A 144,179-nucleotide genomic window follows, 5' to 3' on the forward strand; every position below is an offset into this window, starting at 1 on the left:
AACCAGTTGCCAACATAGAAAAACCTGTAATGGTATCGGCCAAGTGTGAGAGCAAAACCCTGAGTGGGTGTCAGGCTCACTAGCTCTTGACTGCCTGCTGTGACTGTTACCCCAACTAGTTTTGTTAAGTCGACATTAGAAAATCAGTTTTTTTTTTTTTTTAAAGCTGTCTTGGGATAATATACTGTAACCATCAAAGTACATTTTATTATTCATAACATCACCTTACCTGATTTTTTTTTTTGTATCATTGTGAAAGTGGCAGAGGATGTGAGCAGACTACTGATTTGCCTTCATTTTGCATTTGAAAGTCACAGCGATTTGTGTTATTACGGCTCTGTCAGGCTGATGGAGGCAGAATTGATGGGGCCGCTGAGCTGTTGCCGAATGCTCGTATGAGAATACAGGTTACAGTCTTTTTCTCATCAGCACCTATGACACTGTGATGAGTGGAGGCTTGTAGCTTTGACTGACACCTAAATATGGAGGCCTGCCACATACTTATATTTGGATAAGAGGCAGCATGTGACTCTAATTTCAGGGAAACACTTCAATTCATGAAGCATAGCAAGACATGGTTATAGAGTTGTATGACAAGGAGAGATATAATGGAAGAGAGGAGGCCTGGGAGGAGGGAGGGAGGGAAGGAGGGGATGAGAGTGAAAAGTTGGCAAAAGGACTTTAAAGTCAAGAGGAGCAGAAACAAAAAAATAATGAAAAGGAAAAGAAAAAATAACACTGGGAGGAAGGAAACTCAAATGAGCTTGCAGCATCAGCGGGGTGATGCATAACAGCAGCTAACTAGTGTATGCCCCGCTTTATTTTGTCCAATAATAGGCAGAGGTCTAGACAAAGGCAGAGGCAGAAAATGCTTGTGAAAGTCTATGAAATACCCAACTGATAAAAAAAAACAAAAAAACAAAAAGATGAGGTGAACAAAACCAGATGCAGACAATGGCTTTGTTTGGAAGAAATGAAAAGTGATGACTGGCACGGCAATGAGTACCAGACAAGGAAAATTAGTGACAGAAAGCAGAGCTTGATTTGGTCAAGGTACAAAAAAGGTGAACCCCAGGAAAGCTGTGGGGCCCGATGGTGTCTCTGGACGGATACTGAAGGTCTGTGCGGCTCAGCTGGCTGGTATTTTTACCAGCATTTTTAACCAGTCCCTGAGCCAGGCTGCTGTCCCTTCCTGCCTGAAGTCCTCCATTATCGTCCCCATCCCCAAGAAGAACACTATCAGAGGTTTGAATGACTACAGGCCAGTAGCACTAACACCAATTGTTATGAAGTGCTTTGAAAAGCTTGTCCGGGCTCACGTCATCTCCAGTCTCTCTCCCAGACTAGACCCCCACCAGTTTGCCTACAGAGCCAACCGGTCCACAGAGGACGCCATTGCCACGGCCCTCCACTCTGCCTTCTCTCACCTGGAGCAGGGGGGGAACTACGCTCGGCTGCTCTTTGTGGACTTCAGCTCGGCGTTTAACACCATCCTTCCTGGCAGACTGGTGACTAAACTGTCAGATCTGGGGATACCACGCTCCACCTGTCTTTGGATCAAGGACTTCCTGACAGACCGTTCCCAGAGGGTAAGAGTAGGTTCTCCACAGGGCTGTGTGCTGAGTCCCCTACTCTTCACCCTCTACACACATGACTGCACCTCCATACATGCCAGTAACTGCATCATTAAGTTTGCGGATGACACCACTGTGGTGGGGCTCATATCAGGCGGGGATGAGTCAGCATACCGGGACGAGGTGCAGCGGCTGTCAAGGTGGTGCAGTGAGAATAACTTGATCCTGAACACCACTAAGACAAAGGAGATGGTAGTAGACTTTAGGAGGACAACACATGTCATTCAACCTCTGTTCATCGAGGGGGATGAAGTGGAGCTGGTTTCAGATTTTAGGTTCCTGGGAGTACATCTGCAGGATGATTTGACCTGGAGTATCAATACGACCAGCATTGTCAGGAAGGCCCAACAGAGACTGCATTTCCTGAGGGTTCTTAGGAGCAACTATCTGACCCAGAATCTGCTGGTGTCCTTCTACCGTTGCTCTGTAGAGAGCATCCTGACCTACTGTCTGTGCGTGTGGTTCAACAGCTGCACAGCAGCAGACAGGAAAACACTCCAGCGAATCATCAACACGGCTCAAAAGATCATAGGCTGTCCCCTGCCCTCCCTCCAGGAACTGTTCAATGCCCGCTGCCAGAGGAGGGCACAGAACATCCTCCAGGACCCCTCACACCCTGGACACTCCTTGTTTCAGCTACTGCCATCAGGCAGACGTTTCAGGACAATGAAGGCCAGAACAAACAGACTGAGGAACAGCTTTTATGCCAGGGCTATCATTGAACTGAACTCTGTGTGGTTTGGACAGTGATGTGGGGTGGTAGTGCTGACTGTGTGCGTGCGTTGGTGTGTGTATTGGGGCTAGATTCGTCTTAATTTACTATTGTGCACTGTATTTTAGTAATCATTTTTATCACTCATATTTTTATTATTTTATTATTTATTGTCTGAGGCACCTAAAAGGAATGCATTTTAAATTTCGTTGTGCAACTTCTGTGTACAATGACAATAAAGATTCTGATTCTGATTCTGATTCTGATTCTGAAATCCAACTGTAATAATAATAATAATAATAATAATAATAATAATAATAATAATAATAATAATAATAATAATAATAATGGTAGACTTGTCAGTCAGTTTTACTGAGGGCCCAAGATCGCTCGACCTTTTCAATGTCATGTTGTTCATCTGTTCTAGCATCTGTTCTGGGACAAAGACAGAAACAAGAATTTAGGACATGTGAGTGGAGACTGTTTGATTATCTGCCCTCTTGTCTCCATTTTGTTTACATGGTGCTTTTACCATGACCTCTACGATTTTGGCACAACGAGGCAGTTAATCAAAACTGAAGTCAGAAGTCACACCAGACAAAAAGAAGACATTGTGGTCGCCTCGCTCCTTTCCACGCATACCGCCTCCTTAATCTTTTTGTCTATCTCTCAGTGGAGTTCAGCCTTTTAGTATGAGTGCCTGTATCACAGAGCCCACTGCCTTCCAAAGCAGACATCAATGGGTAGTTTATCTAGCTCCACAGCACTGCCTCATCACAACAGACTTCCAGCTGTCGTAGTAGACATCTTTCCAGCCACCACACTGAGGAGAGAAGAGGTTCAGTCCAACAGAGATGCTCCCCAACACATCAAGCCCTCCCAGGAAGTAGGAAGCAGGAGCAAAGGGAGCTTTTCCTCTTTCCTGTGGCTCACAGTGTGCAAAGATAGTTATTATCAGTAGGAGGAGGTGAGGGAGCACCTTATAAGGCAATGAGGCGCTGAATGATTGCGCCTCTTTCTTTCTTTTCTTTTTTCTTATTTTTTTTTCTGTGTACCTTCCCTAAAGTGCTTCTCCCTCACTGCGCTTCTCTCTCACCTTTCCTCTCCCCCATACCTCCCGTGTTGCTTCTTTTCCACACAGCTGACACCAACACAGGTAATTCTGACTAATGTGACAAATAAACTCTTCTAATCTCAACAAAGCGGCTGTTGCTTTCTTCTGTGCATTCATCTGTGTTAAATCAAAGGTTTTATGCAAATAAATGTTTTTATGGGGTACTTTCCATCCAAATAAGCAGCTGTATCAGGTTGTAAGCTGGACAGGTTTGAATTTACTGTGTAAACAAGTGTCAAGCCTCGTGCTGAAATGCAAACCTCCCCAACATTCGGCTGTCAAACGCAGACATTTTTTTTCCCCCTCTAAATTACACCTTTTCTAACGAAGAAACATCTCCTGCAGAGAGGCTTAAGTTTTTAATCAGGTGTGTCTGGTGTGTGATTCACCTTCTCTGCTATTTGAAACGGCTGTGACCTTAAAGAGCTTAGCACAACATCTCCACTTCCACCGCAGAGATGTACTCTGCATGTAAAGCTTTACGCTGTCATCTGCACAAACTAGATAAATAATGTCGCTAAATGCTGCAATTCCACAAGTAAAGATGTCAGATTTGTGGGTCTGTGCAGTCTCATCACTCATATTTCAACTCATATCTCCAAAAGCTTCACACACCCTGTTTTTTCTTTTTCCATTTCCACATCACATGCTTGTGGGGAAGTACATTACTGTGTTTTTGTGTTGGCGTGACAGTAAAAGCGTTTAAACTTTAACAACTATACAACTGAATATATGGTGGCTGTCAGGCTGTATGCTGTGTATGGCTGGGAAGAACATTGCCAAAGCATAGCTGTCTTGTAAGTGAGGGTAGGTTTAGTGCAGCAGAAAGACAAAGCGTCATGCTGCAGTATTTATGAACAGTTTTTAGGGGGAGGTACTGAGTGCTCTCTTTTGTACTCTCCAGTCTACATATCCTGGCCTACATAACCTATGTGTGACAACAAGCAGTTGTCTGTTGAGTGCTGTCTGCTCTCCAAGGGAAAGTTTTGTGTTCCCTACACATCGGCAGCACCTTGTGTGCAATTTAATGTGCAGAATAACTATTCATTGGGCTAGAAGTGCACCGTGAAATGCCATTTCACAACAATCCCAATATTTAGCTTCTCCAAGTACATAAGCCCTGCTCCATGTAGACGGTTTTGGTTGCATATGCCGAGATTTGGAAAGTCTTATGGTAAGCGCTATTTTTAATTAAGGTCTGTAGAATTTAATTGTGCTTTTAGACCTGATTTGAAAAACATATTGATCAGAAATGTTAAAGATGGTAGTTTCAGACGCTCATTTTCAGCAGCCATTCCTGTGTTCAAATGACGTACTGTGTTACCTAATGCAAGTATATCATGTTAAAAGCCTGATTGATTATTAGGGGGAAAAAAATCCAATTATGCCAGCGAAGCCAAAAAGACCTGTGCTAATTAAAGAAGCAATTTGCCTCAGGACTTTTGATGTTTGGTTCACAATAATGTAATATAATATTTACCAGTTTGCAGCCTTGAGTCATGTAAAGCTACCACAAGTATTACCAGGTAAGAAGATGCAGCATTAAACATATAATTAAAAAAGAAAAAAACAAACAGATAGTTGGAACACGCTGGAGGGTTAATACAATCATCAGTTTTCAATTCTGAGAATTTTGATGTTATTTTAAAGAGATTTGGCAGACAGCAGCCTAAAATTAAAAATAAATCACCCATCATCATGGTCACTTTTTTTATCCCAAAAAAGGCATTTAACTATTAGCAATACCACCACATTGCTGCTAAAATCTTATGATAATATAACTAAATAGTTCTGCCTCATTGCTATTTCCCTTTTGTTTAATATTATTGAGATATATCCACTGGTTATTGTAACACATTTACTTTATCATAGTTAACTGGGTATTACTTTGGTTATTACAAGGTATTATATAATTACTTGCTTTCAAAAAAACATTATCACCCCACTATGATTATAGCTTAAATCAGAGTTTAGATAGATAGATAGATAGATAGATAGATAGATAGATAGATAGATAGATAGATAGATAGATAGATAGATAGATAGATAGATAGATAGATAGATAGATAGATAGATAGATAGATAGATAGATAGATAGATAGATAGATAAATAGATCACAGGGTTCAGCATTGGGCAGTTCTTTAAATTACCCTGTTAGTCATCATTGGACATAAGTCTGTACCCCTGTGGTTGGCACCATCAGGAATGGATGTGGTCTAGATACCACACAGGCCTCTCACTACCATGCCAGATGCAGCTTTGCCACTCGTGGCACCATCTCAACCTTTGGAAATTTAACGGTTCATGTACATCAGGTCTGAACCATCTGGCCCTCTAAAGAGTTTTTGCATGTCAAAATGACCTTGCAGGTGATGAATGGACAAAATGATCAGTGCAAAATTAATTCCCTACATTATTTCATATTTTATGCCTTTTGATCACATGATTTTGTTTTGTGACACTAAAAATTGTATTATCATTTAGTTGTTGCGTGCTGCATTTTACTTTGCATCTAAAGCTATCCTTCTGTCCTTGATGAAGTCTGAACCCTGTTACATAAAAGGGAAAGTATTCTCACTGGAGTTGCATGCTATACAGAACTAACTTGTCACCTTTTTAGGCTAGTTGTTGTTCCACCAGTCTCTTGTTAACATATTTTTACATGATTTTTTTTTTCATCTCTGTAATAAAGGTTAATAAGCATTACAGTTGAGTTTCAGCTCACATACCTATACATCAATTAAAGTGTGCTGTCACTAAAATGACCTGATGGTCCTTTGTGTCTTCTCTCTCTGTGTGTACTGTGTCTTTCTGCAGGCATCTCTGTCTCCAGAACTGCATGTTTCTGATATGTGGTTACGGCTCCTTTGTTGTTTCTCAAGTTTTCATCAATTCTCACTTCTGCTTCTCTCTCACCCCAACCGCTGAAGGCAGATGGCTACCCTGCCTGTTGCTGGTTCTGTTGGGGATCTTTCTATTAAAAGGATATTTTTCCTCTCCACTGTCTCCAAGTGCATGTTCAAAGGGGAATTATTGTGTTTCTCCCATACTATTGTCTTGTGTTGTATTATTGACCTTTGTAGGTAAACTGCAGTAAAAGTACTTGTAATTATGATTGGACGTTGTACGAATACAAATGAACTGGTCAATTTTGTGCGGTCTAATCTGCCACCTCTATGATTAAGATATAAAGCTACTTGATTATGGTAATTACTGACAAAGAGGACTGATCACTTTCATAGTTAGAAGAAACATATATTATATGCATATAATATATGGGTCGTTTTGATTGGTGGGTTTTCTCTGTAATTACTGTAGGGTCTTTACCTTACAATATAAAGCACCTTGAGGCAACTGTTGGGATTTGGAGCTATATATAAAATTGAAATATATTATATGGTATATACATATAAGAGTCAGTGTGGAAACTGTGGATAAAGAAAAACAGTTCTTCTTTGTTTCTAGTCTCTCCTTTACAGGGAATCTATTTCCTGCTTTGTGGAAATATGTTTATGTGCTGATATGAAATATTGATGTGTCTCATTAGCAAATGTGGGCTAGGCAGCTTGGATATGTGAATCTGGCGTGAAGGCAATCAATAGTTTTCTCAATAGTGCCATCTGTTGAGCAGTCAACTGGTCAATAAATTGATACATTAATCAACTTAGAACTACACATGATTTCTAGAATCAAAATGAGCCATTTGGCTTGATTAATTTGTCTGCGTCCGCATGCTTTGATGCACAATGTGTCACCTTATTGTAAACTGGTGTCAGGCACATTGTTTCACACAGACAGAGGACCTGAGACAGCGCCGTCACTGTCCTCCTGCCACTCAACTGCCACTCGAAAACAGGGTGTTCAGATGTGCACTGGGCTGTGATCTGAGCTGTAACACTAGCCCAGATGCACAACACACGCACAGTTACACACTCACGTAACTCACTCGCTGGGTGGTCTGGAGGAAGCAAGAGACAAAGCGAGGCAGAAAAAGAGCAGTATATCTGAAGGGTGAAACATTAGAAGGGCATTGCTAATGTTTTCCATTAAGGTAACAGAGATGTGATGGTAGGGATGTTTGACCAGATAAGAACAGAAAGAGACATAAATGGAGATGCACCAATGTTTTTTCCCAGATAACCTAAGGCTAACATGACTTAACTGTGACTCCTAATGCTTGTCTTGCAGTAGTGCTTCAGTGTTAAATTGTGCTTTAATATAAAGTTACATTACTACCCCCAGTACAGGCAAAATACTGTATGCGCAGTGCATTACTCATAATATGCAAGATATTCTGATCAAATATATGTAGTACAGACTTGTGCGGTGGCACCTCAAACACAGAAAGACATGACAGCTTTTACCATTGTTGAGCCAAACTGAGAATCTTTAAAGATAATTTCCGTGCAACTGGTTAAGTAAATGTCAGATAGCAGTCAAACAAATCAAACACCCAAACCAGGGAGTCTTTGTGCTATGTGGCACACATCTCTGGGGAGTGCCTGTTATTTACACCCTCTCATCCTGTCGAGGTTGGTGCTGTGTGGATTCATCACATTCTCACTTTGTTGTAGATCAGCTTTAGACTGCTTTAACTGTCAGCCGCAGCCCTTTAAATCCCTCAAGGCCCATTCTATTTGCAATAGCCATTAGCTGAGGAAAAGGCCTCTGCCTGTCGTGCTGCTTATTTAGCAACTCTTTGTTTGTTTTTCCCTTGCTGATTCCTATTTGATCGTTCAGTTTCTCACTCCTAGATGTGGACTGTGTATTCATTATGTTTCATTGTATAAGTTTGAGGAGTAGTTGGGGGTGGAGTGGGGGTTCAAAGCTCTAAAGGATAGTCTAATCATATGCAGGCATGCTGTCAGAGGCTTTAATCGCCTTTGTCAGCCATGTCTCTGAGTTCAGAGAGGGGCCGACATGCCTGCATGATACCCACTGCTGTGTTTATACTGGAAACACATAAACTTTGAAAACAATGGTGGAAGGCAGAGGAATGGGGCTTTCATCCGACTAAAAGTTGCCAGTTGCCATTGTTGTGGATACTATAGCATACCAAAGCCAGCAGTCTGAGTGAAATAGAACAATTGAAAATATGCCAATAGACAAATGTCGCACAGAATTTCAGTGGACAGTTGGCTTTCAAGGCCAAAATCTTAAGCCATCAAAGTGGAGCATTTTCCTGGTGAAAGCATTCAACACGCAGTTCATGCAGCTAGACTTTCAGTGAGCTGCCATGATTTCTCCACTCTGTAGGTGGCAGATGTTTAAGATTACACAGCATTTTCACTGAATCAGTGGATCTCTGTTGGTATGCATTTCTCTACCACACCCTCTACCAACTACCCTACACAGGCTGCTTTAGGATAGCAGCAGTGCTGATGAGGAAAAAACCTACTACCCAGACAGAACTCTTGGCACTGAGTCATATAATTGCTTGGAAATGTCAATATAGTAGATAAAGAGCACAAGCTAGGTAAAATTAATTATCTGCCTCACTAATTTATTTTTTCTTATCGTGAGATTTATTGTGCAACAAGAAAAAAAAAAATTGGTGTTTGTATGGAATCATATTGGTATGCATGTGTGTGTTTGCATTTCTGCATGCATACTTATTTGAGTGAAATTTAACTCAGCATCGCACACATTTTGTTTTTGTGTTGTGCCTGACCTCAGACTGGATGATGTTGCTACTTTTTAAAGTTTTCTGACCTTGCCTTTAGCCTTACCTGGGAAGTAATTTTACAAAGATCACTCTTGGGCACGTTTTTCCTTTCAAAGAAAGTTTAAATATAGAGTAGACTGAATAGGTGGCTCAGGATACATTCCAAGGAACATTGTCAAAATGACATTGTGGTAAGGCTCAGTTAATGATGGCATAGCTAATTGATATTAGAGCATAGGATCAATGGTGCAGGTCTGCCAAAGGAGAAAAGCTTCAGTAGTAAGAAGAATATCCCCAAGGTCATATTCTGTTACTGTAATATTGACCTTCCTGTTCCCTCCTGACATTCTGTCCAAATCACATCCTGTTGTTATCGTCCAGCCGTTTAGGTCTCTGTCTTCTCTTTCATCCAATACATCCTTTCTGTGGCAAGCTATCAACAAAGCCACAAAGTCTAACAACCCAATCATTCACTTACTGACTGTTAAAATAACAAATTCAAGCACATTGTAATAGGGAAGTGAACGGAAATTGTCATCATGTCCACAGATTTACAGATTACAGGCAATAATATACTGCAGATGTTTAGTGGAGCACATTTTCGATCTGTTATGTATGTGAACAAATGTTCCTGGATCAAACATCCATATACTGTAGGTAGTAAAACTGCAAGAAACTGAGAGACTCAGGTCTCCAACTTGAGTAGAATCACCAAAAGTAACAAAGAAAAAAAAAAAGGATAAAATAAAATAAAATAATAGGAAACAAAATAGGTGAACAGGACTGCTTTAAAAGTCTAGGTGGCATTTAGTGAAAGGTCCTCTTAACACTTGAGTGTCTTACACATGAGACATTGGATATTTATGAATTGATTCAGCAGTGTCAGTCAGTCCTGCACTTTGCCAGGGGCGCTAATCCATGTGATGGAATTCATATGTCTACTTCATATTAAGTTTCCCGTGTTGCTTATTGACCTTTTCATCTAGCATTTTCCCTCACTGATGTGAGCTGGCCCCTTCACAGAAGCTGTCTAGAGCCATTATTTTGCTGCTTTCGATTCTGCTCCGGGTAAGAAACACTTGGACACTTTCACACTTGAAAGGAGAGTTTTCGTGTGCAGAGAACCGACAGTCTAAGGTGCTGGGTGCAGTAATAAATACAGTCAGGCCCATAAGTATTTACACAGTGATGCAGGTTTTGTAATTTTGCCTCTGTACATCACCACGGTGGATTTTAAATCAAACAATCAAGATGCGATCGAAGCGCATGCTTTCAGCAGGGGTTTAGAAAATGTGAATGGATTACAGTTATTTTTATACATAGACTCCCCCGTTTTCAGAGACTCATAAGTATTGTACATTTGACTGACAGCACTTTTATAGCCAGGTGAGGTCTGTTCCCTCATTATTTCATGATAAATTAAGCAGATAAAAGATTCCAAGTGTTGAATGTACATTTGTGAGCTGCTCACTGGAACTATAAATATGAGGTTCAAAGAGATGTTAAGCTCGTTAGGCTAAAAACAAAAACGAAATAAATCTCAACATAAAGGAATGCACTGGCCAATTCATCACCACCAAAAGGCCATTAAGACCAAGGAAGACAAAAAAAGTGGATGATTGTGGAATTCTCTCTTTGGTTAAGGGAAACCCCTTATCTAGCCAAGTCAAGCACACTCTCAAGGAGGTACAGTAGGTGTATCATTGTGAAAGTCTCCAATTGACATACTACCTCATGAATGTAAAAAAAGAGGGTTTAAACCAGTGGTAATATTCAAGATCAAAAAGGCCTAATTAAGCTTTGCCAGAAAACATCAAAAAGAGCCTGCACAGTTCTGGAAAAACAAATATTTGGAAAGATTAAATTTGATTGAACTTCACCAGAATGATGGGAAAGAAAAGTATGGAGAAGGAGAGAAACAGCTCATGAGCTGAACCTCACCACATCATCTGTCAAACATGGTGGAGGCTATGTTATGGCATGGGCATGTATGGCTGCCAGTGGAACTGGATCACTAGTGTTTATTGATAACAGAAGTACCAGATTGACTGTGAAGTGTATAGGGCTATGCTCTCTGCTCACATTCAGCCAAATGATGCAAAAGTGATGGAGTAGCACTTCGCAGTGTAAACGGATAATGATTCAAAGCACACAGTAAAAGCAACCCAAGAGTTTCTCAAGGCAAAGAAATTGGAAATTCCAAGTCAGTCACCTAATCGCAACCTAAAAGAGGAGCCTTTCAGTTACTGAAGCCAAAAATGAAAACAAAGAGACCCACAAACAAGCAGCAACTGGAGAAAAAGCAGAATGTGCTGATGTCCATGGGTTCTAGACCTTAGGTGGATATTCACTGCAAAGTATTAAAATGAATCCTTACATTTAAAATGATGTTAGTTTGTCCAAATACTTTTGAGACATTTTTTTTAAATGAGGGAAAATTGACTTTGTATAATAATGTCTCTAATTCCTAAACAGTTTTGTTAAACTCCTCTGTTAAACAATTATACACCTTCATTGTCTGAACCATGTGCCACCGCCCAAATACAGTACTTATGGACCTAACTACATGTGTTAATTACTTGTGTTTTCTCTCCATATTGATGTTAGGTATGTCTTTGGCTTAAGAAAAAAGAAGAAAAGAAAAAGGTATCATTTACTATAGGTTTCAATTTTGACTAATTTGAATTAAACTCTTTCTCAGATACTGTGAGGAGGTACTCAGCAGGGGTGACCACCTCAGCATGAGAGTCAGCCTTCTGTAAGTACCATCAGAAGATGCTGATCTTATTTTGTGTAGAGCATCAATATTATTTTAAACTGTGTTTGAGAGTTTTTGACAACGTCCATACGCAGATCAGATCATTTAAAACTCATTATAGCAGCATTTAATGGAACTTAGTAGTGATGGGTCGGCTCTAAGAGCCGGCTCTTTGAAGTGAACGACAGGAGCCGGCTCCCGATAGTGAGCCGTTTCTTTTTTCTTTTCGTTCCTTTCCTTTTTTTTTTTTTTTTTTTTTGTGGAAGCCGCACGTGATTGGTTAAGATTGGTTAGCATATGATCGTCTACACTGAGCGGGAGGGGAGGGTCCACGGACACATTGCGCAGTGAGTAAACAAACACCAGAGAAGGAGGGGCTCCTGCAAAATGCGCTCGGAGGCAGGAAAGAGCCGTGCTACATAGAGGCTACACGCGAGAACGGTGAGGAAAATGAGTGACGGAAAGCGTAGCAAAGACTGGAAACATTTTAACCTTACACCTCCAAACATGTCGAACGAGACACTGCGTGCTTCAAAAGTGCCGGCGTTTGCGGACTTCCGGTCACAAATACCGTAATACCACTACATGACTGTGAAGTGTCATTTCTTTTTCGATAGCACGAATGGTCGCGGAGTTACGGTGAAAAGCCAGCTGATCAAGTTCCTTTGACCAGCTGACTCTGCGGTGAGATTATTCTGATAGACAGAGTGTAGACTGCAAATTTAAAATTTAATATCAAGCAGGCTGCACAAACAACCTACATATGTATACGAATTGTTCATCCCTCAGTGTAATTAGAAGAACAAAACAGGGCAGGTCATCAGGCAGGAGAAACAGGATCAACTCCTCAAAGGCCTTTGCGTTTTCTGATTTCCAATATTTTATTTAATTTGTATTTGGAGCACTCTATTATATGTTGAGTATATAAAGAAATGTTTGACATAGGCCTCATGTACGTTTTTACATTAGTAATTCATTTTACACTTTTTTTTTTAAATTAAAATCTAAGGAGCCATTTGGGAGCCGAAAGAGCCGGCTCTTCTTTGGGAGCCGAGCCTAAAGAGCCGGCTCTCTGAAAAGAGCCGGAATTCCCATCAGTAGAAACTAGGTGAAGGTCATCTGGTTTTTACAGTTTTTGTTGACAAAATCACAGACAGAGTCTGGATGTAACACCAGTCTCTGCTGTGACGGTGTTTTGCTTTGTAAACCAGCCGTCCACCACGACCATCTCTAGATGATTCTAGCAGTACAATTTAAGCTGGGAAAGCACAAAAAGGAAAACAGTTCAACTGTATAGGAACATCATTTTTTAGGTGACAGGGTTGTGTTGTGAGGCATATATTTATATTACCAGTGTCCCTCATCCTTCTTTTGTGCAACCATCTACACACACACACACACACGTATTTTCAATTTGCAGTACCTTCCTGAATGCTACCACAAATGAAAGGAGGATCCTTGTCTTTTAACAATAGAATATGATGAATACCTTCTCTTCTTCATGTTGAAAAGATCTTCTCTCCATTTGCCCTTTTAGCCAGCTCAATACAGAACAGCACTTGATTAAATCCCATCAGCATAGTTATTTGGATCAAGGACCTTGATTAAAATGCTGAAATATGAGTCTCCTGTCTTGCGTTAGGCTTAAATCTCAAACTCATTTTATTAGTGACAATACATATAACTAAACAAGTAAACAAACAAACAAACAAAAACACCATGTTCCTCCTCTTTGAACTGAAGGTACACATAGAATGTATCTGTTTACTCATGCATGCAGTTAAATATAATGTACATAGTTTACTGTCAGACACTGAGATCTATTTCTTTATACCTGCATATTGTGTTATACCTCAGTAATGGTCAAATTATGCACTAGTGGCTTCTACCTTATCATATATCCCACCGCATCATTATTGTTTCACAGTTTGCTGCAGTTTTAATAACAACTTGTGTGAGTTCTGAGAAACTCTGATTAAAATGGATTGGCACATGCAATATAATCCCATGATTGGCTTGAAGGTACACTTTAGGTTGAAAGGAAACTCTTATCACTGGGCCAAATGACACAACTGTGCGATGCGTGTATGGCCACTGCAGTCCTACAAACTGCGTTTGAGTGCCTCGACTGTCTTTTTAATTAATATCTGCCTCGAGGCAACTAGTTAGATGAAAAACAGAAAAAAGCCTCGGTGCATACCAATGGTCCGTAAATCCAGGGTGGGGTAAGACACTCTCTCTGTGGTCAAAATAAAAATGAGCTTGTCTGAGCCCGCTTCAAAAAATAAATACATAATTAAACGAATATCTCATCTTGATGTATTTAAGGGAGGTTTTTTTTGGCACTGAAATGCTGCATGCATTGACATTACTGATAGAATTAATTTTAGTGTATTAAGAAGACAAACACGAGTTATCTAACAAAACCGAGCATGTGGAAAAAAAAATCTTCATATTTTATCACTTTGGCAATGAGAAAATATCCACTTTCAGGTTTTAGGAGATCTTTGTGTGAATGTTTAGGACCACAGTCTGGGAAATTACCGACTTAATCCTTAGACAGCAGTATGCTGATTGATCCACAGAGTCGCAAAAACAAAGAGCCATATGTACTTCTGCAATTAAAGAGCAATGATGGAATAGTTTCCTTAGATAAATGTAATGGTGTATCATTAGCTTCCACGGTCTGTCATTTTGTATTGGGAAACACTGAAATAAGACATTAAAAACCCATTTCAAAGCAATAATACTTTAAGCACCAGTCAGCAGTTAAAAAAAAAAAAAAAAAAAAAAAGTTTGTCTACACTAAACACTACAAGGAAGGTCAAGCCTGCCACTCAGAGCATCTCTAAGCTAACACACACAAATTAAGAATTAAGCAAACCAGATTTTGGAGGCATGTGGTATATCTAACCAGGCCAGTGTTGAAGAGACTTCAAATTGGCCTCTGAATGCAAATCTAGCTGAAGGGTAGAATACAAAATCTTATTTGAGAAGCAGTAGTAGACATAATTTCAACCGCCAATTTATTTGCCTCTGAGCAATTCAAGAAAAAAAAAAAAAAGCATGAGCAGTAATCTTTATGTGGTGAAAATCTGAACTAATGTAATGAATCGAGGATAATTTGCCCACAGCAAGTTTCTATGTGTGTGTACTTTGGTAGGATTTGCGTGCACATGTGAATTTAACACTAAAGAACACAATTGGAAATATTTTGAAGTCTTTTATCTGTTCCAAACTAATCTGGCACTCGCTGAGTAAACAATGCATTCCTATTTGACAAGGAAAGATTGGCTCCATGGACGTGCGTGTGGGGTTATCGCTCGGGAGAAGAGAAATAAAATCAAAGCCGTGACTAACCAATCATCAACCAACTCATAAAAGGACAAGAGCAAACGTTATTAGTAATTGCTTTTTTATTTGAACTTTTCATATTTTTTTTTTCCAGATAGATCACAATGAACACAGCCTTTAGACAATAGCAGTTGAAATAATCCATACAAATGAATGTCTCTGGTCTTTTCACCAGCTGCCCATTGTAGCGTGGAGTCCTATGCTATCAGTGCGGGCCTGGGGGTGAGGGGACAACACTGACAAACATTGGGTGCTTGTTGTAACTACCAAAAAAAGGCATGTTGTCTATGTGTGTGTGAAGCAGTGGCTGTCTGTGTGCACTGTGTGAGTCCATGTGCACCTGCATCAGTGTGAGTCAGAGACCAGAGGTGGTTAGCCACATTCAACAAGGCCCTGTCCTAATCACTTGATAAAACCAACAGTCTCAAGTGGGCAAAAATAACCCACTCTAGAGTTCAGTAATGCACTGCTAACAGTGTATGATGCCAACAGTGTGTAATTAGACAATAATAAAAGGCCTTACATTATGCTCCACCTCTCACTATGTGTCGACCTCAGCAGCAGCCTCTGCTTTATTAAACAGCAAAAAGCCTGAGTGAGGGGCCATGGCTTTAAAGATTACCTTCTGTCCACTGAACCTGGCTCATTTCCTTACCCTCACTCTGGGAGTGTACAGACAGTGGCCGGGCCCGTGAAACGCCATTAGAGGGGACAGCACTTTAATCGTGCCTCAGATGTAACAGAAAGTGTTTGGAGCAGCCAGGCTCAAGAAAGAATCCTGGGATGACCTCTGAACTTTGTCTGTTAAGCGAATGTCGACGAAAAGAGAGACCACAAAAACAGAGGTTTAATTTAAAGGCGAGTTAAACCTCTGGAAGAGAGGTAACAGAAATAAAAGAAGAACGTGTTTAGTCAAAATATGAGGGCATGAAAGTGACTCTTGTGCACGAACACACACACACACGCGCGCGCGCGCACACACACAGTGAAGAGAATGCTTGTTTGAGCATGAAGACTGAGTGCAGAGATAAAAAGAAAATAAACCATGAAGACAAGTGTGGAAGTGTCACATTTGTCTGGGTAGTTTTCCCCCTTTTTGAGCCTTTACCTCTAAGGGGCTAGCATTTAAATAAAAGGCAGTGTGTTGCTGAAGTGCCTTGGTGTTCTTTTTGTGTGTATGTGTGTAACAGCATTTTTTTTTTAGGATCACAATTGTAGCGTGCTCCTCCATCAGCACATTTTAACTGTTTGTATGTTGCGAATGTCAGGTTTGCTTGATTTATCCAGATATTTGAAAGCGATAACAACAAGGGGAAAAAAAATTTTTTTTCATTTAAAAAGAGCCATAAATATTTTCCTCTTCTGTCAAATCCTCCAAGCCTTCTCTAAAAACAGCCTCTGCCATCTCCCAGGAAAAGAGCAAGGGTAAGACGAAACCAAATACTCCACAGATGAAAGAGAGAAGAAAAGGCAACACATACTTTGCTCCACAGAGGCGAGAAAGCCAATGGCTTATGAGAAGAAAAGTAAGCAAATGAAGGGTAAGATGCAAAAAGATGGCAAGCAGACACACCAGAATGGCAGGCTGACAGGAGAATGTCCAAACATTCACTTCAATTAAGAAAAAGAAGCAAGAACTGAAATACAAAATAACTCAGATGTGTTATGTTTACAGGACAGAGTATGTTAAATCTGCTGTTAAGATTCCAGTTCAGTTCTTTCTGCAGTAAACACACGGGGAGTCATATGGATTTTTAAGTCACTGTTCCCTCTCATGGCTGCATACATTTGGTGATTGTGGTCACATTTTTCCAAAACACATCTAATCTAGTAGCCTACTGTTCTGCGTATTTTACCGCCACAGAATATTAGAAAAAGCACCTCCCACTATTATTTCAGAGAGTGGCCGAAATGTGCCAAAATTTTTCAAAAATAAATGTCTGTATCTTTTTTTTTTTTTCCTTTTAAGAAAGCCTGAATGCGAAGTCACATGGTTCTATAAACCACATACCTAAACAGCAAAGACATCAAATCCAAAAAAAGAACTTCAGATAGAATTTTAGATGTCAAGTTTCTCTGCAAAGTATGAAATTTCTAACAGGTATTGAGAAGGAGTACATACATAAACAACACAGACTGCTAATAAAGAACCTCGTTTGGTCCTTTATAGAAAATGCACATTCTGGTGGACCAGGGCTTTATAAGCAGTCACAAGCTCCACAGATACAACAAGCTCTCTGCAGAGACAGTAAGGCAGTTTTATGATCACCAAGGAAACCACTCCACTTTCCATATGGCAGGTTTCTTTTTTTTTTTTTTTTTTTTTTTTTTTGGAGATAAAGTAAAAACATAATGAACACAAAATACGCATACTAGTTAAAGAAAATAGCTGCCCTGTAAAAATCTGCTCAGTAAAAATATTTAAACTGTTTTCTTGTGGTTGTTGCTTTTTGTTGTTGGTTTGAATTGTAGTCTAGATCAGCTGGCTCATGAAGCTTTCAACAGTTATTGTATCTGATCCAGCTGGATCTTAGGGTAAAAAGAGGCGACATCTCAAAAGCACTGAAGCCAGCCTGCAAAGATGCAGAATATAGATGAAAAAAAGAAAAGAAAAAAAAGAAACACCAACAAAAAAAACCCAAACTAAAGCAAACTCACAGAGTTCGACAGCTACTAAGGCAACTTTTGCCAAATACAATATAAGCCCAAGTATATTGCAACACAACTATATATTAATTTAATAAAATACACAATATAGCTTTTGTACACATAACAATTTGGCTCAAATGCACAGAAATTGCAGTAAAATCAATAAAAAATATGTCAATATGTTTTTTGATGTAAACACATCTAAATTGGATACATTTACACATATAATGATATTATGTATAGTGAGAATGTGAAGGGACATTTTCTTGTTTATTTATATTTTTGGATATTTGTCTTCGAAACAATGGCAGTGTCCTTTGTAGTTCTTTCAGTTAATACCCTTCTCTCGACCTCAACTCCAGGACACTTTTCGTTTAGTTTCCTCATTTCTTTTTTTTTTCTCTTCTTATAAAATGTATAAATATTTTGTTAATATTTGGACACTATACATGGATTCATACATACAGTCATCTATATAATCATATAGATATTATCTTTTCACAGTTGAGGAAAAATGTCCCTTTTTTTTTTTTTACAACTTGCGATTGCCTTAGGGCAGAGTCACACACATGATAATTCACCGTACACAAGGGACTGAAAGCTGATGACGTACATGTATAGGACAATTCCACAGATGGACAGTTGTGTTTAAGCATTTCTGCGTATGTGTATGTGTGTGTCTGTGTGTGTGTGTGTGTGTGTGTGGGGTGGGGCATCAGTGCGTGTGAGTGTGTGTCAGCATATGTTTGCGCAAAGTGTAGTGCACGTGTGTAAACTCGGTGCGTGCAGCTACACTGGTCAGCAACATGAACATTTAAATAGAGGTGTGAGACAGACACAGCTTACACATGTAGCTACAAATGACAGGTGAAGCATGGTTACACTGTTAATAATTCTCCTTCAGTGGAACGTAGAAGCCACTTCAACCTCCAAGTTCGTAACAAACCCCTGTGAACACACACACCCCTGATTAGCCAATCTTTTCAGACACAGGATCCGTCACACATTAAACACTTATATTAAATTCAAAAAAAGATAAGGTCGGTTTGTGTATCTCGGGTGCTTACTGTCCCAAATAGATTAGAATTTGTTTCCGTGTCCGCGTCGATTGTCGCATCTGACCATAAATAGTCCTTTTTCGTTCGTTTTTTTTATGTCCATCACATACAACAGAAATCCACCTACACACTTAAATATGTAGGTTTTCACGAGACCATGAACAACACACTTATGAGCTGGTGGGCACTTAGATAATAGCTTGCGAGGTGCCTGAGGCATAAACCTCTGCAATTTGCTTAGGAATCCAAAACATAGAGTTTATAAATTCAGATGTTCAGAAGTTCCTTTTTGTTGGTAGGGATCTTAGCACCGAAACTGGTGCCGAATGACTGATATAATAAATGTTCAGTGTTTTCTTACAACAATTACAGTGAAAAGAGCTCCTGTCATAAGAGCCATTTAAGCTTTTGCAGTTTGTTTTGGTGAGAGTTTTGGCATGAGAGTTTGTGGAATAGCACCCTACTCCTCTCTCTACCGTCGGACTTCTTTTTGCTGCAGTTCTTTGTGTCACTTCCTGAGCGTGCCAGTGGCTTCACTGCCCCTGCAGTCTTGCAATAGTTTGTCGATGTCTCTCACCACCTGGTCAGCGTCCATTCCATCACGGTTTGCGTCTGGCTCCGCATGCTCCAGGGCACACTCCATTTCACCTGCTGCCTCTTGGCTGATCCTAGAGCGAGCCTCTGCGAGCACCTTGGCCACTGGGTCTGAAGGAGGCAAGGATGGGTAGACCCCCTGGTCTCTGGTTTGTTTGGTTGGTGACAGGTACTGACCATCAGGAGGCCCGTAGTGGCCAGAGCAGGTGGCCAGAGGAGGTTTGCCTTCAGCCCCATCAGCAGGGCTTTTGACTGAGGAGCAGGGAGACATGGTGGAGCAGCCCTTGGTAGGACTGCCAGAGGCTGAGGGTACCTCTTGGAGCAGTGGGCTGAGAGCACGTTTCGCCTTCAAGTAGGGCTTGACGTTGGCAACCAGGATAGTGTGGTCACGTCTCTCTTTGCCAAAAGTACAGAACGTTTTCTTGCCATTGGGGTTGACAGTCTCGTAGGTCTCTGTCTCTGGCACAGTCTCCATCCCTGCTGGCACAAACATATTGTTGCGGTAGTCAACACCCTCTGCCTGGTTTCCTCCAGTGGGGAACTGGGGCATCCAGCAGCGGTCAGAGTGACCGAGTACCCTGCACTCCTCTGTACAATTCAGACAATCCTCATCTGCAGAGAGAAATAAAGGGAGGGGATGGATGGAGAAGAAAGCGATATGCATGTCAGTAGTGAGCACAGAATCAAGTAAAACCACACAGGGAGAGGGTAACAGATTCATAGAACTATTATGGAACTGAACTGCACAAGAAGTTGGAACCTTAAAAGTCTCAGAAGTGGAGCCAATCCTAATGAAATTATGTAAAAAAGGAAGAGTCCATTCAGACTGTCCCAATTGAAACACACATAAATTTATGAACACTTATGCACATATAGTACATGCACATGGCTTTTCAAGGGGACTGGGGGACACCTGCTAGCAATTTCCAAAGCTCTGATCAAGGGGATGGCAAAGCATACAGAAATGATGGGGAGGGAGCAAGAGGAAAAACAACAACAGTTGAGGTTTGGCAAAGGCATAGTGCCGTTATCATAAATTCATGTCAGTGGGCTTTGAAGCCCTCCCTAGACGGAGAGGCTGTGCCAAATGGCTTGTGCTTCTTCCCTGTGTGTGTTTGTGCCTGTTTATTTGTGTGCTCTTGTTGCTGGCGTGTGTGCACGCATGTGTGTATAAGTGTGTGTGTGTGTGTGTGTTCCCCTCTTTCATCTCTATTCAGAAGGATGCACACTCTGGCTGATTATGGGAGTGTTCATGCCTGTGTCAAATGGATCCAGAACTTGGTTTAAAAAGAATAATAATAAAAGAAGAAGCACATTTTTTTTTCTCCATTTGGGCATAAGTGAAAAAAAAATGTGAAAAACAAACAAATAAAACAAAACAAAAACAGAAAAAGAGCATCTGTTGTTCCATAAATGGAATTTTTCCATTGGCTGGGTGGGATGAAATCAAGAGGACACACAGAAAGACAAAAACAGTTTCAATGCAAATGAAATTAACACAAACATCATCAGCTGCAACTGTGAAATATACTGTAAAAGTGACTGAAAAAGATTGTCATGTTTTTAGTTAAAGAAGCATAAACAAAAAAATGGAAGAGGTTAGGCAACCTCACACGGGACAATTTAACAGCCATCTCCAGTAAAACGCAGAGGTTACTTTGCACAAAAATCTAAAGAGCACAAGCTAATTGCATATTCATTTTGAGATATGTGATGCATCTCTTTCTGTTTGTGGAACCAAATTTAATAAACAACACATTTCCAATTTCTTGTAGAAATGTAACACTAAGGCAGCTGTCTTCAGGGAGAGAAATAAGGCAGTTCTAGTCATAGGATTTTCAAGTCTGTTTCTATAGCCCAGTAAAAGTGTGAGCAGAACAGGTGGCAGACAGAAATAATGGAACATACCCATCTTTCCAGCTCATTTTCATTACATTTTGTCACCTCTTTCACCTTTCTGGCTGACTGTTAATGATTTAAACCTTGATTTGTTCATTGTTGCACACTAAGTTTGCAACCGAGGCGCAGGATTTTAGAAATCAGAGTAATTTATCTTCTTCTAATGAGCCTGTTGTGGTTTAAACTCTGAAACTCAAATCAGTAGGTGGAATTCAGGAGAATTTGTTAACAAGGGGATTCAAAGTGTTTGCTTTGGCTTTGTTTTAAAGGCGACATTAAATGGAGTTAGAATGAGGCTACTAAGAGCAGCATCCCGCTATTATTTTCAACTAAATGCGAAAAGACAACATTACTGTTAAGAGCTACAATGCTACCCCATCAATTCCATTATGCAATGCATGAACCTCTGCAGCACGGTGAGAGTGCTGCTTTAGAGACCACAAACTTGGGACTAATACAATCTTTGGTTGATGCGAATGAGCCGGCAGAGTGGATGTGCTTGAGTGCACTTGGCTAGGCTGTCTTTGCTGCGTTGTGGGTCAGCAGTCTAGATTCCTAAGAGACTGCCCTCCTAAGCTGTAGAGATGAGCTTAACACTTCACAAATGTTTGAAGAAGCCAAACAGTGCTGGCAAAGAGAGCTTGACATTTCCCATGTCAAAGCAGTCATCTGAAGAGGAAATAAGGTGAGCTGGAAAGCAGAGGCCAGACCAGTACAAGATGGACTACATTTAAATAGTGTGGGGGTGAGTGCCTGCATCTGTGCACACTGAGAAATGTGAGAGAGTGTGTGTCTGTGTTTTGTGCAAAAGTGATTTGGGTAAGAAAATATAAACAACATGTCAAAGCACAAAGATCGATGATTCGGTCCAAAGCTTCAGCATTAAAAAAAATCCACACAAACAAACAAACAAACCTAAGTGCACTTTCCAACAACAACACACTGTTATTGTAATCCACCACCAAGCTACAAAGTACAGAGAATACATGTAACCACACTTGGTTAACAACCACCGCCTGTCACAACCAATGTGCATGAATTCCACACACAAACAATTAACCTGGCCTCAGCAACGTCTTGACGCTCTCAGAGGTGATTGTCCATTCAGCGTGTGTATATTAAAGTATAAATAATCCATGCTGACATATTTCCCTCTGTTTAGTTGGAGGAAACCACTGATAGATTATTCATGTCTCAGCTGCACGTTCAACCTTGAGGCGTTCTCCTCATATCTATGCCTACCAATATGACATATGAGAGCAGAGGTGACATTCATCTCTCTGTCTCTCTCTCTCTTTCTTCACCAAGGCTCCACCAGCTCTCTGGGATGGGCAGTAGATGTCTGCACCAAGGACACATTTGCCTGTGTTAATATGGCCACCAGGGGCATGTTCCTTTCCAGGTTGTCTTTTGGGATTATGTGGTCCAATATAAAGTACACAGACAGAAAATCCATTCATCTGAATTGATACTGCAATATAAATATATACTATTTTGAAGGAACCGCATTGTCCGCATTATATCTCATCACTATTCCCGCTTATACTGTCCTGACACTTTTGTTCGGCATCTTCAATTTGAAGTCGGTATTCGAGGTATTTGTTGTAAAATCAAAACCTTGAGATAGCATGAATATTTACACCATGCACAGAGAATTTTTATCATTCGTTGTTCATTCATTTGCAAAGTGGGCGCAAATACCAGGCACTGATATTATAAAGAGAAATGTATTTTCAGACTTCATCTTACATTCGAGTCTTGAAAAGGCCATTACAGCTTATAAACACAGTGTCTGTGAAATAAATGGTAAAGCCATGAAAGACAGGAGGTGATCCACTCATATTCAGGAGAAATTTGAGATGTCTCAGTGTGGAGGATGACCAGAATCATCAGAAAGAAGAGGTAAGATTCAGCTTTGGCTTCAAGGAAATGTGTGGCTGAAACAGTCAGACAGCTGATTTTTGTATCTTTGCATCCCTATTGTAGACACTTAACCCGAATCCTTTATTGAAATCAGATATTTATTATACCTCTACTGCGAGCAAAAAGGTTTAATTCCACACACACTATTTTTTTTTTTAAACTTGTGAATGCTTTTTTATAACAGAGAAACAGAGCTGCTACCTTTAGCAGGGTTAATTGCCTTCCTTAAGGGCAGAATTTCAAGCATGTGCAACAATGACTTTGATAGGACAGCTCTGTAGCTGCCAGTTATCTTCATTGCTAAAAGCACATGAAAACAGATATAAAAGTCAGGAAGCTGCTCGAGGAAATATTTCAGCAATAGCAAAAGGACACACAGTGTCAAAAGAAAGCAAATAAGTACGTGATCCTGGCTCACTGTTTTATTTTTCAACATCAGATATCGATGTGCCTTGTAAGAACACCCAGGCTAAGATAGGGGTGGTGAAAGAAAAAACAGAGATGAATGAAGGATTTTAAATTGTTTTCTCATTTCAAGGAGTGAAGATGATCCCATGTGCATCTCTTTAAAAATGACTTTTTGGAGGCGGATCTTCCCAAATAATAATCCGAATTAATTATTTCTGTGATAACATTAAAACAAAAGCAATGTGTCACATTACAAGCTTAGCACCAGAAAAAGGAATCCATGTAACAGAGGGAAGTAACTTTCTAGTCTGCTTCTAAAATGATCCATTCTCCACTGATTATATTGTCCTGTGGTGTGCAGTGTCGAGCCTGATCGATATAGGATTTTTAAGACCGATACAGATAAAATCTGATATATGGGCTGATTATTTTTTTGTCTTTTAGATACTCAAAACATACAGACTTTCTTATGTGTACTTACTGAGTTAATATGCAGTTTAAAAATAATCTTATTTTATTGTCACAACAAGCCATGGATTATTAGTTCGTGCTGCACTGTGCTGCGTTTGTGTTTCAAAATGCCATCTGGACAAATTACGCAACATTAACACTCATAACATGGTTGAAGGGAGTTTCTCCTGTATCTTCTTTACTTTTCAAAATTTTCATTTATTGGCTTTTAAAAATACAGATACTGAAATATCTGCAAATAGCTAATAGTGACCGATATATTGGTCCCACCGGTATATTGGTAGGACATATGCATAGTGTACTCTACGTGTTCCTTTTGAATGCAGTAAGTTGATGTTAGTAGAAATACCATGTAACCAGCACCACTGTTAAATGGTTTAAAGGGTTGTCCCAAAAACAGGTATTGTGAGAAAGAGTTACAATTCATTTATGAGCACAGGATGAATCAATGCCATTGTAATGTTCTTCTTTTCTTAAATTTTGATTTACATTTTTGTCTCCTTTCAGTTAGTTCAATAGGCCAATCTGAAGATCTATAGTGCTGATGCTGCACTCTACAATAATGCAGTAATACCAGGAAACTATTCTGAATCTATTTGATATGAATGACAACTGATTTTCCAGTGCTAGATGTCAAGAAAGAATTAAGATGATGTTAAAAGAGTTAGAAATGTAAACCCCAACAGCCACTGGATTAAAGAAATTTGTCTCAAGCTTTCATTTAGTAAGTGGTCATATGCAATCATGTTGTCTTACCATTTCATATGTTCTGTATAATAAAAATTTCCAGTCATCTCAGCAACAATCAAGGTGTTATTCTTTAATGAGCTGCAAACACCTATCATGCCTACCCAAATTACAAAACAACAAAAAAAAAACTTCCTCTCATTTGCTCACAGAAAAAGTCTTTCTAAAGTAACACTTCATTAATGAGGACTGGGTCACATGACATGAAACATAAAGTGGGCAAAGCACTGACTAACAGAGAGGCAATGGTCACATTTCTCTAAATAATGAGTTGTTTTTTCTAATTTAGGGCAGAGCTAATTTTTCAAAGTTTTAGGGTGGATGCTTTCAGTATGGTGTGCATAGGGTGTGTGACTAAACCTGTGGGTGTAAAAGTGTGCTTGTGTATCAGTGTGTGTCATAAAGCACGGTGTGATTTCCCTAAACAGCCTTTTCTCCCTCCAGACGCCTGCCCCCCTGGCCCTACATGCCCATCCCTCCTCGCTTTATTACCCAGCTCTGTGATTAATGTCCCTCTGTCACACACTGTGGTTCCCGGGAAGGGAGGGATGAACCAAGAGGGAGGTGTACTCAAAGGCTATCGCTAGCAAAAACATAAGCAGCAAGCTGAACGCTGGGCAAATCTGTAGTGTGTTAAACTCCTCCCTAAGTTCAGGAACTTGTTAAAAACTTACAAATCATTTCATAAATCTTTTTTACCCTCGTGCACAACTGGGGAGTCATTAGACAGCTCTACGAGCGACTGAAGTAGCCTATGGGACTAGAAAATTATCCAGTGTAATGTCATTCCATTTATGTATATCTGCGGTAGCATTGTGGTGAATTTCTCCCAACCCACCCAAGGTGGACAGGAGGAAAGGCAGCTGACGAATTGCGCCGAGCATCTGTGACAGACCATGACTGCACCTGTTCACCTGGGGGAGCTCACAGTGTGTGTTTAGGCGTGCATGTGTGTGTCATTTTCTTTTTAATCTCCTCACCTACTGCTATCTAACCCAGCTGATCCATCCATGTACACCCCCCCCTCCCACACACACACACACACACACACACACACACACTCACTCCTGCATCCTCAGCCAATCAGGGTAACTAAATATTTGGACTGCACAGATGAGAGAGTCTCCACTCTGACTGAGCCTAATGTTTGCTAAATATCTGACTTCTCAGGTCGCCAGTCGACCAAAAACAGTACTTAAATAGAGAATTTCAAACTTTGGGTCTTAACGGACAGACTGTGCTGTATTATCTTTTCAAGAAATCAGCTGACAAGGTAGACTAGAGGGGCCACATATGAAAAAAAACACATATCAAAGATAGTAGCACTGATGGAATAGATTTTAATGTAAATGCTTTTAAAATCTGTGGAAATGGCATTATGTCATAGGGGAGGGAGGGGGGAGCTTTATTTTGAAAACTCCCTTTTCTCATTTAATCTGATGTTAAGTTTGTGAGGGACCTCAGAATGTTATGTTATGCTGTTTCTTCCAGATAAAAGTCAGTCTATATTCCTTTCTAGTTACACAGTTTTGGTGTGGTGAAAATGAGGACGTTACTCAAGTGAATTACTGCATCTGATACTGTTATGAGTCTAAAACAAAGCTGCGCTGGGAATGTTGGCTCTTCTCTACAGTTGGCCAGTATGTTTTGCCAACTTAATTTCAAGAGGCTGGAAAACAATGGTATTTCCATGAAACTGCTGCTTTGGTGTACTCATCACAGTTTGCTAGGGGACCAGCATTTTACACTGGTCTACTGCTCTGCTTGAAAACCAAAAAAAAAAAAACCAACAGTCAGTTTTGTCTGTGATGTGATATAAATTGGTCATTTGAAACAAGATGAAGTTCTAAATGCACTTTTTCTTTCTTTTTAATGAAGCTCTCCTTATTTACTTTATGTTCCTGCTAAATTGTGGGATCAATCTAATGTAAAGCGCACCTTAGAGATGTTGACTGAATAGATCTGTTAATAGATCTGTTTTTTGTTTTTTCGTGTGCGGTGGGTGATTTTGCACAATGAGAAGAGTAGTCCTCTCCAGTGTGATAGATTTCATCTCAGTTGGAGGCATAAGAATACCGACTTATAGGCAGAAACGCTTGGCAACGCGGTGGGGAGAACTGGGTGGCTGGCACAGAAGAGACAGAATCAAGGGCAGATATCTTAGGATCAAACACGTCCTCTCTTCAGGCGTTCCCTCATGAGCTACAAGTCCCTCCATCAGCTAATGCCTGGCTAAGTTGTTCAAAGAACACCTTGGGGAGGGAGTCTTTATGCAAAGGAGAGAGGGGGATAAAAACCCAAGAGGAAGAGGAAGAGGAGCATAAGCTCATATTCAAACAAAAACAAACACATAAAGCCCAATCAATGATGAGCAAGCACTACTGTGTGCTGTGGGTGGCAAGAAGGGCCTGTGGGTTGTGCAGATGAGGAGCATCCAGGCAGCCGGGTTGATGTTCTCAAATAGCACTTTCCCTTTAACACAAAGCAGCAATGAGGGCCCTAAAATGTGGGATGAAGTCCTTATAAACACAAATTTGTTTGCAAATGACCTATCTGGTTTTATAACAGCTGCTGCATGTGAGCGCACATGCCTGTGTATGTGTGTGCCTGTTCATGTCCTGGTGGAGTGACCGCTTAAGAGTTTTCCAGTGTAAGTGTGCAGGTAACTTTAAGACATGTTGATTGTTTTTTAATGAACCTACTCGGTTCAAATATGAATAGAATAGCTTTCCCTGAATTTAGTGTGTTTTCTCAGCATGTTTTAGACTTGTAATTCACACATAATCCATGAGCTCCCTGATGCAATATCAGTTATTGAAGATTTCTGCCAGGTTATTTGTTAGTAAAGGTCAGCCTAGGGATATGCTTGAAAAAGAGGTGGATGTCAGCATTTCTGTTATCTGTTGACAAGCAAACCTCAGACTAGAAAAACAGGTTCCACGGTAATAAACATTCATGGTAACCTATTAAAGGCCAAAAGGAGCTGAGAACAGTAAACTGATCAAGTTCCCACTGCCGTGTTAGAGAAACCCACTCAGCCAAGTTCTGCGTGTTCAACAATGAGGCATTTTCATTGCTCGAGACACAGAAAGAGAGGAAAAGAAAACTAACTGCACAATGAACAAAGAAAAAAAAAAACTTTCTTTTTGCTGTGCATACAGCAGCTCTGAGGCTTCAGTGTTCACAGCAGTCAGAGGCACTCAATAAATATTGTATGGTCAGTCAAGACAGATCCTGGCCATGGACAATCCAAAAAAAAAAGAAAAAGGAAAAAAAAAAGCGTCTTTTCCAACCTGTGACTTAAGACCTTGTATAATTCACATTTCCTCTGGCAATAGATCGCTCCTATTTCTTTCACCCTGTAAGTGTTTTAATGGTGGAGCAATTGCAGGAGAGTAGCCACAGGGAAGCTATTAGATATAGATGTCTGACAGGAACAGCCCTCAGACATCTATCCTACTGTCATTAAGCTATTTATACCTAGCAAACAATAAATCTGAAAATCTATAACACTGAAGAACATTACCCATTGTTTATACAGGGAACTCTACAACAACTCTGCACTGATCAGCTGCAATACCATTTGTTTATCATATGTTCATTTAACAAAGTATAATGTTGCCAGAGGTCAAAGGACAATCCCTCAAAAATATACAGCTCTAGGTTAAGGTTAGGTTAAGCACTGTATATGCTATGAATGTAGCATATACAGTGCTCAAAATTGAACCGGCGCACTCGACTTCTCTGAGTCTGAAATTAATCAAGCATAATGTTTAATCACTAAAACAAATAATGTGCTTTACTATTTTTTTCTGCTTTATCGTGAAACTTTAAATTTGAACATTCACGGAAAACATCAATAATTATATTTTAATGTTAAAATGATCATTTTGATTAAAGAACACATTAAAGAACAGAGAAAAGATTTTAGTAATTACCAATACTGTTAAATTAACTGTAAAAAATAAATCACCTATCCAAAATCGTATCCTTTTTTTTTTTTTTTAAGTCTTTTACATTGAAAGCATGTAGGTCATTATAATTTAAATTTGGAAAAATTTCTTTCAAAAAAATATCCACAGGCAAGTAATTGTTTCAAACGGCTCTTCATGACTCCATGGCTGCATGTTTGCAAGCAAAACAAGCTCTTGCCCTCTAAGCCGGGCATGTCAACAAGAGGTAACAAAGACAGAAAGTTACAGGTCAGTAGGATCTTGCTGCCTTTACCTTGAGAGAGACATGCAGGGTGGCACAAAGGGTGGCAAGGAGACAAGAAAGGAACTTATTAGAAGATGAGGCGAGAAGCGTGGTGAATCAGTGGCTAATCCTCCGTTTCCTCTAAGCCTGTGTAATTAGGACATGGGGGATTGCACCGTGACAGGGGATGCTTCTGGACCGCCTTGCTTTTTTCCCCCCTTCTCTTTTGTTTATTTCTTCCCCCTTCAGCCTGGGTTTATGGCAGTTTGTCATCTAAATATAGTGTGCTTGTGTGTGCCTTGTCTTTAGAGTGTGCACATCACAGCATGTTCACTCATAAGGAACACAAATAGACACAGCAGGCATGCACAAGGCTTTATTTCTACTCACTACTACTTACTGTTTGCAGATGTGAAGACAGTGCACTCTTTTTTTTTTTTTTTTTGCCTTGGTCTCTGCATGACACTTAAATCGTTTTGGGGTATATTTGTGGGAATCAAATGGGCTTTTCAGTTAAACAGCACTTCTTCCACCACATGCAAGTTCAAAACAAATGCAATGCATTCAAAGGGAGCCTATAGCCCAGGAGCCTCAGGAGGAAGAAAGCACAGTATGGACCAGACATTAGAGCAGAGACCAGAAAGGCTGATCAGCATCCTTCTGCCTGTTAACAGCCTTAATCTACTTCCTTCCCCCAGTAGACAGCAAAGAAAGTTGCCTTGGCCCATTTAGAGAGAGAGAGACGGTGAGCGCAAGAAATAAAGTGAGAGAGAGAAAGAGAAAAAAGGGAGGGGGCAGGGAATTAAAAAAAAATTAAGCCGAGAGAATCTATGACTCACCAGCTCATTACCGAAATCCTGTTTCTATCCAAGGAGAAAACAGGTTTAAAACACCCTATTAAAGAAAGAATGAAAGGAAACCTTTTGTTTCTAATTCACATAGGGTCGTCTTTTGAAGTGCTTCCCTCCAACAAATTTTTACATTTTAACCATGCTGCGTTAATGATCCATTTCCATTGCTCTAGAATTGAGGGATCTTTTCTTAAACTGACTCAATTTGTTGCCTAAAAATAAAATGCTGTGGCCCTGTCCTGATAAACCAGCCTAAAGCAACAAGGAGAAGTGTGGAGGTTTCATTCGGGCAACCCGTACAACAAGAAGATCAACTAGACATAAAATGATGTCACATTTACTGAATTAAATCACTTCCTTTTATTGTCTTCCTCTCTCTGTCTGCAGCTCTGTTTGTCGCTCTCTTTTGAACAAAGGGATTTGAACAACTCAGAGTGTCATGGCTTTGTGCAAGTAATCATTCCCATGTGCGCTGCTTTAGCGGGATTAGGGAAAGTGCTTCTGACGCTCTGTCTCCACAGAACCATCACTGTAATACAACACTTACACATAGAGTGTAAAGCAGAATAGTACCATCCGTACGTGGTTCTCTCATAACCAATGATGTTGATTATTCCTGCATTGGGACTGCTGATTCCAGCTCAGGTCTGAGATAAGATGTATTATAATACAAAAGAAGGGCAAATGGAAAATTTTGACAGGTTGTTGCCACTAGCAATAGCATTTCCTTTGTAGATAAAACAGCAGAGCTTCACCAATATATCGGTGGGATCAATGCATTGGCTGATATTAGCTATTTGCTGATATATTGGTACTGGCCTTTATTACAATCAGTAAATGAAAATTTTTAAAGTAAAAATGGAAGATACACCTTTCAACCAGTAGTGATGTTTGTACATTAGAGGGCAACAACCAGCTGATCCGAGCAGAATCGGGAGGAGCATAAATGAGTAATAAAACAAGTCTATTTTTAAACTGTGCTGTTATATTGTCTTAATAAAGACTCTAGGTAATACATTTTTAGGGAAGGTTCATGTGTCTGAAAGAAAAAATTGGTCAATATATCAGATTTTTAAATCGTCAGGTATCAGTATCGGTCTTCCCACATCGGTCGGGTTATACTAAACAAGTCAAACTCAAGAAAAATAGGTGACAAAACCAAAGTGGGAGAAAACCTAGAAGATTAACCTCATCACTGACAGCACTGAACTGGGGTTGTCAAAAAAAAGTTCAGACATTGTGCAAGAGAAAAAAATGTTGATGATTTCAAAGTCAATGCAGCATGGACAAAATATACCAATTTAAAAATTCTTGATACCAAAGTCTGTCAGAACCTTTTCTTACATATTATTGGACATGATGATGGAGGACAAAATCCCGTGATTTGCAATTGCATTCGTTTTTCTCAGACTAAATTCTACAGAATTGACAAACCAACCAACCAGAACCTTTTGCATAACTCAGTGACACTCAAAAACGTGTATTTCTCTTACATTAGTTCAGCTTAACTAACAGCATCCATAACTGGATGAGAAAAAAAAACACTGTGAATTTAATCATGTACCTGACATGACACCAGTTAGATGTTTACAAACAGACTAATCTGGCAGACCAAGCCTGCTTGTTAGAGTGTGCATCATATTTTCATTTTTCTTCCACTTTGACTCACTAGAGCACAGAAAGTCAGTCTGTCTGTATCATTCGTGTGTAAACAGATTTCCTTTAATCAGAATCAGCTTTATTGGACGAATGTGTATACATACAAGGAATTGGATGCTATTTTTTTTCTTTGCTCTTAATGTAATCAGAAGAGGCAAACAGACAATAACAACATGACACAGGCAATAACAACACATATAGCATATTTATTTGTGCAATGGTGTAGAGTGCAAAGACACTGGAATAAATTATAGAATAAATAAGGAATGGAAATCTGGTTACTATATATACAGTATATGCATGGGGACCTGACAGTATAGATAGATAACTATAATAAAGGCACATGTTAATGCTGGCTACATTATTAATGTACACTGTTATCAATAAATGATATATACTATATATGATATATATTAAAGTTAAAATGAATCTACTTCTTCTGCACGATCATTAAGAGAACTGTCATATAAAAAATAGTATTATGACTTACTGTCATAAAATGGGATCACCCACACCCCGACTGCCTGCTGAACGCTGGAGTGAAGCTGCCAAAAGAGGGAAGTGAGTGCGAAGTCACACCAACTGTAAAGCTACCTGCCACCCCACTACTCTTCATGCTTCAGCACATGCACTCATGAGACTAATATGTAGAATAAGAAAACTGTACACTTTAGCATGTAGTCATTTGATCAATTGTGCCAGTGACCCCCCCCCGAAGGATGTTGGCGGGTGTTGAACAGAGGTTAAGTGGAAAGGTGAAGTGAGGTAGGTTGAGTCGATGGTGTTGGCTTTCTCAGCCCCGGGGCCTAACACATTTAGAGAGCTAACTGACACACTTTGGATGTATTAGCAACAGTGAGCTCTGCCAGGCTCTCCTCTATTTCTGCTGCGCCACCTCCTCCTCCATTGCCGTCTGTCTGTCACTGCAATCTCCCCTCCATGCAGAAGAACATGCCTAGTGTTTCAGCAGCATTGCTTTAGCATTGACGTTCCTCCATGCACCAGCCAAATTGGTGTTTGCCGTCTAGACACTGGTTGCTTATGTCTCTGTATGGATGAATATACGCAAACACTAACACTCTCACTCATCTGTTTATAAGCATGATTAGATTAAAAGAAACTGACGGAAATGCAATAACAGTCTATTAGTATACCCGTCAGGGAGGATAATCATTTCAAATAGAAATGCGTTTTCCATCTCACTATCTAATTTATACTTTCTTTGCTTCTCCATCTGTTTCACTCCTGAGACTAGAGGGTTATAAGCATGAGGCTTTAAAATAGGCTGGGTTCAAGTCCAGGCCGCTGCAATAAAACACAAATAAATAGAAATATATAACAATAAATACCTTTCAGACTCAGCTCGCAGGACAGAAAACCCCAAGGCTGGAGGACCCCAGCTCTCGCTGACAAATGTATGCATTGAATTTGAAGGTGAGAAAAACAACTCTTGTCAATCTGCACTGCCCCATTCTATGTGACGCTTTAAGATTAGGGTCAAAGATTAGAAGGCTTACACAAGATAAGAATGGGATTAAAGGAGCTCAGAGATGTAAAATCACAGATCAGAGAACCACTAAAAACACACCTGAATTGTAAACAAACTCATAACACGGCAGCCACCTGTCCTGCTGGACAACATCAACATCATGGGGGGGAAAAACAAAACAATGTATTCCTGACAAGAGAGAGGGAAGTGGGTATTATGGAAGCAGCATCCAATATTCCAGAGAGGGATTCAGCACACATCAAAGGCTGCCTCTGCAGTAAGTCTGTTAGATTTGGGATTAATGGACTCCAGAGGGGCCTGGACACACACACGCAGGCACACAAACTCACAAACACACACGCGCACACACAAAATCCACTACCACAACTCTGCCTGATAAGATTCACAACCCAGGCTAGCAAAGCACTGCAGTGCAGACTGAGTATCTATCCTAGTAACTCTCCTCAGTAGACTCTCAACTGCAGTATGATACAGTGTTACAACATGTGATAAGTCAGCGAAGGCTGTGAATGTAATTTCTTAACATTCTAGTAAATGTTGGAAAATAAATACTTTGTGCTTCCAGGTGATTTGAGGCCAAGAATTCAATGAATGCAGCGCAGCTTCTTTCAGCCACGTTTATTAGATTGTTTGGACAAGTTCTTTATTTTGCTTGTCAAATTACAAAGCACACGCCAGAAACGCACGCATGCCTGCACATGTGCACACACAACCGTAAGTTGCCTCAGAGCTCCAATGAGTTCATGCAAATTGCGAAAATGCAAATACGGGTGCTAAGGCTCAGCTGGCCTCTGATGCATTTTGAGGAAAACACAACAAAAAGAGGGAAACTCAGAATGAATCTATTACGCTTAATCTCGACACACAGAAAGACAGTCTAATCCGAAATCTGACTTCCTTTCCACCCCAGTGCCCAGCATCTCCCCATTTTGCCCCCCTCTTCCTGCATCCTGTGCCCTCTGGGCTAAAACCACAGGTGCAGGCAAATGCAAACCACTGGGTGGAAAATGCTCGTTGACAGCATTCTGGTGTGTTTGCGATTGGTCAGTGAACAATGAGGGAGTTTCCTGAACCACTTGTCGTGCTGATGGAACAGCTGGACACCAACACCAGACACAGATCAGGGTGGGAGTAGATCATGCAGAACAACAGGGAACTTAAGACTTAAATGAGATTCAACAGAGCTTAAGCTTAGTGTCATTTTGCAAACCGTAATTTACAAAGAAAAGAAAAAAATCAAAAAGTCCCAGTTTGTTGCTGTTTATGTTTCACATTGCTAATGTTTTTTTTTTTTTTTTCCTAGCAAACAAGGTGTACTGGATGAAAATTACATCTCATAAACTGCTGAATTTTTCAACAGATCGAACAAGCAAATGCTGGATCCTTTTTAAAACAATGCCAACAAATAGAGGTGATGTTCTCAAACAAATGGCACATAAAATGCATATTTTTGTAATCATTTTCATAATTTAGCACACCTTCAAATCCATAAAAATTACAACCACAGATTTGGGCCAATGATAAAAAAAAAACCTCCTTAGGTGGAGCCTGGTCTGATTTAAATCTGTGGTGCCATCGTGGCAGAAACTGAAGAGCTCTCAGTCTCATTGATTTTCTTGGCAACTTATTTCCTCGATCATTAAAGAGAATGAAAAATAGACTCTAAGAGTAAGAAAACACTCCGAAAACAGTCAAAATTGAGCACAATTTAAAGCTTCACACAACAATAAATTGGTTTGTTAAGAGACTTTGTTAACACTAACAGCCTTCTTTCATTGCAGGTTAACATCCACATGTCTTTGCTAAATGTGGTTAAATGTTGAATTGGCTGCAGCCTTAAGTATTGGTGGATCGCCAGGAAATGTCTTAAACCCACCAGCGGACCAGAGTTGGACATCAGTACAATACGAATGATTAGTTTAACTGACGAATGTTTCTGGTGCTAATCCTATACATTCCTAATAATCCATGAGACCTTCAAAACAAAGCTTGTGATGCCTGAGACAAGCAAGAAGTTTGAAGAAAATTCTCAAATCATTTTAGATAAATTAACTTCAAGTGGTACAGATTTCAAATATCTGCCAATATTTCCAGTATTGGCATCTCAGCAAATTCAACCCAAGAGCAGGCCATCCATCCATCCATCCATCCATCCATCTATGGCTGGTAACTCTTTCAGTTGCTTATGTCAAAGAGCATAAGTCTAAAATCAGATAACGAATTTGCCCAATCTGACATTTGGGATTTGTGCCACAAAAATCGCCTTTATTGTTCAAAAAAAAAACACTAGCACTAAATTACAGATTGGAATAAAGGCAAACCAGGCATTTTTTGAATAATGTGTTCTGGACAGATGAATCAAAGATAGAGGATGCTGCTCTCATCTGCACTTGCAGGGGGCGACAAGTTCTCAGCAGGTCATTACGGACAAACTTCTGATCAGGGCCTGACTCGACACAACGTGAGCCTGTGTCCTCCAACACATCTACCTCTATTTTCATTTATGTGTTTCGTTTGAGTCATATTAAAAGTTAGAGGAAAATCCCCTACAAAGAGACATGTTTGGTGTCGTTTAGTAACTGCATGATGCATGTTAGGTTAATGAATAATCATGTTAAATTATCAAGTTAAATATATTGGCCATAATTTTTGCAATAATCAAGCAGCTTCGGACCAACCTTGAAGTTTGGATGCTGTTTTGCGTCATGAACTTGAAAACTTGCAGTCATTTGATTCAACTATAAATTATGCTAAGAGTGCTAAATTTAATGAGGGGTCATATGTCCGAAATGCAAAATTGAATTGTAAGCTGACTTTTGACAGGCTAATGATCCTAAGAAATAGCTCAAGAAGATAGAAATGATGGCTTAGAGTGGCCAAGTCAAAAAATAAATAAAATAAAAATTTCCAGATTCCAATTCTAATGAAATGTTTTAAGAAGAGGCAGTACCTGCTATTGTAACATCTCACAAGTGAAGCACAGTTGGAGACTTGTGAAAAAAAGAAGTTTAAAAGAGGTCATTTCTTCTATAAAAGGATGTTATTAATTGTATTCACATAGTAATAAATTTTTTCTGGAATAAATGAAAAGGATAACTGGCCTTGTACTGTACCAAAGATCAGATGTCTGCCTGTCTAAATTCATCAAACTGCAAATGTCTGTATACAGTAGGATTTGCTGTAAACCATGAATTAATATTTGAGCATAATTAATCAGCTTAAAACTGAAATGGAAGATGGTGGCAATCACCTGTTGTTTGGTATGTCTTGAATTCTGATGTGGTTGCCTAGATACAGCAACAGCCTGTTTTCCATCAGCCTATGTGTACTATTTCAGTGGCTCACTCTGCTATTGTCTCCCTCTTCTCTTTTGAGCACCAACACACTGGCGCACAAGTACATGCAAGCACAAAACCCACAGGCACGAGCACGCCCAAACCCGCTCTCATCCCGAGCAGCATTATCACAATCTAGGGAACTAGATTATCCCTAGGCTCAAAACTTCATCCTCTTTGATCCCCACTTGGGAGGGGATGAGAGTCAGCACAAGGGACCATTACTGAGATTTCCCACTTGTTAATCAAGGCAGATTTTGATCACCTCCAGGGGCAGATGGACAACTGTTTTCAAAACATCACCACAGAGTGGGAGCTATGCTATCAAGGAAACCTCCTGCAGCAATGACAACCCAGCAACGATGCTAAGATCCCACAATATTCTCAGTGGCACTGATTTTATAAAACCACACCAGATTAAAAGATTTCAATTAACGTCATCCACTGTGTGCCCTTAAAATGAATAGTAGTAAGTTAGAACATATAGAGTATTTCTGCTGTGTCATGTTAAGATACTCCAGTAAATGCTTTTAACTTCCTGCAATAAAACCGAAACTTAAAGGGATCTGGGGGATATGTCGTTTGATCAAATGTTTTCTTTAAACCTGTTACAGAAAAACCTACATATCAGCAAAACACCCATCCATCTACCTCACCGTGGTTCTGAATTTCAATGAAGCACATGTGTGCAAACCCAAAGGGGAGGCGTGAACACCCATAAGCACTGTAGGAAGATCCATCACACTTAGTTGTTTACACTGCAAGCCTTCTAAATCTCCATAATAGATCTTTGTTGTGGTTTGAGGTGGGGCGGTGAGGTCAGCTGTTAATTGGCTGCTGGTAATTACAGATGCATCTTAAGCTTGCTGACATTGTCCATGGGGCTTTGGGGACCCTTGCAACTAATGCACCGCGGAGACGACTGCAATGTACAGAAAATTACACAACTCTCACTCGTGCATACTCAAGTAGCAATTAAAAATCCTCCTGTTAAGTCTAATCTAGTGTTAACCCCGTAATGCGGAAGCCATACGAACAGCATTTACAGTTACACAGTACAGTGTTTTTTTTTTAACACATTAACAATCAGATCAATCTTTCTTTGCCCCACCCATGTTCATGTGTGTCATTCTTCAGCTCTTTTTTTCCTTTGCCAGTAGCCACAAGGGTGCTTCTCCCCCATCTGTGGGGCTGCTTCATGAAAAAGAGAGGCAACGCAGGGGCATTTGCAGCCACCCAATTAAAGTTGCGTTGGCCTCGCAATTCCTCAAGGTATTGCCATGTGACAGTTTAATTAACCAAGCCTCTTATCTTAATTTAGCAGGATCAAAAAGTAACAAACTGAGGTTATCGGAGAAAAACACTCCCAGTCGCCATTCTCACATACTCACAAAGAGGCACATATACACATGCTCTCAATCTCCTTCAGTAAGGGAAAGCTATAGTGCTTTGTCAAGCATGTGAAAAAGATATTTGATGAAATTCATGCGGGCTAGTGCGGCCATTCACAAACACAACAAAGTTACATTTATGTTACAAATGGATCATCTCGTATCTACTAGGGCTCGGTCTAATGGCAGTCTTTTTATGCTGCTACAGTGACACCAAGGATGTTCCTGAGTTTGTGTATATGTGATTGGGTTTAGGCATGTCTTAGAAGGGCATGTATTTGCTTTGACAGTTTTTTTTTTCTTCTGAATTTGAACTTGAGGCTCTGACTGCAGGGAGCCAGGCACCATGCTACTTAAGCCAATCTCCCATGGAGCCTGCCTGCTGTCCCACCCCTCTTCATCCATCCATCCATCCACCCATCCATCCATCCATGAGATCTTTCTCATCCTCTGATTACTTACAACTGGCTGTCATATTCTTACTTCCTTCATTGCAGCCCTTTCCTTAGATTTCCCATATTTTAATCAACCTTTTTATATTTCATAGTGCTATTTCTCTATATTATATCACATTTGTTTCTCCTCTGACATTTTTGATTATCCCATCCACTGCCGTCGCATAAACCACATCTCCTCTCTTTGTTTTAGCATTTTCTCTTCTTCAAATACTCCATTATCTACAGCACTGCAGGCAGAGGATGAAAGGACATTACTAGTTATGGTTGAGCAGAGAAGAAGTCCCGATGCCTTGGACAGGCCAAGCCCATTTATCTCCCTGGTTCCTGATGCTGTGTAACATGGGGAAACAATGCCCCAGGGCACCACAGATATTCATTTACATCAGCCAAAAAAATAGCCCAGACAGAGGGGCGCTTGTGCACACATCTCAGCGATTCAGAGGAAGATGTGCAGAATTCACTACAAGAATTTTCACATAATCAAAGCTGAACAATTCGCCCACTTTGTAACTGACTGCACAGAAGTGATCATTTGTTGTTTTCGTAATTTATATTAGCACTCCACTCAATATTGTATAACTGAGCACAATACAAGCCCAACTGCACTACAGTGTGGCATCCAAATCTCAGAAAACATTCTAGTCCACTGATTGTGGCTGTCCCATTAAATCGCACAGACACACAACACCGTGGTAATATAACACCATGTTCACAGATGCCCTCTTTATGCCGGGTCTAGGTTTGTAAGTTGAACATTTTCAGGAGAAAATGATGCCAGTTGTAATGTTTGAAGACAGACGATACACAACATGTAGAACAGGATCCGACTTAAATCTGGAAGCTCAAATTAACTATGCACCTATTAGAAAAGAGGGATTCATTGCTCAGACTATTATTTTCAGTAAAAGCTTTAGCAGATATGGCTGCAGAAAAACTGAAGCGATATCTGCAGTCTCCGAATCCAGCACCAGAGCTTCTGCCTTAAATGAGACAAGAATTCATTAAGAGACGGCAGAATGGTGAGATCAGAAACAAAGTCATGTGGGGGAAAGAAAAAAAAAAAGGATCTCTGCAACCCATAGCTTCACCTCCCACGATATTGTTAAAGCTGACAAGAGAATGAGCATCTCCACTTGTGTGAACCGGGTAGAGGTATGAATTTGACATATGTAATACATCCCTGCTTAAAGGTAAAAGCTGTGTCTTTCTTTCAGTCACTCTATAATGAAGCCAGATGTTGTATGTGCTTCATTTGATGCCATATCATAAAGTTGGGTTAGAGTAAAGCATAAAATAATCCTCAGCCCATTAAAAATGCGACACGTACCCCGACTGGGCAACTCTTGTTGTGACACTCCATGAAAGATACAACTTCCAATTTCCAGTATTTTACTGGAGACAAAGAATGTGCAAAAACACGGCATGTAAATACCATTAAAATGATCTTTATTCCAACCCCAGAACATAAAAACTACAATCTGAACTGCTACATGTCACTTTCTGTAACCTTTGCAATGTGTCACTAACTTTATGGTCTTTCCTCTTGGATCATTAGTTTCTCATGATTTGAAAGTGATCACATTCGCTGGAGATGGGAGGCGACAGCATTTGATCAAATCCGAATCCTTTATAAGCAGTCTGATAAATGTTAACTTAAGGTACTTTTTCCTTTCACCTTGTATTGTCTATAGCTTAAGAAGAAAAAAACAGCACATCAGAAGGTATATTAAGTACAGAGTATACTGCACAAAGTAGTACTAAAGGTCATAACTGCTGACAAGTAACAGCATATGGGGCAATACAAGTTATACAGGATATTCCGGAAGTTACTGAGCATTCTTTAATGACAGGTAAGGTGAGATGTGAACTGTTCATAAATATCAACTGTTTTTTTTTCTTGTTCTCTGCAGATGCTTTGCTGACTTAAGAGTTAAAAGGAGCTATCACAAAATGTGGAATGAAAGATTTAACTTTGGCCTCAAACCCTCAAAAATTCTTGATATTTTACAGGCGTAAAAATGTTTCTAAAGTGGAAGGAGGAAAGAAATTCCCACGAAACTGAAAAGGCTGCTCTCAGTGCCAAGATAGCAACAGATATCTGCAAGAACAGTAAACCTTCAACGGCTGTTTGTCAATATTTTTTTTCTCCATTGCTAACAAACTAATCTTTTGCCTGTGAGCACTGCAAAGAATGACAAGCATCAATCAGCCACTTAATGAATTTTCATTTGAATCTAATGTAAAATGATTTGAAGATGAGCAAAACAAGCAGCGCTTTGCTCATTAACAGAACAAGTTAGATAGTTTTACTTCATAAAAGCCAAGTGTGCCTCAATATTAAAACCCAGACATATACACAAGTGCTGACAGAGAGAGAGAGAGAGAGAGGGAGAGAGAGAGAGAGAGAGAGAGAGAGAGAGAGAGATGAGAATAGTCATGTGTACAGCTGAAAAATGATAGGGGGGAAGCAGAAGCTATCAAAGCATATGTAAAAGAGCTTGGTTAATGTCTAGAATTACATCGGAAACTCTCTCACACACACACACAGACACATGCACACATACACAAAAGCACAAATGCCCGGCTGTCCATGGAAAGAGGACAGATGGCCGTGGAGTGGCTCTGGTCCAGGGAGTGACGATGTTCTGTATCATTATAATCTGCTCCGTAGTATCCTCCCTACTGCTGTGCTGGACAACATGTTTCACCCACTGAGAGCAGATACTGGAACAATTCTGCTGCTGCTCTGCAACACATACTCCAAGAGTGGCGCTGTGACAACAAACTTGCCTTGTAACTGTTCTTTTGTTTAACTTTTGGATATTTGGGGGAGAAATGGTCATTTCACAGCCCACACTTCAATGCCACACAGTGATCGATGATTTTGTTTTTAATGCAGAAAGAAAGCCACAAGGACAGTCCAACTGTAATACAACGCCCGTTCTAAACCCACTAAATCAGCCTTTTACAAACCAGGATGACAGGAGTTATTGCTGCCCTTCAGTCTGTGCATCTAACAGACACGCTGCAAAGCACCACTTTCCAAATAACCATTTAGCCTGTCGGATGTTTTCAGTAAATGCCGACTTTGTGCCACCCAGAAGCTGAAAAGCTCAGCTCTGAAATTTTAGTGTGAGCGCTTCTATCTTAAAATATCTCTGAATCAAAAGTTGTGATAATATCCTAATTGTGTTTGTTGTAATCACAAATTTAATTTCCAATGAGGGGGTTATCGCCTGGGGAAAAAAAAAAAAAAAAAAGTAGGCTGCACCGCCATGGGGCTCAGGCACACAATGTTAATTTAATTTACAGCACAGACACCACATCTACAAGGATGTTGTTCATGCGATTACAAAGAGAACAACTAGGAGCAGGGACGCATCTGTCACGATGATAGAACCGATAAATAACTGGATTGTCTCTCTCTCTCGCGTGCCGCTTTAAAGAAAAATATCTTAAGTGTGCGTGATGGTGTGTGTACGGTGCAAACACATTTTTTTTTTGTCAAGTTAGCAGAATGAAAGCATACACTCCCTGGATGATGATCATGTGGACTACTAGTGTGTTTACAGCAAGCACGATTGTGTGCATGTATAAACTGTAAACATGAAATAGGCAAACTACTCAAACCACCCAGCCCCACTTTCTGAGTTCTATTATGCACAAATGAAGCAGTAAAACAAACATATACAAATTCATACGCCAGGTGTGGCCTCTGATACAAAACAGCAACAGAGCCAGTTCTAGGTTAACAGTTGAATGTAACAAAGTGCTTAATACTATGTATCTTATTTAAAAAAAAAAAAAAAAAAAAAAGTATCATCCCTGAGGTTTTGCAGTTGGCCTGACAGTGGATGAAGCTTCAACAATATGGTTGAAGTGTGATTATGTTTAAATCTCCATGACTCTAATCCCTATACTTAGGGCACCTACATTTTTTCATCAGGCTTTCAGTAACATTCTCACAGTGTTTAAAGGCTTTGTGTGTCCTTTCGATGTATTATGAGCGGGCACACACTTGGATTAATACCCTGTCATGTTCTCATTACAGAGCGGGGTGAGGAGAGAGGAGCTGGGCACCTGTAAGCATTTAGGTTCAGCGGGAGAAACACATTCTCAGTGCTTTTTTTTTTTTTTTTGTTTTGTTTTTTTCCTGGAGCCTTTTTAAGATCAGAAGTCCAATCATGCTATGCTGAGAGGTTATAATGGTGCTTAGAATGAAATAAGACATATTTTTACTCACTGCTTCCATAAACATGCTGTAATTATTCATTGCAGCTACCAGGGGGAAGGGATAATGTCAGAGATTTACGGCCCAAGTGGTAAGAGTCTGAGATATTCATCAATCCTCTCCAACACTGTGGTGCCACGGTGCTTGAGAGAGGCTTCACTAGCTGAATGAGGATCAGGGGTGATGCGCCATGCAGTCGGGCTGAGGTTTAGAGGTGGAACTCGCACTCTACAGCCAAACCCATCAAGCTCCAAATCGCGCACACTCAGCTCAAGAGGAAGGACACAAGAACGGACATTACCCTTCATGAACCACCGTCATAACAATGGAATTTAATAAAAACTTTGTGTATTGAAAAAAATAGAATAATCCCTTTCAATCTCCCATAATGAGAGAAAAGAAATCCTAAGACTGTGATATTTCCCCTCCCTTCACCCCACAAGATTTTAGGCTTTCAACAGGATTCCACTAGCTTAGCCACAAATCGCCTCACTGCTGTGCGATACCACCACATCCTCTAAGAATGGGGTGAACACACGATCTGGCACATGTGTATGAGCACACAAACATTCACAAATCTTATTTGACTTTGAGTGAGAAGTCCAGATTGCTGATGGTTCTCATTTTCCCCACCAGGGAAGTGGCTGGTGATGCTGCCATGAATCAGACTATCAAGCCAGCCAGGGACAGGACAGAGAAAGCTGAGAAGATGAGGAGCACAAGAAGATGAAAGACAAATCCTCGCTTCTCAATGGCTTGCACAAACAGTAAGAAGAAGCATGAGCATCTGGCTGCTGTTTTCAGATGATGCTTGATTTTCCAATATACTACCCAAGGCCATGCTACAGACTTTTAGATGGATTCTCTAGTAGTCTAATACAAAGCTAGGACAGATACTTAATAAGGAGAAGCTAAAACTATGCCTATTTTTTTTGTTTGTTTTAATTACTGATGAAAAGAGCCAACAGGCAAAGAAAGGCTCTCGTGCAACGTAAGAGTTCACCAGAATGATGCACATACATGTCTCTTTTGATGTAAACACAAAGCACTGGGTGTAAATACACCTCGATGGCTTCAATTAATCATGTTTAAAAAGACAGATGTGATGGCATCACATGAAACTATGACTCCTCCATATGCTACCTGTTTGGAGTAATGTTTGTAAACTGACTAATTATGGCGCTCTCAGACGAAGGCTCTCTCACAGCAGATGTTTGTCCATTAACCTGCAGAAAAAAACGACTTTAACATCGTGTGAAGAATAACACATTAACAACACCCTTTCTCATAGCACACATTAAGAGAGGTTTCTACAGGTTGTCTGTGCTTAACATGTTTACGCATATACATGTGTATATATAAATCTGAGCTACCCTTCATTTCTTTATATTTTGGTAGGAAAATGGGATTGCAGGTGCAGTGATGTACTGAAACATGTGCTAACATACATGGGAATACAGAATATAAGGGAAAAAATGAGTTTGGGCAATTCTAAGAAGCCTGAAAGTCAATATTTGGTACGATCACCTTTAATCAACACAGCCTGAACTCTCTTAGGCACACTATTATAATTAGTTTAAGCAGACTTCAGGGATAGTTCTCCGGGCTTCTTGAAGGACATTCAAAGCTCTTCTTTGGATGTCGGCTGCCTTTTGTTCCGTTCTCTGTCGAGATGACCCAACACTGCTTCAATAAGCGGGGAGGCCAGTCCATGACTGATAGCATTCCATTGTGCGTTTTTCTCTTCCCAGGTATGCTTTTACTGCACTGGCAGTGAGTTCAGGATCACTGTCATGCTGAAAAATGAAGCTGCTGCCAACCAGACGCTTTCCAGATGGTACTGCATTGTGGATCAAAATCGAATGGCACTTTTCTGTGTTCATAATTACATCAATTTTGACAAGATCTCCAACACCACTGGCTGAAATGCAGCCCCAAACCCTGTTTTGCAAATGTCTGTAGACTCTCACTGTTGCATCTCTCTCCTGACCTCCTCCTGTATGTGCAATAAGCACTGTGCAAGATACCACAGTAACTACCTCTAATAACAATGAAAATAGTGGCTTTGTATGACTGTGTGTTTGCACTCGTACATTTCTATTTTCATTATAGTTATGGTCTATTCACTCACACTGTTTTATAATGTATTTTATAAGGTATTTTATAATTTTATTATGTCTTCTGCATATTGCATATTAATACTGTATCTATGGAGATACTTCAGCTTGTCAGTCCAGAGCTGATTAAATTAAATTTTGTTCATTTGTATACTGCTGTGTATATGTGAATGAAAATAAATGTCTGTTCTAGTCTATTGTTCTACATATATTAACAACAAACCAAAGGTTTAAAATCTGGATTCATTGCTCCACCAGACCTGTTGCCACTGATGTTCAGTCCAGTCGTGTGTAATTTGGCGTACCTCACCGTTTTCTTCCTGCTTCCTTTCGGTAAGAATGGCTTCTTGAGAGCCACCCTTCAACTGAGACAAGTTCTGATGAGGCTTCAGTGAACAGTAGATGGATCAACTAAGGGGCCAGATGCATCTCTTAGGTCCTGTGTCAGATCCTTGGTCATTTCTTTCCTATTTCTTTTGATAGATACTGTTCATATGCTCTTTGTGTGTGTGTGTGTGTGTGTGTGTGTGTGTGTGTGTGTGTGTGTGTGGTGTGTGTGTGTGTGTGTGTGTGTGTGTGTCCTCCTCTTGTCCAGTTTCCTCAAATTTTTATGGCACACTGCACACCATGCTGATATTATGCTGATTTTCAGTTAACAGCTCTTTAGGAATCACTGTGTTGGTGCAAAAACACTATTATATGTCAAACTGTGTTATCTTTGTTTTTTTTCATTAAACTAAAGAAATGGGGGGAAAAAATGATGTATTTTTGCAACAGGCTACTAGTAACAAATTACAATTTAAAATTGATCCTTTGCTAAGTTGTCTATTGTATGTAGACACAACACTGGTTCATGTCGTGAGTTTGGTGCCTTTTGTATGCAAAATGATTTATGGCTCAGCGTTAAATGGCTCAGACAAAGGTCAGCTACAAGGACTGGACTGAAAATGAGTGAAAAAACAGAAAAAAATACAAAAAAAAGACTCCTTGAAAGAATAAGGGGTGGCTCAAGACTCGTACAGTATTGTATTGTATATATTAGTTTGCTGCATTTGTTGATGATAATGTACAGATATACTGTAGAACGCACATTATGTATACAGGACAAGAATAAGCTGTCGTGAATCCGTGGCAAAAATTAATGAGAGGTATGAATATTATGTACTATATAAACAGTCTTTGCAGACTCAGAGTTTGATGTTGGCAGGAAAATTAGGTCCATCTTAAGTAATGGTATTAACAGCTGGTTTGAAAACCAGCACGCGCTAAAGCTCAAATATTTATTCTGGGTAAAATGGCAGGGAAGATTATCGGAAAGCCCAAAACACCTCGCAATTTAGCAGTCCACTATTCAGCAGGCCGAAAGGATTATAGTTGCCCTTTGTGTGAGTATATCCATTTTTAATAGTCATTTGTCCCTTTGTCTGTTAAACCTTATAATGAGCAGCTCACGCAGGACAAACAGAGCATCGGTGGGGGGGGGGGCGCTAAGTTAAGTGCAGGTTACACTGTATAAGGATATCACAGGGATGAAGGATCTATTAAAAGAAATATGAAACATGAACCACCTTTTCTGATGCTGAGTCATCGTTTTTCAGCCCCTCGTAGTAGCAGCAATTGCCGTTGCTTTTAAGTTTCATCCGATAAATGGAGCCACGTTCTGGCTGCACCACGGCTTCATCGAGACTCCAATTTGGATTTAATGCCCAGCGGAAATATTTCAGAAGTGCATCTTCAAGCAGCTTGTCTTTCAGCAGTCAGACCTTGTGCTGCTTTGTTCGTTCCTTTTTTTTATGTGCAGTGTCTGAACTGTATTTTTTTTTTGCTCTGATTGCTCAGACTCTCTCTCACTTCAACTGAAAACTTTACTTTTATTCTAAACAATAATTCATCCCTGAAAGGAAAACCCCACAAGAGAATTATTATAAAACTCATCCAAACTGTGACAAACCATAATTTACCATAACTGTTTATAATAAAAGTTTGTACTAATAAACATAACCAATAAACAATAAAGTCTCAGTAATATGGGTTTAATATACAGTTCTTGCTTGAAGAAGTGGTCATCTATAATAGAGGCTTTTCTAAATATGAATAGCTTCAAATTACATTTACGCTATGATCGTGATTAAGTGCAAATAGTACTGTTAGTACTGGCCAAAGTGCACTATTTGTATCAATAATGTACATGCCACACAGTGGACAGATATTGTTCTTATTTCAGAAGCATTCAAATTAGAGATGTAATACACATCTACCCACCCTATGAAAACCATGTCCGCATTTATCTGTCCATGAAATATGAATGACGCTGAATGGAACGGCCTTTTCCTCGAGACAGATAAAGGTTTATTGAAGGCCAGCGTGAGCAGGATAGAGGTTGCCATGGCTACAAGTGTGAAAAGGGCATCTGATCAGACTTCTGACCAGTCAATTAATCGTGGAATTGCATTTTCTTTTATCAAAGGTTCACTCGTGATTCAAAATTAATTGCTCCGATTAAAAAGAAAAAAGGAAAAGCTGAGATTGTGGAGAATCAAGACCCTTTGAAAAAGTACAGTAACGCAAGAGTCTTAAGATTAAGGCTGCCACGGGGGAAGATGGGTGAATATTTAAGATGGATTGAAGCCTGAATAGTGAGTTTGTTCTCAATGTGCACTAAAAGAAAAAAAAAAACTTATTCAACAAAATAACTTATGAAAGACTTCATTTTCTCCTGATTTTTCAGATGAAAAAATGTAAAGTCATGCCCCCCTTTTATCTTGAAAGTGTTGCAAGGCCATAATGAGAAATCCATTTTTTTCCTTTAATGATAAAAACAGTGGTATATAATGTGCGTTCTATCCAAGGAGGCATATTTATATAAAATACTTATAGTAAGCAGTTCTTTCATACTTTAATGATGAATGACATATAAAAGTAAGAAGTTAATTTTATACTGATATCGGCAGATAGTCTTTATTTACATACATTCCATGTTGTTATGTTATGCAGATATAACAGCGTAACACTGAAAAGGGAAAACTGAGGGTTGTTGCCTTTTTTTTTTTACCTGTTAAACAATGTATTTAAAGAGCTAATTAAGCACTGAAACCTATTCACTAACTTCATATTTCTTGGGCTCGAATGGTAACATTCTCAAATTCTCTATGCACTATATCTGTGTGTGCATTTACGTCATTGTTTAGCTGTGTTTGTGCTGAGAGTTTGCGTGCATGAGAAAAATCGACAGAGTATGACATTTCCCTTCTTTTAGATATTTGCTGGCTCCGGGATGCTGGGGGGGGATTTTTATCACAACAAATAACAGAGAAAAGTGCTTTTCATCACTTTCCACCATGCCGTCACAGAAACACATCTCTCGCTGTCTTCCCTCACTGTATCCACGCTGTCCTTGTAGTATCATATCCTCCTCCTTCCTCCCCCCTTCTTCTGTCACACTTTGCCTCCCTCTTTAAAACAAGGCAGGAGGCGTTTTGATTATCATAATCCAGTCGCAGCTAATTAGGATAGGTCAGCTGGTGCAGTTAAACAGTGTCCGTCCCCTTCTATGCATTCAGCTCTTCCTCCATCATCATCTCTCTCTCTCTCTCTCTCTCTCTCTCCCCACTTGCTCGGACAGCTATATCAGTGGGTAACATCTCCCAACACCACTGCCGCCTGTCTGTTCGTGATAGCGACTGTGGCAGTCATCTCCACAGAGGCGAGCGATGTGCTGCCAGCCACTCCGCTAGAGCCAGACAAGCCCATATTAATGTCTGCTGCAGGCACGTTGGAGTATCAATTAATTGCCGTTTAAAACTGGCAAAAAAATGCATTTGATATACTTAAGCTTAATTAATACATTGCTACCACTTTTGCAGGGCTAATTAATCAATTTGAGAGTGATCTGTGGCGCGAAGATGTCCAGATTATGTTGTCTGGCAGGACGCTGCAACACTGAACATCAGAGAAGAAGATGAATCACACACACACGAGATGAGGGAAGTGCGTGTTAATAATGCCTTCTACCAAAAGAAATTGCAAAAAGAGGAATTAAAAATAAAACCGAGGATGGTGAAATTAGCAATTTACAAAAAGACAAAGACACAGTTGTACATACGCTGTAGGCTACAACCCAGCAACTATAGGGGCTAATACTAAAACAGGGTTGGGGATTGATTGGGACTTGAACTACATGCTTTGTGCGCTTGTAGTTCTGTTTATACTGAGCCAGTGAATGAGGCCGCAGTGTTCTGGCAGGAAAGCAGAGAGAGCTACAGAGAGTAATTGGGAGGGCTACGCTTAGAGGGAAACAGAGGACTTAAGATGGGATGAAGGAGGGAAGGGTGGATGGGGGTGAGCGTGGGGGTAGAGAGAGACCTATGAAGGAGACGCTAAGTGCTGAGATCTGAAGAAAATAAGCCTGCAGGAATATGACCCCAGAGACATGTCATTGGTCACTGCAGTGACCAATGACAATTTCCCTTTTCTCTCCCCCCAACCCATCTGATAATAGACAGACCTGCGTACTTCTATGTGCAGTGTGCGCACAAACAGCTTTATTTAAACAACTGGCAATTGCACCTTAATGTAGCCACATCATATTTCATTCAGTAGTTCATGCTTGAGTTTCCTCTATCAGCATTATTCTTTTATTAATTATATTTTATAATATACCTCTGTTACCAATCCACGCAGCAATTTTAGTGACCGACTACATCATAGTAAGATTTTCTTAGGCAAAGTTTAACTCCCAGTGAGGCCTATCAGCATTCAGCTGGTATTTTTGCAGGTTAATAAAGATAAGCTGGAATACTGCCAGAGTGATGTTTACCACACCTCACTTCTCACCACTGCTCTTGCACCATGGCTTGGCCTTCTGCTCCAGCCCTCCCCCACAGCCTAGCTAAGCCTGCATGTTATTGGCAAAACACAGCCAGCTGCAGCCAGTTAACTGTCTAATCTCACATCAATCGATTTCCCCAAACAAGAAGCGGTAGAGAAGTGTAACGAAAGTCATGGAGCGGGGCTGAAAACAGCGCAGAGGGTGAGAATAAATGGGATGGTTGCATTGAGTGAGAAAAGGCAGTTTAGAGCCTTTCACTGAGTTTCCAGCACCACTGGACTTCACGCGTATATGTGCGTATTGATGTGATGATCTTTTGTACGAGAACAAAAAGAATTCTGATCGAAGGCAACAAACGCAGGAACGTGGATGGACGGGTCATGGATCGCACAAGCCGACAGGGGCAGCACACATCCGCCAACACCACCAGTAACAGTTTTTACACACTGACTAATGCCCAAAACTCTCTCATCTCCCTTTGTCATGTGTCTTGTGTGTAGAAATGTGATCCATTTAGTCCCTCTTGGACAATTAAATGAGAACATTTTCAAAATGAGAAACATATGGAGCTTTTTAATTGGCCAATTTCTCTTGCCAACATGTGTGGGCTTTTTTTCATTCTAAAAACCAATGGAAATGAAAAAAAAAAAAAATCCTATCTAGTCAGACATGCATATTGTAGCACAGAGTGTTGCACAAATTGTCACTGTCCTTCCGCAAGAAGTAAAACAGCCCTTCTGTTCCTTGGATTAATAGCATCATTATTGAGAATCCATGTTCAGGATACAGGACTGTACTTCTGGATCCTGTCAGTGAGACTTAGGAAATTTGTATTGCTGTTGAAATATGTGGGGTTTTTTTTCTAGCAGCTAATGGTGCACCCCGATGTACTGGTTGAAACTGCAGGGATACATTTTGCTTTCAACCAATAACTTTACTCCATACTTATGTATAATCCTCACTTCCTTCCTTCCCCTGACCCTGCACGAATCATGCGAGGTCACTGGGGTTGGGGGTGGGGGGGCCGCAACAACTTATATCTGGGGAGTTATTGTTCTACACATGTCATGTGTAATCTGCCCGACCCACAGCGCTTAGAATAATTATTCATATTTAATCACCACACTACAAAGCTACATCGCCATCACTAAGTCATTTTCCATGTTACATTATCAAAGTTTCAGAGACGGGTGCTCAGGGAAGGGGGACTAAATGGAGAAGCTGAAGTAGTTGGGCTTATAAAAACATAATGGGCTTGTCTGCTTTGATAAACTGAGGACGTGTATAGAATGCACACTAGCTCACACCCTCCGATGCAACCACCCCCACCCCCAACCCCCCACGCACTTTAAATGTGAAAAGTGCAGAGAACAAAGTAGGGGAAAATAAAGTAGCCAAGTATAAGTTCAGATTGTGAGTGCTCAGGCAAGTCAAAAGCTCAACCAGTAATACAAATAACTTCACCACAGAAAACGGATTGCGAGTCCTTTTTTTTTTTTTCAGTCTAGTGAGTTGGCTTGTGCGACAACTCCTTTATTTCTCATGTAATCAAATTTTTTGCCGGTAAGGGCTCACCTTGCTCCAAAGGTGGTGGTTTCACACCTGCAGCCTTCAACTTGAGGGCTTCTTTTGCAGACATATCACAGCAGGAGCCTTTGTTGGTGTCCTGGTCACTGTCAGCCTGGTCGCTGTCACCATGACCGCTGTCTCTGAGGCTTGCTCGCTCTGGGTCTTTGAATGTTGAACTACTACACAAACAAACAAAAAGAAAAAAAAAAAAAGAGCATGAGTGCCGAGTATGGTGGAGGATCTTTTATTCGTTACCCTCCAAGGAAGTTCAGAGACAGCATTCCTGAATGCTAAACGAGGAACATTATTATAATGACGTTATTTAGGATGTAATAAAATGCTTCTAAAAATATTGCACCAGCTTTGCTGTCTCCTCAAGATAAAAAAAAAAAAAGGAAAGGATCCTGTGTGTGAATAGGTTCTTGTAACACAGGAATATTTTTATTGACCAACTTTAAACCTAATTAAATGTACAGGCTCTTGTTTTTCCTGGTGTTACTAACTACAGTTTATTGTCAGCATAGTTCATGTTAATAGTAGTGTGTAGGTGTGTGTGTGTGTGTGTGTGAGTGTGTGTTTATGTGTGTGTGTGTGTATGTGAGTTGTGGGAGGGGGGGGTCTGATGTCTAGTGAAGGCTACAGATCCACAACTCTTACCTTTGAACAAACTGTTGTCTGCTACCCATATAATTAGGCTCAGTGGGGAAATTGTCCGTCTGTGGAGAGGAGAGAGAGACAAAAGTATGTAGTAAGCTCTAAAGAAATGAGTCCTGCTGTGAAACAAGAATTCCTAGTGACATATCATTAATTATGCATTAAAAAAATAAGACAGAGGACAGATTAGGGGCGATAAAAGCTAAAAAAAAAAAGTGAGCCCTGCACGGCCGAGGTTTGAGCATTTCATTAACCACATAAGGAAGGCTAATTAGCCATTTGAGAGTAAACCACAGAGCTGAACATCAAATCTGGCACACATCATACAATCGATGAGCGCTAGGACAACAGTATGATGAAAGCAGAAAACTTTACCGACATGGTGTTGAAGTGTTGGCTGGACTGTTTGTCTATTTGCTCCTTGTTCCTTTAACAGCATCTCTACGGGAAACTGCTGACTCTCTAAGAATATCTTTTTTTCCTTCTATTTTTAAACAAAAAAATTAATTGTTTGCATGGAACTGGGTCTTGCATGTGCTGAACCCTGCAGTGTTTATTTCATATAGGTAACCTGATCATACACAGGGGCCTTCTAGAAATGTGAATCGATAGGAAAATAAAACAGATGGACATGGTTTTACACACGTGAACGTGCTGCTGTAGTACAAAGAATCAGAATAGTATCTATGATAAAGCATAGTAGTATAAAGAAATACTGGTATAAACCCTGTTGCATAAACAGGATAAAGCCCTGTATGCTTTGTCTCAGGTTCATACATCAGTGCAGTAGTGTTAATCACGCTAAAGGAAGATCCTTGTGTGCTTTCTGGAAAATGTGTAGACTTCTCAGTAAGAACACAGGGAGAGGGAAAGTTATGTGCTTATATTTCAAGAAAAAAATTATTGTAGGAATATAAACAATGCCCAACGTCCCTGCAATGCTCAGGTAGGAAGGAATGACAGAAGAAAAAATGTCTTTGGGAGATATAGCTTTCGTACTGTTGTACCAGTATTCATCACAGTAACACAAATAATTACCCTGTGTTGTGCACAACTCTCTCTGTCTTGAATTCATAGCGGCTAAATGTCATGTTTAGTGAGTAATGTCTACTTGTGCCAGAGTTTTTCACATGCACAGCTTGACTCACAGTCGATAGAGTATTTCAATGTCATCCGTGCGCAGCGGTGGCTCAGTATGAAAAAGGGTGTGTGAAGGTCAGGCGGGCCACCTCAGTTCTTTGACCTTCCATGCTTTCACCAGCACCTTTATCCTTACCTAAACACTTTATTCCACCTCAGCCTTCACCCACGCTAAAAGAAAACAGCCACAGAATATATCAAAGACCAGAATCTGACCACAAAGTAAGGAGAAGAATGAATGAAATTGTTTGGCATTGAAATGATAAAGGCCGGTGTCTTTTTTCTTTTTTTTTTTTGGAAAAGAGAGTTGGGACTCTTTATATTGATGTGCCTCTTCTGTACTTTTATGACCAGGGAATCAACCTTGGGCATATTTTTCAATCAACTCAGCTCTGTTAGCACTGAGCAGGAGGAAAGGACATTAACAGAAAATAGTTTTCCTGACGGTTATATGGTTTAATTTACTTTCCACACCTGTGCACACAGAACAAATAATATCCTTGTGAACAGAACCTTTTTTTCCCCCCATTTTTATAATAGACTAAAAAAAAGTTCATTTTTATCACCCACATGGGCAAAATAACCTTGAAATGTCAGTGGTCTGCTGTACCTTAGCATTAAATCTGCTTTGATTAAGAGGATGAATGGAAATGCACAACACGATGCACGGTAAAACACGATGGCATTTTTTTGTTCTTTATCAAAATTGAAAAGAAAAGAAAAAGGAGCATTCACACCTAAAAAAAAAAAAAAAAAAAGCATTCCACCTCACACAAGCCAATAAAAAGCACATTAAGCCACTTCATTGAAACCTCTTTCCTGCCAACTGTTCCAGGCTGATCTTAAGGCTCCATCACTTCCTGTCTGTCTATACTGCCCAACCCTTTCACTACAATGGGTCCCTTTCCAATTAATGGATCGATAATAGCCAGCATGAGATGCTTCGTACTGGGCTGGTCAGTGTCCACAATGAATGCAGGATAATCTGAGGGAAGGTGAGAAAAAGCGGATGCATGTCTGTTATCTTATTGTTATCTTCATTGGTAATAGTATTAAACACTGTAGCATAGATTTAGTGCATTACAAGTATAACTGAAAATTTCATGTTTCATATTTTCCAAATGTGAAACCTACTGAAAGTGATCCCGAGTGAACTGAACAAAAGCAAACTAAACTGAGCAGAACTAAACTGGCCAAAAACTGCAGCATCTGTATATTTGGCCTTTGAGGTTTCAAAATCTGACTTGTTTGTTGGCCTAAAATATGAGCCTTAGATCTTAAAGGCTCAATGAAGCACTGAACCTATTTAACACGAGATGAATTCAGTAGTTCTGGGTCAATTTACTTTGTGTAGATATGAGCAGAGGTTAGGTTGTTTGGTAGCGTGGATGAAAATTGCAAAAGCATGTTGTTGATTTGTGGTGAATGATGCGTTGTATCTGCTCCATGTAGCAAGGCCACAAAGGTCAGAAAGATACTGAGTACAGTGAGGCTGAGTAAGTGTAAAAAGCTGCACTCTATTCTGTATTCCCATTGAGGCTCCAAGACTGACCGCTCAGCCAGCCGGCCGATTGAGACAAATGGGACGAGCATATTGGAGTGCTATTCTATTCTCAGGGCATGTTGGTGCATTTTGGGGCACTCTTCATTTCTATGGGGCTATATTTGTGCATATCTGCCTTTGTGTGTGTTTGTGTGTATTTGATATCTTAGGGAGGGATGGTGAACGAGGACAAATTGCAGATTCTCTTTCACACATCACTGGATTGCTCTCTTTTATTCACAGGAACAAGAGTACATCCCCTCCCTCCACCTATCCTGCTAGGTATGATACATGCATTTGTCCTTTACTGTCTGCCAGGAAAAAACACACACACAAACACACATTATTCTCATTCAGTGTATATGCTTGTGAGCACGTGCATTTCATCACGTCAGGCAGTGTGAGTGGCTCCTAATCAACCCCTTCTCTGTAAGCTAAAAGAAAAACCCTCTATTGTGCGTTGGTACGTATGTGAGTGACAACTGGAAAACTTAAAGTGGATTAGCTAAAGCTAAACAGATAAAAAAAAAAAACTTAATATAGAGAGAAACTAAAGAAGGAAGGTGTGGAGGATGCAGCAAATGCATGAAACAAAAACAAGAATGCTAGTGACTTATTTGTTTGTGATTCATCACAATTCAGAGATTACTGTAACGTGTGAAGTACAGACAGAAAACTACAGGTTTTGTTGTGTTTGACTGGCTGTATTGCACAAACTAATGAGAACTAAAATTCAGTGAGAAGTCGGGAAGGCTGGCAAACAGTCATATTCAGGCCAAATTAATGTAAATTCACTAAAATCTGTCTAATATTCTACGAGGAGTAGCGATTCTTGTGAATTGTGGACAGATGGACAGGCAGCCTTGCCATCGTATAAGCCCATCAGTCCTTTGGCCGGATGAGCTAAGAACAACTGAACAAGATAAGTAAAAAAGCAAAATGAAAAAAAAAAAAGGTTAAAGTATTTAAAAAGGGGCAGAGAAAAGAAATAATGATTGCATTGATTATCTAGTGGCTGAGGCAAACAAGGGACCGGATCAAATTAACATCCAAATATCTTCCTGGAGATAACAGACCAATCAATCAATCAGGTAAAATGAGCTTAAGCCATCATAGTCTACTGGCTGCAAAGGCTCTTACCTTACCTTCTAAATAACTTTAAAGGGGTCCAGTCTAAAAGAATTTCACACAAGTAAGGCAGTTACAATTGAACAACCACAATTAGGTCTTACAAGTCCGTATGGGCAGCTCTAGGCCAATGACTCTAGATAATACTTTACAGAACTGCATGACACATTGCTTCGGCTATAAACTGTGCAAAAGGATATGTAACGTAAAGTAAGGCAAGTGAATTTGAACATGTCATACTTCATCTTTTTTGCTGTGTGATACAAAAGGACAAACCTTGCAAGGGTGTCACTTTTTGTGGCTAATCTTCAAGACAGGTTGTTTTGATATAACGTTACTAATTTAAAGGTTCTTTGATACACTGTTTTTCTTGTTATTTCTTTTTTTTTTAAATAAACGTTCTTTACCAAACATGGAGGCAACGACAGAGCCCGTGTGAGTGACACTGTGTATACATCGTGCAATGAGCAAGGAACCGGAGAGAACAAAAGAGATTTTGTTGCTAAAAGAACCCAAACAAATTGGATCTGTGAGTTAATTTCATATAAAATTCATATTATACCAATGATGGCAGAGCCTTTCACCATATCAGATTTGGTTATTTCACACTGGAGTTCAGGTTGCAGGCCCGCCACAGACAGATGAAGCAGCGTGCCCGACATCAGAGAGGGGTGCGTATCTGCACCATTCTCCTTCCAAAAGGATGTTGTGCGAGTGCTTCGCATTACAATTCTGCCATGAGCTTCCTCCTTTTCGACAGCATTCTGCGTGCTGCTCTTCCCTCGATGCCACAGAGAGTGGCACTAGAGGAGGAAATAGCTTCACTGCTGAGTAAGGAAGCAATAATGACAGTCCCTCAGCCAGAGGCACAGAGGGGCTTCGTCTCCAGAGTTTGGTGCTTTAAAGCCATTTAGAGCATTATGTCTCAAGAAATGAGGTATCACATTCCAGTCAAAAGTTTGGACACGCTCACCCATGGGTCAGTGTGTCCAAACTTCTGTATTGTGTATTTTTTTTTCCATGCAGATACAGTCCTCTACAAAACCATCCTTATCGTTATATTCCGATTTATTAATTCTTTACAAATAGTGGTCCTTAAGTTATAAAGAGAAGAGTCCTATATTTTTACATTTTGCTACATAAAATGTCATACTGGGCTGCTCTGCTATATAATCATCATCATAAAATAGTCTTTGAAAGAAGAATTTTTCACATTAAGACAATTTTAGATTTCAAGGTGACATGGAATTCTTTAGACATATGTAGTGCAGGCAACATACGCAGGCTGAAAATTTGCATCCACAGTATTTCTGAATGCTTTTCAATATGACTATTAGGGGTTTCTCTGAGGGGAAAATGTCTTTTAGTAATTTTTTACGGTATGTTGCACATGGACTTATCTGACTCCACTCTTCGACTCTGAATCTTTTTAAAATGCAAGTAGTCTTAGTTAGGCTGTGACTTAGGATGAATGTACTTCAATTATTTTTGATAATTCTTGGTTGTTCCACATAATTTGATTTTGTAATACAGGTACAGCAAAAGTGCATCCTATGCAATATTTCTTGCAACAAATTATTTTGAAGCCGCTCTACCTTAAAATAACAAGCAAAAAGGGAAAAAGCTCTGAAAACGTCTCAGCTGGTTGCAATTCTACCACATGCCAGCGACACTCAAACACTTAAATACAACCTCTAGCATAATTCTAAGGTGCCCGGGTGAGCTGTGCTGTTGACAAAAGTTCAGAGCAGTAGTTAAACTGGTGTCTCCCAAGTGCGAGCAAGTGCTGCTGAATAAGTGACACAAGGCACAGCTAAAATCAAGCATGCACGCTCAGCAACCTCTGTATAAAGCAGAGAAAAGACTAAAAAAAGGTTTTTTTAAGCTGTGCTGTGAGGTAAGTAAGGGGCATTCACACCTAGTCTGTGGTTGTTCATCTAAAAACCATACCTCTGGTACAGCAACCCCTGAATTCTGACAGTTTTGACTTAAATATTATCGCCTGTCCATTTAATTTTAGAGTTATACTGATTATGCATAGACATGAAAAGACCCCCCCCCCCCAAACAAAAACAAACAAACAAAAAAAAAACCCACATGCAAGTGTGAATTTCGTGCTGGGTTACAGCTTTCATTACTGGAATGTATTGAGATTGCAGGATAGATATTTTGCTCCCAAAAGTGGTCTTGAGCAATAGTTCTCCAGGCTTTCTGAAGCTCTTTCAAAGTTTTTCTTTACACATTGGCTGCTTTTTCAGTCATTTTCAGTCCAGTTGTTTAAGCCACTTAACACTGACCTGTGAATCATACAAGCATAAAAAAGGCACTTAACTCAAGGGATGAACCAGTGTTGTGTCTCCACATAGCAGATAACTTAGCAAAGAACCAATTGTAAATTATATCTTTAGGCACTTGCAGCTTGTTGCAAAAACGCATAATTTTTTCTGATTTCTTTAACTGAATCTACAAAAAATGCCAAAGATAACCCAGTTTGACAGGCATAAACTATTGTTCTTGCACCAACAAGGTGATTCCCAAAGAGCTAATAGCTGAAAAACTTGGCATATTCAGCATGATGCGCAGTGTGTCCCTAAAAAAATCTGAGGAAACCAGACAGGTGGAGGACAAAAAGAAGAAGTGGCAGGTGTAAAAACCCCTCAACAGCAGATGAACAGTATCTTATATATAAATACAGCAAGGACCTGATACAAGCCTTGAGTGATGCATCTTATGGACTGATACATCCAAATTTGGCATGTTTGTTTCAAATTGAAGTCAGTATGGATAAAGGAGGTCAGGAGAGCGGTACAACAGTAAGCATCTGCAGCCCTCTGTAATGCACAGTGGAGGCTCTTCCATGGTTTGGAGCTGCATTTCAGCCAGTGGTGCTGGGGATTTTATCAGCATGTCAGTTATCCCACACACACAGCAGAACACTATCAGTCATGGACTGGCCTCCCCTTAGCCTGGATCTCAACATTATAGAAGCAGTGTGGGACAGAGAACAGAAAAAAAGGCAGCCAACATCCAAAGAAGCGCTTTGAATGTCCTGTAAGAAGCCTGGAGAACTATTTAAAAAAAATTACAAGAAAGCTGCCTAAGAGAGTTCAGGCTGTGCTGAAGAATAAAGGTGGTCACACAAATATTGAGTTCCAAGCTTGTTAGAATTGTAGAAACTCTGGTTTTTCCTTATATACAATATTTCAATATATACTTGCACATTTTAATGAATCACTGCACCTATTTCTCATTTTCCTAGCAAAAAATAGAGAAATGAGGAGTGACTCAAGCATTTTGCACAGTGCTGTATGTTAATACTCTGAAATCAGTGCTAGCACAATGAAAGCACATCAGTAGGGCTTATATCAGAATATATTGATTATTTGTCCCAACTATGAATATACTATGAATCTGATAAATTCAGGCTGAATAAACTTTGCCACTGTGTTAAATGTGCCACCGCCACTGAAATACTGTGATTGGGTTTTTACTTTTTGGAAAATTGTTGGTTTTATTATATAGCTCAGGCAGCTCTAATCCAGCTCAATAGTCTCATCTTGTTAATCACAGTTTACTACAATTCATTATTCATAACAAATGCATTTCTTTATTATTTTTTTATTTTTATATTTATTGTTCATATTCATTTGGTGGGAGTTGGGCCTTTTCTTCATTAAAAAGGGCTAAGTAGCACTTGGGAAGCTTTTTTTTTATAGCTGCATAAACAGCATGACCTCTCACTTGAATATTCATTGCTCGCCAGCAAAGACACAATATTCATAATTTGTGTGCACTCTCATTGATTGTCTATTATTTTTGGTTGACCATACAGCACCATTAGAGAAACTATTAGCAGCCCAGTAGAGAGCGCCGAGTTGTCCAACTGGCACAAGTTTTTTTTGTTTTTTTTTTAATTCTTAGTCTTAGAAACACTTCACTGAAAAGAAATCAGAAACCAGAAAGGAAATAGATGAATTGTTATTCTAACCACACATAGTATAAAAGACTATAATCAACAATAGGTGAAAAGCAAACTAGAAAGACAGCCTGTGCGATTACTGATGATATATCATTCCATTTGAAGAAGAGCCTCAGCAAGTACATAATATATATAATTTTCTCTTGTGTCTACAAATGACTACTTTGGTAGCATTTCTAAGGTAGTATCTTTATGTAAAACTGGGACAGCTACATCTACCTTTAAGAATAAGAGTCTATCAGTTCTAAGAGCTGCTTTTGTAAAGCACATTCATCTATTTGTAATCTGTTTGTCGTTTAATTTTCAAGACTAAATTTCTTTTAAAGAGCATGAAAAGAACACCCTGAGTCTCAGAGATGGTCAGCAAAGCATTGTTCAAATCATATTCTTTAGCCTGTCATTATCGTCTTGAGAATCAACTCACGCACAATAATAAAATGCAAACCTCTGGAGAGAGTGCATATCCTTGAACTTATTTCTCTCACTCTTGCTGACACACAAACTTTATACGCATACTCTTACAGGTACTGGGGATCTTACAACCCAGGTTATTTTATGATGCATGAAAAATCAAACAATCAGGTACACTAGATCCTGTATAAACAAAATGCTTCAGAAGGCTTGTCTTAATATGCAGTAATACAGGACAATCTGTTTACAACAAATTTTGTATCACACACACACGCACACACACACACACACACACACACATATATATATGTGATCAGTTTTTAACTCCTTTGCATGTAATTGTTTTATTAATTGGCTGATTAAGCCATTACTGAATGAGTCATCCTTATCTAACTAAAAAGAACAACATTGCTCATAAACAACAGTAATGTTGACCAACATCCCCTTGGGGAAAGATTACAATTATCTGCCACACTGGCAACACACAACAGATTCTCTGTACAATGGCAAACTGTCAACATCTTTTTTTAAAAAATCCTTTTCCTAAATGAAAGTAAATAAAACCAATTTGAATGTGACCCACTTTATAATACACCTGCAGTATGAAATCAAATCACAAGAATTCAAGATAAATGTTTCAGTCAAAAAAGAAAAAAGCAAACATACCTTTATGACAATAAAAAGACTTGTTCCACTCAAAGAACAGATTTATTTAATCATGCTGTTAATGAGGGAAATGCAAATGATTAATAATGAATATTGATTACATTGTACAGTAAAAATACTCTTTCTACACATTTACTGTTTACAAATGTAGACCAGTAGTGCAATACTAGTAGCAGTATATACCATTTGGAGTAGTTGTGGTGGTTGTAACATGCTAACAGTATTATGTACAGTGGATGCAGCCAATCAAAGGTCTGACAATAACAGTTTTGCCATATCTCCAGCCTAACAAAATGTATAAAAAAATATATCTTAATGTAGTATTAACTGTAGTAATTCATTGTATTTTTTTAAGTAATGTATTCATATTTTTTGTTTACCAATAATATACATAAAAAAATCCTCATAGATTTTTTTAATGCAAGAAACAAAAATAAGAAACCCTAAGAATGCACTATTGTAAATTTACACTGCCTGCTCACCAGCTGCTGTACATTTGTCTCTAGGCAAACTAAATGTGGGAATGCTGAAACACCATGTGAGTGGGATATTCAAGCAGTAAAATTAATTCCAGTTTCATAAGGGTGGCATTGGCACAATTCACATCCTAACAAGCTGCAAACTAAATTCAAATTGAGTGAATTCATATGACTGACCGTGGGGTTTTGGAATTGAGTGAGAAGTCTGTCATAATCCTCTTCTACCAGACCAGGGAATTGGTGTCTACATGTGTCAGGGTGTCTATATGTGTTCATCTGTGCATGTTTGTGCGTTATTGTATTATTCATGTTGTAGAGACATGAATATGTTAAAACAGTCACATTTTGATTACCTACTATCTTTTGGAGACAAAACAGGTTAACATAACATAACTCACATGAACAAGCAAAAACCCACCCTATGGGCAGTTTTTGCCAGGCCTGCAGCACTTGCTCACTTGTTTTGCATTAGAACACAAACATGTATATATCATGTTTTTCTTTTTATCTTCATTATATCACTATATAGAGTGAGATGGCAAAAATGACTGTTCATAAACACCAAACAAAATAATAATAAATACATATATTTAGGCCCAAGCCTCTCAAAGAGATTGGCGAGGAGCCTCCTGCATCTGTTAGCTTGTTCTTCGTGTTCGTCTTTACAAGCTACAATAATCAACTGCAGGCACTATTAGCATCACTGTTTGATGAACACATTCCAGTTACCCCATCTGCACTAAAAATTGTTTAGCAAAATGCATTTACAATCAGCAGCATACATGTACACATAACGTACACGTAACATCAGTTTGTTTTGGCATCAGCTACTACACTATATATATGTATAAAATTCTCAAAAGCTAAATAGATGTTGATAATCCTTGACAGGTTATATAGTAAGTTTCATCCAGAATGATTAACACTTTTAAGAAGAGTTAGGGAACAGACACGCAGATACACCTCAATCATTACAGTAAGATTCATTTTAAAGGGGAAAACTTGGTTTAAGGCTTGGTTTAAGGCCAGACTTCATAAAGTCCTAGGGCAACTAAGTAACAAAACCAATAAAATTATCCCATGAGAAAACAGCACATCTTTACCTCAATTAAGAAACTCAGACCTATGAAGGTAGACTACAACAAACAATAGAACAAACCCCAAGCTATTACTAGCCACCAGATTGTGTCTGCCCACATGGAGTGAAACTTGAAAAACACGATTTTCCTCCCAATGTTTTGATACAAACACAAACTTGTAACTGAAGGATTTTATATCAGCTTTTACGCCATTTTGCTTTTTTTTGTTTCTAATGGTCCTGTGGTATTGGACACGGTGCAGCGAGATCAAAGTTCAACCAATTTGAGCTTTGACCACTGTGACTGCACAAGTTCATGAGAGCACTTGCTGTGTGTGTGTGCTTTGCTCAACACAGCCACAAACTGATGTGGTGTAGCTTAAGCCATTTAAAATTATTGGTTTCTGACCTCAACAGTGCTGCTGGCACACTGTGTCTAAGTTTCCAGAAAATTAATCTAAGTCAGTATGTCCCATGGTGGAAAAATGTATGTTTCGTTCCAGAGAAGGAATAAACTGATTAACCAGTAACTGGGCCTTTAGTGACAGCCTTCCAAAAAAGCCAAATTAACACAAACTCACCATTTTTTTAATTAATTTTTTATTTAACTGCATTATTGTTATATACCCTGACCAGTCATTTTTTAGGTATACCTTGCTAGTATGGGTTTCGACCCCCTTTCACATACAGATCTGCCTTAATTCTTCTTTTGGTCCATGATAGCATCACACATCACATCACTCAGCTGCATGTCCATGATGAGAATCTCCCATTGTCATATTCAAGAAACCATTTTGAGAGAATATGAGCCTTGTGACAAGGCACATTATCCTGCTCAGAAGATGGGTACACTGTGGTCATAAAGGTGTTTAAAAAATGCTCAGTGGATACTAAAAAACCCAAAGTGTGCCACCAGCAGCCTGAACTACTGATACAAGGAAGGATGGATGCGTTCAAATTGTTTATATCAAATTCTAACCCTACCATTAAAATATCACAGCAGAACTCGAGATTTCTCGGACCAGGCAACATTTTCCAGTCTTCTATTGTCCAATTTTGGTGAGCCTGTATAAACAAACTGTTGCCTCAATTTCCATTTGTTCGCTGACAGGAGTGGCACCTATTGTGGTCTTCTGCTGCTGAAGCCTATGTGCTTCAAGGTTTGATGTGTTGTGTGTTCAGAGATGCTCTTCTGCACATCTTGGTTGTAACAAGTGGTTATTTGAGTTATTTTTGCCTTTCTATCAGCTCCAAGCAGTCTGGTCATTATTCTCTGACCTCTGGTATCAACAAGGCACTTTTGCCTAGAGAACTCCCACTCACTGGATATTTTCTCTTTTTCAGACCATTCTCTGTAAACCCTAGAGATGGTTGTGCAGGAAAATCCCAGCAGATCAGCAGTTTCTGAAATGCTCAGACCGCCCCGTCCGGCACCAATAAGCACGCCACGTTCAAAGTCACCTAATTCACCTTTCTTCCCCATTCTGATGCTCAGTTGCTGTCACGTAATTGGCTGATTAGATATTTGCATTAACAAGCAGTTGAACAAGTTTACCTAATAAAGTGGCCGATGGATGTATATGGATGAAATGGTGAATGAGATGAGCGTATTCATATATTATTCCTGAGCTGGTATAATGAAGTGCAGTGGCAGTTATGTGCAGGGCAGCATAATGAGGCAGTCTGTTCAGTAGTTGGCAGTCAAATACCATGCCAAAAATAATTATATAGGACCTGGAAGTTAAATAAAATTGCCCTAAATCACACCAGCCTCCTTGAAAAACAAAACAAAAAGAGGTTGACTTGAACATGCTGCAACCCTTTCTCTATTTTTTTAAAAAAGTACATCTCATTGTAATCTTATTCAAAAATTGCCTTCAATATTACTGTATGTCTGTACTTCCTACCAGCCTTGAAATTTATGAATACAACAACAATGGCAACAACTCAGCAGGCAATTCAGTCTTAGCAGCCATCTCTGCAGCCAGCTCACAGAAAACTTTTCTGCTCTGAAGAGGAGGGGCAACACAACACGACATGTTTGTTCTCCTATCAACACAATCCACATCTGTGGCAGTTTAGCCTCAGGAGTAAATGATAAATGTGGCTTTTGGCATACATATTTATTCCAACACACAAAAACCCTTAACACAGCAGTTTGCCAGCTTTCTAAAATAGCAGTGTTGTTTTCCCTGAATACTTGAGACATTTCATGTGTAGACTAACCAGCTGGTCTGGGAAGCTTACAGCTGGGACCATTCTTATGATTATTGATAAAGGAAAATATGTGAACTTTGGGTAAAAGAAAAGCGAATGAAGAATGGGAGATTGAGGACTAAAGCTTGATTATTTATACACCTTTGGAGCAAGGAGGAAAGCATTGAAAAAGGGTGTGTAGTATATGATCTTGATGCACAAGCTACCAATCATTCAGTACTTGCTCATCAATAGTTACAATAGCTCTGCAGTTAACTGAAGTCATGAGTCAGCTTTGACCTTCTTAACTCATTATTCCAAAGCCAACTCAGGCCAAAAATCCAAAGCAGAGGTAACAAACTGTTCATATGCAAGTATAAGAAAGAGCATGAATATAGTATTTGAGCACTAGGCACTTTCCAATTTTAATTAAAAGGTCTGACAGTTTGATAAATATGTTTGTTTGTTTTGGTTCAGAAGAATCTCTGTACACTAACTATGAACTTCATAGTGACAACAAGACTGGTCAGCTATCAAATCAACCAATCACATGGCAGCAACTCTGCATTTAGGCATGGAGTCATGGTCAAGATGACCTGCTGAAGTTCAAACTGAGCACCCTAAAAGGGGAAGAAAGGTGATTTAAGTGACTCTGAACGTAGCTGGTCTGAGCTTTTCAGAAACTGCTGATCTGCTCGAATTTTCCCTCACAACCATCTCTAGGGTTTACAGAGAATGGTCCGAAAAAGAGAAAATATCCAGTAAGCGACAGTTCTCTGGGTGAAAATGCCCTCTTGATGTCAGAGCTCAGAGGAAAATGACCAGACTGCTTGGAGCTCATAGAAAGGCAAAAGTAACTCAAATACCACTTGTTATAACCAAGGTATGCAAAAGAACATCTCTGAATACAAAGCACATTGAACCTTGAAGCAGATGGCCTTCAACAGCAGAAGACCACACTAGGTGCCACTACTATCAGCAAAGAACAGGAAACTGAGGCTACACCAAAATTTATAATTGTGGATTAGAAAAACGCAGCCTTATCTGATGAGTGTCAATTTCTGCTGCAACATTTGATATGGTAAACACCATGAAACCATGGATTGATCCTGCATGTATCAAAGGTTCAGACTGGTGTCGGTTGTGCAATGTGTGGCGGATATTGTTTTGCCACACTTTGGACCCCTTAGTACCAACTGAGCATTATTTAAACACCACAGAGTATTGTTGCTGGTCATTTCCACCCCTTTATCACCACAGTGTACCCATCTTCTGATGACTGCTTCCAGCAGGATAACGCACCACGTCACAAAGCTCAAATCATCTCAAACTGGCTTCTTGAATATGACGCTGTACTCAAATGCTCTCCATAGTCACCAGATGTCAATCTAATAGAGCGTCTCTGGGATGTGGTGGAATGGGAGATTGATATCATGGATATGCACCTGACAAATCTGAGGCACCAGTGTGATGCTGTCATGTCAGTATGGAGCAAAATCTCTGAAGGATGTTTCCAGCACCTTGTTGAATCTATGCCATAAAGAATTAAGAATTAAGACATTTCCAAAGGCAAAAGGGGGTCCAACCCAGTACTACTAAAGTACTACCAGAGCACAGTTGTTAAGCTAAGTTAAGCTAACAGGCTTAAGGCTAGCAACATGAAGCTGTAGCTCCATATTTACTAGCAAGCACACCGATAAGCATATTATATTAGATGTCTGATTAAAGCATTAGGTTTTAATGTGTCTTTGTCCATGTATCAACAGCACAATAAGAACTGTCCTGTCAAACTACTTACTGTTTTATAGAATATAGAAAAAAAAGTACCACAATTCTAATGCTGCATACACTTGATATTGGCTGTGTAAGTTACCGTCTCCATGTGTTTAAACTGATCACATTATAACTTTCCTCCCCCTCTAAATCATCATATGTCTAGGCTGTGTTTTTTGGGGTTTTTTTTAGGCATATCTCCCAGCAGCAATTGTAATGCAAAATCCATTCTTCTTTTATATCTTCAATATAATTAAATAATGGGGATTTACACAAGAAATAGCTACAGAACTTCTGAAATGCATTCATAAAATAAACTAACCAAGCCTGTATCCTTCAGCTTTTAGAGTCATTTATAGTAAGCTAGGGTTTAACTTTAGCTTATGTTCACATTTTCCAACAAATACTAAACCTTCTCATCCAGTGCTTATCCGTGTATTCTATTTTTATTTAAAAAAAACAAACAAACAAACAATCAAAAAAAAAAAGAAGCTTTTTTGTAAATCCATGTTAAAACAAGCCATCACAAATTGTGGTCTTGTTTGTGGGTTAACAAGACAGAAGCTGAGCGGTTGTGAGCAAAATCATTAAAGAGCAAATTATTCCGTTTGAATTGATGGAGGAAGAGCCATTCTGTGGATGAAAGAATTTTAGATATTTCCCCAAAGCTCCAAACCAAGGCCAGACGCAGACTCATAAATACACAAATCGAGGCACAGAACGCGTGCATGTGACTAATATTGATACACACACAAGTGCACATACACACCTGCGTTCCCACTCTCTGTTGCAGATGGACTATGTTTCATCTTCAAGGTGACCTATCTACTGTACATGTATCAGGTCAGTGGGGGGGGGCTTAGCAAAGAAAGAAGTAGAAGGAGTGGAAGACGGAAAGGATACTGTCCATGCACCTGAGAAAAGACTGACAGAAAAGGCTTTAGGATAATGCTCCGTTGTCAACGCTCTGGATGCTAGTTTCTCTCAGTCTCTTTTAAGTGTGTCTATGGTGCATTAAGAATCTGTCAGAGCAGCTTTAGTATTAATCAGCTAGCCCACAGAAGAAACAATCACACATAATCTCATGCTCTAAACCCCGCTGACCTTCTCTTCAAATGCATAGATGAACTCCCCTTCAAACCTCAGTCATTTAAAGACACACACAGAGAGAAACACACACACACCCACACACAAGGGCCCTGGCACCAGTGCTGGTAATTTGTTTCCTCCCCACTCTCCCTCCCTTGCAGGCTATCTGATTGGTTTCTCCCACGGCTGCACCCATGTCTCTCCACCTGGGAGTACTTCGACTCAGCGTGTCAACGTGACCTCAAAGAGGATGCATTTTTAGACGGTGTGAGTAAAGAGGGATGTTTTACCCCATCAATCCAGGGAGAGGAATGGAAAAGGAGAAAAGTTTCATTCATCATCTCAGCAGTGTTGAGAGTGTATAAAAAGCAAGATCTGTTCAGAGTTATCACTGAGCCAACGCTTCCATCGTCGTACTTCATTTATTAGGACTGTGTGCAGATCAATACACGAGACATATACACCCTGTACTGTTGACAAGATAATCTCATCATTATGAATTTGGCTTGGGTCGTCAGTAACATGAGCAATTGCAACGCTTATCTGAGATGACAAGAGCAGAAAGAAAGGGAATCCAAAAAGGAGAATCAGAGAATGAGCACGGGAAAGCCAAGCAAGATAGCCCAAGAACAAGTTCTTCTTTTACTAAACAATGCTCAGAGCAATAGATAATGAAAAACAGTATTTCAGTACCAAACAAAGCAAAAATCAATAAGAAATGGAGCAAACCAGCAATTGATCTGTATGCTAAAGGCCCCAAAAAGATTTCTCTCTAAGACATAAACCCAGAGAGGGGCCAATTGAGTACATCTGTGTAGTACAATAGAAAAAGATGAGACTGGCCAAATATCCCATTTTCAATACACCATTAGCACTCGGCATCACCGCTGCTACCCCAAAGAGCAGACAGAGGCAACGTTTGACAACAAATCTTGTGTGCCCACCACTTAAAGGGCCTTTTGTTTAGACAATAACATCTGAGAGTGCCGACTCATTCGCCTCTGTTGCCACAAACACATAACAGCCACTGCAAAACACAGTGGCTGTCAATTCCCTTCAGATGCACACAGGGCTTTAGACATGGGAATCAGATTTCAAACTGTGCTACAGATAAGCTGGAACAGAAGAGACAGTGGGATCTCTGGATCTCTCCTATTAGAGTGTCAGATGTTCTCAGACACATTCATAGCACGTGCAAACATACACTGGCAGAGTCAGAAAAAAGCTCCTTGTGTCACAGCAAATTGTAATTTCCTGATTGGGAGAGTGTAATGTACTCCAGTGATTGCATAAAGGAGAAGAAATTGTTTGAAAACAGATTGTTTTTGACATGCAGTTAGGTGAATTTAGAGGAAATAAAACAGCACTCATTGTCTATCCCTCCAATCAATTAATCTCGTTACTGATGTAGCCGTAGAAGTGCAGAACTGTAAAAGGTAAGGACAAAGAGGGAGACTCGGGGCGAGCGGGATAAATCACTCCTCTAATACTAATGAGATAGAAGGTGAGAACAGATTCACATAACTCATTCTCTCAGCTGCGTGTTGTTTCTACAGCACATGCCTAGGGGGCACAGTGAAGGAAGATGTGGCAGAAATAAAAGCTCTCTCAGGTTGGACCAGTGCCAAGACACAGCGGAGCGAGTTCTACTTTGTTTGACTTTGAAAGTGTTTGATTTACAGCAAGGAGACCCAGCTGCTGGCAGCTCAAAGAATACATTGCCACGCCATGTACACCTATGCAGCTTTCGGTGTGCTGTGTATTTTACAGCACATTACTGTGTGGTCATTTTTATCTATATCCATCTATTGCTGCAGCTAAGGCACCCCGCTGTCTAAAACGTTAAGTCTAAAGACCCCAGGAGGGATCTAAGAGCCTTCAGGGGGCAGGCGGCCACTACAGGGAAGCTCATTCCAATCTGAAGGAACCAGCAAGACTGACGCTTCAGAGCACAGGCGGTGGTAGCACAAGGGTATGTGTGCACACATACACACACACACACACACACACACACACACACATTGGTAGATACATGGTACCTGAATGCTAGATTCCTCCACTGTGAAGGTTGCGCTTTTGTTTTCTGTTTGGGATCTCTGTTAATGCTTGGTTGGCTCCTTGTGCCTGACTTGTCTGAGCACAATGCCAGCAGCAACAAGGTAACTAGGGACATGCACAAATGTTTATTTATCACAGTCTTCGTTTTTTTTTCCTTTTATGAAATATGATGCATTGAAGGATATTCTATTTAAAAGGAAACACTTTACAGTCGAAGGATTGTGAAGTGACAGCATCCATGGTGTAGGCGTGCACCTGGCAGTATCAACGTGGTCAGGAAAATAAGACACAATGGCAGCCAACATAAGCTGCACCAGCCACGGTCCCAGCAGCCTTGTAATTACACAACAGCAAAGTAATTAATAAGTGGCAATGGACTTGCCAGCCTGCATATGAAAAGTAAACCAAGCTAATCAACGACACTTGCTACTCAATGGAATGACATGATACGATGACGCTCTGGTGTCAGGGAATTAAGCAGAAGAGTCCTGATCATCCACTCCACCTCTATTACACACACACACACACATAGGCACACACAAACACACAGTAACTAAGGAGTGGATGTCTACTGACAAGCCACAGTCTTATTATCATGCCCATGTCATCTCCAGTAGGTTGCTTCCTACTGAACCAAGCAAATTGGTTTAATGTGTCCGGCCAATTTGGCTATCACAGAGCTCAACTTGTGTTTTCATATCCTGTCTCTTTCTCTAGACACTCAAAAAAAAAATAATATTAATAATTCTTTTGTTGCCTTGCACTGCCACCCCACTAGGTCTGTTAAAATAATGAAATTGCGCAGCACACAGGCACAGCAGTTGGCTAAAACGATGTCTAAATAAAATCAATATGGAGCGCTCTTTACAGACACTGCTTTTTTTTGTCTTCTATATATCAGTTTCACTCCACATCTTGACTTTACTTGATTTTAAGTTACAGAGGGAAAGTGTGTGTAGTGGAGAGCATATAGTCAGGGGCCTACATTTCAATTATTCAGCAGGGTTACTTGGGTTTTTGAAAACTTGGAATAAATAAATCATTCACTTCCACGGCTGCATTGAAATCTCAAGCAAATTCACTGGATACTCATAGCATCTACATATGCAATGAACTAGTAATTGCATGAATGGAAGTTTTAAGCCTGAGTCTGTTTAATGTTGGCTAAAGAAAACATTAGACGTGAGTAGGAAGATAAAAGCGTTGGTTGTGTACATTATTAGCGGTCCAGATTTTCTCAGATATCTTGTCTGAAACCTAAAAGTGTCACAGCCACACAGGAGAGGGGAAAACAATAGGCTATTTGTGAGACACTGTGTTCTTTTGTGCTGCCTCACACTATAAAAGACAGGAAAAGTAAATGAATGCTCAGATTTTGCTTATATCAGAAAGTCGGTGGCTTCTCTTTTCCACTTAGCTCGAGTTCCGCCCTCCTCTTCTGCACATTTTTAACAAATATGAAGCCAGAGACCTCCGATATTTATCTTGACATCTTCCACTTTCCTCTGATTTGTTAAATGATTTATTAATGAAAGAGGACGCAAACCTAGCTGCTGTTCTGTGCTTGCTTTACACAAGCTGCTACAGCTCCAAGACATTGTGAGGCATCTCTATTGAGACAAGCACCTTTGCAAACACCACAGATAAATTGCCAATAATGGCAAATAATAAACAAAAGCATCTAAGAGAGCTGTCCTAATTTACAGCTGTTCCCTGGGGCAACTTTACTGGTATCTATCACCTGAGCTTTGGGGAGATGAAGAAAAAATAAAACCTGCCTATTAATAATTCAGATTTTCAGTCTGTAGTTTATGTACAGTAACAGCAGCTTTATTTGAGGAAATATGAAGATGTACCCCGAGGAAAGCTGATAATTTTTAAGGACTGGCAAGTTCAAATAAAACTATTCTGGCCTACTGTAGTAACTCGGAGACTCAACAAATTCCAAATAGTTTTTTTTTTTTTTTTAAGTGTCTCCCATTCCTAAAATAACTGTCTGCTGCTATGCTGTCAATCCAGGTTTCACTATATGCAAGTTTACCAAACTTGTTCCATAGAAAGCTCCAGGGGAAAGTAGTTATCTAAAGATGAAGGGAGAGAAATGAAATAAAGAGTGCTTTTCTATTCATTGCCTCAGTGGCCACTGAGGTGTGGGAGCAATTTCAATACAATACACAGCGGAGGCTTTGATAAGACTTTTCGGTGGAATCCTCAAAAACAGTCCATACATGTGCATCTGTGTGTTTGAGTGCACGACCGTGTGCGTGCGTTTCTTGGAGGAAGGGTGTTCCAACGTTCGGACAAATACAAGATTGTCACGCTCATAAAAAGAGTAGGGGCTCTGTCACGGAGCCTGCCAGCTAAAGGCTTAAATCACATGCCTGGAATACACAATGACATTAAACCCACAAACACACACACAAAATCTCCCTGAATTATGCAGAGTAAGACCATTCCTCGAAGCATCAATTTTCAACATCTGCTCTGGCTACATTGCTGGCAGGTATGTGCTCAACCTAAACAGATCAAAACAGAGATTTTTCTTTCTTGTGTGTCTGTGTGTGTGTGACAATATATGCTTTTTAAATCATCACAGTCACCACACTTGACTTTTTTGCTTTTTTTTTTTTTTCAGGAATATGTAATTCACTGAATGGGATTCAGATAAAATCTTTTTTGTGTGAACCCATTCCCCACATTTCATAAATTCAGTTATTGTCACTCAAAGCAGTCGCAGCTGCTCGACAGGTAAATCCAGAAAAAAAAACATCATGCTATATTTCATGTTTATGAATGTCTGGTGTTTCTCATTAGAGCAGTAGGGAGTCTTCTTTGCGAATGACAAGTGACAATGTCAAGTCAGCAGAGACAAGATCCCCGTTCCTCCCTGTCACCCCACACAAGGCAGAATGCCGCCACCTAAAGGCTGCTTTTACAGCCTTTCCGACACCCCTTTTTTGCCTTTGTATTACTTGCACCTTATTAACACGGACGGTCTCCCACCGAGACAGGATTCTGTTTAATTAGTTTTGTGCTGAATCCAATTAGGAACACTCACAATTTATCAAAACAAATCAATATGATAAAATATGGGCCACTGGAAAGCAATGACACAGGAGTCTTTAAATGTTTGGTTACAATGATGATGTCAGCTGTTCAAAAAGGCACAAGACAGGAAAGGAGGAACTTACAAACTAGTCACACACTGCTGCCTAAAGCATATTCATGACAGAGTAGACCTGGGCTAGCTCTGTGAAATAATGAAAAGCAATTCCTATTTCCTGAGCACTGAGAAATTTTGCTGCAGACTGGTCTTAACCTTGATTCCACACTAAGCAATTCCCTTCAACGCCTTAAGCAAAATTAAGCATCATTATGTATCATCCATCTCCTTATCCCAGGAATTCTCTTTACAAATGAAACTGGCACAGTGGTGACAATGATAAGGCCAGCAAAGCTCTCCTCTCCCAGCTAGAAACCAGCCCCAGCCTATCTGCCAGCACACTGCTATAAAACATCATTAGAGGCCAACAGCAGTACGGAGAAAAGACTGGAAGTTGCAGGCAGCTGCAGCAGTTCTACTAGGTGCAGATGAAGATAGCGGCACTAAGGTGCCCTTGTGAAACTGAGTGACCATGTGATATGCTCTCCCAGTTTATCCATCTCTTTATTTATTTTTCCCATTTAACTTCTTCTCTGTGACAACTGTAGTGACAGATGGGCTGAGAGGCCTTAGGATCGATAGAAGGGGAATTCTGTCTTTGTTTCCTGACATTTTTCCCATAGCCCACGCTCCCGACTCAGGTTACTTACTGTCCACACGAACGGAGAAATGAGGATAGAGTAGGGAGGAGGGAGGAATGAGAGCCGCTTCTGTAAAGGCTCTGAAGAAACTTAATGCCTCAGGCCAGCTCCCTCTACACAGGTTTCTGTTGAATAATACAATAGAGCACCCTGCACGCCTGATGCGTCGAAGGGGACCGTCTGTAAACAAGACACCAAGGAATGTGCTGTTGCCTTTCCTGCTAGTTTCCCCTTTGACAGTCTGAATAAAGAGCGAAAAGGAAGCTCTCAAATTGTGCCTGTCTGTGTGTCTGTGTGTGTGTGACAGCCTTGTGTTGTCCAATTCATCATCACTACATTAGCAGAGAAACAGCCTGCAGAAAGGACCAGCAATTATTCTCTCCCTCTGATTGGGGAAGCCTTAACGATCTTTTTTGCTGACCCTTGCCCTATGCAGCTGGTTCATAATAGAAGCAGGGCTGAGGCTGAGAGTGAGAACAACAGACAGTGGTCTTCCTCCCTGGTGGGAATATGTCACATCTGATGACAGTCATGATCAAGTCCTTGCCCACTGAAAACAGTGGGGATGCAAAAAAACAGCAAAGTGCTTAAGCTAGAAATTAACCAAGTACAACTGGTAAGAATGTGACTCCCTAGGAGTGCCAAGCAGTATAAGACTATGATATTTTTAAAAAAAATCACTGCAAAGTTGTTATTGTTTCTATTATATCAGGAACATAAGATTTGCATCTGTTAATTCTGCGCCAAATCATAGCATATGTCATTTCAAGGCACTTTTCATAGTAAGGTCATGACCTCAGAGCATAGCATTATCAACTGAAAACCAACAAGCACTTGGTGGGAGTGGGGAAGAAGGAGTTTTTTTTCCAAGTTCTTTTAACTGGAAGAAACCTCCTACATAACCACACTCAGAGCAGGCGACTGCCTTGGCCAGAATAACAGGTAAATATTGGAATAAAGGTTAACTGTGCTACGACTGCCCTTTATCCCCAGCATTACATACCACTGTCTTAAGCAGGCTGTAATCCTTGTCTGACACGACAGACTTTTAATGGGCTTAAGGCCAAAGACACAGAGAAGTTATCACATTAGAGGCTTATACACCCAAGTACTCCGCATAAAGACTCACAAAGTAGCCGTGAAAATAAGTACAATCTCCTAATCTCTAGGAATTAAAAACCACTACAATAAACCACATATAGCTTTAGAATTTCATATCACACCAAAAAAAAAAAAAAAAAAAAAAAAAAAAAAAAGCATCAGTCACCGCTTGGAGTAGCTTCACTCGTACTGTAAGACATCTGTTGCTGTCACTGCTTATATGTGCGCAAGAAAAAATGCAGGTAAAAAAATTTAAACAAAACTAATCGAGATGTAATTTTTGGATTAAGGCAAGAAAATGTCGGTGGAATGATGACAATGGTCAAAAATAGGATACGTAACTGCTTATGACACAGTCACAGGCTAAGCTCGAATCCACAGCAATGAGATGACAGTGACTGAAAACTGATTTCAAAAGCCTGCCGTGACATATTTCAAGCACAACCGATTTGTGTTGATGTCACTGGTTCTGTTCTATGAGAGCACCAGAATGACTGTTTAATCCTTCTAATGCTCACCCCTCCCTTTCTTGTCTTTGTCTCAGTGCTCCTGGGCCTCTCTGCCTGTCCTTGTCTTCTTTTTCTTTCATTTTATAAAACAAGGGGGAAAATATTGATAGTGGGACCTTTCTGAGGGCTGTGACATAAAAACGGTGGCACAACGGTGAAGGAGTGCAATTTCTCTTACCTGTATGATGGACATGCGGTTAGTAGGTGTGTCTGTGGTGCTGGTGACTGGGCCTGTGAAGCTGGTGTGGCATCCCACGTGGCCTTGGGGCACGCTGAGGTTATTGGCAGTGGGCTTGAGGTACATGACCTCTGACCTTGGTGAGCTGAGTGGCAGGCGTGTCTGGTAGTCAAAGTACATGGGAGAGGTGGCCAAGGAAGGACTGCTTACCACATTCATCACATTCATGGCATCGCGCTCCTCCACCTCGCTCTGCACCAGCATGATGTCGTTCTTGTTAATCTTCTTCTTCTTGCCTTTCCCCAGCTGAGGGTGCGAGTACTCTGCAATGCGACAATTGTAAGTGCGAATCTCCTTGTTTTCCCGCTTGCACTTGATAGCTATGGTCACCATGGCAGCCAAAAGCATGATAGATATGATGCTTAGAGTTACAATAAGAGGCAAAGACATGTCCCAGTTCTGATTGTCCTTCATATGCGGCAGTCCATCAGGAGGTCGTCCGTTGGAGGCCTTGATGATGAGTCTGGCGGCAGCAGTTAGAGTTGGCTTGCCATGGTCTGATACTCGAATTATCAGCTCGACAATGGGGCTCACATCATCCCAGAACGGGTGAGCTGTTCGCACCTCGCCAGTCACCGGATCGATCTCAAAGAGGTGCTCCTCATTGCCATCTGATATCTCATAGGTGAGCCGCCCACTCTCACCATAATCATTGTCCACTGCCCTCACTGTGGTGACAATGTAGCCAACACCAACGTTACGCGGCACGTGGATTTCAGCTGTATCATTCTGAAGAAGCGGCAAAACTATGACAGGGATGTTGTCATTGACGTCCAGAACACTGATACGCACTGTAGCATTGCTCTCCAGGTGTGGAGATCCTGCATCTTTAGCCAGAACCTTAAAGTCAAAATACTTTATTTGTTCATAGTTAAAAGACCTGACAGCATAGATGGCTCCATTAGCAGCATTCACATTAACATAGGTGTTGACGTCACCCCCACTCACATTGGAGTTAATTATGCTGTAGTACACGGTGCCATTTTGCCCAAGGTCTGGGTCATGTGCCAGAACTGACCCTAGGTACTCCCCAGGTATGTTGTTCTCAGGGATCTGAAGAAGGTAGACTGACTTGGTAAAGCGAGGGACATTGTCATTCTCGTCCAGAATCTTTACAGTGAAGGATTTTGTGGAGTTTAGAGGAGGTATGCCATTGTCTTTGGCCACAATAGTGACATTGTACTCATCCTGCATCTCCCTATCCAAGGGCCTGTCTGTCATCACTGTGTAAAAGTTTTCATAGTTCTCTTCAAGTTTAAAAGGGACATTACCTAGTACTCTGCACTGAAGCTGCCCATTCCTGCCCGAGTCCTTGTCTGTGACACGGACCAGAGCAATGACAGTGCCTGGAGGAGCTGCCTCACTGATGGCCCCCTGTCTCACAGACACAAAGCCTATAGATGGCCAGTTATCATTCCTGTCAAGCACTTTAACGGTCACTTTACAATGGCCTGGGATTGGATTGGGACCCAGATCCTTTGCCTGGACGTCAATCTCAATAACTGGGCTTTCTTCATAGTCAATTTCACCCTGAATCTTTATGACTCCTGTTCTTGAATCTATGGAGAAAAGCTCTCTGATTCTCTCTGGGGCATAGCCGCTAAAAGAATAGACTACTTGTCCATTGTTCCCCTCATCAGGATCCGTGGCATTTAAATCAATCAAGACTTTACCGGGAGGTGAATTTTCAGGAATTTCCACAACATACGAGGGCTGATCAAACACAGGGCTGTTATCATTGGAATCAATAACTTTAACATTTATCTGCATGGTACCTGACCTAGGATATTCACCCCCATCAGTGGCTGACAATATAAGGGTGTGATGGCTTCTTTCTTCTCGGTCCAGCGGTCGTTGGATAACTAATTCTGGGAACTTAGTCCCATCCCCACGAGATTTTACTTCCAAAGAAAAGAGATTGTAGTCATCGCGTGTTATTTGATAGGTTTTCAGGCCGTTTTCCCCTGCATCTGGATCATGTGCGCTGGTCAGGGGAAAGCGTGTCCCTGGAACTGCATTTTCAGAAATGTCAATATCAATCTGATCTGAAGGGAACGTAGGTGAGTTGTCATTAATGTCCTGAATATCTATCTTGATCATGCATATCTCCTTGTCATTGGCAAACACTTCCATTGAGAGCTGGCACTTGGGGTTTCTCTTACACAATGTTTCCCTGTCGATGCGCTGTTTCGTATACAGCAGTCCGCTTTGTGGGTCCACATCGATGAGATGCGGGGCTGAGTTCTCCAGCACTCTGAAGTTGGCTTTCTTACCCTGTCCTCCCTGCCCAATCTGTTCAATTCCAAGTCTGGCATCTTTGGCAATGTTCCCAATCACTGTACCCGGACCCTGCTCCTCTGGGACAGAGTAATTCAAGTTTTTCAATGTCAGGGCTTGTGCCCACAAGAGCAGGAAAAAGAAAATAGAAAGATACATCTCCGCTCAGTAAAAAGCTGCTGTGATCTTAGTTGAGATTACCCCTGCATTTAACTGTTGATATTTTGCTCAAATTTGGTATTTCTGTTATTTGGGACCAAATAAAGAGTTCTGTTCATCATGTGAGGCCTTGACATTTGTGGATTGTTTTTGCTCTGTCGCTCTCTTCCTCTGCGAGCAATCTGTGGTGCTGAACACCTAATTTATATTCAGCTGAGCATCCAGACTCATCTGAGCAATAATCGGGATCCAGTCTCCAAACAGAATAGTCATTGTAAGTGTTCAAATACCACCTAAGAAGGAAAACAGAAACAAAATATAGATGTTATAATAGGCATGAATCAATTAGCCACTCAAATGAAAAGACACTGAGCTGCACTGGCCATTCTGCCAGTAAGAAATCAGATCCACCTCTGAGCCAAAAATGAAACAAAGCTCATGTGTAATTCATCTCCACATTTATGGAGGAAGCTTGTCAATTAGTTAACCTTGGGAAGACACTCTGCGCAGCACAAATACATGGGCAAATAATGATTCCCGTGTAGCGTATTTACTCCATAAATACCACATCCTAAGTGCATTTTTTTTAAAAATCTATCTCTAATGTATAATGGACTACCCTGACCCGGGCGCGATAATGGCCCATTCACACATTACGAGAACTCAAACTGTAATAGGGCAACTTTAATAATGTGGTAACACTGCAGGCGTACAACTGAACATGGCCTATTGTGGCGGCTATTTGAATAAGTGTGTATAAAATGAGCCTCTTACACGCATTAACAAATCCGCATAATCCGGATATTTAAAATGAGCCTTATAAAAATTCAGAAATGAGCTGCCAACATCTCAGCACAGCCGTGTAATTCTCTCCACTCATGCTCTCTGCCTCTCTTTCTCTCTCCCTCTCTGAGAGATCCATCGCTCCCTGGAAGAAGAAGCTGTTGCATCCGCATGCATAAAGGATGGTTGAGAGATAAGGTTTGAAAACGAGCAACAGACGGTGGGAAATAAGAGAAGAGACGCAAATAATGTAAAATACATAACTTACCAAAAGAAGCTGCTTAAATAGTCCAAGAATAAAACTGTAAAAATAAAAAAATTAAAAACAGTCCGTTCCAGGAGGGTTTAGGGAGAGTTTCATCTCCTTACCCCACTTCAGTAGGTGCCACCCGTATCCTCCTTCTCCTCTGTGTGAAGGGGGGAAAAAGAAGAAGCCACAAAGCCTCCAATGCACACGCAGGCTACAGTGCAGCGCAGTGGAAATAAAAAAAAGTGCTCCAGAAAAGTATGACTGTAATGTCAATGAGCTGAAGTCCTCTCCGCTGTCTGATTAGGATGCAGCGGCTCGCCTTCTGCCTGCAGTGAGTCACCGTTCTTCAGGAAGGAAAACTGTTCGGAGAAATACTCTGCGAAGAAGAAGAAGAAGAAGAAGAAGGGAAGAAAATCCAGATGTGTGGTAAGGTAGATCCAAAGTGGATATTTAAAAGGCAGTCAGTGTTTTTTCCACCGTTCGAGACAGCACAGAGTTACTGATTCCCGTAGTGGCATTTTTGTCCTTGCCCGTCGTCCCCGTCAAAGTCCACACACACACACACACACACACACATACTCATACAAACACAGAAAGAGACAGCTGATGAGGTGGTCAGCAACAACGCCGCATTCCGGCACAAATCTCCCTAAACCTGTCAGAAAATGTATGATTTTCTTCAGCACACACACAGTCGTTATTTACTATTTTGCGCACGCAGCACAGACCTAAGCACACGGAGCGCTTCCTCTCACTGACTGAACTCCGGACACCGCATGGTGCATTAAACATTGTCGCTACTCCTCTGGCAGCCAATGAATTTGAAGAGGTGGGAAGAGAAGGAGGGATTCAAAAGCCGCTGTGGGTACAGACTACAAATGATTGGTGGCTTACAGTTCACCGGTGGCGGATGAGTTTTTTTCAAATCACACTTCATTGTTGTTTACAATAAAGGAAACGGTGCGTCGGGGACAGGCTCGCCAACGTACGTACTGGGACCAGACTGAAGCGGCTTGAAATGTCAGAGCATGGAAAAAATAACAGACAACAGGTCTGAAGCCAGTGGTTACTTCACTGAATTTAAGAGACATCACTGATCCTAAAGTAAAAGAAGAACACTAATTTAATTCTTTGGTGCGCAACTGCCTCAGCTCTCTTTAGTGGGATTACCACTGTTTGGGCAGTGCATGTTTTAAGCGTTACTTACCACACTTTCCAATCAACGGTCTGCTTTAGAGACTGTGTTTAAATTCGTATTTAAAGTTATAAAACAATACCGCTGCCTAGTTAGAGGCACTATTTGTTATGCCACCTGAGACGCAACAGAAATTGCGTTAATCATTTCCTATGTAATTAAAGCTGCTAAATATCTAGGCAACTGTACGATAGGAATTTATGATGCATTTAGAATTAATGACTGCAGCAGGCAGCCTATTTGAAGTGACAATGAACTCTCATCCATGTTCTAAAGAGAAGAACTAATAGAAAAATGTCCCCTAAGCAGTTGAAGTAGAGCTAAACTGTTCAGTCAGTCAACAATTTTCTGCTGACTGACGCAGCAGTTCTGCTTTGGCAAATTAAGATACAGGCTTCTCAAGTTTAGGATTTTTTTGCTTCTGTTGTCTTATGTGGTAGCAATTTTATTAACTGTGCTTTTAAACGTATGCTAGACAAACTAAGTAATTTAAATAAATCAATTTAGACTTTAGGAAACTGTAATGTGCATTTTTTTAAAGCCTTTTCCCGGCAGCATCCTAGACAATTAACTCAGGCAATATTCAGATTCAACAATTTTACCAAAACAATTAGTTTTTAACTGCAGGCTAACTCTGAGAGACTGCCTCTTCAACTGGGTCAATACGTGCATATAGGAAAAACCAAAGAAAAAGGTCATCAAAACTTTCTAACCAACCCACTGTGTTGCACTGTTGCTTATCATTATCATTCCCACTTTTAGTAACTGGGACGTATCCTTAAAAATGGCAGATTACAGGTCAAGAACCTTTAGTGGTACTTTTGACTTGACTATTGCTGCTGCCAGGGTTTTACTAAACCTTTCATTTGGTGTTGCTATTTCAGCACGTCAGCTTTGCTCAATATAATCATGTATATACATGGGTCTCAACCTCTTTGACTTTCCCACTGACCTTTCTCACTGACGGGGGGAATGACAAAAGTGTCAGATACGTTCAGTCAGATGGCGACCAAAGCTCATTATTAAACAGCAGGTTTGATGTACTAATGTCAAGATGTTGATAACTGATGAAGGTAAATGTCACATCACTGTCTCTATCTCCGCACCCTGTGTGTCTGTGTGTGTGTGTGTGTGTTCAAACATGGTGCACATTTTTGTTCACCTACAGCGCCTTTCTTTAAACTCTTTCTCATGTGGGTGTTCACAGAATTAAGAGTTAAGGTGGTGGCAATTTTTTTTCTAAGTCAATTTTCACAGCATGATTAGCATTCTCCAAAATAATTTCAAAACAATTCAGGCTGCTCTTGAACTGAAGTTGAATTAGCCATTTTAGTCAATACAACATTGTCCTCACCACTGCTTTTTCATAATTTTCCTAAATAAATTGATTGCTTTATTTTTCTTTTCAGCTATGAAATGCTACATACTGAGCTCGAACAATGTCTGGAAAATCACCTGCCCTGATGAAATGTCGCCAGTGCTGCCAGAGATAAACCCAGCCATTAGCAGCTTTCTTCATTAGCCCAATTAAATGACCCTCAGGAAATGCACTGACAGAAACCGTATTTGGAATGGGCTGCTGGTGAACAGCTGCATTAAAACCCTATTTTGTAAATTAAATTTCAATCTAATGGCAATAGCCTTTCTTCAGGTGATAATAAGAGGAAGAAGGCCTCTTCCTGCCACACTGTTTAACCCATTTTTTTAATACCCTTTCCCTCCCTTTCCTATACTCGGATTTCACCTCTTCTTCCCCCCTAACAATCAAAAGTTTCACACTCCTCCACTACAAAGAAATTTAAACCACGAAAAAGGAACATGTGGAGCCTGAGTTTGTTCTTTTTCTCTGCCACCTTTGTCAGAAGAAGAAGAAGAAAAAAATCTGAGCTAACTTTTACACATGGAGAGTTTTTTTTCCTGCAGCAAACTGTCACCTCTGTCACCGCTACTTTTTACTTGCCTGTTGTTTGTCTCCCACATAAATTCTTGCCATGTTGCCATCTGAATCTGTGTCTCTCTTCTTCTTCTGTACGCTGTTCATCTGTTCGCTGCGTTTAAGGGAGAGGGGGTGTTTACATCACTTTGCTGTGGTTCAGCAGGAGAGAAAAGCTGGTTTCCTGTGTAGCTATCAGCCCATTGAGTGGCTGTATTGGGTGAACGCTGTATCAGTAAGGCTTTGTCTTTACTTACATGATAGTATGAAAACTGAGAGCTTCAGACTGATGATGTTTTTAAGGAAATGTGTCTTTTTTGTTTTTCAGAGAGATAAGCCTTCGGCACTGTACATTAGCTACAGCACCCACCCAGTCTGGCTGCTCTATAAATATTAATCTCTTTACAACAGGTTGCTTGCATGAGATCCGCTTTACTGAAAGTTAGTTCAACCTGCATTTGACCCCTAATACTGTATATTTTACAAGTTAATCCCTGAGTGCCTAAAAGAGGCTGTTGAAGCTGTAGCTTTCTACAGTTAATGGCACACATATCTTCAAATTGAACAGCAAAAAAAGAATAAAATAATACTCTTTCAGCTTCGTTTGTTTTTGTCTTTTACATGCTGCTTATTGTCTTCTTATCTACCTACTAGGAGTTCTTTATTAATACCTTATTTTCCAGAGGTAAGTGTGTGTGTGTGTGCTTCAAATGAAACAGGTAATGCAGGTAATTCTGGCCATACTGAAAAGGAGGGTGTGCGTGCAACACAAGCACTTCGCGTGGGGCACAGTGAGAGAGTGAGTCTCAATCTATAGTCTATACCTCATCATTGATAGTATATGAGAAGTTTATTTGAGATACCAAAGCTGTGCTTTGTACAACCCACATTCAACAACTACGTCAGGAGGAGAGCCGGAAGGCTTCGACAGATACCACTGATCCATTCAGGAAGATGGACGATACGGCTTTAACATGGTTTTCTAAGGGCTGGGACACGGGAAACAGTGTTTCTGCTTGTTTACCTCACAAGCTGTCTTTTCCTTTAGCCCTGCTGTTTTCACAAAAGAGCAGCTCCCTGACCTGCAGTATCATCAAACCTGAAGAAAAGCAGTGATTTATGCAAACAAGTTCACAGGCAAAATTGTGTCTTTCTAAGTGTTGATTTCTAATTTATCATTGCATGGGCTGTGGGTAACGAAATCTTCTTTTTCTGCGGTTCAGCACAACCTGACTCTGTTCTTGTGCCTCGTTTTTCTGTTTGTTTTAATGTGCTTGTCGACCAAATGTTCACTGTTTGCACATGTCAAGAATTATTTCCTGATCAATACTCATAACAGGGTCTTCCTCATTGGCAAAACCATTTTTTGTTAGTTTGTTTGTTTGTTTGTAATGTAGGAGCCCTTCACAGAAGAAAAAGCCCTATTAGAGGAAAGTCAAGTTCAACAAAAGAGGTAATCTCTGGCAATGAATGGGGCCTGTCTTGACACAGAAAAAACTTCTAGTTAAAGAAATGATGTGTGGAAGAAATGATTCTCATTGCGTGTTTTTTTGCATGCTCTTGCAGAGCTTCTTTCTTGCTCAAATGCTGTACCTGTAGAGACCACCATACAAAAATGCTAAATATAAGACTGCTAAAATTTGCTAACACAGGCGTTACTGCTCACATTAACATGGCCAAAGTTTCTAATATCAGCCTATGTGCAAGTATTTATATTACTAACCCAAATTAACACATTTTTTAACAGATTACATTTATATTTATTTTGTTTTTGTCACGTGTAACTAGTTACTCCCAGCATACTCATGTATACACCTATGGAATGACTTTTATTCACTTCAAAGTAGTAAAAAAAAATCTGCTGAAGAAACAATAAAATGGAGCCGTCACTGCTATTGATACAACCACTTACAGCTTCCCACCTTGGAAAGCTGTGGTTTTGCTTATTAATATTACTAAAGATTAATTAAAGCAACAATCATGTGTTTATTAGCCAGCATAAAGGGCTTACTGATGTGACAGAGAAGCCCCCTGAGAAAGAATTCACAGGCAAAAGCTTTTCATCAACACTTATTAGTGGGACTGTCTTCTTCTTTTCTTCTGGAATGCTGACAATTTAAAACCGCTCACTCTAATAAACATTAATTCCTGCATGTTTATTTCACAAAATGAATGGATTCACAGCAAAGATAAATCACAATCACAATAAAGATAGTAATATTCAAATGATAGCGATTCACATGTTTGCACTAATGGTACATCTGTCAAAAAACGCATCAAATTGTCTTAAGAAAGTGAGACTGCATACAGCCTATAATTAAAGCTCTCCCGAGGTCCAACTTGAGAAGATCTCTTTGCTTTCTTGCTTTCAAATTTATCATAATTAATAAATAAAATATGTACACATTTATGTTCTGCTGCTAGGCCATAGGGCCTTTAAAAGGGCTAAAGATGCCCCCCCCCCCCCCCCCCCCCCCCCCCCCCCCAACAGTCCTGTGGAGATTTTTTCAGGAATACCAATAGTTATTTATGGTACTCCTAAGGTTCGTGACATATAACTATTCACGTTAGTCCTTCAACTCCTTGTGATTCCCCCATTAGGAAATAATAATGCACACCTGTTTTTAGTACCAATGAATAAGCAGATTCCAGCACAAACACAGCTGAGAAGAGTTGCAATTTGCATCACTTGACTGATACACCGGTAGTGAAACAATAAAGCAGAATTCATGATGTGTGATACAAATAATTCTGCCAGTGTTAAAGAACTTGTCAGCACAACTTTATATATATATAATGCACTGTCTTACCCTTTTATCTCAGCCTAAGATCCTAATAACACTAATTTAGGACAGTATCGATTCCTGAGATTCTTGCTTGCAAGGAGATGTATTTTTCCAGTGACAGTGAATAATGTCTATACTGTTCAAGAATATGTCCAGACTTGTTCCTCTGTTTCATCCACTTAGTCTAATTCATACTGTAAAGGACAGAAATAAGAACATGGACTACTTTACATCAAAATGGGTCAAAGTGATTTTCTACAGCGGAGATAGAATCATGTGGGTCACTGCATTATTTCTGGAAATTCAGAAAGAACAAGTGTTGTAGGATTGTTGAAAATTACCAACCAATTTTATATAGGTGACCCAGTAGAGTGTCTATATTTGTCTTGCATAAGGTTTACTGTATGTGAACGAGGGAGAGGATTTGTCTTCTCTCTCCCTCTACTTCACATTTCATTTCACTATATCTGGACTCGATCACCTTTGTTCTCTCTCACTGTGCATGCCTGCCAGTATGTGTAGCTGCCCATGTCTATCAAAGCTGAACTGCTGCATTACAACTATAACTATTCATTAACAAACAAACAAAATAATTCGCATGGCTCACATTTTGCTTTAATGATTCAAGGTTTTGTAGTGGCCAAGCAGTTTCAGGTACAATGACGACTAATCGTGCACGATATCTACTGACTGATCTCAGAATTACCCCTGAAATATCTTAATTGTGCTATTTTACTCAACACCACTTCTGGGTAGTGCTGTCATTTTGATTTTAACACATTGGGGATTTGTAGGCAGGATTTGAGATTTCCTCTTTGGTGTTTGGCTTGACTTGGACTCAACTGGGCCAGCTCAATTTGTCTTGTCTAAGGCGATTTTGACTCTAGGGATGTTCACAGTATCACCCTCTGTAGCTAAGCATGTCTGTCCCTTCCTTTTTATTTCTCTCTCATTCTCAGCTGCTACTTTTTTCTTTCTGTCTGTGCACTATACCGACCACTCCTACCTCTCCTTCCCTTCTGCGACCTCTGTCTCAGTCACCCTGTCGTGAACAGGTGTATCTGTCTCTCTCCTGATGAGTTTATTACTCTGAAGTGTCTCCATAGTCCCCGTGGACCCCCTGCCTCCTAATACGCTTATCCCTCACAGCTTATGTCAGCCAGAGTGGGTGGTCTGATAATGCTCCACTTGATCAAGCCATCCACATCAGGGTCCATCTGGTCCACAGTCACTTCGGTCAGCTTGCATGTCAGTGACTTGACACACAGACAAACACCCATATAGAGTAACCTCCCCCTCAACCATTAAAGGTGATGGGGTGACACTGCACTGCGGTGTCAGTGATAAGCTTTGCAGACCTCGGAAATGTTTCTAGACATTTTATTTTTTTTTGTCAGTGAACTTGTATGGAGATTAATGCAGAGTGACTCAGCTTGGTTCCTTCAACACATCAAGCTGCCTTGCTCTCTAGAGGAATCAAAAGGAAGTTCATTACATATACAGCAGCTGAAAGAATAAATTCTCAAATCACTCTAAAAAAGGTATTCATCATTTCTACAATTTAAAGGTTTGATACTTATCGTCTAGAAGCTACAAATGACTTTTTTGTTTGTTTTGTTTTTGCTGTTTGATTGAATTTGTTTTGGCAGATCAGCGTGGGGGTTTTTACCCATTTGAAATTGAACCTGGAGTTTTAGGTGATGTGGGACAGCAGTAAAAACTGGAAGACTGATGTTTTGTCCCATTTCAAATACAAAAGGCAGGCTTGTTTGGCGAACGTCTGACTAATGAGACACCCACCAAATCCAGAGCAGCATTATCATTCATTTCATTTATTTTAATGGATTTTTTATTATTATGTTTTTCAACTCTTTAGTTAAAACGTGGCTCATAGTTGCTAAAAGTTGACTTGGAAAAACTAATACAGCGAGAGATAAACATGGGAAAGACCCAAAAACAACACAGTTCCTGCACTGGCCACTTGGGGTGGGCTCCAAAAGGGAGTCAGTCTCATGTCTCGTGAAGAAACGTTTACAGCCTGGTACAAATTTTATTTCTCCCTTTCACGACAAGTGCACAGTTAGTGATTAAAAACCTCACCCCCTTAAACTGCATTAAGGCTTAAAGTTTGAATTAATAGGAGCATGGCCATACTGATTGACAGGTAAATGCTGACACAGGCAGCTGTAGCTGCTGCCTGTCTGCAAGGCTTCACCTCTGCTAAGTCAAGTCACTGAATGTGACTTCGCGGCTGTTTTTGTGGTACTGGTGCCTTTCCAAGCATTTTTAATGCAAACATCTGACAATACTCAAGGAGTCTGTGCTCCAGTTTTGGTGAGTGAAACTTATTTAGCACCAATTAGGTATGTACATCGGTCTGCTGCAACCACAAAGGCTATGGATGCTCCTTGCTCCCTCAGTGATATATGCTCCCATCCAACAAATCACATAATACTAGAATATGGGCTTCAATAAGGAACCTCACAAACCAATGGGTGGTGTTATCCATGTTTTATGTCCATCCTGTTGCTGAAAAATGTTGAAATGTTCCATGCAGAGAGGAACTGCAGAGTTCCTCTAACTCCTTCAAGGCTCATCATCATGTGGCTTCACTGGCAGAGTAAAATGTTCTACGTCTGCAGTACCAGGCATTTACAAGACTGCATCTTTTTTACATTTGGGATCTCACTATCCACTCTTTCTTATTCACAACACAATATATAAATAACAGCAAGCTAATACCTGTACTGAGTAATCCACTGTGGCTCTGTGCTATATCCTGGACAGTAAAGGAAAAACAGTTGGTACATTTTTTATTTTTTTTTTGCTTCATGTTGAGTGAGACACGATGCCAGCCCCCACCCACCTTGACTCCCTTCCTATCTCTCACTTCTGTATTTTTTCCTCTGTCTTCTACTTGCAAACGCCTGCCCCTCCACCTTCCCACCAGGAGATATCAAAGGGGCTGAAAGCAAAACAAAGATTGCTGCCCATCCCTGATGGAGCAGTGCGGTGCGTGCGCTTAGATGTGCATCACACTCAAGTTAAAGTGCACCACCTGATTCCCTCTGAACTGCTGCAAGTCTTTGTAGAGTCTCAAGGCCTTGAAGTATGCATATGGGCTGTGTTCATCATCAGTAACTGCAAACAACAGCAGGAGACAATCTTTTGACTTTATAAAGAGCCTACAGGTGCTACTTAAATGTAATGTTTCACATGCAAAATGGCATCAGCTGTGGTGCTTCCATTCAGTGCATTCCCCACAAGCATCTGAGTTATTTACTGAACCAAAGATGCCTGCACTTCCCTAAGATGAATGGACTGAGTAATAATAGCTTATTTACACTGATTCAATCTATGCTGTTTGCATTATCCATTCCCAGTGTTTTCAGTGTCGACTCAATCCTCATCAACTGAAAAATAAAGCACTCTATACTTTGCACCTTTACTTTGATATCTGGTTGTCTATGGCAACCACGCACTCCCTTTTTTCTGCTTTTGCGGATGCAGAAGATGCACACAGCTTATACAGCCCTTCAAGTCTTTTCTCTCCTTCTTTCACTATTTTCACAAAGACATTTTAAATTATTCTGTTTCATTTGCATCTTTAACATTAATGGCCCAAGTTTTAGAAACAGAATATCCATCTGCTGAGAGGAGCAGAGAGGCAAACACATTAACACCATCTAGTGGTAAGCCTAGAAGAGCCTTTCTGAGCCTTTTCTGTCCCACTGCATGAATACACGAGTACTACGCTGCATCATCGAGAGCCACTTTGTTTGGAGCACCTTTAATAACACAGCCACATACAAGAATTTGTCTTTGGTCAAAATATTAGGTACACTATCACCCCACACGCCACCCAGTATGACCTCAAAAAAATGTAAAGCAGATTTAAGACTTATCATCCATCAATCAAAACAGGCATGACAAGACTATTGTTTTATTTTTTTTTACATTTCATGTGTTAGGAACAAAGTCATCAGTGAGTGAATGTTATTATGAGTTGTACACCATAACATATATCAGCTGACATTAAAGAGGATCTCAGAAAATGAATTAAATTGTCTATTCTGGTACACTATCATCATGCCTTGCAGATAAGTGCTGTGATTATGGGGAAAAAAACGAGAGTTAATTAGCCAGATAATAAAGAATTCTGAATGTCAAGTAAATTATGAATTCACTTCCAGTGTGTTCAGGCATTTGTCTTCAAATGTGTTCTTTTTAAATCCCCCCTTACCTGTTAGAAATTGCCAGTGCTCAATGTTTATATAATAGATGAACCCATTTGCCAGGGTATTTAGAGACTGCTAATAAGCCTTCCTTCTGAAAGTCACGAACCCGTCTCCAGACCGTCAAAGACATCAATGCACATAACCAGCTTTTCTGTGTACATGCCACGGTACTCTCCCTCTGTGATTTGTAGGGATTTTCTGGTTTGTGTTTCTCATGATGATGAGGATGTTTGTTTCCATGTTTAAAATGGGAGACTAATTCCATTCAGAAGGTCCAAGTTATAATTTGGTTGTGTATCTGTGAGGGCAGCATTGGCAGGAGCAGGCTGAACTTCAGCAGGATAAATACGGAATCTGTCTGGGATTGTGTAAAACCAGCATCTCAGTCCCATTTCTGTTAGATTATTAGACCATTTAATGTTAAATTCAAATGTTAAAAATTCAACATTGTAAGAACAATTTATCATTTGAAGAGTGGTAATTATGTGTTAGTCAAGTATTATGGAATTATACGGTACACGGAGAGCTGAATACTGAAGATTTTTGCATTATAATTCCTTGCATAGTACATAAAACTCTGATTGCCAATAACTGTGAAGGCTCCAGCTCTGTGTTGGTGATCACTGGTTTTTTTTAAAGGTTATGGTAGTCAAGAATATTTTACTCTGAATATTTTGTAGCTTTTGAAAAAAATATACTGATGGCTTAAATCAATGGTGTTTTTTCTTTTTAAAAATAATCAAATAGGATTAGAAATAGTGTCGCAAAACCTTTTTGACAAACAAAAGTGGCTGCAAAAACAGCTGGATTTCTGAAAAAGAGATTGACCATGTAATGAAATATTCAAGAAGAATTACAAAACAGCACAAACAAGTGGTCTGTTATGGTCCCTGGGTCTTCGACTCAGAGGTTTGAGTTTTGTATCTTTCTTGTTACAGTGTTTCCTGTTTTGCTGCTTTATATTAATATCTCCAAGTTTTGGTTTCCCATCTAGTTCTGTTCACGGTTTCGGTTTGTATTTTATTCCCACACCCCCCATTTATCCCTCTCTTCCTTGTGTTTCCGTGTCTGGTTTAATCTCCCATCTCTCTGATTTGTCTTTTGTCCTTTAGTGTCAAGTTAGTTGTGATTCCCCCATTCTGTTGACGCTCCTCCTGGTTTATTTTGGTAATGGTTATAGGTTAGTTAGTTCCCTTTTGTGTTCTGTTCCTTCAGTCCTGTCTCCATTATTGTCATTTTGTGTCAACTGTGTTTGAGTCTCTGTCTCCAGAGTGAGCTGTTTCTTGTTTTATTTTGGTGCTTTTGGTCTCTTGTGCTTTGTATTCCATTTGACTTCCCTTGTCTTGTTATTCCTGATTTGTTCCTGCTGTGTTTCCCACCTGTTTTCTCCAGGCCTCATTAACTTGTGCATTTACACTGATCAAGCATAACATTCTGACCGCTGACTGGTGAAGTGGATAACACTGATTATCTCTTCATCATGGTAACTGTTAATGGGTTGGATATATCAGGGAACAAGTGAACATTTAGTCCTCAAAGTTGATGTGTTAGAAGCAGTAAAAATGGGCAAGCGTAAGGATTTGAGTGAGTCTGACAAGGACCAAATTGTGATGACTAGATGACTGGGCCAGAGCATGTCCAAAGGTCAGTAGTTATCAAAAGTGGTCCAAGGAAGGAGCAGTGGTGAACCCAGGCTCATTGATATATGTGGGGAGCAAAGGCTGGTCCGTGTGGTCTGATCCAACAGATGAGCTACTGTAGCTAAAACTGCTGAAAAAGTTAATGTTGGTTCTGATAGAAAGGTGTCAGCATACACAGTGCATTACATCAGAGAGCAGTGAAAGAAAGTGGCCTGGTCTAACGAATCACATTTTTTTAAATTATCTGGCTGGCCGGGTCCATGTGCATCAGCAGGATAATGCACCCTGCCGTGAAGCAAAAATGGTTCAGGAATGGTTTGAGGAGCACAGCAACAAGTTTGAAGTGTTGACTTGGCCTCCAAATTCCCCAGATTTCCATCCAATCAAGCATCTGTGAGATGTGCTGGATATGATTTACCCTAGATTCCCAGTGTTTGCATTCCTGGATCCAGTCCTGTCATTATTTTGTGTTTTTGGAAAACTTCAACATCAAAAGTTTTTTTTGAGTTCACTTTCCTGCATATTGGGTCCATATCATGCCTGACACGCAGCCATTTATGACAATAACTCATAACATGTATCTGGATGAACTGAATACTTTTTCTATGTCCTTTTCTGTTCACTCTTTTAGTCTACGATTTTTTTTCATCTCTAGCCCTCTAGGACCTGTGATGTGGGCCACGCTAGAAGCATGAGTAAACATAGCAATTTAAGGACACTGCATGTAATTGTAGTCTTCTGCTAGTACAAAAGGAAGAAGGAGGCATGAAATCACAGCGTGATATTTTTTGGGGTCTTATTATGGACACATGGAGAGAGCAGGAGATAAAAGGCAAAGAGAGAAAGCAGGAAAACATGTAGACTAAGAAAGTGAATTTGTGAATTATTGGAGACATGGGTAGATTATTTGTTGAAAATACAATACAATAAATTAATTTACTAGAGGATGGAAAACCTGGGGGGGCTGTTTTTAAGTTCACAGACAACATTTTTTTTAACCTCTACAAAATACAAAATTTAAAATGCTCCATTTTTTAGCCAACACACTGACATAGAACACACCAAAGTAGTTATTTTTTCCCTATACTTACATATAAATCAGGGCAGATGCTTTGGATAAGAGGAATTCCTATGAATTTGAATGACACATAAATATTAAATACCAAACTGGACAGGTCTTCATCTGTTTCTTAATTTTAAGAGATACTATAAAATGCCACTGTGTGGCTTTGCTTTGAAGTTTCATAGCCAAATTAAAGAGAGACCTTATGTCAACACGCTGCACTCTAGCACTCTCCATGGTGCTGATCTTGCTTACAGGCCACCCATGCTGTGCTCTCTCTCCTTTGCCCAAGCCAGTGTGAAGGCTGCATTCAGCTGGAGGCTTCAGCCAATAACTTATCATGTCTAATCACTGACTTTACTTGTTGCCAAACTGTTAGTGTTTCCTGTTTGCTGAATCTTTAATTCACTTTTCACATCTTGCTCTGCCAGAAATGACCCATCTCAGTTCTGCTATTTTCAGCACAGCCTTGTTAGTTGTTGTGATTTTAGTTTGCCAGGATTCAGGTATTCAGTCACCCGTCTTATCCTTGTGTCTATGGCAGGTGAAGCTATTCGCTTTCTCTTCTTTGCTAATGTATCAAATATTTTAAACTACCTGCATTTACATTCTAGTGACAAACCGTATCTCTTATAATAATTATTATTTTCTAACAGTAACTAAAGGCATAAGTGATGTCTTTATTAGAGCCTCCCACATGCTCACAAAGAGGTGGCCAGAATAGATCAATCAGCAGAATGATTATAAATATGAGAGACTGTAACTCCATGTGATTGTTTTGTTTTTAACCACTATTTGACAGATTTTATCTTAACCTTGTATTTAATTTCCTTAACTCAGACAATCATGGGCTTCTTCTTAATGACAGAGGTTGTGGATATAAAAATGCTTTATTAGTAATTTTGAATGGCATAGAAAAACTGTCTTTTAACTCACTGATAGGAGCACCACACAAGAAAAATCTCACATAGCACATTTTGACAGTAAATAATAACTTTTTGTGTTTTGGCATATTTCTGTTATATTTTTAGTTGCTTAATATGTTAATATTGTTAAATAAAATTACATGTGATTATCAAACGGTGGGTGTCCCTTTCTCTTATGTATCTAATTTGTCACCGTAAGCACTTCTATGGCTCAGTGCGATTTCATGTGACCTTTTCTGTTAGTAAATTATCTTTTAGAAATGAAACACAAGCAAGTTGTTTATTTAACCTCAAAGACATGATATGCGCATTGGTAACACTGAATGTGACAAATTAGCACCTAAAATGTTACAGTATTGCCTTATCACCTAAATATTGATAAGCATTTATTGCATTATCAGCTGACTGATTTTAACAAGTGACAACTTCACCTGCACACCTTCACCTGGGCATCCTGGGACAGTATGACTCTTTCTTTTGACAGAGTTCCCAGCACAGACTGTTTCAGCTACATGAGGAGAAGGGAGGTGCTATCATCTTCCTGTTTTGGCTGTGCTTTCATTGTAGATGGAGGTTTTGCATTCAGTGGCAGACAAAATTATGTACGATAGCTCTGTAGAAACTACATTGTCCAGTGAATACTTATTCAATGGTGATTAGTTTTAATTGAAAAAAACTTACACAATGCAAATTTATTTATTTATGCATTATTTATTTATTTATTGCACCTCCAACTCTCTTTCTTTCCTTTCTTTGATGTGCAGAAATCAAACCTTTATTTGTTTCTTTTTTGTTCCCTGTTTTTATCTGTAGTAACAGATAAAAACAGGGAACAAAAAAGAAACAAATAAAGGTGTACCAATGTTGATCTGTTTATTTTGAGGCAGCTTATGTTTCAATTATTACATTACAGAAATATAGACATTGTTTCAAGGGGATTACGCTTGTTTTCTTTTCTCATTTCATTATTGTGAACTACTTAAAGTAGAGGAAACCATTGTTTTCATAGCCCTTTCTTGCTCTTTCTCACTTTAATAATTTGCTATAATTTGCTAAAATAGTGTGCATACACTATGTCCGGTGTTTTAGATGTACACTGGAACAGCAAACCACAACATCGAGAGAACAGTAAAAATTTCAAAGCACTTTAAAAAACAAATAACTGGAAACAAATCAAATGTGAATACATTATGTTAGTAACAGGCAGAATTTGCAATCAGTAATATACACAATTCTCTGGTTCTTCTCGAACTCGAAGTGTTAACGGTAAAGATATAAAATTAGATTAAACCAGAAAATGCATTTTCACTTCTTTCATATTTCTTTTATACAAATTTTTTTTGGTGAGGAGTTTTATGAGTCATCATCATTGATTTGAAAAACAAAACAAAAAAATCCTAAAATGTTTTTTTTTTTTTTATATTGATCTTTCTCTCTTATTTTGATGGTCTGCCAGACAGTTTCTTAGCAACCGAAAACACATTATCCCTCGACAGCATCATCCTTTACACTCCCGACCCAGTCCTCAAAAATACATGTGCATTCACCCCTTCAGCATCTGTTTCCCCAGGTCTTGTGCGAAAAAGGCAGAAAATGAGTCTCCTCTTTGATGCAGAAGCATAATGCAAATAGCTCCCTGAATAGAGTACACCGCAGTGCTAATAAAGAACTGAAGCCAAAGAGGTGAGCACGTGTGACCCTTGACTTTTCAATCCTCCTTTGTCTTTCTTTATATTGCCACCTACAATCACTAGTACTTCTCATTAAAGGCAGCTTCCCATTACAATGAGTCAGTCCTTCAGAATCTCTGTCTACAAAGCTTGTGTTATTTTAGTACCGTGCTCCATTTGTTAAGTCTTCATTCTTCCTTCTGTTTAAAATTAACATTTCTAACTTTTAACTAAGAATCCTAAACAAAACAGAAAATGTGGTTTAAAAACAAAAACGTGTTGGAGGCAGTGCGGGCATGCCAATCACACCCACATATTCTGGTCATGTATAAAATTACAGCCTTTTTGGGAGATTATGTCTCAAAGTATTGTGTACATTATGGGCTACAGCATTCACTAAGATGTTCCTGCTTGGACTCTTATCTGGAGCTGCAATTTGTCTGCTAAATACAGCACCAGGAGTAATGTCTTCTAAAATCTGGCTATAAAAAAGCATCTAAGGTGCACTTTTTTCTGGAAAAGTTTCCTGCTGGTTAAATGAGAGATACCACAAATGCTTATGAATGCAAATTCAGGCATACTCTGCACAGATGGTTGTTATTCTTATCATAGTGCATGCATAAGCAAAGTGAGAGTTAAACCAAAATATTTCATCTATGTAATCTGAAATAAGAGTTTAATTGAACTGACGTAGGTTAAACTCACACAAAAAACAAGCAAACAAACAAAAAACCTGAGAAATATACAACGTTTCTCCCCAAAATACACTCACCAACTACTTGATTTGGTACACCTGTTTAACTTCTCATTAATGCAACTATCTAATCACATTGTAAATGGACTAGTTCTTCTATAGTGCTTTTCTACTCTAGCTGAGCACTCAAAGTGTTTTATACATGTTTGCGTTTACCCATTCATGCAAGCACTTCTTTCTACAGCTAAATGCTTTCTGTCTAACATTCACAGTCTGACGGTTGCATCAGAGAGCAACTTGGGGTTCAGTATCTTGCTCAAGGACACTTTGGCACACAGACTGGAGTAACCAGGGATCAAACCACCAACCTTCCAATTAGTAGATGATCTGCTCTACCTCCTGAGCCACAGCCACATGGCAGTAGCTCAATGCATTTAGACATTTAGACATCATCATGCAACCTATTGAAGCTCAAAATAAGCATCATAATGGGGAAGAAAGGTGATTTAAGTGATTTTGAATGTTCTATGCATGCTGGTGCCAGATGGGGGCGGGACCGGGGGTGGGAGTGGGGGTGGGTCAAGCCTGAGTATTTCAGAAACTGCTGATTTACTGGGATTTCCACACACAACCATCTTTTGGGTTTGCAGGGAATGGTCTGAAAAAATACCGAGCGGCAGTTCTCTGTGCTAAAATGCCTTGTTGATGTTAGGGGAGAATGGCCAGAATGCTTTGAGCTGATAGGAAGGCAAAAGAGCATCTCTGAATGCACAGCGTGTCAAACCTTGAAGCTGATGGGCTATGGCAGCAAAAGGCCACACCTGGTGCAACTCCTGTCAGGTAAGAACAGGAAAGTGAGGCTAGAATTCACACAGGCTCACCAAAATTGGACAATATCAAATTTGAAAAAAAAAAATAAAATAAATGTTGCCTTTTCTGATGAGTCTTGATTTCTGCTGCAACATTCAGATGGTAGAGTGAGAATATGTTATGAACAGCATAAACGCATGGGTCCATCCTATCTGGTATCAATGGTTCAGGCACGCTTTGGGTGTACCAATCTGGCACTAGCAAGGTGTAGCAAGCTGCTCTGAAGTATATTTTGGTAGCTTTTTCTAGTCTTTGGTGTTTGCTTTTGCGTTTCTGCATGTTTTGACATCTGAACTTTCACAAGAATTTGTGATGAAAGCTTACAAGCACACAAAGCTTTCAAAAAGGGTGGAAACCTGTATGTGGCTGAAATATTAGATTTCAAGTTCAGTAGTGGGAAAGTATAACGTTCAAGCCTTCCCCAAAGAATAAAACCTGCAGTCTGACACTTGCCAATGTTTGGAGATTAGCTACATCTGTCCAGCTGAAAGTTATTTATACGTAAATAAATGTTGTTTAAATATTCTCTGTCACAATTCTTGGGCCCACGAGTGAATAAAATGGAAGACACAATCACATACTCTTTAATCCCAGTCCATATTTGACAGGTTCAATACAAGTGCAAACTCAGTACACCAATCTAAACTGAGTGGGTATATATGACTAGGATGAAAACAAGAGAGCAGGGTAAATGGTGACCTCACTTGATTTATAGCTTCTCTTCTGGCACTGAAAGGCCAGGTGTTTGGACTGCTGTAATCCTTGTCTTTCTGTCAAAACAGAGGCGCTCAAAGATGCCTCTTAGCCCACCTAGGCCCTTATTGGATTACCTGTGCTTTTAAACAGAATTACTGCCGTTGTCAGGTTTTTTGCCCATGTTGGGTTGTGATTCATTGTCTTGTACTTGCGGTAACTTTGGCTTTATCCTTTGTCTTACCAATAACTGAAGTGAAGTCAGCTTGCCGTCTTTTCGGTGTGTAGGTTGACACATGAGATACTCACACACTCAGAGAGCTTCAGAGAATAAAATAAAATCAATAAAGGACTTACTGTATTGAGAATTTCAGTATAGGTTATCCACGACTGTGACAATATTGCCTTTGCTGTTGTTTGATCAGCCTCTTTGAATATTGTTATGGGGGGAAAATCACAAGGAAATAAACTGAACTACTTTTTTTTTCCTTTTTTTTCCTGGTATGGAATTGGAGCCTTAATAGAGACTGATATCAGTGAAGTCTTTATTCAGGTTTATTTTTTCCACAATTACTAGATTTGGACTGACAGAACAACACACCCAGATTGTGGTTCAAGTGCACTACAATGGGCCTCTAAACCCATTCTGCAGTGTTGCAGAGATATTTTAAATGCACATTAGAGGAATGCTATTCAGCCTAGGCTATTTTTGTTTTCAAAGTGCTGTGTTACACACAGTGATGCATAATGCACTGTGCATCATCATCATCATTCTTGTATAATACTCATATTGATGTGTAGTGATTCCTCTGCTAAATGTTTAAAGGTCATAGATTAAGTCTCACTTGCATAAAGTTTCTCTCACTTGCTTTGATACACATCTTAAACCATGTTTAAAGTTCTTGACACGTTACAAAAACAGTTCAAACATGCAGCAAAACACAATCACAAGTTTTCTCAGCTGCTCAGTTCATTAAGGGCAGTTTACATGCAAAATCCTTTAAAAGAATTTGTTCCTTGTGACCACCAGAAAGCATATTTTCCTCTCTTTTTAGCAATTACAAATGTTTTAGGACATTTAAGCCATGGAGTAAGTACAGTCTACAGTTTGATCAAATGATAGTTCATAGATCACTATTATCAGTTCATTTATTCATATTTTTTTTCATTGTGTGAGTCATCATATGCAGAATAATCCATCTAGACTGTAAAAGGTGTGAGCCATAGATGTTAGTATTGTAAAATATATTTCTTGAACTTGAGTGCAACAGAGTTCTAACAATTTGGAACGTGGAGCAGTCTGCTGAGGTGAACATTTTATGGGGCCAAAAGCCTGCCCACGCAAAAGGGAGAGGAGTAAATGTGGCAGTGTAGCAAGGGAAAGATGAAAGAAATGAGCAAGAATCAAAGTAGAATTTAAAATCTTCTGCTCTTGAAAGTATTCATTGAAACACAATTCAGTAATTGTGATTTGGTCACAGGAAACAGTGTGAGAGAAAACATGTAGGACAAGACAAGATGAGGAATGCGCTTCTGGAGTCCACGCTTTCTGTCAGAACACAAAAACATTTTGACCACTTTAGTTTACACAGTGTCAGAGGAATTTGTTGTTTTGGTAGCAATGATGTTCACTGATGCAAAAACATCATTTTGACAAATGGACTTAAAATTTAAGGCTTTACAGCCTTTTTTTTTTCAGAGTATTTGTAGTGTTTTTCTGCATGAATGAGCTGTTTGGGGAAATGCATCTTCAGAACTTCAAAAATGTTCCAACAAATGTGCCAAAGCAACTGAGAAAAACTGTGATACTCAATAGCATTTAGTTATCATCAGTAAATAAATCTTCCCCAGCAGATTAGAAGAAACTGCAAGGGGCTTAAACCCAAAAGGCTACAACTTACCTCAAACCTTAAATTTATGTGTTGAAATGAAGCATTTAAAAAAGTATACTATACGTATAAATGCAGAGGTGGGTGTTTAGCCATGTCAATGGCCTCCAGTCCTTCTGCTTTTGGCAACCGATTACACGTTGCATAGTTGTACTGTAGCAGTAGTAATCACAAGCTGACTCCACAGGTCTGGTGGGAGGCAACATGTCTCTAAACAATCACAATCCAACTCGGACTCAGACTGACTGCAGTCACTCCCAGACAGACTGGCAATGCTTTACAAATAATTGCTAATTTATAACCCCATTGCCAGCATGTTGCAGTCACTCTGAGTCAGGCTGTGCCGATGAGTGTGCCGACGAGCGCGACTCATCTGTGACGCATTTCCTTACAAAAGGGGACTTGGCTCAACTGATTGTATTCTGGTTGTATTCCTATATAACAGCAAGGCTGCTCAGCGCCTATGTCATTTTGCAGTAAAATGCCATCTTGCTGCAACTAGGTCACTATTTTTAAGCTGAAGTTAAGTTTATTTGCTTACTGTTGTCATCACAAGCCGGCTTGTGTCACTCGGACCATTTCTTCATAATGCAACAGGTCTGCAGACCTCAGGTCACAGTCCTTTCAAACAGTCTGTCTGTGAGCGGATGGAGCACATTCAGATGCACAACTGCGTGATGTTGGCTTGTCACACAATCAGAGGCCGTCAAGAGAACAGCTGCTGGTCCTTGATCTGTTGATGTTGATTTAAACTCGGAATTGTGACTTTTTTCTTAAACTAAAAATGGGCTGTGGTGTGGGCATTTCACTTTATAATAAAATGCAACTTCAAATGCACATTGAGCAAAATTAAAATTAATATAAAAACACTATTAAATTCAGATTAGTAAAAACAAAGCCATAAGCCAAAACCATACCATATTTTCTAACACCATAAAAGCAGATGCAGTACTGATTTGATTATTAAACTATGTTCCCTAAGATGATGTCCAAATGTATCTTAAAAATCATGAAATGTCAAAATTACACTGAACAAAAACTTTCTTGGTTACAATACAATAAACCAAAGACACATAAGCAATTTAAGTATGAGGTGAGCTACATAAAAGATTATGTTTCGGGACGGTTACAGACACAGTTTTAACCATTTCAGTGAAGCAAAATACACACCAGCTGTTTCAGGTATGCATGCTGATTGATGGGACATGGGAGATGTCTCTCAGGAATCCTGCAGATGTGCAGGTCTCTGTGTGTAAAGGAGATGGAGTGAAAGTCCATTCTATTATTCTGAAGAACTGTAGAGTTATTCATGCTTGTGTCTATTCTTGCCATTTCTGCAAAAATAAATATCATAAAAGATTTTAGAAGTTCTTTTCAGGTCGTGCAATTAATTACTGCTGATTTTGTGAATGCCAGGACAGAATGCAAAATCTGAAATAATTGTAGTTGGTCTTCTTACATTATAAAAAAATAAGTTTCACAAGAAAATATGCTGCAGTGTCTCAGTAGCCACTTGCAGTACAGTCCTACGGTCCATGTAATGTGACTCTCTGTGAGTGGAGCAGAAAGTTTCACTTCGACATTTCCAGATATTTCATTAGAAAGAGAGGATACTAGAAATCCCTGGAGTATATCTAATAGAAAAGCATTCTGTCAAACACCAAGGCTGCATTAACTATGGCTGCAAAACTACCTGCCATGAACTTTACATTCCCACACTTTTACATTTTATATAAAGAAGTCTGTAGTCTGTTTAACAACAGAGTGATACTGATAACTCTTCTTGTTCACCATCGTCAATCAACGTGTATATATATATATATATATATATATATATATGTACTTTTCCGCAAAGCACAGTGATGCTACTGTGAAAGGGTTTAAGTCTGTATTGCTCAGGGCTCTAATCAGCAAAAACTACCCCTGTGCAAACACAATAAATACAAAGAAGCTGTCTTTAAAGCGACAAGTTAGAAAATTGCAGTTTTTCTGAGGCTGCCTTAGGAAGCACCAGATTCTGCAAGGATGAAGTCTGCAGGTGTGTCGCATGCTGATCGGTTCAGATACATCTGAATAACAGCGTTACCCTCTTCAGGTATAAGTTCATGTTTGCCTGCGCTTCAATTGAGTCTGAGTTGCATTCTAAAGAAAGCTTGATGCTCACATTAGCATCCCCCATGGAGCCCAGGCAGAGGCATCCTGGTCATTTGCATGCAGCACTTACACTTGCCTCTGCATCTTCAAACTTACTGACATATATAAACAGGAAGTAATTTTCCACTGGCACAACACTATACAGAGTTACTTCAATCTCTTCAGTGGTTCTGTCTTTAAGTAGCACACTACACTGAGCACCATTAGCTAGTGCAGTTTAATGAACTACTTTATGTAGTGCATTAAACATTTAAAGCATTGTACTTTTATTGGTGTAAATGCCCAACAAGGTAGTGCCTCATGCTGTACCCTCAATGCCACATCTTAAAAATACATTTATGAAGCATAATTGCTGCAGCAAAAAGGAAAGATATGATTTACACATACATGTTCCTTTTTTCTGTAGTATATGTACACCATTTACCTGCTGGCAGAAAAACCCTGCTTAGTGGTCAATTACACAAAAATTGCAAAAAGAAACCAGAAAGCTTCTGAAACCAGAGGTCTTGATCCTTATCTGTATATCCTGCATATACACATGCAGACATCTATTTTTAGAGATGTTCATGCAAAAATAGTGACATCATAATCCTCGGTATTGGCATTAAATTCTTCCCTCCACCCTCTTTATTCATCTTCATGTATGAATGAACATGACGTAATTTGTTGTGCATCAAAGTTGGTGATTCCCTTTATTTTGAGCTTACAGATAGCATGAGAAGCCTGGACATCTGGAGGGAGTTACAAGTAGAGCCAGTGCTACATCATGTTGAAAAGAGCCATTTCGGGTGGTTTGGATATCTGGTTAGAATGCTTCCAGGTCACCTGGAGGTTTTTTTGGGCACACCCAACAGGAATTAGACCTTGTGGTAGAACAGGAACCCGCTAGAGAGATTTTATATCTCATTTTGTATCAGAACATCTCAGGATACTCCAAGAGGAACTGGATAATGCTGCTGAATAGAAGGACATCTGGAATATCCTGCTTAGCCTGCTGCCACCATGAACCAACTTCAGATAACCACAAGACAATGGATGGATGGTGATTCCCTCAACTGCCTCAGTTGTATGTTTACTCAAAAATAAGGTTTTCCTGTACACCCATTTTATTCCTAATAAGCTCTCAGTGACATGTTTATTACACACTGTATGGTGGATTTCCTTAATTTTGCTTTGTGATCAGTGTGTGATTAACTGTATATTTAGATATCAAGCATAGCATTTTGTATAGATGTAATTGTGGCCACACAATGAAAATGGTTTGCTGATTTGATCCTGGTGCATTAAACACACTGATGCTCATTGTTTCTCAACATGGCAAAAGGCTGATCCATGACTATGCACAGTACCTTTATAGGCTGAAACTGCAATACAGCTGGTCTGTTGGGTAATTCACATACTTGTTTTTTGTATTTGTTTTCACAATGTTACAGGGTTGGGGGGGGGGGTTAAGTTATTACTTATTACTAAGCGAGCATCCCCCTTAACCTGATGCTGTGATGTCACATATACTTACACAAACCTGTTACATTTCTACATGCCATGCAGCCCTTTTTTAGTTTTCATATGACACATTAATTTGGCCTTTAATAAAAAAAAAAAAATACTATAAGTGCAGTGACAATGGTTAATGCCTCTGCTCTTGTCACTTCACATTGTTAATTGCTGGTGGGTGAATTGCCTACACTTATAATTTAATCATATGGTTTTCTAAATACAAGGTTACATTGTTTAATAGAAACACAAATACACACATTTTCTATTAGCGTTGCTGATAAATAGAACATTACTAAATGTTGTTCTGGCAAAAAAATGTCTTCTTCAAAATGTTAAACGATTCCTCTAACATGATAGTGCCTAAAAATGAGTTGGAAACTGTCTGGCCTAAGACCATTATTTCAATTACCAGCTGGAAAGAGTAATCATAAATTTAAGAAATTGCAGTATCAGACACATTAAATTTCAGATATCTGGGTTTTTTGGAAAAAGTCATAAGAATGATAAAACAGTGTTATTTTATTCATTTTCCTGTATTGTTTTTTAAAGAACATGTTCAAAAATATCTATACATCATTATTTTGCATATGTACACTTAAAAGTAAGGCAACAGTGAAGGATATGTGTTTGTTAAACAAAAATAAATTTAGTAAAATATTTCAGCATATGTGATTTTTGACTAAAATTTAAGAGAACAGAAACATTTTTATAGATGCTGAATTCCAACGACCACAAGTAGTTGGAAAAATGGAGAAAATATTTAATTAGTTTAATTTTATCAGTTTGGTGAGACCATATTTTCTCAATGCAGAAACAACATATCAGGATACTTTTCAGAATAATTTACTGTGTTTGGTTCCAACGAGAAATGGTCAACCACAGGTTGGCATGGAAACTGGAAAAATTAGTAGAACGAATATAGTGTAGAAAATTATTCTAGAAAATGTTGAGTATAATTTTCAGACTGCCTTTTCACAAACGGCATCTCCATGGTACGTGATCCCCATCGCAGCCAGCTCTGCTCTGTTGTGTGAAGCCAACAGTCTCCTGACACTAAAGTCAATCAATGGCTTGGTCTACTTTTTGGGTTACTTTCCACTTACGTCCTGTACCAACTTGAGGGTCAGCATTATGAACTGCCAGATTCTCTTAACTTAAATACAAGTCTCAGCTTTTCCCAGGCTGTACCCCAGGCTGACCGACTGTAGAAGACGTTGCACGATGCCTCTGCCAAACAGTGCTGCGGTGGAAAGACAGCAAAGAAGACTCGGTCATATTCAAATGAAATTGTTAGTGTTTGCTTCCAGTTTCAAGATTGTTTATAATATGATGTCATTCAGTTTGGGGCCACATCACACACTGGTATAATGTGGACTGGTTACACCAGACCTTGAATTTTTTTGGAAGGAAGCGCTGGTTGATCTTTTGCAGGCCGTCTACAAGTTGGACTGTGATGGCTGTTGCTATGTGCTTAAATCTGCCAAGGCTTGTCACTCATTTTTCCACCAAGAGGGGAATCTCATCCACCCATTGAGAGGAAGGTATGCATGGACTTTTGTTTCCTAGAAGTGTAATGTTATATTTTAATTGGAAAATGGGTTGAGGTGAAAAACAATGCAAACAAAAAAAACAGTCAGACCAAAGCCCACAGTGATATTACACCTCAACACTGTCATAATTTTGCTTTTGGCACGTGGCCATTGTTATTTCACAGCATCTGAAAACCCCTGGTAACTTTCACATATTCCTACAATTAACACATCCTGCATGTGTGGCTCCTTGCTGAGACATTACTCTAGAATACAATGCACAATCCATTACAGCAAAAAATAAACAAATAGAATAAAATAATTTTTTTTTTTATCTTCATCACAATGATACATATTTTACACATTTTAAATATAACACTGGAACTATAACTGCATCAGCTCAATTTTATGGTGCAGGACTAGCTCATGCAGAACCAGGTCATTTTCTGTATCTATATTTGCTGTTGTTGGGTCATTATGTTTAAGACAATGTCTTTACAAAGGTGTCCAGCATCCTCTTGGACATTAAAGAAGAGACTTGGCAAGACAGAAGTTAAGAGGTGTAACAGGTGAGAGAGTGAGCACATGTGCACACATTAGGAGTGCTCTACACTCATGTTGGGTTTGAGATGACTAACATAACAGATGTACCTGTTTATTAACAGCCGCAGCAGTAAGGCTGGCTTTATTTTCGCCTTGAGTGAAAACAGTGTGTGTCTGCAGTGAAAAATACCATAAAGGAGGTATCCCTGGAATATTACCTTACCAGGTGGTCATAGGTCTGTCTGTGGACAGATTTTTTTTTAACACAGTAACACCAAAGCTGCGGAAAATAAAACTGCTTTCACACATGGTCTCGGGACAATGACAGGAGAATCAAGTCAGTCATTGTCTGCAGTCGACCTTTTCCACATGTAGCACGCAGCAGAGGATTCTCCACCTCAGATATGTTCTCACTACTGAGAATACATTTGCTTTAAGCAAGAGGACTGTGGCAACACACATGATTACCACACGCTCACTGTGACTTCACGGGACAGTTACCTGCGCTCCTTTCACCTGGGAATGATCTGACATTGCACTGACTTTGTTTAAGGGAGCTGGCAGGGTAAAATCTATAAGATGTCCCCCCTGATTTGGACATTTGCATTCTCGTGTAGCATTGTGAAAAGTTCAAGGTTGCGGTGAATGTGTAGGAAGGGTTATACAGTCGCAGAACTTTATAAGTGTGGGCCTGATGATGAGTGTGCTCAGACAGCTCATTGGCATTGCAGCTAGTGCGAGCGTATCGCAAGATGGTCTCTTGCGTATAACTGTTTTGACTTAGAGGAACATATAGAGACTCCACCACTGGCACCTACACTCCTTCCTCAAATTAATCCACCGAGCTTGTGCATGACGTGAATCACAACATTGTACAAGGTGCCTTTATTAAACAGCTTGTTATTCAGTCAAAACAATTAGGACTGTGCATTACACAGTGGTATCCTGGCAACTGGGTATGGCAATGCAGAAATAGAAAGAGACAGGGAGAAACAGGCCCATACAAGCTGCCATAACTGATTTGTTAAATTTGACTTCATGACTGTTGATCTACTTATTTATTTAGCGCCAGTGTTGTCTGCAATGGATGTAGTAAGTTTATGGTGAGATTGTCCAAGTTCCAAGCAGAGGCACAACTGTGAGTCCAACCCACAGGCTCTTGATAGAGCCAAGGAGCGCTACAGGGACTTGCTACAGAAGATAATTTTGACAGTGGCTCGAGGGCTTTTCGCTACAGTTATTTAGTATTCCCACCACACAGACGCACAGTCGTATATGAATGTTCATGTGCAGCCCCTATATCTCTGTGTCTTGCCAACACATGTGCACGTATACACACAGGCATACAGACACACTACTACTCTCTCTCGAGTGGTTTCTTTTTTGATGTTGAGTGTGGCCCTGGCAATAATAAGAGTAATAGTAATAAGAATAAGAATAATGCAATTTGCATTTTGCTGCATATCTAGGAGTTTTGACAACTCACCTGCTTGCACACATAAGTGAACATTTATGAAGACTTATTTACTTATTTATGTAGCACTTCACATGAAAAAAACAATACATCTAGTTAAAGACACACAGGACGGAGAGCAGCTACACCAGTGTTTTTACTGCTTATGTCACTTCACAATCAGAGTTAAGCTTTCATGGGTAAACTGTTCCTAAACATGCACAACACTTACCCCTTTAGGCTAAACCCCCCCCCCCCCCCCCCCCCCCCCCCAAAAACCATATTTGTTCAGCACCGACATGTAATCTACTGTAATATATATTATAAATGGATGGCATCCTCATGAAATGGAAGAAGAACTGCATCCAAAACAACATTATGTGGTCATTATTTAGATTATTCTTGTGGTTTGACCTTTACCAAAGGGTTAAAATAGATTAAATTTATATTAGGAGGTTAATGGACAATGTCTTTATTACTAAACTAAATGAAAACACATTAAAAGTGATACCCATAGATGTAATGGTGCACAGGCACTCAACGTGTGCAGGGACACACACACAGGCTCACACACGTGTCACTTGTAGATACACATCATTAGCCACAGCAGGTTTTAAAGTGGCAGTTTAGGATGACTTGTCACTCACTCTACTGCTTCCACCGTGCTACATTCAAGGCTGCCAGGCCAGTAACGACAGCAACGGCGGCTCCCACCACACTACGCTAACAGCTAAGCAGAACATAAGGTGACATTGACACAGCCATTGCACCAGCTCTGACTCTGCCCATGACGTCAGTGTCCTTCGAAAGGGAGCACACGGGATGTGGGCTGGCTGAATCATGTGATCGGCCATCCCTATCTCTATTTGTCAGAGCCTCGGCTGTAACGCGCCTACCTGTGTGCTGAGAAGTGAGGTTGATGCATGATGCACTGCGTACCACAAGTACCATCCAGAGAGAGGATGAGAGAGACAGTTGGAGAGACAGACAGGCAGACAGAAAGGACGAGAGAAAAGGAGAGATATAAAGAGCTCTGGTAGTAGAGTACTGTGGCTTCATGCCATCGGTCATGAAGCATCCATAAAGCATTCAGAGATAAGACTTAGCAGCATTTAAAGCACATGGTTATAAATGGTTGACCATGACCTTAAAGTCTCAAGGGAAGGGAAGGGAAAAACAAAAAGAGGAAGTGGGGGAGGAGGTGGGGGTCAGGAAGCTGGAGTAATGGATATAAAAAGATTTAAGGGACAAGAAAAGGACAAAAATGAAGACGTGTGATATAAAAGGGTGTTAAAGACATACTGTCCAGTGTGAAGTGCAGTGATAAAGAGAGTGTCAAATTGATCATGGTGTCTATAAAGATGTTAATAGGAAGCATAAGGAAGGGCAGGGAAAAAGTAAATGAAAAGGCGATTGAGAGAGTATCTTTAATTTCTTTTTTGGTTTACTTGAATTGTTTTCAAATGAATATAACCAGAATATGACCGTTTGACCTTAAAAGTCTTTTCATTGAATATTTGAAATTACTGAATAAATCAAAAAGTAAAAATTGTAGATAACATTTAAAAACTTACGTGGAAAAAATAGGCGACTTCTCCTCTAAGAAACCTTGATCCCTCCTCTACTTTCTTACAAGAAAGAGCATTTTTTTAATGTACACTTGTGATATTTTATTTGTTTTCGTATTATCATTCTTTTAAAGCCTCTATTATGCTTTATTTGATACAGCTGAGTTCCATTTCAGCACACCTCTGCACTTTTTTTTTTTTTTTTTTTTTACCTGTGTCTGTTTGCAACTCAATTAGATATGACATTGTATTTGACTCAAAGCTGTTTTCACAAGCAGTTGCATTTGGGGGGCGAAGGCAGAGCTGCTACCATGCTTGTCAGTAAAACCACATTAAAATGAACACATCATAATTACTGCCTCTATTATCCTTCAAGATCTAGGACAGAGGCGCCCGCTTGTAATTGGCTGACTAACTACCCCATATGTGCATGGCCAATAGAAATAATTGTCCTTGTGTGTGGAGCTGACATGTTAACAGAGTCATATCACAGTTTGTGACTAAAACAATCACTTTCAAGGTGCTCCCAACCAACATATTCCAATTGGCAATTATTGGTTGGGTACACAGAATGTTGCAAACATTATTAACAAACTGCTGCATGGTAGAAACAGCGCAGCTATGTTTATGGATTTATTCCAGCTAACAATTACAATAAAAACCGCCTCATAGGATTTGGGAGAGGTAGCAGCAATTGTTTGTCTTGTGTATAGGTAGCTTTGCCATTACTCTAACAACCTGGCAATCAGTAAACACTGACAGGTGTTTTGACTTTTCACAGCATTATGCAAAATATCTATAAATCTGGATCCTTTCAGACATTTGATAAACAAGATAAAGTGGACTCCTTCACATATGGCGTTCACCGCAATCTTGCAGCATCTATAAGCTGCTTGAGTGGATTTGATTTATTCACGATCTTAACTTTGCCAGTAGTTGTGGCTTAGTTTCAACACTCCTGTTGCCACACACAAAAAGGGAGAGATTAAGAGACTAATGCTTTTAGAACAAAGTGAGGCTGCCGGTCGCTTGCAAGCTTTGACACTATGCTGTTTTAAATCTGCAGAAATGAAGAGCTTACAGAGGTAAAGATGTAGTAATTCTCTCATCTCCTAAAGGATTTAACAGTCCTCATGATGAAGGGGAAAATGAATCTTTGATTAATAGTTTGGATAGGGCTATACACAGATGTAGATAACATCATTCTAATCTCTTCCTCTAATGTGTTACCCCACCCCCACCCCGTGCATTTTTTTTCACTCATGTGTACAGAATAGCATGAAAAGGCGAGGCAGATTGTCCAGTGTTTGAAGATAGATTGTTTTGTAAGCCAGCTGTGAAACAGGGATGATGTCCTGAATAAGTTACATAGTCAGATCAGACCCCAGCGCTTGTCTGAAAGATGTGATCCAAGCCTTCGTCTTCTTTTTGCTTCCAAATAGATTAGATTAGAGCTTCTTTTTTTTTTTGGTATGGAGCGCTCTCGCCTTTCTTTTGCTTGAAATGAAATCTTACTTTAAAGTTTTATCTGCAAGCGCTGACCTTTCAACTGCAGATTTTTCTTGTTACATTTCTGTTATTCATTATCCCCTGCGTTGACCTACACTGTGTCTTCAGAGTGCTTTCAGATATTAATGTGACATAAATGTGAAGTCTTTGCTGAATATTCCTTTTGCATATGGAAGCTTTAGATAATCTTCTGATACAATCAAATAAAAGGGAAACTGACATTTGTGACCATGATTTCCCTTCCAAACAGGCTTTTGAATTCACAGAAGTACTCATAGGAATGTTTTTTTTTTATAATGCTGAGGAATTGCAATAGTTATAATTCTGCATTCTTGAAAATAGCAAGGACTGCAACAGTTTTCGTACTCCTTGCTGCTATTTTGATTATTGATTAAGCTTAGTCTGATTAAAGTCAGTCTGAAGGATGGCTAGACTGGTTGGAAATAGAGTGATTCATCAATAGTCTCATTCATCAATAACTTCTCTAACTATGCCGCCTCCTCTTCATTTCTGTTATTCGCTTTTCTCTCTCCACCGCCAGGCACAATTCAATTCATGCATATTATACTGTGCATATCATACTGCGTGCAGCTTAAGGCTTTTCTGAGTTAGGTTTTGGGTAATGATCAAATTAATTAAAGAACATAAGCTACATGGCTACAAATAAACATCTCAGTTATATCTTTTTGGAGACCAAACTCAGGGACATGCATGTATATGTGCTGTGATCTGCTATTCATCATTTAAACATGGGCTTGATTAGATTTTTTTTTTTGGTCTGAAGAAAAGGCAGTGGGTATGTGTATTAGCGTGTTTATGTTTGTGTGTGCGTGTGTGTCTACTGTAGTTCACTAAATGGGTGGCCGTGTGATAGAAGCTCATCAACTGAGTGATAATCTAATTACTGCTGCCGACTAAGATAGATGGAGCCACGCAGCAAAACACACATCTTTGTAAGATTTAATTTGCGTGGTAAAAGCTACAGAAATAATTTAGGCCCTTAGAAGAGATATGAATTTTGATGCATGTCTATTAGTTATCGCAGCTCTGAAATGGGGTCACATAACTCACAGCATGCCAGCCTGTCGACAAACTGAGACTCTGTGGAAACAAACTAAGAAACAAATTGAGTGGCGTTACTGCAGGATGTGATTAAAACCAAAGGAGACTGACATTTTGAGAGTTATTAGTAATTGGTGACAGATGTAATAGCTGCCAGTGATGGATACAGCTCCCTCACCTCTGCCTTTGTGTTTGGTCTAAGTACATTTTTTTATCCCGTCTCTTTTTGTTTGAGAGGAATAGAATATTAAAGAGAGGTGAAGGGGGTGTGGGTTGGGGGGGGGGGGGGGGGGGGGGGGGGGGGTGTTTGACATGCATCATGAGTGAATCTGATGAAGTCAATGCTGGTTTTAGACACACGTGGAAATGTGACAGTTTTCTTCAAGGGAGACAGTATTTTTATACCATCTGACCCCTGGAAAGAGATGGCTGTGTGTCTTCTCTCCCAGATATGCATTACGATTTTCCAATCTGTCAGCTGAAGGCCTCAACAGTCTAAATAATTGGATTTAAAAAAAAAAAAAATTGTAACCTGGTGAGGCCATTTTAATCAATTCTTGTAATTACAAATTACAAATCACCATGTGCCAAGGGAGCTTTGTGACATGACTGTTGTAAAATGGTTCTAAGAGAGAGGATCAGCTCCCCGACTCCTTCTTCTCGCATTGGTGGAAAAAAAAAATGCTTTTAAATGGTTTTGAGTTTTGAGTCTAATTTATGGACTTCTCTTCTCAGGTTCTTTGCTCTGATGTAATTAAATTGGACATGGCTTAAATGAGAATGTTAATATGTTGTAATATTCTGACACTATAGTTAGCAGGCCTGATCAGAAAGAAGGGCTTTTAATAAAGCACTTTTTCACTTGTACTATATTGTATAATATTTTATCCGTGGTGTCTCTTCTGCCCTAAATGAGCACCTTTTTGCTCGTTTCCTGCCAAGCAGCTCATCTGAAATAAGTAACTGTGCAAAAGTCTTGAGCCACCTCTCATTTCCTTATATTTTGTTAGGAAAATGGGAAATAGGTGCAGCAATTTATTGAAACAGGTGCAAACATAAATGGAAATACAGTATTTAAAGTAAAAAGAAGACATTTCTTGCTTGTAAGTCAATATTTGGTATGACCACCTTTATTCTTAAATGCAGTCTGAACTCTCTTAGACAGCTGTCTTGTAATTTCTGTAAGCAGTCTTCAGGAATAGTTCTCCAGGCTTCTTAAAGGACATTCAAAGCTCTTCCTTGGATGTCACCTTTGGTTCAGTTCTCTGTCCAAAAAACCTGTTGCCACTCACTTTCAGTCCAGTTGTGTAATTTGGCACACCTCGGCCTTTTCTCTTAGTTTCCCTTCCTTAACAATGAGTTCTTGACAGCCACCCTTTCACTGGGACCATTTTTGATGCCTTCCGTGAACAATAGATGAATCAGCTGAACAGCCAGATGCATTTCTTAGGTCTTCTATCAGGTCTTGCTCCTATTTGTTAAAGACATGCCTTTCAGATGCTTTTTCAGGTCTGCCACTTCTTCTCTTGTTCTCCACTTTTCCATTTTCCTCAATTTGTTAAGGAGATCTGTGCACTGTACTGAGATATGCCAGGTTTTCAGCTAATAGTTCTTTGGGAATCAACTTTTTTGGTGCAAACATGCTATTTGATGTCCATCCAACCATTTTATAATCTGTAATTTTTTATTTAGTTATTTTTTGAAGTTTCAAATAAAGAAAATGGATGAACAGGCTTCAAATAACAAAGTGCTTAAAGATACAATTTAAAATTGGCTCTTTGCTAATTTGCCTGTGTAGACACAAGACTGGTTCATCCCTTGACCAAACAACAGTTGGTCAAGCATGCTCAGTGTTTAGTTCGACATTCATCAGTTTATGCCCTGTGAATTTGGTTGGAAAATCCAAAAGGGTCTTGGGGATCTCAACTATGGTATTTTTGGAAAAAGCCATAAGAAATAAAAGCAAACAGCACCCAAAAATTATGTTTATAAATTGCACAAGCTATTTGATTTTCAGTGTAAAGATGTAAGAGGTTTAAAAGAGACCTTGTACACCAATACGTTTTAGTGACAAATATGTACATCCAAAACTCTGTAGACTGCAAAGAAGCAACATAATCTTTACACTCAGGTAAACCTGTAATCTTGTTCCTTTCAGTCAGCAATGCTCCAGACAAAAGGAGTTGAAGTCATTTACAAGCCCAAGCTTGGACACTTCCAGTTACATGCAGCACCTGAATAAAATTAAATAAAGTGTCACCGCATTAGACCGAAACTTGTGAAAATCTCTTTTGTTCCCAGCAGAGCGTACAGCAACCGACACAGTTTAACAGCAAACCAGCATAAAAGCATCTTTCTTTCTTTACTTGTCCAGAAGCTGCAGGATACAGTATATTAACCTCTACCTGTAATCCTGATACTTTTTAATGTATTGATTACAGGAAGCTAAAGCAAAACCGTGTGTCTGATTTAATAATGTTGGATTTGAAAAGGATGAGCTGAAATAATGGATTTTCAGTCTTCAGTTTATATTGGAGACATTTTGCCTGATGCTTTGATGCAGAGAAACAGAAAATAGGCCACAGCAGAAGAGGAATAAATTGCTACTACAAATAAAACAGGTAAGTAAAATGGTAAGACATGCAGAGGTCGGCTGAGGGTTGGATTGCCTGCGGAACTCAAGGCCAACAGAAATTCATCTTCCAGCTGATTTTCAGTGCTCTCCTTCTCTCTCAGTGTGCAATGGAAGCTGTTATTTTTCCCTTCAAATTTTCTCCCATTTACACCTCAGCCTATTTCTCAGTTGTTCAACCCCGTTTTTTTTTTAATCCCTAGACTGGACTCAACTGTATTTTCCAAGAGTCTTGTTGATAGGCTTTCAGAATATGATTCAGCTGCGGAGACAACTGCTCATCTGTTGTCCTTCTCATATCCACTGCTAATCTCCCTCTCTCCTCTTTCCTGCTGTTCCAACTCCTTCATTTCTGTGCTGACAGAAGCCCATTTTAGATGGAGTGTCGTTTTGCGTCACGTACCTTTCTCATCAGCGAGAATGAGATTTTTTTTTCCCCCACACATCCTACAAGTCCCTCTCACCCTCAGATTTATTGTCAGTGTGGAGGCTGAAGTTGACTGCTTCCTCTCTGTGATGTATTTTCATTGATGCCCTGACACTCTGGAGTGTAGAGATGAGCTTTTGCCATCAATAAAACACACATTTATTGGTGTACACATACTAGTAGATCAGTGGGTGAAACAAGACGTCTATAGAATTGAATAAAGCGATATAGGAACGAGACATTACTTAAATCTGCAAAGTGAATCCAGTTGAAGTATATATATGATTTACACAAGTGTGTGCTCACTGTTTTACCCTAAATGCCTTCTTGCACATTTCTTCTTTAAATATTCTGTGCTTCTCTGTCTCAAATCCATTGTTTGTCAGCCCCCTGCAGATCTTTCTCTCTCTACTCCACCTCCACTGCTTTTCCACATTCTACTTGCTTCTCTTTCTCCTGCATCACTTTACCTCTATCTGTCATCATCCTCTTCGTCTTTCTGCCATCTTCCTTGTATCCATTTGAGGCTGTGTCCTTCACCTTGCCCTCATCTAGGGAACAGATCAATAGAGGCTGAGAGAGGCCAAGCATCACTCTTTCAGTGAGATTTCCACTTTCACTTGGATACACTGATACGTTTGTCTAGCAATGTTCTCAGTGCTCTGAGACAGACTGATGAATCCAAGTGTTCATAGCTTAAAAAAAAAAGTACTTAAAAACTTAACTTAGTAGAATTTACAGTGCAAAATAAAACATATATACCCATAGTCTGTAGCTAAAAGATGGACATTTTTGCCATTGCCATTGTGGTGTTTTGAAAGTGGACAAGTGGACACACTAGATGGGACTGACAAACTGAAGGGCACTACATGCTTATATGGAAGTGACCTCAAATCAAAATTGGTGTTGAGTTGTTAGTGAAAAAAGTGATGCATTGACAGTTGTTCACTACTTTTCACCTGCTTATTAATTGAAGTCATTTGTTTTTGTCATGGCCCAGTGTTTTCAGTTCTTTTTTGCGAAGTTCTGTTTTTTGTTATATCTCTGGTTGTGTTTCCTAGTTTTTCCATGTCTAGTCTTCGGTGTTGTGTCGTTCCCGTTTGGTTGGTTCTTTGTCTTGTTCTTGTGTTGTAGTCTTGATGTCTGTTTGGTGTTTCCTTGTGGACCTGCTCCCCCGTGTTATGTCTAGCCTGTGTTATGTTATGTTTGTTCACTTCCTGTTTTATTCTGATGATCCTTTGTCCCCTGTGCTTTATGTTTGGTTTTGCTATCACCCTTTTTCCCCAGATGTTTCCACTTCCCTCATTATCCCTCTGTGTTTATATTGTCTGTGTTTTCCCTTGTTCCTTGTTGTGTTCTCGTCAGTGTTGCCATCGATGTTGGCTTCCTGCTGTGTGCCCTTAGTATTTTGAGTTTCTTGTGAGTTTCATGTTTTGTAATTATTGTAGGGTCTTTACCTTACAATATAAAGCCCCTTGAGGTGACTGTTTGTTGTGATTTGGCGCTATATAAATAAAACTGAATCGAAATTGAATTTTCGTGCAGCTGGCTCCCGACCAGCCTTGTATCTCCTGTGTTTCCCTCAAATAAAGCTCAAGTATAAGTTTAGCTTTAGCCTCAGTGTCCTGCATTGAGGTCCTCTCTGCCTTGCCTGCCACAGCAGTATGTGACAGTTTTACTTTACAACATGGCCTCAGAAGCATTTGTGGCCACAGTATCTGCGTTAGTGTTGGATATATGTGTAGGTGCAACATCAAACTATAGGCAGCTTCAGTTTATTGCGAGTCTCACAGTAACTATAAAATTTAATGTCTGTATGGGGAAATAAGATTTTAAAAAATCATCTTGACTGGGGACGACTCTCGATCCCTGACATCATAATCTGTCAGCACGACACTAATTTTAATAATTACTATAATTTGATTACTGAAATTATTGCAGTAATGCTTTACATAAAAATGTAATGTGCTTACAGTAACACATGACTACACTCCACACTAATCATAAAGTAGACTGGCCTAAGGCACAGCCTGGTTTTGTTGGCCGTTTTGGTCCAACGTGTGACATATTTTACAAATAGACATTGTGTTGTTACTATAGACCTGAAACTAGCAACCGAGACCATCAATTAGGTGAGTAGTGTGACTGTTTCATTTTTTTTGTGTATTTCTGTACTGCTGAACTTGATTTCTGTACATTGTTTTTCTCAGCCTATTGGTACCGTTAAAATAATGTAAGTTCAGGGTAATTTGGCATTAGCTGTTATGTACAGTCTAAAGATATACCCAATGTATGTATGGATGTTCCCCTCTCAGATGGATTCAGCCCTCCGAATGGTGTTTATTTTTTTTGTTTGTTTTAATTTCGGCCAATCTGTCATGATGTTTCAAACTTTTTCCAGGTTTTCTTTTTCTTTCTATTTTTCTCATTATTTTCCATCTGCCCATGAACTATTTTCATCATTTGCTTCAACACAAACTTTTAATTGAAATTGAACAGAAACTATTTCATTGCTCTGCTGCCAAAGGGTATCTGAAACACCCTCCAGTGGCTCACATTAATTCAGCCTTGTTTAATAGTTTGTTTTAATAATTATGTCAATTGAAATGATTTAAGCTCTCTTTCTATTTTTTTTATGTCTTTTACACCTTCCTGACTGATTGCCCATGATGTTAACATGAGGTCAGGCAATGTATTTCAGAACATGTAATGAGTACAGACAGATGCTGCTCACTAATCAGCTCTAAGTAATCCTACCTAGCTCCCCAGATACAATTCTTCTTGAGTAAACACAAGAAGTCATGCTGGATATTTCTGATGTGAGTCGTTTACCAATGAGAACCAAATGAGCTATACAAAACTTACCTGTGCTGCAGCAAGTGGCCACTAAGCTTTTCTTAAATGCTAGGAAATCTTTCAATAATTATGTTTTTTTAGGTTGCTGCAGTAACCCGCTGTGACATTAAAGCCTTTAAAAGCTAGATCACATATCAGAAATGGAAATTCTTCACTGAGAACTGATCAAGCCCAGTTAGTTATACATAAAAACTAGTAAGCTTTGCCCTTTAGGAACCAAATAGAGCATAGATGGAACATTTCAGCAAAGCTGCATAGCCAGATTCATTAAATTTATCTAATATTTATTATATTTCGAGTGATATATGAAGTCATTTAAGTGATTCATTTCTTGATGCCCACAGCAAGAGAAACAAAACTATGGAATGATAAAGACTGGAAGTTTTTTCTTTCTTTTTTTTTTTTTAAACATATCAGCACACACAGATGTCATGTCAACTGAACATGATACGGCAAACATGATAATGATAATATTAATTTATTTAACACTGGTGAAGTAAATAACTTTTCTTCACTGCTAAAGTTATGGTTTTGGCAGCAAATGTCATGACATTTAACTTGGTTGTAGGCATGCTTGATCTTTGACAGATTCAAAGGTTTTTTTGAGGGTTAAATATTCATGACACTCAACTTTAACCTCTCATCCATATCAGCTATATCACCTCAAGTACAACTGAACTGTTTGCTGCTTATTTCTGTGTGCTTATATGTACATGTCTTGTGGCTGTTGTTCATAAAAATAAATACAGATCCAGAATATGTAGTTGGTATGTGCGTTTGTATTTGGGAAGTGGGAGTTCCCACAGAGGATGAGTGTGAAGATGAGCAGCAGGCCATGGCAGACTTTCAGAGAGGTGTTGTTCCACCCCCACACTCTGCCAGAGCATTTTTCATTTTCAAAACCTAATTGAAAATAAACAGGTCACATGGGACTGGAGTGTAAATCTGATAGTCTGGAAAAGTCCACTTCTGGTGGTAATGTTTAATCTTATTATACCCTGGATCTGCAGTAAGATTATTTCACCCAATTAGATTTGAGCAACACACAAAGCATCACCTTCACATCATTTTTACCAGTGATTAACATACTATGTATATGTTTTATGCTATTCTATTCACCTCTAACTGATTGCAGTTAGAGGTTTTCTTTTTTATATATATTTATTCAAACATCCATTCACTTATTCTTTTCAGGGTCGCGGGCGGGGGACTGGAGACTATCCCAACTGTCATAGGGCGAGAGGCAGAGTACACCCTGAACAGGTCGCCAGCCTGTCACAGGGCTCATACAGAAACACAGACAACCTATGGGCAATTTAGAGTGACGAATTAACCAAACCCCAGTATGTGCATGTCTTTGTACTGTGGGAGGAAACTGGAGTACCCTGAGGAAACCCACGCAGACAGGGGGAGAACATGCAAATTCCACACAGAGAGAAGGAGAGGCCTGGGCCAAGGTGGAATTGAACCCAGACCTTCTAGATGTTATTGTAGCTGTGAGGCAGTAGTGCTGTGGGTGTCTGTGTGGGTTTCCTCCCACAGTGGGGTTTTATAGATAGATAGATAGATAGATAGATAGATAGATAGATAGATAGATAGATAGATAGATAGATAGATAGATAGATAGATAGATAGATAGATAGATAGATAGATAGATAGATAGATAGACATAGGATGCAGTCTTCTTTATGGCAGTTAGATTTTCAGCTTTATTTTTCATATTCATTTCATTATTCCAATACAAATGCTTAGGTATGCTGGGTTATAAAGTAGTAAGACATCATCAACAGCTCTTTTGAGTCCTCTAAATTTCTGAAGGATCTCAGAAATTTTTCTAGTTCTCCATCTGATTGAGTTTTGAGAAATCTGAAGGCCATCAACACTTTGATCTCTTTGTCATGTTGCTCAGACCATTTTGTAATGTAGCACAGTGGATTACCCTGACCACAGCTAACAGGGTACATACTGTTGACATAAAAGGTCTATGTTTATGTAGGTGCTTTGTGTCTCAATGTCATATCCAGATGAAAAGGTTTCACAACAGAACATTGCAGGTCTCATATTTCTTCACAAGTTTGCCTTTTTCCCATCATGCATCCTGCTATTTGTCTTTCAGAGGTAAATGATGGACATGATGAAGAACTTGTGACTCATTACACCAGACGCCTTCTGATGCTCACGTATAGACCTATTTGGCAGTGGGCAGCAAACAGCCAGGTCACTCTGACTGTTTAGCCCCATGTGCAGGATCCTGTGATTGTATGCTGATTCTGCCAACCTTTAGACCACTGCCAACATGAAGGATCTCAGAAATTTGACCACATGGGCCAGCCTTCTCTCTTCAGCTGCATAACTGAGCTTTGGGTTCCGATTGTCATTTCATCATTCATGGTTCTTTGGACCACTTTTGGTAGGTATTGATCAATTTTGGATTTGCTCTGACCTCTAGCCATCATAACACTTAACACATAACACTGCACATTTTGCCGCCATCCAACAAATCAACTTCAACTGTTCACATGCTGCCTAATACAGCCTACAGTACACAAATAAAAGTGACATTGTAATAAGATAATCCATGCTATTCACCTCTATACGTCACCTGTCAGAGGTTTTAAAAATGTGGCTGGTCAGTGTGTGTTTTGAATGAGGTACATCACAGCGTCATATTTCCTCAGGCTATTTGTGATATATAGTACATTTGATAGCATGGGGTTGTTCATAAAACTTTTGCAATACCTGTGGGAATGGAGAACTGATTAAATTTTAATGACCCTAACTATTGTTTCATGACCTCTCCAGAATAATTTTTTAAAAAGGAGTGACCTTGCCCCCGGCAAGTAAATTTTAATGACACAATAAATGGTGAAATTGTTTCCTAGGCCACGCTAAACTTTTGCCACCTTGGCTGCAGCATTAGGCACCTTAGGCTGCATGATTTATAATAAATACATTTTGCAAATAATACATTTCTTATTCAGTGGTCTTTATAAGATTTATATTGCTATTGCTTGTGTTTATTACTTTGCTTGAATTTATTCAATTTTTTATCCAACAGTTACAAATTACTCACTTTGTACTGAGAGAGCTTTTTGTACATCTTGGGAAGTTACCTTTTCAAAGGCAACATTAGTGAATGCAGAAGTGGGTGATGTTTTAACATGTAACCTGTTTTACTCAGGTTACCAATACAAATCAGATTTCTCTTCATCCATGAGAAATAAGAACTGCAGTAGCAGTCACTCCTTACAGCAAACAAAACATTTTTGCATTTCCCCATGCCAGATGATGAATTTGGCATGACAGCTACAGCCTGGAGGTTTGTATAATATTGATCTACATGTATAGCATTTGTACAATTAAAGTGTTTCCTGTTTTTTTGAAAATCCATTTGATGTACTTTGAATTTTAATCTACATTGTAACTTTTATTGAGTTGTTTCTCTAATATAAAACCTATGTAGATTTTTTTTTTTTCATATCAGACATTTTGACCTGTCATATCATTAAAATCAGGGACTCTATCACTAATAATGAATCCTGTTTTGTCATGTTTGTAAGAAAACTTGGGACGTGTGACACGTTAACACGCTGAAGCAGATAAATGGAATTCAGCCATGTGTTTTTAAATTTTTCATCGATGTGCTACTTTGACACGTTGGACCTATTTTTGTTGTCACAGTGCAACCTGGCATTTGTAGTAGTTTTTTGAGTTTCCCTTAGCAATTGTCCTTGAAATTCATTGTTATTGTTGGCCAACAAGGTGTTGGTAGAAAATGCTCTACTGTCAGCCAAAGATGAAAGAAGGAGAAGGCATGCTAGGAGGCAGCGAGAGAGAAGGAAAGGCAGGAGTTTGGATGGAAATGCCAAACAGAGAGTAAAGAAGAAGGCCATAGAGATGGTTCATGGATGTGAAGGAGGACATGCAGAGGGCTGGTGTGACAGAGGAGGATGCTGGGAATAGGGTGAGATAGACACAGACTATCCTCTGTGGCGACCCCTAAAGGGAGCAGCTTAAAGAAGAAGAAAAACAAGAATGTTGTCATGAGTTGAAACAGGCTTACATCTTTTCTGAAAGTATTGTCTTCTTATGATTTTGTTGTTGTTTTTCAATCATAAATTAATTAGAAGGCCCTGGTCTCTTTCTTAGTGTTTCTTTAATGAGTCTCTGTTCTTACACATTTTTTATTTTATATTGTAAATGTCATGGGTCCTGTACTTGTCAAAGGTTTTCCTTTGTTTATGAACATTGCTCTTTAGTTTAAGGATGGATTAGACTTGGCTGGGCTCTGCCTGCAGGTGGAGTCTCCTGTTCCTGCTCTTGAGCCATCACACCTGTTTCTCACTAATCACCTACCTGAATTCAAGGACCAAATCCAGCATCCATTCCCGACCAGTATTCAGGCTCCTTCATGGCTCTTGTGATTTTCTGGGTTCTCTCTGAGCTAATGTCTTTGTTCTGATGTTTTCTAGTCACTTCTGAATGGCTGGAGTGTTCACTACCTGCAAGACTCATTTACTTGATCTCATCAAGCTGGTCTAACTCATCTGAAGAATACTGGTTAAATACTCACCTCACTGACTCACCTGCCTGTCCACCCTCCAATAATTCCAACTCTCTACAGATCACTGACCAGTTGCCCCCCATCATGCTCTTTTCATTCTCTGTTAGAATCTGTTCGAAATGCTCAAGCATGCTTTTAAAATTAAGATTTGCAAAGGTTATCATGGCTGTGGTGCAGGTAAGTGACACATAGTTACCTCTAAATTGTTTATTTTCTGTTGTTTGCTGCATTTTCAATGTGAAAACCAGTAATTTGTTATTTTGTAAGGTTTGCTGATATTTCATTGAAAAGGCTGAATTGAGGATTTATTTTTACCAAATTTGACAGGGCCATGTTCCAGGCATCCAAAGAAAACTGAAACCACCACCCATATTTTTTCTGTAAGATTTTAAATTTTATGTAAAAATCAAAATACGGATACAAAATGGATGATGATAAAATAAGAAAACATTAAATTAGAAGAAAATGCTTATTTGGAATGACTTCAAACACCACTTCAGCTTCTCTTAGAAGCATAGCCTCAGGCGTCGCTTTAACTCTTTCAGGTCGGCACTGATCTCATTCCAGTTGTCTTACTAGTATTTTTCATTTGAAAGTTGAAAGGGCTGAGATCTTCAGCAAGGGTATTTTCCTCTGCAGTGTGTTCAGACTTACCCTCTTGCATCCCTATTATCAAGGCAAATAATGTGACAATTTATTTTTACAATAACCTCCATGAACTCTCGTTTTTCTCTCTTTTGCTCTCTTACACATTATTTAGTGATCATTGAATAACCTGGTAATACACACCTACAAAGATCCATCTTTTCTCTTGTGAACCTGGTTATTTAATAGGCTACACTGCGCATCTCTTTTTACACATGCTCACACCTCCTCACATTTATGCAGCCCACATACTGTAGTGGACTGATACTAGTAGCAGTCATGATAACAATGATTAATGTGTTCATTCTCTCACATCTACCCCGAGTGGACTGATAAATGCTTGTTGCTGATACCACCCTTCTGAAAATCTCAAAATGTTTAGATGCCCAATCCGAATGACAAAAACACTGGTGTATTAAAACAAAGAAGAAGAAGAAGAAATGTGAAATGTAACCAAGGTTTTAAAACATGTCAAATACTTGGAACAAAAAGCTCCTGTGTTACCTTCTATATGAAAATCTTCAAATTAAAAACAAAGCGTGCAATAATCATTAATTGCCAATTAACTGTGCTAACACTTTTTTCTTTCCTGATGTTGATGTGGTCCATTTTACACAGTAACGAGGACAGCAGGTGATGACCATGGACATTAAATTGCTTTTTACCTGTCACACTAATAGAAGAATAAGTATTTATAAGGACAAAAACGTAAACATTTCTAACCTTCGCCATAGCGTAGCCTTGTGAAATCATTAATGCACACAGAAAATAAAAACTGTAGCAGAAGAAATTCAAACAATACCTAAAATAACACAAATACATTTCACATTGCCCCTCTTCTTCTGCCAAGGTTTCAGCAATACAAAAATACGGATTTAGTGCTAACAGATGTTTATGTCAATGCAGCCAGCTCTTTATATTCATGTGGGGGTGCGGGGGTTGGGGTCTGGCACGACGGCTCTATGTACACAAAAGTTGTTGATGATGGAGAATTTTGCTACTCACTCTGCTACCGTGTCTGCTAACATACCTGCTAACATAATTTCCTTTAATCCAATGTTCAACATTTGTTATGCATGACTTTTCTTCCAGGTCGTTCCCACCCCACCTGTCATGACCCTGCACTCCACAGTTTGAGAAACACTGCATTAATGGCTGGAAATGCATTCATGGGGTGGGGGTGGGGGTTACTAGCATAAGGTATGATAGTCTAATTTGTTTTCATTTAAGTGTTTAAGGCACACCATTGGCTCAAAGTTATACATACTGTAGGTGCTTTTATGAGCACATGTTTTGAAACACATTCTCAATGTAATACATTTCTTCTAAATTAGATTTTCCATTATTTTGGATTTTCTAAGCACATTTCCTTTTTCAGTACATAATATTTTTCAGGGGACACAATTTGTTCCCCAATCTTCAAAATTGACAGATGATCTTCAGACTAAGACTCACAGAAGTTGTCTAATTAGTTTTTTATTTCTGAAAACGTTCAGCAGGGAAGCAATTGAGTCATAATTAATTCGTATGTACTAGTTCTTATATAGCGCTGTTGTACTCTAGCTGAGCACTCAAAGCACTTTAACAACATGTTTGCATTTATACCCATACAAGCACTTCCTTATACAGCTAAGTGCTTACTATGTAACATTCATAATTTAGCGGTTGCATCTGAGAGCATCTTGCGGTTCAGAATCTTGCCCAAGGATACTTTGGCACGCAGACTGGAGCAGCCAGGAATCGAACCACCAACCTTCCGAATAGTAGGTTACCTGCTCCACCTCCTGAGCCACAGCCACCCCACCATAGCTCACCATTTTGTAGTATTTGACTATTAGGGGATGCTTTCAAATATGCATCAGACCTGTGATAGACTGAGAACTATTTCAGGGTCCCAGCTGACATTGGGCAAGAAGCTGTGAAAAAATATTAATATTTTCCAATCTTCTCCAAAATTGGCACAACATTTAAAGAAAATTAACCCCGGCCAGGCAGGAAGTGTGGTCATAGATTGTGACTTTTTTATGTATTGACCCTAAACTTGGTGCATAAACTTGGTACTCCTTCCTGAAATTGTCCCAAAAGTTGCATCATGAATGAAGGTATCCTTTGACTATTGTGGTGCAGAAACACCATTTTTCAACAGTTGCAGCCACACTGTTGACCCATCAGATCAAGTTGCCATGGTGACTGCCCTTTCGCCTCTTTGCTACTTGCAGCGACGTTTTGCATTTCTGCCGACTTTCTGGAAAATCTGTTGAATTTTGCATGAGTGGGAACTTTTAATTTTAGTGACAAAACTAAGACTATTGTTACAGATCAACTTTTAAGTAGTGAATCATACAAAAATACTTCAATGCAATTTTATATTTCACATCACATTGATAATTTCTTTAATCCATTTTGCTATTCTATAGACTTACTTTTTGCTGCTCAAAGGTAGGATCTGAGCTGTAGCTCTACCTTTATTGGGGGTATTATTTGTGTCTGCCCATATATTTCAATTACTACTTTGTGAATAACACAGATTGGTAATCTTACAATGGAATTCAAAAGAGCTTTTGAGCATTCGCCAGTGTTCATCATTATGTCATTATTAACCAGGAATCCATCCTGCACAATTTACTTGTTCTTTTTTTGTTCTGCCTCATACCACTTTGTCTTCATTATCTTTTACTGTATTTCCATATGATTAAGTCCCCAGTGGTCATGCGCATTGTATAATACCTTCTAATCATAAACTCCATTATAGAAAATTTATCTTGAACTGCCAACTGAATTCATCTCTGTCCACTGACTTTCATATGACATTCACTGCACCACCTCTCCTCTGGCATTGCCATGGCATGACTGTGCAGTGACAAACTGAATGGTTGGGGTAAGAGGAGGTTAAATGACTTGCCTCCAAGACAAAGAGTTCATCATTGGATCGGCTCTATAATGAAGGTAAAGGATTGCTGGCCTCTACACCTCTGGGGAAAGAAAATTAGCACCTTCCAAGCGTGCTGCCATTTCAGGGAAAGCAACTCACATTGCTGTGCGATCTCCCTGAAGCCTTTTACATAATATTCATATGATCTTATGAGGGAGAATATTAGTGTTTGGTTATGAAATTCAAATAAGCTGCAGTATAACTTAGATAGCGGATATTGATAAAAGCAAATAATTGACCAGAGCCTGATGAGTAATTTCTTTAAATTAGATAGATTTTGAAGTTGGGACTATGCTCTATCTTATGAAAAGTTTAACTCTGATTAAATCTGACCAAGGAGGCAAAAGCTGACCTATTTTAGATTCCATTTAATCCAAACTATTTGGCCTCTGGTGTGCCAGAGCTCTCTCATTATGGTACAGTACAAATCATTTATATTGTACTGAAGAAGGCACATTGTTTTTGTGCTGCCTATCCATCATTCTGAAGTTCTCCTGCTGTCATAATTGTTTGTTGCCTAAAGTTTATCAGGAAGTCTTATACAGAAGCATAGTCTTTCTGAATTGGGTGTAGTAATATGCCTTGGGGATACAGCAGTGGGTACCTCAAGTTTTAATCTTAATTTAAAAAAAATTAATCATGCATAATTCCTAAAATAATTAAACTATAATTGGTTTAATAAAAAAAAAGATGTAAGTTTAGCTGATGTTTTATTTTTAATATCTGTGGATTCAGTGCAATCATTGTCTGTCAATCCCCAGAAGGAGAAAGCAACAAAAGCCACAGAAAATACACATAAATTAAACAATTTAAATTAAGCAATGCTTTCTTAGTGTCATGCCATCAGAAAAATACATTTAAATGTAGTGTCTCTCAGTAACAAGTTTGGTGTTTAATAAATCAGACTCTACTATTGCCGGTTTTTGTACCCTGTTATACAGATATTCTCTGCTTTGAGCTGGTTTACATCAGCCACTGGATCCAAGCAGTCATACATGAAAGAGCTCCACTTTGTATCTTTGTTTCATATTGAAACCTATAAGATTTAGGCACATAAATAAAATCTTCCTGTGAAAAATCAAGGACAAAAATGACAGATAGGGATTATTACATAATGTCCTGTCTATCTGGTATAACTATTTGACATCACCTTCTATTATTTAACTCTTTATTTCTGTTTTCTAGAAACCTGTCACCTTCTGTCACCTAAATGTGACGTTTACCAAATTAAAATTCTGAGTCTTCAACTAAATGTAGGAAGTTTCATATTAGCGCATTTCCATACTGATTTTTACACTTTGAATTGAATTTGGTTTCTTTATTACTTTTTTTGGTCTGCTGCTAACCAAAACTACTGGCTTAGATCTAGGAATAGATCATGGTTTGGATGAAAATACACCACTTCACAGCATTAAGCCCCCAATCCAAGGCAATTACTCACAGTCACAGCTAGTTTCTACATGACAATGATAATACCAGAAAACACATTTGCCGCTACTTTCATTATATTTTTTTAAAATGCTGATTGCACTCTGTTGAAGTCTATCGGACCTGTGCATTGTAAAATTTTTCTAAAGAGGTACCCAATATGTTGCATTGTGAAGCATGCAGGTCCTGACTAAGAAGCATTATGTGACCAGTTATAATTGAGTTCCATGTTTGGAAATTGGCACTGAAGTCCATAATGCTATTATGTAGTATCTCACAAAGAACTGTTAAAGTATATTAAAGCTCCATCTGTTTAGTAAAAATGTGATTATTCCTGTAATTTGCCAAAACCACAAGGAAGTAAGGGCTGAATTAGATACATCTCCTCTTTATCATAAGCAAATGGTAAGCAAAGCTGTAAGTGTCAAAAGAACATGGAGAACAAAAGTGAGACCAGTGTTACATGTGTTTCATCACGAGGCAACACAGTGTGTGACAACCTAATTTAACAATGTAGCTAGGATAGATGTGAGAAAAAAAAATTACAAAATGCAAATAGACATCACAGAGAGTAAAGAGCATGAAGCTTATCATATGTCAAATTTTACCCAACACTATCTTTTCAAGACAGTTTACAGTTTACCCAAAAGCTTTAGACAGGTGTGAGCTGTCTGATGGTGTTCTGAGCAAAAATTTGGAAAACTGTATCACTGAAATGAAACGCATATACAATTAAATTTGAAAAAAATTTGGACAGTGTAATCTAAGTTATTGTTCATAGTCTTTCCTGAGGTAAGTAACTTCACAGACTGTTAAAGAAGTTAGAACTTACCTTCCTCTCATTTTCTTCATGTTCAAGAAACCTATCAATAGTCAAGATTTTTAATCATTCTGTGACTGCTCTGCAATATGAATGAATTGTTCTCTTGTGTCACTCTTTGTTGTGGTCATTGGTCTATAAAAATCATAGAAGATTCTGAAATTATTTGAGGTCACATATGGTCTGTCCTTTGGCCCTCCTGATGCAGGCAGTGTTTGAGCATCAGAAAGGCTTTGAAGTAAAGTGACTCTGATCAGCTAACAAAAACAAATAGCAAAAATACAACTACTGAAGCCACTGCAGAGATTAAATACTTCACCAAATTACTAAAAAAAAAAGCTGATTAGAGAGTGCCAGATCAGACACAATCCAAGTTTTAAATTTTTTTTATTTTTTATGTATTTGTTTTTTTTTATGGAACTGAGCTAAATGCAACATCAGGTTAAATGGCAGACAATTTTGTCATACTTATTAAATTCAGTGATAAATATGTGATAAATAGTTGTATATATTTCTTAATGATCCAAATTCACTGTTTTAAGATGCCATTTTTTTTATATTATTTCCTTAGAAATATTCAGCTGTTGATAACAGTAAAATCCTATTGGAAACTTGATAAACTCATAAATGGGCCTGAAATATATACTGCTCAAAAAAATGAAAGGAACCCTACAAACATATTAGATCTCAATGGGGGGAAAATCATGCTGGATATCTATACTGATATGGATTGAGTAATGTGTTAGGAATGAAAGGAAGCTACATAGTTTGATAGAAATGAAAATGATCAACCAACAGAGGGCTGAATTCAAAGACACCTCAAAAATCAGAAAAATTATGTGGCAGGCTAATCCATTTTGACAAAATTTCATTGCAGCCACTCAAAATGGTACTCAGTAGTTTGTATGGCCCCCATGTGTTTCTATGGCTGAGAACATTGGGGTATGCCCCCAATTAGACGATGGATGGTGTGCTGGAGGACCTCCTCTTAGATCTGGACCAGAGCATCACTGAGTTCCTCGACAGTCTGAGATGCAACCTGGCAGAATCAGATGGACCAAAGTACACTACTCACAAAAAGTTAGGGATATTTGGCTTTTGGGTGAAATTTCAGGACGAGCCTAAAATGCATTCAACCCTTTACAGGTGAACTTATTGTGACCTTCTCTAAGCTTTTGAATGCACATGTCCAACTGTTAAATGTTTCAGAACTTTTTGCACAAGTTGCTGTTCTCTAACGAGGAGCTTAACGGCAAAATTCACAACAGGTGTTTGATCCTCGAATCGACCAATAAATGTCCTGGTTCAGTTAGAGCTGGTGTTTAAACAGTCGTCCTCATCATGAACCAAGACATTTATTGGCCATAACATGTTTCAGAATTGAGGATTAGCCATGGTTTGCTCATTGGCTAATGACTTATGGCTCACAAGTTGTTAGCCAATGAGCAACAGTGCCAACTTAATTTTTTTAAAACCAGGTTGGCGATGGTGAAAACACTAATCTCGAGGCTTCAAATCAGGACTTCAGAAACCAATAATCAGAAACTTTTATATTGTCTATCCCTAAAGCCTACTTTGACTAATTACTACAGCGTGCTTTATGAAAACACTTGTTGCGCTGTGCATTACCATTAACACATATCAGCAAATAGCTGTCAATAACTGTAATGCTACGTTACGGTTAACTTTCAAAATCCTCATGAGCTGTGACAGACTGACAGGCGGTCCCGGGTGTAACTCGAATCTCACCCTGTGACATCTGGGATAGGCTCCAACACCCCCCATGAAGAACAGATGGATGGATGGATGGATGGATGCTAAAGGTATTCAAGCAGCCATCTTAACCACTGAGCTACTGTTTTCCACTGAATGCACTGTTAGAACTCTTGGTCTAAATATTTCAGTCAGATATTTTCAGCAGAATTAATGATTTACATGCCACACATTGTGCAAGGTGATCAAGGCAATTAAAATGTTGTCACTTTTATATATTTATCCCATATTTTAACACATATTAAAATAAAGTCACACAAAAAGTGTGTCCAATTTTAACACATCCCTTTTGTGTATGTGTTAAAAAATTAAATTTTAGGACATGATGAGTAATACATGCTCTATTAGCCAGTCATAGCTATTTCAATCATAAAAGCATAATTAAAACACTGCAAATGGAATGAGCGTAGTAAAGTCTATTATTGTTTAAATGGTGTATCACCTGTATATAATATACCTGAGGTCTGCACTCAGAGGCAGTTGCTGTGCATTCCTATTTAACTTGTACCATCATGACTGAAACATATAAGTACAGATCTGATGAAAGTTGGTGTATGACTGCACCAAGGCTATTTCAGTTTTATATCTACTGCACCTTTCGTCACAAATTGTAATATCAGGCAGTAAAATGTGACACAACACCAGTGAGACTCTGAAATGATGATCCACTGTAATCCATCAATTTCCTACACCAGAAAATACTGAGTCTTAACGTCCATTGAATAGGGTTACTTTGTGTGAAGTTATTTCCATGTGATTTACAAAAATGTAAGCACAGTGGATCCCCATGCACAATGGCACTGCACTAAAGTATGGTGCAGACTGGACAGCAGATATTCCAAGAATTACTTCTACTAATTTAGACCAATTAAATGAAATTCAATCAAGTCAGATCAATGCAGGCTGGCTTTCTGATGTCCCTGATTTAGAAATGATAGATGTTATTTGTTTATGCTGCTTTAAATGCATCTGCTAGCTGGGGAGTGGGTCATTCTATCATTACTGAACATTTGTTTTAGTGTTTTTGTTCTTGTAAATAAAACCACCAAAATAGCTATAAACTGATAATGCATAAGATGCATACACACTTTATGTATTTAAATGTGCCTTGCAAATGTGTTCCACCAGAATTGCAACAACTCTTGTTGCACTGCCTCATTTTCAAACTCCCACCTGTCCGCACCTTTCCTCACCCCGGCAACGTAGATTCTGTGCCTGACACTGAAATACCAAAAAGGAAAGCAAATTTCAAGGTCAGGAAATTACAAAACTGTCTTGCACTGCTTTTTTTGTCACTTAAAAAAAAAATGTGGCCGGAGATGGAATTTTAGTGCCCACAAATTACACATGTTAGCCTGCTACATCTAAGCAGTGAAAAAAATAACTGCAAACAAGCCTCGTCTGAATTAAAAAAAAAGGAAAAAAAAAAAGTTTCATAAGTCCGTAAACAAGGCTGATGTTAGTGTGAGCATTTCCAGCCTGCAAATTAAGTTTATGAATTATTTAACCAGCATGCTAGCCTTGAGCTGCAAAATCAGTCACATTGAAGTTCTCCACACACCTGAATAAACTTGAATTGCCATTACTTCTCATTGTATTATATGACAAAAAAGCAAAATGACCACATATGACCTAGCATCAGAATAACCTCAAACTAAAAAGCAAAAATGAAAGAGAGCCGTTGAATGCAGTTCATTTAAATCAGGGGTATCTCCAGAGGCAAACCCAGATCCCTATTCAACAAGTCAGTATAACAATAAGTGTTCCAGAATAATTACTTGGGGAGGAATTCGCCAGAGTCAATTTATCAAGATGGATGCTTCATTCGTTATTCTTTAGTATATATATATATATATATATATATATATATATATATATATATATATATATATATATATATATATATATAATTTTATTTTCAGTTGAGCACAGAATCATTTTCACTAGAGACCTTTTTGAAGCATTGAAGGGGACTTCCAGAACTGATGTGTGAATAGGCAATAATAAAGTGCAGGAGAATGGTACGTCCTTCCTTGTTTGAACCTGTGTCTTCTGAAGCTTTTGTTCAGCAACATCTAGGGAAAAGGAGAGAATAGATGCTGATTAGACTCAGCAAGGCAAATGGTATTGTTTAGCTGTCTCCTAATGATGATACTAAATAGTAACAATCAGTACACCAGGCCTCTTATTTGTGGTAGTAGTGAGTTAAATTAGGTATTTTATAGTTAATCACAGAGCCTAACAAAGCTATTTTATCAGAGTGGTCATGTTTTGATGATATGTGTGTCTGTAGGTGCATATTATGTAGAATTGTTACATGTACATGGTGTGTTTCTCAGCCCTTCTCATGGAAAGTGAAATATTTGTATTGACTGCATGTTAAATTCCCAATGAAAATTGTAACCGCTAATTGAAGTACATCAGAATAGCTGTTATTGTTTAGTATGTTCTGTGGCTTAATGACAATGTAATGCAATGCATGCTAAGCTGTTATGCAGGGAATGAGAAGTGGAGCCTCTTAAATAGTGGATCATTGTTTAAATATTGTTGAATATGAGGATCTGTAATGGATCTATGTTTGATCTTGACTGAAACAACAGCTTTACTTCCAGGAACAGTTTTATCTCTGTGACGGTGTTTTTAATGTCTTTATTAGAAACATTAACCTGATTTTAATATGTCGAGGAGGTCTTTAATGTAATTTGTTCTCATGCACTGTCTGAACACTACACTAGTTAGAGACCAATAACAATAGATTTTATATATATGAGTATAGATTTCATGCTACATTTTTTATTATTAATTTTTTGGCCTTTTGCAGCTTTATGTGATGGTGTTCTGCAGTGGAGAGAGACAGGAAAGCAGGAGGAGAGATGGGGGAAGACAACGCAGTAAATGGTGACTAGGTCCAGACTCGAACCTGCGCCGTCTGCACTGCCACAGGGCATATGCGGTCACCTGCTCAACCGCTGAGCCACCCTGGCATCCATTTCATGCTTCTTTGTTTACAGTTTGTGTTTTTATTAAGACAGGCTTCTTAAAATCCATCATGAAAACAGTATATATCCAATGACATATCAAATTATACACAGAAATGATTGCATTTGGCACAGTGAAACATTTTGATTTTATACATATATATATATATATATATAAATATATATATATAATGCTGTTTGTTTTATTTTCATATTCAGTGGGTGCAAAAAAGTATTTTCTTTTGACTTCATCAAGAAAGGAACTTCCAGCTGTGTGGCTGTTGTCTTTAGTCCCTTCAGTATTTGTGCTGCAGGCACAGCTATTCTCTCTCTGAATCTGTCTTAAAAATGTGTGCCAGAAGCAGTCAGTGGACGCCCACAAAGTGAATGCACTAGCAAAGGTTACTTACTGTGAAATCAAGCATCTATGACAGTCACAGTTGTTGTAAAGTCTTGTTCTTTTCTGGTTTGTGCTTGTGCAACAATATTTTTCAATCTCTGAAAAAAAAAAAGTTTTATGCTCCATTAATCCTTCAGAAATCTTTTCTGAGCAAAAGTTGAATTTGTAGATGTTTTTCCTTTATATGAGTGCTGCTCAGCATTAGATCATGTGTGTGTCACATCAATAATGAGAAAACATCCAATTTTGTTTCTAGATTTAACTGATTTGTTTGTAACCATGTTAACCAAGATGATGACTACACCTTTACTAAAACAAATTATTTGTTTACACAGTATTGTGATGTGGTATGGTGTTGGAAAAAGCTGACGAAGCATGATTGATTATCATTTCATAAAGGTTATATGCTTCATTTGGAATGCTAGTCAGTCTCACTGACAAATGTCACTCGAGGCCTGTCACACTGTGCTGTGACAGCACTGCATCTCATGGCAGTGGGAAGCTCACTGTAGTCATTCTTAGTCACCTCACACAGAAAACTTCAATAAAAGGTTGTCTCCCAGTATTTACATTATTTATCCATGGGCTGTCACCTCTGAGGTCCAGATTGTTTTTCAGGCCCTCAGGCCACAACTGAGGGATTTCATTCATTTCAGCTCAAGGTGCATTGGTGATAAAGTTCCACCATACCACCTACATTCCTGGCTGTCACTGTTTCACAGACATGTAATTGGAGCAAGAGGATTTATTGCATATCCTCATTTTGAACTTAAACATAAAGGTACCGCTATATATTAATCTATACTGTATCTACCCTTTAATGTATGTTATCAATATTTGGTGAAAATTTTTTATTAAGCTTGTTCTAATGAGCATAATTTAACAGGTAATAAAGCTCCTTATACAGTAAGAACCTTATCAATATACTGTGTTAAAAGATTATAGATTTCTTAATAATGACATAATAAACTTAATATATTCATAGCTTTCACAAGATTCCTAAACACTGAAAAACAAACTCATTAAATAAAATTTTATGATGAATTTATTATAACATAATTGCATTGCAAGAACATTTATTTAAGTAATTAAACTATTATGTTATCACTACTAAAACATTAATAAGCCTTTTTTTGTTGCTTTATTAGGATCAATACATATTTTATGTATGGATTTTATATTAGCACTCAAGTAATAACTGCTTGTGAATGATCAGTCCTTTATTATGTATTTACTAGCCATTAACTATAGTTAAGTTCATGAAACGTGAATGAAAGTGTTCAAATACAGTGTTTTGTAAGGGATCATTGACAATTATCAACATTTTCCAGAGCGTACAAACCGTACGTCAGGGGTGAGGTAGTTAACACCAACATACGCTTTTCAAATACTTAGAAAATGTCATTCAGAACTAAGTAATTTGAGCACTGCCGCCTGACCGCCAATGCACGAAGCATCAACTCTCATTCACTTGAACACCACTGCACTATTGCGTGGTCTGCAGCAATTTGGCCTCCAGTCTGGCAGATCAATTTAAAGGCCTCATTGAATTCTCTAAAATAAGCCATTATTAATTCACTAAAAGACTCTACTGATGATATTAGGCAGGAACAAGCTGCGAGTGTGGCGCAACAGGTGTGGAAAGCAGCCAAAGCCGTCGCAGATAAATTGCCAACTTTTGTGTAAGAAAACTCACTGTCTCAAAACTTGCTAGAATTCACTAGAGTTGTCAGGTTTACGGCCTATCTCCAAAACTCTCAAAAAGTTGCTGACATCACCAGAAAAAAGTCTCTACATTTGTCACTAGTTGCTTTTTGGAAAAAACATCGCACGTGGGGGGAGGGTCAATTTTTTTTGGCAAATACCAGAAATCACTTTTTGGCACAAAACCGGCTATTCAGATGACAAATTGCTCCACTGCCACTGTGTACAGTGTGGTGCAATGTACATTTGGCATACATACAGTGCAGTACACCTTCAAATTAAATTTCACATAGTTTATTACACCCTATAAATTATAACATAGGTATGTTTATTAGTGCAACAGTACAATGTTTTAGTAGATACGAAAAAATATATTTGAACACCAGGATGTATTTTTAATACTTCCTATTACATCAAAATGTTGACAATTGCGAATGACCCCAAGACATTCCTAAAAGGTCAAAACATCACTTCCCACACCAAGACTATAAAAAATATAGTGCAACTCTAACTTAATCATATATGATAGCAATAAAAAAAATTAACCTACTGCTACTTTATAAACAAACAGGAAGTAAATGGTGGCCACATTCTGAGTCCTTGCTGTTTTAACTTGTTTGCTGTGCAGAACTGGCTTTTCTATGAACCACTGCCCGGATGCTATATGTGCTCAGCCTAATTTTTCTGTAACTTTTGCAAACACTCCTATTACAGTATTCAATTTACTTTGAAGGTCCGCACATTGTATAGTATATATAATTCATACAGATCTGATATCTTATTGGTGTTAATCACTAATTCACACATATTGTATCATCCTCACAGGAACAGCCTTTATAATCATAAAGCCACAAAAAATCTTAGTAAAGATTCAACAATAACAGATAATGCTATTATTAACAGTTCTAAGGCGCTTAAGGATTTCATTAATCATCTCACACAGTCTATATCAAGTGCTTATTAATGTCTTATAACTTAAAAGTAAATTGTCAAAGATTTATTTACACCTCAGTGTCAGATAATGATTTTAATTACCATCTTTTAGGGACTTAAAGGGGTCTTACCCATCTATTATAATTTATTAACTGTGCATATTACAAGCTTTGTTTATTTCAGGTGTTACCTTGTAAGATCCTACTATGTGTAAATATTTTATGCATTTATTAGGCTGTTTATTTATTTCATGAATATTGTCTTAGGATAAATAATACATTAATAATAAACAGTTTCAGACAATTTTCAGCTTAATAAATCTTAAGTACTTAAAGGTATGTTCAAGTGTGGCCCAGTGGTGCAGTAGTTAGCACTGTCACTTCACAGGGTTTGAATCCACTGGCTTGCTGAAGTTTTTCTGTGTGGAATTTGCATGTTCCTCCTGTGTCTGTGTGGGATCTCTTTGACAGAACAAAGACACATATGCTAGGTTAATTGGCTATTCTAAATTAAACCGTCTAAGGTGTATCCCGCTTATCGCCCTATGACAGCTCAAATAGGTTGCATAATTCAGGGCTGCCCCATCGCAAACCTAAATTAGAGAAGTAGAAAAAAAATAAATGGATGGATGGACGTTATACTGTCTGTTCGACAGTTGAGCAAAGAGCATCACTCAGTGAGCACACCGCAAAGCTAAATTAAATAATAAAAACTAGACAGTGCATAACAGCACATTATAGAACTGTCTAGTGTTCAAGTCTAACATCTAAGGTTATTTAGACATTCTTGGAAAAAGCTTAATTCAGTCTTGTCTTTCATACAGCTTTTATTGATAGAGGCCTGTCACTTTCTATCTGTAAGGCATACACATCAGCAGTTTATTTCAGCCATTGTGGTTTTGGTCAGAGGCCATTGTTCAGTCATCCCCTTCTATAAATGATTTCTGCCTGTGAAAGAACTGTTCAACCTTCTGGCCTCCAGTGGGAGTTTCTTAAGGTTCTCAGGTCTAACTGTTGTGAGCCATATGATCCCATTAAATAGTTTTCCCTTAAGTTGTTCTCCTTAAAGAGAGCTTATTGCTGGGTCTGACTTTGACAGAGCAAGAAAGTGAGTAAGTGATCTGTGCACTCCACGAGTTCACATAAGCGGTTTAGACATTACAAAAGGTGCCTTCAACCTGTCTGAACTATTTATTCATAGTTTAGAATGTCAGCTGATTTTTTTAAGAACAGGTCAACACCCTGACTTTTTTCAGGGTTTGCTTAGCTCAGGTCAGGTACTGCATGATTCTTTAGGTCTAGTCTGCTGTTATTCCCATTGGTGCTATTAAAGATTTATGTATATTGGTTTTCACAGGCATTGGACTGAACCCTTACCTGATTTGTTCTAACTGATTTTGTCTTCCTTTATTTTGGTTGTGTGGTTCTCTGGTGTAATGAACATGTTTAATAAGGCTCTATTGGTTTCCACCATAGCCTACCAGTATCTACACATTCTCCTGGTAAATAAGGTTTGGGTAAATAGTGGTGAATCTAAATAACACAACATGATTATCCTACTTCTCTCTCACTTTCGGTCACATGGACTGAAAACTACTATAAAGGCTTAGTGAACATGTTTATCTGTGCGTTGTTCTTATCATCTTTACATGGAAACAATCAAGTGTGACTAAATGGTATTTGCTCAACTATTGGGCAGTAAGACCTTTAATAATACTGTATTGTAGTGGTATTACTTTTTTGAGTAGTTAGTAGTGTGAGGGATTACAGCGTGAATTCAGTGATACATGACTAATCCCACTAACTCTCCGTTTGACATTTGGGGGTTGGCTTTATCGCTGTCCTTTTGGGAGTTTGATGTACTGTTGACATCAGTTTGGTCATTCTTTGTTGAGTGCATAGAGTGATCTATTATATGAATGAGCTGGCAGATATTTGCCACATAAATAGATACATTCACTGAGTCATGTTTATCTGAGGTGGAGAGTGTGCGTCTGATGAGCTCAGGACGAGATTATTCTGCCATCACAGAATAATCTAGTTTAAGACGATTAATAATTTTCTTAAAATTTTAGGATTTCCTGACTGTTAAAATGTAATGTGTTGTATCTATTCCTAAAATAAGATACGTTGTGTGGGTGTGGATTCAAGTGTCTTCAAGGAACTCTTGGAATAATTGATTACAGTGTTCAAGTATCTTGTCTAACACTAATATTCTGCAAGGCTATCTTGAGTGCATCTATTTTTTTCATTGTCATTCTGGTTTGATGGAACCCATAAGGAGTCTTTGAAAATGCTCATATTTTTCTTTTCGGTTTCTAAAAAAAATGTAGGGATGCTACGCAAAATGTAGATAAAAACACAAAAGGCTGATTTCAAGATCATTTAAACCCTGCATTAAATAAAAACAATACAAAGAAAACATAAATGTTTACACAGAGAAAAAGGTTTGTTTTTTTTTATTTTGAAAAACACAAGCTCATGGAAAATTAAAAACTGCTTTGGGTCCAGTCCCAATCAGAGCTTAACACTCAGATCCCAAAGAGAAAAATATCCTCTCTACAGCAATACACCTTGTTCACTGACAATGCTTTTCAAAAGTGTTCCCAAGCCCATGCAGTGATTTCCATTACAGAACCATGTCAGTTTTTAAAGTAGTGCTGCCTAAGGGCCTGGAGATCACTTACAGCCAGTGTTGCTTTTTAGCCTTGTCTCTTGCTTACAGAGATTTCTATGAATCTTGTTACAAAGTTATATACTGTACTGTAGATGATGAAACTCAGTGATGAAATTCATTTCATTTTTTAAAGTTATTCTTGAATTGTTAACTATGTGCCTATGGAGTCTTTCACAGAGTTATGAAACCTTCCCTTCCTATCTCTGAAGCACTCAACCTATTGGGGATCCTTTTCTTGCCCCCAAATCATGTTACCAACATGTTCCTAAAATTAGATTCCCAGAAAACAAAATATACATACACTGTTCAGAAATTAGGTACATAAACTGAGCTAAAAAAAAAAAAAAACAAGCACATTTCCTTAAACACTATCTTGTTGTAGAAAGGCAGTAGAAGAGAAACTGTACAATGTAGCCGAGTCACATAGCACACACATACTGAGGCCATCACTTACTACTTGGCAAAAGACAGGGTTCCATCATTGCCACGCACAACAGGGGTTTAAAGAAAATGATTAATACCCTTAACAATGTTATATAATCCCCCTCTTGATATTGTTTCTGAAAGCTGTGCTGTGTGTTCTATTTACCAGTTTTGGAGGTGGAATTTCAAAGAATCTTGAAGAAAGCTGAACACTTGCTACAGCAGACCTTTATTTGAGTCTTACAGTTCATTATATCAGTAGTGATTAACAATGGACAGCTCTGCAAACCACATTTTTTCCCCAAGAGTACACTGGAAAGACTATTGGGCAGGGACCAAGGGAGGTTTTGACATAGTTTTACAGGGGGATGGTCTGCATTAAAGTACTAGATACTTGCAGATCTGATATTATGATGGCCTTCCTCATTGTTCCAGCAAGGGATGTGCTAAAACTAACTAGTTATTTCCACTTACAGTTAATGTTTAATAATATTTGTAAAAATGCAGAATGTCCAAACAGATATATAAGCAATATAAACTGTATTAATCAATACATTAAACAGGATAAGGAAAATAGAACCTATATTTTAACCACAAGGTAAAAAATGTGTCTACTTACCAAAAAAAAGTTATGTATCTATTGTACATTTATGCAGATTAAAAAAGATAAATAAGATAACAGTGTCTGAAGTCCTCCTCTGCAAATCACCACCTTATCATGGTGGAGGGGTTTATGTGTCCCAGGGATCCCAGGGGCTATTTTGTTCAGGGGCTCTTGCCTTGAGGTAGGGTCTCCCAAGGCAAATTGGTCCAGGGTGAGGGGCCAGATGAAGAGCAATTCAGATGACCCCTGTGGAAGAAGAATCAAGACCCTGGAGCAACAAACACAGTGTTCGAACTTAAGGACGTCCATAAGTGCACGTGGCACCAGGACATCCTAGGTCACGGGTCATAAGGTTTGTAATCATATTATCAGATCTGCAGCCATCTGGACACTCAAGTGAAGACAGGAGCTGAGCTGTCACTGATCACCTGGTGGTGAGTTGGATCAGGTGGTGGCGGAGGATGCTGGACAGTCCCAACATACCTAAACATATAATGAGGGTGAGCTGGGAATGCCTAGCAGCATGTTCCACACCTCCATTGTTGAGGCTGGTGCACAGAGCTGCGGCTACAAGGTGGCACCTATGGTTGTGGTAATACCCGAGCCAGATGGTGGACACCGGAGGTGAAGGGAGCCATCAAGCTGATGAAGGACCCCTATCGGCTTGGTTTGCTTGGGAAGTGGCTGCAGCAAAAATTCAAATGTGGGAGGAGTTTGGTGAGGCCATGGAAAACACACATGATTATATTGTGGATGGCATGTTGCTGACTTCAACTGAGGATATAGCTGGGCACTGGAAGAATTAATTCTAGGACCTCCTTAATCACTGGGGGTGAGGTCACTGAGGTAGTAAAACAACTATTGGTGGCAGGCCCCTGGGGTGGATGAGATTCTCCATGAGTTCCTGAAGGCTCTGGATGCTGTAGGGACTATCTTGGTTGACATGCATCTACAACCTTGTGTGGAGATTTGGGGCAAAGCCAGTGGATTGGCAGACTGGAGTGGGAAGGTCTATGTCAGGGTGCTGTAAAGGAGAGTTCATCCATTAGTTAAACCTTGTTGTCCTGATTGCTTTTTTTGAACACACTGTACCTATCTACTGATCCATCTACTGATGGCTGCTTCCATCAGGATAGTGCAGCATGTCACAAAGCCCAAATTATCTCAGCTAGTTTTTTGAATAGACAGTAGGGCACCTTTTGGGATGTAGAGGAATGGGATCTTTACATCAAGGATGTGTATCCAGCAAATCTACAGCTGCTATCATGTCAATATGGGCATATATCTTTGAGGTATGTTTGCAGGACCTTGCTGAATCTATATCTTAAAAAATTAAGCCACTTCTGAGGGCAATGGGGTCTACAGCATGGCATGTACCTAATAAATTGACCATTGACTGAATATTGTCAAACAAAATCTGGCAAATATCAACATCACAATTTTCTGCAATGCAAATATATTTTTCCACATATTTGAAAAGTTTGGTTTGCCAACCTAAACCACCCTCTGGGGAAAAAAAAAAAAACATAAAATCACAGAAAATTACAGAGGATTACTATCTATAAATTGCAACACAATGAATTATATATTAATGCATTATACAACACTGATAAATGTGCTACTGATTGTCCTAGTGAGCCTCCCTCTTAGCCATCTGGAGCTGCCTGTCTGTTAGTGCAATTACACAGCAAGGGTGTGTATTTATCTTCCATTGTAATAGGGCTGTCGAGTGTCGGTGTTAAGATGTTTTCCGCAGTCTGTGTGAATCTTCTGGCAGAAAAAAAAAAAAAGTCACAGTGAGCATTGCCACATGGATAGTATCGCGCAGTTTTCTTGTTTGCTACAATGATGGTCAGACCCGCCCCAATTATTAGACTTTGCATCTACAGGATGGAGGTCTACATACAGTATGGGTTGATAGTTTTCCCCATCTTCATTTAGGATACAATTTCTTCACTTCCCAAGATCAGGTATCCATTCTTTTGGTTTACAAAGGGCTCAATTTGTTGACAAGGTAGTGGAACAATATTAAACATTAATATAAAACAGAAGAGCTATATTAATACTGAAAATAAAATCAGTTTAATGACTTTCACTACAGTATTTTCAGTGAAACAAAAATTTGCTCATATAATAAATATCTGATATTATGGAAGACAGCCTGTTGATGGTGTCTGCTGAGGTAATTCCCCTGCCTGAAGTCATACTGGACTTTAATGCAATACGTTTTGAGGAGCTTGAGGATCAGTTTTTGCTTTTAAAGAACAATCATCCATTCAGCTACAAATGGTTTAATCACCCTGCATTAACACCAGATAACATAACAAAACTTTACAACTGAAAAATGAAAGCTTAATCGAATTGTTACGTCCCATCAAAGGGGCAGGTACACTTCCCCAGCAGCCAAAGAACCAACTTTCCAAGTAAAAAAATAAATATTGTATTTATTGTTCAGCAAATTTACAAACACGGGAGCATAAATAATTATCACAGTGAGCTAAGAGCAAAATACCAAACAAACAAAACTATCTAACAGTACAAGCTCAAATAACCTGCCCAAAAGCATTAAACCAAAATACAAGATCTTGCCACTCTATACCAACAAAACAAGAGAAAACAGTACTAAAAGAAGTGTCTGATAACCCCTACTTCCTCATAAACACAGAACTAAATTCAAGTTACAAAAACAGTGGGAAGGGTGGTTGAGTAAAAAAGAAGGAAACAATCCTCTACAGGGCAGCCATCTTGGTTCCATGTATAGGGAGTGGTCTTCAGGCTGGAGGCAATCTGCATCCTGTAGCCTTACTACACCAATCTGCACAGTCTGATTACATAGGATACTCTCATCCCACACAATACAGGCAATCCCATGATAGGAAAACACAAAATACACAACATAAAATTAAACAAATGCGACAGCAGTCATAAGTACAGTAATTAGCGCAAAATCTCATCCAGAAATATGAAATGGCCTCACTAATCCTAGTGTTGCATGTGGCTATGCCATTTTTTGGTTCCACTCTTTGTTGATGCCTGGGATGGCAGCATCCACGCTAATATTCAGTCTGTCATTGAACTGCAAGATAAGGACCCCAATTGTGGGCTTCTTAAACAAAGACACACCTTTATTGGTAGAAAGTCCTAAAACAAATCCCTACAACAAAAATAAAAGCCAAACAACACAGCAGCTAGACCCAAGGCAGGACTACTCACAAGGGAGGGGCCAAGGACAAAGGGGGGGAAAGTAGCACAATTCATACTCACACAACACAGAAAGGGCTGATCAGTGAATTGAAACACAGTTGGGAGAAAAACAAGACACAGGCGCACACAATAGACACAATCATAGGGGAGGAAGTCAAACTGAACACAAAGCACAAGAGACAAGGGAGTACCAAATCAAACAGGAAGTAACTAAAACAAAAGTTAGACACATACCTACACACAGCAACTTTACACTAATGGAAACGCTGGGGAATACTAGAAGACATGTACATGAAAATAACTAACAGAAAAGCTCTAAATAATCACAAAAAATAATAATAAACAAGGGACAGCTCCCAGATGATCCACAAAAGAAAGAAAAAGTCCAGCATGACCCAGCCAGGATGGAGGGACCAAAAAGCAAAAATGAAAATCAGGGAGCAAATAAGTCCAAAAGCAGGGACAAAAAGATCTGAGGCTTGGCCTGCCCATGGGTCAAGGAGTTGAAAAAATGTCAGCTTCTTGATTAGACTAAGACACAACTCAGAGTGTCAATGACATAGAAGGTCATCCAGCTCACAATCCATCACTATTCATGGGCTACTGCCCATAGAACGACAAATTTGATCTTGACCTTGACCTAAAGCACAGTTTCAATGAAAACCCATTAGGTGATCATTTTGTGTAGGAATGATTAAAGTCTGAGTAGTAAAATCCTTAGAAGTAGTAAAATTCTTCTCCTTACATACAAACTCTTGAAAAATCAGGCCCCATCATTTCTTGAAGACCTCATGGTACCTAATTATGCTTACAGAGCACTTTACACTCAGACTGCAGGCTTACTTGTGGTTCCTAGCATTTTCAAAAGTAGAATGGAGGCAGAGCCTTCAGTTTTCAGGCCCCTCTTAAATTACATAACATTAAAATCTTTATCAGACAGAAAATGTAAACTCTACGACACCCGGTTGCTGTCCATATTACTAATATTATATACCGTATTTTCCGGAGTATAAGTCGCACTTTTTTTCATAGTTTGGCTGGGGGTGCGACCTATACTCCGGAGCGACGTATATGTGACATTTATAACACATGAACCAAAATACTCCAGCCACTTGACATCTCCGTGAACTGCAGCTTTAAGGCAGTCTTGGGTAACCTGTGGGCGCAGTGGATGATGGATGGAGAGCACAGCTTAACGGCAACTGGGAGAATGCGCCACCCAACTTTCCTGGAAGTCATTGGATGGATCAAGAAAACATGGGCTTCAGTGACAAACCATCCTGTTGGGATTCAGAAAGGCTGGAATAATTGGAACTGCAGCTGACGACGAGTCTGACTAACGCGACACAGAAGAGGAAGCGGCGCTTCGTCTACGGAGTGTACGGAATTGTTTAGAAGTGACACCGAGGATGAAGAATTCAATGGATTGATGGTTTGGTTAACTTGTTAGTATGTTCTTTATGCTATGGTTATCTGAATAACTTAATGTTAGTTAACATACCGAACACGTGTTCGTTGTGCGTCATGTAGCTGAATGTGCTACGTTAGCATAACGTAGGCGTAACCGTGTTCGTCCTGTTCTTTAATCCATTATTATTTTAAATTGCAGTTCAAGATGGAATTTCTGCTCTGGGTCTCGGATTCTATCCACCCCCCCCCCCCCCCCCAAAAAAAGTGCGACTTATAGTCCAGTGCGACCTATATATGTTTTTTTCTTCTTTATTATGCATTTTTTGGCTGGTGCGACCTATACTCCGGAGCGACGTATAGTCCGAAAAATACGGTAATTACTTTTCATATTTAAATATTTCTGAACATTGCACAAAGATTGCAAACTATAACCCTGGCTCCATAAGCAGGGGAGGACTGGTAGTAACAGAGGTACAGATGTTACTGATGTGACAGTGGAGGGTTTGTCCTTGTATTGAGAGATCTTGCAATAAATTTGCTACTACCTTCGATATCAAGACAGTGCTGTATATAGTTGGAAAAAGAATACTAAAACTTAAACTGGCTTTTAGATGCCTGCGTCAAGACAATTTTACTTTTACTAGTTATTTTGTTATGTAAGGATCAGATAGATAGATAGACAGACAGACAGACAGACAGACCTGTCTACACACTAATACTGGAAACTGTTCTTTTTGGAGAGGTGCCAGTTGAGAAAGCAGCCAACACAGCACAGGGAAGATAGAGAGAACAAAGTAAACAGGGTGCATACACTGGAGAGGAGCGTGATGCCAGCACGGCATTAGGGCATACAGTCACCTACTCAAATACACACATGAAATTATGCAAGTACACACACACACACACACACAAACACACAAATATGTACATACACCCTGTCTCCAAGCAAACCCATGTTTCCATTTCCAGTACATTTTTTTCCAGCCTTCGTGTTTTTTCGTTGTTTCCCTTACACACACACACACACACACACACACACACACACACACACACACACACACACACACACACACACACACACAGATTAATTATTGCTGCACTGCTGTTTCAAAGAGCAGTTTTTGATCATGATACTTCATCTTCTGAAGTACACAGCTCTGCTGCCAGTCAGAAACACATAGGCACTGGCAATTTAAGTGAAAAAGATGATACTGATCTGATACTGCAGACAAAGCAGCAAGCCACATGGACTTGACAACAATCCAGATAATTTCTACAATTGTAAATAACAGCAAACAAACAGCGTTGATTGCAATTATAAGTGCACCTGCCAGCCCTCAAATGGATTTGTAACATTTCTAAGGAACCCTAGCAATGATAGCAGCCAACAGATGCATATGAGTAGTCAGCAGATGTTCAGAGAGTAATTATCAGAAAATGATAAAAGCATAAATGAGCTAATAAATAAGACCTTAACTCAATGATCAGATTCAGAATGTCAGGTAGGTAGATTCAACAGTCTAGTAACGAGAGTACTTATGTAATCATGTAATCACAGCAGAGCTGAACAGTTATTTGAGCAGCAGGTGAAAAGCACATGAGGAAAACATGAGCTACAGAGTTGTGCAAAAGTCTCAAGCCACCACTCATTATTTTTTATGTTTTGCTAGGAAAATGAAAACTAGGTGCAGGGATTTATTAAAACATTTGCAACTATACATTGGTCAGTGCAACTACCTGCCATCAGTCTCTGACAGCAAAAAAATTAAATGCGATTACTGGGCAAACATCAATTTTTTCACCGTCACAAGAAGGTTGCCATATTATGTTTTTTGTCTTGTGTGACTGAGTGATAAAGATGGATGTAGCCACTGCAATGTCTCCCTCTGGTTTCTCTCTCTTTTTTTCCTTTGGAAGCAGAAGTGGTCATATTTAGTCAAGAAGGTGGGAGGTACGTTATCAGCTGCAAGCTGCATCCATTAATTGCATGGGTGAAACATACAAGATACCTGCTAATTAGTGCAAAGTAAGAGACTCGGAAAATACTGGAAATTTACCAAACAAAACTGGGTAAAAATTCAGATTTGTGGGATCCAGATGAACTGTATCACGCAGCAAACCATATTATTTCTCAAAACATTTTCTTTTGAAAAAGCTCCAAAAGACAAAAATGTTTGAAAGGTCCAGTTCACTTGAATTAGTAGAGGTGATACCTACTGTAGGCAGACAGCTATAGCCGGTGCAGTTGTCAATCTAATTTTAAACTTTTTAATAAGCCATTTAATAATTCAGCCCATTCTTCATCCACAGCCTCTGCACTGACACCATCTTTAGCCTAGGTCCTTGTGTCTGGCTTTTAAATTTCTCTGCTTGGCTCTCTGTTGTTCCAGGAGAACCAATCCAGAACATA

At 39.3% G+C, this 144,179-nt stretch overlaps 1 protein-coding gene across 1 annotated transcript; it reads right to left on the minus strand.

The window, feature by feature from the left end:
- Positions 1-18,288: 18,288 nt before the first annotated feature.
- On the minus strand, positions 18,289-79,187 carry LOC115775945 (protocadherin-17). The gene is made up of 5 exons (XM_030723487.1): positions 78,467-79,187; positions 74,920-77,708; positions 51,791-51,849; positions 51,140-51,312; positions 18,289-20,151 (listed from the first exon to the last, which is right to left on the minus strand). Exons 2-5 carry the CDS (start codon positions 77,413-77,415, stop codon positions 19,454-19,456), a joined length of 3,426 nt encoding a protein of 1,141 aa, XP_030579347.1. The 5' UTR covers positions 77,416-77,708; positions 78,467-79,187; the 3' UTR covers positions 18,289-19,453.
- Positions 79,188-144,179: the final 64,992 nt, after the last annotated feature.

The sequence above is a fragment of the Archocentrus centrarchus genome, chromosome 3 (genome assembly GCF_007364275.1).
Source record: "Archocentrus centrarchus isolate MPI-CPG fArcCen1 chromosome 3, fArcCen1, whole genome shotgun sequence".
Taxonomy (NCBI): domain Eukaryota; kingdom Metazoa; phylum Chordata; class Actinopteri; order Cichliformes; family Cichlidae; genus Archocentrus; species Archocentrus centrarchus.

Excerpts from the sequence above, each read along its gene's own strand:
- LOC115775945 (XM_030723487.1), bottom strand. The coding sequence starts at position 77,415 with ATGTATCTTTCTATTTTCTTTTTCCTGCTCTTGTGGGCACAAGCCCTG. Across the intron at positions 51,313-51,790 it reads AGACAACAGTTTGTTCAAAG|TAGTTCAACATTCAAAGACC; the intron begins GTAAGAGTTGTG and ends TTGTTTGTGTAG. Across the intron at positions 20,152-51,139 it reads ACCACCACCTTTGGAGCAAG|ATGAGGATTGTCTGAATTGT; the intron begins GTGAGCCCTTAC and ends TTCTCTCTGCAG.